This window comes from Eleutherodactylus coqui, chromosome 3, assembly GCF_035609145.1.
Source record: "Eleutherodactylus coqui strain aEleCoq1 chromosome 3, aEleCoq1.hap1, whole genome shotgun sequence".
In the NCBI taxonomy this organism is placed as follows: domain Eukaryota; kingdom Metazoa; phylum Chordata; class Amphibia; order Anura; family Eleutherodactylidae; genus Eleutherodactylus; species Eleutherodactylus coqui.
The window spans coordinates 261,884,578-262,028,756 of record NC_089839.1 but is presented as its reverse complement, the minus strand read 5'-3'; the positions used below and the strand labels follow the sequence as shown (position 1 = coordinate 262,028,756).

General features: G+C 43.6%; 1 protein-coding gene across 3 annotated transcripts; it reads left to right on the top strand.

Annotated features, from left to right (window-relative positions):
* Positions 1 to 24,513: 24,513 nt before the first annotated feature.
* Positions 24,514 to 141,277, top strand: ARHGAP29 (Rho GTPase activating protein 29). Of its 3 annotated transcripts, none has more exons than XM_066597368.1 (24): positions 24,514 to 24,653; positions 40,725 to 41,058; positions 88,369 to 88,512; positions 106,206 to 106,302; positions 107,052 to 107,124; positions 109,486 to 109,549; positions 111,197 to 111,334; positions 111,518 to 111,582; positions 112,704 to 112,814; positions 114,866 to 114,946; positions 116,539 to 116,727; positions 117,083 to 117,220; positions 125,706 to 125,890; positions 126,049 to 126,215; positions 126,306 to 126,428; positions 126,514 to 126,612; positions 128,189 to 128,352; positions 128,565 to 128,753; positions 130,813 to 130,950; positions 131,078 to 131,307; positions 131,971 to 132,244; positions 132,336 to 132,447; positions 133,746 to 133,826; positions 137,775 to 141,277. In XM_066597368.1, the coding sequence occupies exons 2-24, from the start codon at positions 40,797 to 40,799 to the stop codon at positions 138,659 to 138,661; spliced, it is 4,011 nt and encodes a 1,336-aa protein (XP_066453465.1). In that variant the 5' UTR covers positions 24,514 to 24,653; positions 40,725 to 40,796; the 3' UTR covers positions 138,662 to 141,277. The 3 variants fall into 3 exon arrangements, with proteins under 3 accessions (XP_066453465.1, XP_066453466.1, XP_066453467.1); XM_066597369.1 differs by lacking the exon at positions 24,514 to 24,653 and adding an exon at positions 25,011 to 25,028; XM_066597370.1 differs by lacking the exons at positions 24,514 to 24,653; positions 40,725 to 41,058; positions 88,369 to 88,512 and adding an exon at positions 95,253 to 95,369.
* Positions 141,278 to 144,179: the final 2,902 nt, after the last annotated feature.

Here is a 144,179-nt window from a genome sequence, read left to right as displayed (position 1 = left end):
ACAAATTATATCACTGTCAGTGCACACCTCACAAAGCATCCAAGTATTAATTGTTACTTTGGTTATCTAGTCATTTTCAATTCCATATATTGCTACTTGAGGAGGTCCCAAAAAGAGTCACTGAAGTTAAAGTGTACCTTTTTTAAAGCTCGGGTCTTCATTAGCCGCTGTTTTGCAACTGTTTGCACCTAGTTTGAGCTCTATCAATTCAGTTTTCCATGTAGATTTTCCTATGCTTCTGCTGTTTGCAATCCACTGTAGAAGTGCAGTACACAAAGTGGCCTTTAGGGGGCTTGAATGTGTGCCAATCAGCAGGGACAGCTGTGTGGGTGTGTCTTGAGAAGTTAAAACTTCCAGACACATTGAGTTCCCTGCTGAAAGCCAGGGGAAGAGTCTGCAAAGGCAGCTACATGACCTGCAAGCCTGAGGTTGGGTGCAAACAAGACTATTTTGGTCGCTAATCTGACAGGGGATGATGCCCCCTAGTTGTAGTATATAGTGACAAAAATACTGCAGGTTGCCAACCTAGAATTTGTGCTATGTTCTGGTGTATATGCAGTATATTGATGTTGTAAATAAATATATATATATATTATATTTTAATAAAAAGCCGGCAAATGCCAGAGATTTGAAATGATCCGGTTGTTCAGAGACTCTGTGGAAGTGGTGCAAACCATCTATGGTGGAGCAGATGGCGGTCCCCGTGAGCTTACAAGTAAGCCACAAGTTGTCACACCACTTACAGGTGCGAGGACAAGACCTAAGCTGGCCATTCTGACAGTACTGTACAGGCTGGGACTTCCTCTCCTACACTCTCCATACTGCCTTTCATGGCCCTGCTCCAATCAGCTGCAAGGTTGTATTTGAATGACCGCTCTTCTGTTGCATATACTAACTGGCAGCGTCCCCATGTCCCTGTTACTAGAGAATCCAAATGCCTAACAACAGGCAGTGGGTTACAAAGGCATTGGAAGGGAAACTCCTAGTGGCAGGCACTTTAAACATGATTTTCAGGGGTAAAAAAAAAATAAATGTATCCAAGTATGTTAGAAGATGGGTTATACACATATAGGCTGTTTGATGAACTTAAAGGGGTTGTCCCGCGGCAGCAAGTGGGTCTATACACTTCTGTATGGCCATATTAATGCACTTTGTAATGTACAATGTGCATTAATTATGAGCCATACAGAAGTTATCAAAAGTTTTATACTTACCTGCTCCGTTGCTGGTGTCCTCGTCTCCATGGTGCCGACTAATTTTCGGCCTCTGATGGCCAAATTAGCCGCGTTTGCGCAGTCCGGGTCTTCTGCGGTCTTCAAATAAATCAGGTTTATATTCTGCACAAGACATACCCTGTTTCCCTGAAAATAAGACATACCCTGAAAATAAGACATAGCATGGTTTTCCAGAATTTTTGAGGATGCAAAATGATTTTTCAGGCTTTTTGAGGATGCTTGAAATATAAGCCCTACTCCAAAATTAAGCCCTGCTAACAGTTAATTAAAAAAGTCAATTTAAATAGTGTCTAAGTAGCTATACATGTAAAAAAGTTAAACCTTTTTGAACAAAAATTAATATAAGACACTGTCTTATTTTGGGGGAAACGCGGTATATACTGGGCAATAGCCGAGTGATGTTGCATTTCTGCTTGGGTGGTAGCCGACTATACCATGGCAGATTGGGCCCTTAATGTTGACCTATACTGACTTCCACCTTACAATCATGACCTATTGTCCCATTTCTTCCCACACTTTACTACATGATTATAAATTCCCTCGAGTAGGTGCATTGCTTGCTTGTTTCTTCCAGCTTCATCCTTTTCTCACATTTACACTCCTGCGCTAAGTGATTATCACATCACTCGTGTTTGTCTATACTCTGTTCTACGATTGAACAACTACTAAGACCAGAATTTTGGGAATGGCGAGTCTACATCTAGTTCATGTCATACCAACAACAAAGGAAGTCATTAAGCACAAACATGCAGACTCAAGCGACTGCATTGTTAGAATTGCACTTTGTTCAGTTCATGCATATATAAATGAGATTTTATTCCAGACAAGGGGAATATTTAAAGGGGCTGTAAAAGATTAGGGACAGCGCCACTCTTGTTTATGGACTGTGCCAGTATTGCAGCTCAAGCCCATTCAGTTCGGCACTCTTGGAAACAGGGTTATGGCCTTTTTACACGGGCTGACAGTCGGGTAAGCGACTGTACAAGAGCTGACGTCATTAGCGCTCATACAGAGTGTTTACACCGACAGACTTCACCACTGGATCACGGGGGCTTCTTGCTCAGCGCTTAACCTTCTATGCAAAGTGCTATGTGGGGAGCATTTACATGGAAGAGAAGCCAGCGATCCAGCAATTGTGTTTAAGCAGACTGAGAGTCAGCAATAAAAACCTGTGAACGAGTAGTGAGCTATTTTTGTTGCATTTTTGTACTGCACGATTATCAATCATATTTGATTGATTATTTGAATGAATTTTGAGCTGTAATCATCCCCTGTAAATGGCCCATTAGACTGAGTTACTTTGAGCCCACCAGAGGAAATTATTTTGATGACCCACTTTCCATCTTTACAAGGTTAAATATTTAAACATTACATAATATTCAGTGGACAAGTCCACTACTCTCCTTAATCTCTGCAGAGGGAGGATCAGCACATGCATTAGATTTTGGTCATCCTGTGGAGACTTAGGTCTGCTATTTGCGCATGCACCGCTACACAATCTCCTGGTGTATCCACAAGGTATTTAACAAGGAGAAATGCAAAGTACTACATCTGGGCAAGAAAAATGAAAAAAGCACATACAGAATGAGAGGAATTGAGCTAAGCAGCAGCACATGTGAAAAAGACTTGGGTATACTAATAGATCAGAAACTGAACATGAGTCAACATTGTGATGCAGCAGCCAAAACGGTAAACACAATTCTGCGGTGTATTAAGAGAAGCATAGAGTCTAGATCACGTGAGGTAATTATCCCCCTCTACTCAATCTCCTGGTGTATCCACAAGATTTAATTTGGCCAGTGGATGATGTTGCCGCCTCATCAACATTGCACTGCTGTAGGAGGCGGAGTTAGTAAAAGAAGAGATGGTCCTGGAGGCCAATCAGACTGGTTAGTTTTGATTAGCATATGGCCTGGGAACTTTTGAAAAGCTGTTTTTCAAGGTATGCTGCTTTTGTTAGTTATGCATTCGGAAGATTTGGAAACAGTTAAACTTCAGCTCTTGGTGTAGGTGGTTTTACATGCAGAGAAATCCTAACAGGTTCTCTTGAACCCCTTAACTCCGCAGGAAGTACCGTTACAGGGATTGGGAGCCAATCCTGCTCTGTACAATGGAGGTGTGGCTGTCTTTGACGGCTGACACCTGTCCACAACATTTAAATGCCAATGACAGTTCTGACAGCAGCATTTAAATGCCCAAATCGATATTCAATGGTCCTGAATGCCTTTCTCCCCCCAGCGATAGGATCGTGAGGTGCCATTTGGTTGCTATGGCAGCCTGTGGCAAGGCTGCATAGACTGCCTGGCAGGATGTGGTATAATGTGATACTATGGTATGCCATTACACTTTATGAGTGTTCAAATGATCACAAGTTAAAAAATAATGTAAAAATGAATTTTAAAAAGTTGCATTAATTAATAGAAAAAAATCAAAACAAAGAAAAAAAAACGTTTGCTATTACTGTGTCCGTAAAGTCCAATCTATCAAAGTAACCCATAATTTATCCCACACAGTGAATGTCGTCAGAAGAAGAAATACTCAACATCAGAATTTTTTGGTTCTCCTGTTCTTCTGCAAGAAAAAATTAAATAGAAAGCGATCAAAACATTCTATGTGCTCCAAAATAGTACAGAGACTTTCAGGATGTCCAGCAAAAAATGAGACCTCATACAACCATATCGACAGAAAAATAAAGTTATAACTTTTATTTTTTTAAACGTAGTGCAGCAAAAAAACACAATATAGATTTGGTTTTGTCGTAATCATAATGACCCGTAGCATTAAACTATCATGTCATTTTTGCTGCAGTGTTCACTCCACTTAGAAATTTGTAAAGGTTTTGACAATATATGGTACAGTAAATACCAGTAGTACCATTGAAAAATACAACTCATCCAGCAAAAAACAAGCCCTCATACATCTATGTGGATGGAATAATGAAAAAGTTATAATTTTTTTGAAGCTTGGGAGGAAAAAGCAAAACTGAAAAAAAGGCGGCGCATCCTTAGGGCTGACACCCACTGGCGTTTTTATTTCTTGCACTGCGAGAACGAGTGAAAACATTTGGCTCACAGCGCAAGAAAAATGCTGCGATATCACCAGTGTTTTCAATGGGGCCAGCGGCAGCAGCGCTAGCCCCATTAAAAATATATAGGAGTATACTGCGGACGTCTGCCATAGCTGTGATAACTGTGGCAGGAGTTTCCTTCATCCCCGCAGGGACTGCAAGGATGAAGGAATCCTCTGCCACAGTTGTCACAGCTGCCACAGATGTGGCAGAAGTCCAGGATGCTATCCTATTGCTTTCAATGGAGTTGGCGCTGCTGTCGGCCCCATTAAAAGCAGTGGTTTTGTGGCAACCCCTGCAGCATGATTTTTGGGGAAGGACTTGAAATATAAGCCCTCCCCTGAAAATCATCCCCAGATGTGTCTTCTGGCTGGCTCCCTTGCACTGCTGTCCAGCACTTTCAACAGGCGGGGATTTAAAAATCCCCGCCTCCTGAAAGGGCTGTGCTGATTGACTGAGGGCTCAGCCAATCACAGGCAGTGCTTAGCTATTCATCAATGATTTTTTTAACCAGCTAGGGATGATTTTCAGAGAAGGGCTTATATTTCAAGCCCTTCCCCAAAAATCATGCTGCGGGGGTTGCCACAAAACCACTGCTTTCAATGGGGTCAGCAGCAGCGTCGACCCCATTGAAAGCAATGGGATAGCATCTTGGACTTCTGCCACAGCTGTCACAGCTGTGGCAGAAGTCTGCGATGTTCTCCCAATGTTTTCAATGGGGTTAGCGCTGCTGCCGCTGGCCGCATTGAAAGCAATAAGCAATATCTCAGATTTCGTATCTGCGATGCGAAGCTCTGCTGAAACATTGCAAATGAGTATGAAACCATTGAAAATCATTGGTTTCATAATCATCGATGTTGCTTCACATGGAAAAAAATCGCAAGTGGGTGTGAGCCCTTAAGCGGTTAAATAAAGGTAGAGATACAATTGTTCAACCTTCAATAAGGTGAAGTGTGAAAATGTTTTATTAGCTATAGCTTTGTAAAACTCTATTTAGGAAATCTAAGTAGTCCTATATAATAGTGATAAGCAATCTCCACCTTTGTCTGCTCTGCACACAGTATTGTTTACCTCTGTAGAGGCTTTGAAAGTTCTAAATGTGTAATAAAGCAGTTCTACCATATTAGTTAATGTCGTAGACGCAATTGAATATTTGTAATATAATGGAAATGTTCCTGTATGTATTACAAGCAAGCTTTAAATATAAGCCCTACCCTGAAAATAAGCCCTAGCTATACTACATAAAAAAAGAAATATATTACCTAGTAGTACCTAGTTCTCCAGAGTCGGCGAAGTTCCCAGAGTCCTCTGAGCTCCTACATCATCACTTTCTGGTTACAGGTTTCATAAATCCCGCCTCCAGGAAGCAATGGCTGTGATTGTTCTTTGCTGCTCAGCCAATCAATGCAGCATTCGATGAACCAATATTATGGCTTCCATAGGCTCATCCAGTGCTGCATTCATTGGCTGAGAAGCTGTTGAAGAACTAATCAACAGCCATCGCATTGTGGAGGCAGGATTTATGAATTGTCTGTCCGGGGCTCAGCTAATTCATAAATCCCGCCTTCACAACATGATGGCTGTTCATTGGTTCTTCGACCGCTGCTGAGTCAATCAAGCCAGTGCTGGATGAACCAATGCGATGGCTGTGATTGGTTCTTCAACAGCTGCTCAATCAATCAATCAATGCAGTGCTGGATGAACCAATCACAGCCATCACTTCCTGGAGGCGGGATTTATGAATCCCGTAACCAGGAACTGATGTTGTCCGATTGGCCGAGGACTACAGGAAGGGAGGGACCTGCTAGGTAAGTAAAATAAGACATCCCCGAAAATAAGAACTAGTGCATCTTTTGGGGCAAAATTAATATAAGACAGGGTCTTATTTTGGGGGAAACACGGTGTATATATAGTATTGTATATATTACACATATAGCCTAGAGGAGGTGACTGTGTGCAGACTTGTGCTGTATGGAACTGTAAGAGCACAATTTCATACAGAGGCAAACTGAGGTTTTCTCTCATGGATTTATAGGGAATTTTTTAAAAACAACATTGTGACACATTCAATCGGATGCTGTTTTACGGAGGTATTTTTCCCTATTAGCATTGCTTCACAGAGAATCCAGTGCCACATGCAGTCACCAAATAGCTTGTAATAATAATAATAAACTTTATTTGTATAGCGCCAACATATTCCGCAGCGCTGACATAGACCGGGGGAATACAGAAAGACAAAAGTACAAAAATTACAGAACCACGGTTACATAGTAATCAGTTGATGGAAACAATAGGGGTGAGGGTCCTGCTCCAACAAGCTTACATACTTCAAATAGTGGGGTGATACAGAAGGTAAAGGGCTGGAGATGTGCGCCCTATGGCGAGGTGGACAGTGAGGGATTCTATACTCATAAACAATGGTCAGACATTTAGCCGTGTGACGGCAGAATCTGCATGACTGCAGGAGCGGTTTATGATGGCTAGCAGGGATTGCAGTCAGTAGGTCAGGGAGCATGTTATCAGGTGGAGTACAGAGAGGTTTGTTTAGGGAATGCGGTATGCCTCCCTGAAGAGGTACGTTTTTAGAACATGCCTGAAGTTCTGCGAGTCCTGGATTTCCCGGGTATCCTTTGGTAGTGCATTCCAGAGGACCGGTGCTGCTCTGGAGAAGTCTTGGAGGCGGGAATGAGAAGTTCGCATTAAAGGGGCACTCAGTCTAGTTTCGTTAGCATAGCGGAGAGCCCGGGCTGGGTGATGGATTGAGATGAGGGAGGCAATATAGGGTGGCACTGCGCTGTGGAGGGCTTTGTGGATGAAGGTAGCGAGTTTAAATTGAATTCTGTATTTAACGGGCAGCCAGTGCAATGACCGGCACAGGGCAGAGGCGTCCGAGTAGCGGCTGGACAGGAAGATGAGCCTGGCTGCCGCATTCAGGATGGATTGGAGAGGGTAGAGTCTGGTGCAGGGGAGGCCAATCAGCAACGAGTTGCAATAATCAAGCCGGGAGTGGATGAGGGCAACAGTAAGCGTTTTTAGCGTGTCCACAGTGAGAAAAGAGCGGATTCTTGCAATGTTCTTGAGGTGCAGCTTACATGTTCGGGTGAGAGATTGGATATAGGGGGTAAATGATAGATCAGAGTCGAATATGACCCCATGGCAGCGGGCATGTTGTCTAGGAGTTATAGTGGCGCCAAACACTGAGATGGAGATGTCAGGATGAGGTCGGTTAGTGGAGGGTGGAAATACCAGTAAGTTAGTTTTAGAGAGGTTTAGTTTTAGGTAGAGAGAGCACATAGTGTTAGAGACACCGGACAGACAATGATGTTTTGGAGGAAAGGTGCAGAGATGTCACGGGAAGAGGTGTATAGCTGGGTGTCGTCAGCATAGAGGAGGTCAAATCTCCTGATGGTTTGTCCAGTAGGGGCTGTGTAGATAGAGAAAAGGAGGGGGCCAAGGACCGAGCCCTGGGGGACCCATCAGCAAGGGGAAGAGGAGGGGAGGTAGAGCCAGCAAAGGAGACACTGGATGAGCGGTCAGATAGGTAGGAGGAGAACCAGGAGAGAGCAGTGTCCCTTAGGCCGATGGAGCGAAGCATACTGAGGAGGAGTTTGTGGTCAACAGTGTCAAATGCTGCGGAAAGGTCGAGGAGGATCAGTAGGGAGTAATCACCCCTCGATTTGGCTGTCAGTAGGTCATTGGATACCCTAGTAAGGGCAGTTTCTGTCAAGTGTTGAGGTCGGAAGCCAGACTGTAGGGGGGTCTAGGAGAGAGTGCTTTGATAGATAGCTTACAAGGCGGGAGTAAACCAGGCGTTCTAGTAGTTTGGAGATGAAGGGGAGATTAGAGATGGGTCAGTAGTTGGCTGCATCAGTCGCATCCAGAGTCGGCTTCTTTAGCAGTGGGGATATGATGGCGTGTTTGAAAGAAGAGGTTGAATATAGTGGTGAGATGGGAGATGACCACTGGGGAGAAGGATCGGAGGAGGTGTGAGGGGAAAGGGTCACTAGCGCAGGTGGTGGGGCGAGCAAAGAAGAGCAATTTGGAGACTTCTTCCTCTGTCGTTGGTCTGAGTACAGACAGTGAGCAGGAGCTAGATGCAGTGCTGACAAGACTAGGATCAGGGCTAGTCTGGGATTGGGAAGTAATTTCCTGACGGATGTCATCAATTTTCTTTTTGAAGTAAGCAGCCAGCTCTTTGTCACTAAGATCTGTCACAGGGGGCTGCGGTTTAGGGCTGAGAAGGAAGTGAAAAGTATCAAAGAGCCGTTTAGGGTTTTGCGATAGTGAGGAGACTAGAGAGGTGAAGTAGACTTGTTTGGCATGGTGGAGCGCGAGGTTGTAGGTTCTGAGCATGAATTTGTAGTGGAGGAAGTCTGCGGACGTTTGCGATTTCCTCCACAGCCGTTCAGCACTTCTAGAGCACCGCCGGATGAAGCGCGTTTGAGGCATGAGCCAGGGTTGCCGCGTTCTACATCGGATGGCTCGGGTCCTGGGGGGCGCCGCTTCATCCAGGGCATGTTTGAGAGCGGTGTTGTAATGAGCAGCAGCCAGGCTGGGGCAGGAGAGGAGAGAGATAGGGGACAGAGAGGACTGTAGGGACTCAGCAAAATCCTGGGTGTGAATGGCCCCAAAGTTCCTGTAGATACAGTAGGTAGGAGGGTCTGGAGAGATGTTAGGGTGCGTGACAGAGAAAGAGAGGAGGTTATGATCCGAGAGCGGGAGAGGGAAGTTAGTGAAGTTGGAAGCAGAGCAGAGCCGGAGGAAGACCAGATACAGAGTATTGCCATCCTTGTGAGTGGGAGAGGCTGTGAGTTGAGAGAGACCAAGCGAGGAGGTGAGCGAAAGAAGCTGAGAGGCAGATGGGGAGTTGGGGTCATTAGTGGAGATGTTAAATTACCTAAGATGAGGGTTGGAATTTCGCAGGATAGGAAGGGGGGGAGCCAGACAGCAAAGTGGTCCAAAAACAGGCGAGGAGCACCTGGGGGGCGGTAGATAACTGCTACTTGCATGGACAGCAGACGGAAAAGCCATTGCATATGTACTTCAAATGATGAAAAAGTGAGTGAGGGTACAGGGGGCATGACCTGGTAGGTACATTTCGGGGAGAGAAGAGCACCTACTCCTCCGCCACGCCTGTCATCTGGTCTCGGGGTATGGGAGAACTGCAGGACATTGTAAGACAGTGCTTGTACAGACACATCAGTGGCACCAAAATAATGATGCTGTAAGGAAAGCTGTAGTTAAAATGTAATGAAGCCCTTTTGTATAGGAAAACAACCTTTTGGATATGTTAAAGTCTACGTGAAAGCAAAATGTAAACAAGTGTATTGTTAGTAAGGAGCGTTAATTGTAGTGAACTGCTAATAAAATACTAGGAAGGACATTGCTAGAACATGACCGTGCTGATGAACAGGTCCTGCCGCTCCACTATTTAACATTTACTGAGATTTAAGAGATAACATGTATTGGAGCGATCCATCTGTCTGCAGGATTACAAGATAGCTGGAAATTTCAGCAATTATTTTAAAATGTATGTGAACCCCCCAAGGCAGAAATCTCGGCCAGTTCTAACTTGTGATCAGATCCCACAGTGCTCTTCAGGTGGCAGACCTGCGGCGCACTTAAGTTAGAAGTTCAAGTTCACAAGGAAAAACTATGTCAGAGTATCTATTTATTATCAGTGATTCCAATACATGAAACCCTCTGCTGTTTAACCCCTTCAGTCGCAGGCTTATTATTACCATGTCAGGCTTCACAGGGCAGGTATTTTAAATAAGAGTCAACAATGCAATTTAATCTTGCAAGTATTTATTAACCCTTTCCAATCCAATCCTGGGCCTGTCCCGACATCATCATTTCCCTCCACAGCTCTGATGTTGGGACAGGCCCGACATTGCAGTGCAGGAGTGCATCTGCACCGGATCGTCAGACACATCGGGTGCAGATGCACTCCTGTACTGGTCCTCATCGAGGACCCCCCCCCCCCCCCCCCCCGATGAGAAGGCAGAAAGGGTTTTTATCCTCAGCTGTCACATGGCCGCAGAGCCGGGAGGCTGAAAGGAGAATGCGGAAGTATTACTTCCGATGGTGATGTGACCGCCGGCACCCTTCTGAACTGGAGCTGGGGAGAGTGGATGAGAAAAAATAAATGGACTGAAAAGGGTTAAGGAATGCAAGAATCACATTGCAACATTTTTTTGTAATGAAAAAATACATTATTACAATTTTGGAAAATTATTTCCAAATTTTGGAGGAAGGAGATTTTCCGGGTGTGCCACTAATGTCCTCTTACATAAGACGATTGTCAAGCACTTAAGTGCCCAACAGTCATCCCAGCAATTATCGCTTCGTAAATGGAGGCGTAGCGCACCAACGATGGCTTCGGGTCACCTGCCTGCTTCCACAATAAACATAGAGGAAGCATAAGCCGATTGGCCCAGGTACATGCTGACCATGGAGCCTAGTGGCAGAATCCCTTTATTACGGTGTGATCTCTACTGTAGCGGTTCACAATTATATACAGGGGTTCCATCCGTGTACAATTCTTTCAATGGAACGCTCTTCATGTACAACTGTCAAGGTCCCACAAGTGTGAATAGCAACTATAGTCATCCCGCTGGAATATGCAGCACCCCGCTATTATAACTTGTTATCAGAAGGCATTAACAATAGTCTATGGACATGTATTATTTTTGCATTCAGACATATGGCTTCCAGTCACACAACCTCACTTCCCCAAGTAGAATTTGGCTGGAATGAATCCTTATATGTATAATATGAGTCACTGTCCTATTAATGGAACTCATTCCAGATAAATAGTCTTATCAGGCTCTGCCCACAAAACAGCAGCAGATGTGATGGCATTTTAATACAACAAGATTACGTATGCTTCACCTTTAAATTCCAGTTATTTAGTAAAGCAATTGCCATGATGGAAAAAAAGAGCATTTACCAGCTAAGGTCGGCTGAACACAGCCGAATATGCACTACAGAATCCGTAGCAGGCATCTGCCTCCGGATTCCGCAGCAGATACCAACCATGGTATGCAATGGAAAAGCGCTTATTTCTTGCACAGGAGTGGAAATCAATAGCAATTTTCCACTCGCAAACGAAAAATCACAGCATGTTCTATTTTGTGCCGGCTCCGCATGGATGGCTTTCATTGAACGCAATGTAAGCCAACCGACCTGCGGCCCTTCCGCAATGACATTGCGGAAAAGTCGAGGGTACCTGCGCCATCGCCCAGCGATGGCGCAGGAAAAGCAGGGATTTAAAACAAAAAAACTGTACTGTGCATGTTTGACGGTGAGCCGTGCGGACCATCTGCAGCATAGGAAAAGAAAGAAAGAAGCAGGTACGCGCGGACGTCGGCCAGCCACAGGGTTGGATCCTGCTGCGGGATCCCGCATCCAGAATCCGACCCGTTTGTGTGTAGCCAACCTAAGACACTTTACTCTGTACTTGTATTAGAGCAGAGGAAGACACAGGCAGCAGAAAGCCCCTAAATAAGGACAGCAAAAGTGAAAAAAGAGCATTTGACTCATAATTGCCCTTCAGACTGTGAATATAGTTTCCTAATCCAGCACCGCCTGAGCCATGATAGAAGGCTGCGGGTCACATCCAGATAATGTCATAAGTAGAGATGAGCAAACTTTTCAAAAGTTCCGTTAGTTCGTTTTGATGAATTTTTCAAAAAGTTTGATCCAAATTAGTTGGAACAGCAAACAAACAAGTGCTGAACTAAGGAGGAAGAAGCGGCGTCTTCAATGGATGTAGCTCAGAAGCTAGCACTATTGCCTTGCAGTAATGGAGTCCTAAGTTCACAACATCTGGATGGAGTTTACCAATTCCATGCAGATCTTGTCAGAATTGGACCCCAGCACTGCAGGGTAACAGTGCTAACCTCTGAGCTACATCCATTGAAGAACTCCCCACTAAAAGTGGTCTGTACTTGTTTTAGGGGAGTTTTAACATAAACTTCCAGTTCAGCAAAAAAAAAACGCCTGAGAGTCAGGTGCTCGCTGAACCGAATTTTTAGTAAAGTTCAACCCAAATTTGGGTTCTATGGGTTTAGATTGCTCATTTCTAGTCATTACAAAGGTCCCAGGAAGCCTTATGCTATATAATCAGACACATGGAAGATGCAACAATTATAAACTGAAGCTGTTCCAGCAGTCATGTCCAGGCATCTGGTTTTCCACATACTGCTATTTATAATACACCGCAGCAGCTGTCTGTACGCTCCAGCTGCATGCAGTCTGTGTGCAGGTGAGATCTAGCTAGAAGTCACTACTCTGCCTTTGTCCTCCAGATCTTCGCACTGCTCCAAGGACTTGACACAGACAATTTCATAGATATGAGCACGTGGTCTGTAATGGTTGGGTAGAGTTTTTTTCATCCATGTAATGGTGAGTTAAAAATTGTTCCATAATAACCAGCAATACCCGAAAGACGTTTTTGTTCTTCCATTGCAGAAGTTACAATCACTAAGCACTCAAGAACTCTGATATTTTCTATTAACCCTTTCCAATCAACTGTCTGACCTATAAAGACATTATGATTTAAGGCTGTACAGCTCCGATGTTGGATCACACCCGTCTGGGTTCCCTTACTGTATATTGCCAGCCTCTCTGCTGTCAGAGCCTATCCAACGTGTCACCTCATGCAGTACTGGCTTTAGCCAGCAGATAGCACTGTTGTATAACAGCAGAAAAAGAGTAAGCTCCCTAGGAAAGCAGGATACAAATTGGATTGGAAAGGGTTAAAGTATTAGATCACACGTAGACGGCTCAAGGTGGTATGTTCTAAAGTTCCTGTGTCTTCTTTAGTCTGATTGCTGCAGTTTGGATACCTTATTTATGGGACCAGAATTGCATGTAAAGAGACAACGTTCTGACTGCTTGCTTTGTATGAAGGGTTGACCTCAATAGGATGGTCCTCCCTTTCATTTAACTTTTTTTATGTCTATTGAAAAGCTATTCTAGTCAAAACACAAGAGAAAACTTTGCTTCAACATGTTTAACGATCTGAAAAAGTAATAGAAGCCCATATTAATCACCAGCGACTGAGTGGGGATTGTTGTCGGAGAGTCTTCCATGGGATTATGTAATATGATGTATGATAATACCTGGGGCTAAAAAATACTAGAAAGGCAATGTATCTGTGGACTTCAAAGGAAATGAGAAATGACACATCACAGGGTAATTATCTTGCCACCACTGAATAGCAGGGAGAAACACGTCCCATATATATGCTGAGGCTTCTATGTTATGTACATCTTAACGAAAGTGATGTGATAATATGGGACTCCCCACATTATGCCCAGTGCACCGTGTAACCTCTGTTTCATCAGACACAGTTGGGCACCTTCACTGTCTTCACTGCGTATGATGAAGAAATGTGTGACCATAAAGCCAATCCGTGCCCCATTGTTAACTTTCGGTTGATACAACCTTCAATCCTATGAACTTGGAAGGAAAGGTAAGTGAAATGTCCACAAGCCAGGAGCAACCATAAGAGCTTCATGACTTTATTCCGTAATTAGTCTAGCCTTAGGCCGGCTTCACAAGGGCGAGATTCTTGCGTGAGACTTATGCATTGCGAGACAGACAAATCTCGCACGAATAGGAACCCCATTCTTTTGAATCGGGTCATACACATGAGCGATTCTTTTTCCCCGCATTGTACTGCGATGCGGGAAACGAATTTTGCGGCATGCCCTATCTTTGGGTGTGCCCTCACATCGCATCGCCCATCGTGTTCAAAGGGGCCGGCGGCAGCATCGCAATGCAAGTGCGAATCGAAGTGTCCCCATTGATAGTCAAAGTGGCAGATCTCTACTTCTCCGAAGTGATGCAAGGTAGTTTTGATCTAAAACTGCCTTGCGTCCGCAGGGGAAATTGCATGTTGGCAAGTGTGATATCAGACCCTGATTCACAGCCGATATCTCGCTTGCAAACATGCAATTACGCCGCAAGACGCTGCCAAATATGCGATTATGCCACTGGATGCAGCCAAATCCGCAGCTGTGGAATTCCACCAAAATCTGCAAGTCTGATTACAGATTATGATGCGGGATTGCAGGCAGGTTTTAAGCCATCTTCAATTCTGCATCAAAATCTGCAGGTAACCTGTGAGCGAATGGGGTTTGTTAAAACCTCATTCACTTCTATTGTATTGTACATTGTAGCAGAATTTCGGCAAGTATTCTGCACATTCACAACAATTCTGCAGTGTATGAACTCATGTCTATGGCATATGTTCATATGTTCTCCTTAATATAACAAATAATTGTTAGACCCTGCTGCATACTAGGCGGGTGCCCAGTCAAACCCCCCCCATCCCCCCGCCGCCTCTCCCACCCCCCGTGATGCGATCTCGTGGTGCCGTTTGGTTGCCATGGCAGACTGTGCTATGTCTTCATAGAATGCCTGTCAAAATGAGGTATAATGCAGTACTGTGGTATTACATTATACTGTAAGAGCGATCAAATGACAGGGAAGTTCAAATCCCCTTTGCGGACTAAAAAAATGCAAAAGTAGTACAGCAAAAGTAAAACTATATAAATGTGTAAATCTGGTATCGTACCGTCCCACAGAATAAAGTTGTCATTTTTGCTGCAATACGTACGCCGTAAAAACAAGACCCTCCCAAAAATGTCGGAATAGTGCTTTTTTTTTTGTTTATGGGCCTCATGTGGTGCAGAGTGTTAAGTGTATGCAGTCCTAAGCTCTCACTCATGACCTGAAGGTTGTAGGTTCAATCCCCATTTGGTTCAGGTAGCTGGTTGAAGGTTAACTCAGCTTTCCATCCTTTCGAGGTTGGTAAAATGAGTACCCAGCTTGGTGGGGGGTAATAAATAAATTAACTGAAAGCGCTGCAGAATAAGTTATACAAAAAACAAGTCCCAGTAAATTATGTGTTACATTAAATGATACCATTGAATAGTACGACTTGTACCACAAGAAACAAGTCCTCAGACAGCCATGTAAACGAAAAAATAAAAAAGTTAGGATTTTTTTGAAAGCAAGGAGGAAAAAACAAAATTGAAAAAAGGGTCCATATCATAAATGGGTTAATATTACAAATTCAAACACTGTAAAAAGATGGACCTAAGCTCCGCCCCTGGAGGAAGGGAACATATGAAGCATGTATGTGGAAAGTGGGCAATAAGCCCAATCTCTGAAGTGACTCTCACAGGTGCACACAATATGGCACAGGCCTTCTTAAGACCCAGCAAACTTCTGTCTGGAATTTCCTGTTGTGAATCAGGCAGGAAGACTGTAGTATGTATCTAACTGTCACTGGTGGGCTGGTATCACACATTGGTTTTTTGGGTTAAAAAACACATTTTTTATGACAATGTTTCAGGCAGTTTTTTGAACTGAAGTCATAATTGGATTTATAAGGAATTGGGAGTATAAGGGAAGGACTTAAACTTCTTTGTGCTGGATTCACTTCTGGTTTGAGCGATTACAGACAGCAATGCATCAAACCTACCGCTCTCATTTTTAAGGCAGGTTGGTGGAAATTTACAGCTTATTCAAACAAATGCATTTGCGCATTAGCAGTCCCTCCCTTACCAGCTCTCTGCTTCTCTCCTCCGCCTCTGGCTGTTTTCAATGGGAGTGGGCAGGATGGGGGCGGAGCTAAGCTCTCGCCCCCTCCCACTGCAGATGCCGGAGTGGAGGAGAGAGGCAGAGAGTCGGTGAAGGGGGGAACTGCTTAGATGGAAGCGTAAACCGGCCGATACATGCTCATGTAAATAAGCCCTTTGGAGTAGGTGCAAAATACAGAAGACATGCAAAGCTTTCCATTATACTTTCTCTCCACTCCTGGTTTTGGCTCACAAAAACTGAACACAAAAACTGTTGCGTGAATAAGCCCTTAAGGTGATATGATTGGTTGCTCTTGGCAAGCTGCTTCGCGGTTTACTTGCCCCGGTATCCACAGATGAAGCCCTATGTTTGAGTATATATACCAACCTCTGCCTCTAGATGGCAATGTTTTACTCCCCCTAATAACAATTCCAATGGCATATTACTTGCTGCTCTATGAAGCATCATCAAGCACTGTGCTGACTATTACTAGTCATGTTATTACATTATTATTACATTATGTTGAGTCAACTGTAGTCAAGGCTGCCAAATAATGGCTACATTGGGTGGGGTGTTAACTGAAGGGAAAGCACAGCCCACCATCTTATGGAAAGACAGTCTTAGACACTCTTTGCAAAACCCGACATGCAGTTACATCTCAGGCAGATATGCAAATGATTGTGGCGTGATTAGATTAATGGTCTTGTCACCAGAGGCCCTAAAAGTGGTTCCACCCATCGCCTATAAAAAGGCTCTCAGACAGAGGCGTAACTTGAAGCTCCCGGGCCCCTGATGCAAAACTTGTAACAGGGCCCCCAACTATAATGCTTTACTCTTAGTACTGGGTTCCCTATATGGAGAAGAGAGGCCTTATGGGCACCCTAAGGCTCCTGGGCCCGGGTGTAACTGCATCCCCTGCATCCTCTATAGTTACGCCCCTGCTCTCAGAGGCTCCCTGTATGTAGTGACCTCTTCTGCCACAGAGTAGAGCTTGTTGACCACTGGACGCCTCTACAACACAATCCAAGAGATTTTGCCCAGTTAAAAGAGTTTGAAAACGTTGCATTACTGGAATGCGAGAAGCTGGATGGTCATATTGACGAATTTCCCCCCACCTGGGCTGTTCTGACCAGATTGTTAGGAGGTGTGGGGGCACCAGTGGATGTGTGAGGGTATACACACAAGGCAACCGGGCTCAGGACGCCATCATTAGAGAGGACCGTCTGATTGTTCAACAAGCACGAGCAGCTCCAACTGTTTTGTTGTCCACCATCCAGAGACAGGTGGCGCCATCATTACACCCCTGTGTCTGTTGGAATCATTTCCAGGACATTTGATCTCATAGCGCCCATTACTTGTACTGAAATTGACACCCACCGACCATCGCTTCTGTTTGCAGTGGTGTTATGAACGACAAAACTGAACTGCTATGGAGTGGAATCGGATTGTCATGCAATAAATCCAGGCTTAGTTTTACCACTGACAATGGCCGTGTTCGTGTCTGGAGACCTCGGTCCGAGCTCCTCAATCCTGCCTGTGCTGTGAAGCAGCACACTGCCCCCACTGCTGGTGTATGGTTTGGGGCCATTGCATATGACAGTCGGTCAGAATAATACTCGGCCACATGCAGCAAAGATGGAAAACCTCCACATCATTACCACACTTCTGTAGTCTGCCCGGTCGCCACTAGGATATGTATGGGACTATCTGGGATACAACTTCAACAGCTTACGAGTTTGCACAATCTGGAGGATCAGATACAGAAAATGTGGACCCATATGCCGCAGGATACCATACTGAACCTGTATGCCTCCATGCCCACCCGTATCACATCTTGCACCCAAGCTAGAGGCGGTACAACAGGGTACTAGAGACTCCATGCCCGCCTGTATCACATCTTGCAGCCAAGCTAGAGGCAGTACAACAGGGTACTAGAGCCTCCATGCCCACCTGTATCACATCTTGTATACAAGCTAGAGGCAATACAACAGGGTACTAGAGCCTCCATGCCCACCTGTATCACATCTTGTATACAAGCTAAAGGCAGTACAACAGGGTACTAGAGCCTCCATGCCCACCCATATCACATCTTGCATCCAAGCTAGATTCGGTACAACAGGGTACTAGAGACTCCATGCCCACCCGTATCACATCTTGCATCCAAGCTTGAAGCGGTACAACAGGATACTAGAGCCTCCATGTCCGCCTATATCACATCTTGTATCCAAGCTAGAGGTGGTACAACAGGATACTAGAGCCTCCATGTCCGCCTATATCACATCTTGTATCCAAGCTAGAGGTCGTACAACAGGGTACTAGAGCCTCCATGCCCACCCATACCACATCTTGTATCCAAGCTAGAGGTCGTACAACAGGGTCCTAGAGCCTTCCGTTCAAGCGTTCAGTTTTCTGCAGTAAATTATCTTTTTTTCTCTGATACTGCAATCACTTATATTAACGTTACAATTGCAAAGAGAAAGTTTCATTTGACTCTGACAACTTTTTCAAGGTTCTTGAATGTATATAGTGACATAGCTCTGAATTGGGCGATCAGTGCACCTCTCAAGATTGGGGACCAAATTGCACCTGCAACCTCTTAACCCCCTAAAGCAATGACAGTAGCTCTGCAACGTTACAGGTCCAGTCACGTTCCAAAATGATGTAACCCGTCTAATATTAGCCTGCTGTAAATCATCCTTTTTCACTTACAGACATCAGTGGAACGTCATCTTGGTTTCTTTAGCCCTAAGGCCTTCTCGGAAGTTTAATACATAGGACTATGCTACTAGTTTACTATGCACTACTGAGGTCACTTAAATATCTCTTGACATATGACTGTAGGTTTTCAATTGACCGGTTACAAATAAAATAAAACTTAAAGGGGTTGTCCCGCGAAAGCAAGTGGGGTTATGCACTTCTGTATGGCCATATTAATGCACTTTGTAATATACATTGTGCATTAATTATGAGCCATACAGAAGTTATTCACTTATCTGCTCCGTTGCTAGCGTCCCCGTCGCCATGGTGCCGTCTAATTTCAGTGTCTAATCGCCCGATTAGACGCGCTTGCGCAGTCCGGTCTTCTGGCTGGTGAATGGGGCCGCTCGTGCCGGAGAGCTGGTCACCGCGTCGTCATCGTAGCTCCGCCCCGTCACGTGTGCCGATTCCAGCCAATCAGGAGGCTGGAATCGGCAATGGAACGCAAGGAAGGAGAAGAAAATCCATGGTGCACCATGGGAGAAGACCTGCGTTCCACCGTGGGAGAAGACCAGCGGCGCCATCTTCACAAGAAGAAAAGAAGAAGCTGCAGAACGCTGATGCAGGTAAGCGCAATGTGCTTTTTAAAAACTAACCCATGCTTTCTTTTTAACAGGGCAGAATGCGGGGGTAAGTGAAAAAAAAAATTTTCACTTTCGCCACGGGACAACCCCTTTAAGGCCCTTTTAGACACAACAATTATCACTCAAGATTCGCTCAAAGGCCATCTTTTGAGCGATAATCGTTGTGTGCATTTACATGCTCCGAGAACTGCTGTATTCTTGGAGGGCTCAGCTGAGCTGAACGCTCCGGGCGGGGTATGCAGAACACAGCTGGACCGCTGTCTGAACACTTCAAGCGGGGTATACGGAAGACAGCTGGAGAGCTGTCTTCTGCATTCTCTTGCTGTCTTCACAGAGCGCTCGGCTTGTATACAGCTGAGCGCTCCAAGCGAGGTATACAGAAGACAGCTGGAGCACTGTCTTCTGCATTCTCCTGCCTTCTTGACGGAGCGCTCGGCTGGTATACAGCTAAGCGCTCCAAGTGGGGTATACAGAAGACAGCTGGAGCGCTGTCTTCTGCATACTCCTGCTGTGTTCACTGAGTGCACAGCTATATACCAAGTAGTGTATGCAGAACACAGCTGCAGCGCTGTCTTCTGTATACAGCTGCCGTATTCTCCTAGCGGGATACCAGCTGAAACAATAGTATCAGCGGTATCCCACTGAGAACTCAGTGCGCGGCACTGATAAGGCTCATCGTTGTCTTTCAGCTAGCTGAAAGTTAACGATGAACGAATCGTGCACGAAGAGTGCATGATGGCCGCGTGTTTAGACACGATTATCACTCAAAAGAGGGCTTTTGAGCGATAATTGTTGTGTCTAAATGGGGTATTAGTCTGTATCTTTCCCTGATACAGGAAATAAAACCAGTGGACAGTGATATGTGCTGGACTGCACATTCTGCCATCACTTGCATACGGCTGGACCAGCTACAAGAGCTTGGGGTGCTTTTACATTGGTTCTGCCTTCCTGCGCCGTTCGGGGAATGCTGAACCCCACAGCCAAATGGCTCCATCTCTAGATGGAACCAAACAGTGTCGGGTAGACCCTATTGACTATAATGACATCCGCCCCCTTGCCGCCCAGCTGACTTGATTCTGGATGGAAGAAAAAGCGCTGAACATTTGCATGAGGGCCCATGAATCTTTAGCTACATCCTATTGACTCAGGCAACAAGAAGCAACCATAAATCACCGGTGATGAGTGGGAGAAGTTCTAAACCTTATTTATAAAAAGTGCAATGGAAAAGTGATGATCGTTAAAAGGTAATTAAACCGTTAAAGAACTTTTGACATGAAGTTTTGATCAGTGAGGGCTCGGGTGCTGAGACCCTACCGATTGCTAAAACAAAGATGAAGAAGTGCTCATCAGAGCGCTGTGACCAATTGGCTCTTTTCAGCGCTCTTCAGAATGATGTACAGGCTTAATAGAAAATGTATGAGTCCATACACCGCTCGCTGATCACAGCCTGAGGAGCACAGCACTTGGCTGAATGCTTCTGCGCCTTTGTTTTAGCAATTGCTGGCACTTTCTCGATATGGACCCCCACAAATAAAACTTCTGACAAGTTTAAGTAAAATCCAACTCCAATCAAATACACACCATAGAATATATTCAACATCATTACTCAAATACATAAACAGCAGACAATTAAAAGAACAGTGTCCATGACCATCCAAGTGTTCACATACTTGGATAAGGTATCAACGACTTACCTTCACAGCGTATACGGTAACATACGTCTCCAGCAATATGTGAATCAAGTGTAGAGCAGAGCAGGCAGAGAACCATTATGAAAACCACTCTAAGTGAACCCTACATCCCAAAACTTATTTCACATCAGTTTCGCCTGGGGTCCACAGATTCGATATTAGACAGCCAAGATGCAAAGAGGATCCGCAGCAGACCAGGAGATAAGAATAATCCTTTATTTCAATCCCATAAAAATGGAAAGTACAGGCAGCGACGTTTCAACCATTACCTGGTCTTTATCAAGCGGTCGAAACGTCACTGCCTGTACTTTCCATTTTATGGGATTGAAATAAAGGATTATTCTTATCATCTCCTGGTCTGCTGCGGATCCTCTTTGCATCTTGGATGTCTGATATGAAAAGGTTGGTCCACCTTTCTGATCGGCTTGGCAGGAGTCTCCTCCCCATGATTGGGTATTGAAAACGGTGCTGCAGGGATCCTTGTGATTACAGATTCGATATTAGAGAGAACTTTCTGACAGTGAGGGTGATGAATAAGAAGAACAGGTTGCCACAGGAAGTGGTGAGTTCTCCTTCAATGGAAGTCTTCAAACAAAGGCTGGACAGAAATCTGTCTGGGATGATTTAGTGATCCTACACCGAGCAGGGGGTTGGACCAGATGACCCTGGAGGTCCCTTCCAACTCTGCCATTCTAGGATTCTATGGAGCAGACGTGAAACATGCGTTTGAATTTCAATTGAATTGATTGTTGAATTTTATTCTAATGATTGGAGTTGGATATTTGTGGGATATACAAAATAACTTCTGCAGTTATTATAAGCCCAATTCTAGGTTAAAGTTCAAGTTCAAAACCCGCAGGACTTCAAGCTGCAGAAATCGCGCTAAATTTCTGTGCGGTCCCACTGCGAACATTCCGGAAGATTTCTGCAGAATTGCTGCCCCGTGTGACTGCAGCCTTAGAATTGATTCTATCCGCGCATTACATCCTCAACGTGCAGAACAGATCGTAGAGTGGATGACAGCATACCTCAAGAACCACCACCTCCTCTTCCTCGCAGTCACAGGCACACAGCAGTTAGTCTGCACCAGTTGGCCATGAGCATCACCCCTCGACTTCACCCCATGCCAAATCCACCCACACCCTCCAAAGCAATCCACATGGATCAGTCTGAGATGCTGTTTGATCATTCAATGTCATGGATGTCAATCGGGCACTCCAAGCAATCAGAGGGAGAAGACCAAGACATTGAATGCATTGATGCCCAACCATTTCTGCCTCCGAAAAGAAAGATGAGGGTAGGTCAGTGCGCACGGTCAAACTCACAGCTAGGTCTGTTGACAGGACTTGTGCAGCCTGGGCAAACCACACGTGATGACAGAAGAGTGGTCACCTGTAAGATCTGCGGAAGCGTTTAAAACATGGCGAGAATGTGAACAACCTCAACACAATATGTATGAGCAGTCACATGAACTCCCACCACCCGCTGACTTGGGAAAACCACCTGGGCCAGAGGGAAAAGAGTCAGCCCCATCCTGCTCCCTCTTCCGCTGCCGTAGCTGCCTCTTCCTCCATCTCCCTCCCTGGTCATGCAGTAAGCTTTGACAACAGAGAGGCAATTTTGTGTAGGGGCAGTAGCACACCTACTTCAGGCCTCTCCTTCTCAATTGATGATCAGCCTGCAAGCTTCGGAGCCAGCAGCGGGATACGGAGAGCAGAAGCTGAGCTGCCACCATCAGAACCAACGACATTGACCCCATATTCCAGCATGTCCCCAGGTCAGCAGCCAGCCCTCCTGCGTCCTCTAGCTATGGGAAAGTAAAACAAACACCACCCCAACCATCTACAAACACAAAGCCTGAACGCAAGCATTGTACAGCTACTTGCAATGGAAATGCTGCTGTTCAGGCTAGTGGCCACAGATTACTCCTGCAATGTGATGCTCCATGCTAATCCTCAGTATCAGATGCCCAACCACCATGTCAGTGGTAAGATGTCCCAGGGACAATGATGTGTTGTTGTGACAGGAGGAGGGAGAGATACCAATCTCGCAATTGTCTGGCCAATCGGCCATTTCTCAACACCACAGGGATGTTGGTTTGGGGAAAGAAAGGGGGGTGTCTACTCCAACATGTTTCTCTACCCATGGGAGAAGTATAGAGAAGGAAGAAAAAGAGGAGGGGAGGGGGCTACGCAATGTTCCTTCCATCGATCACTAACCCCAGCTATTCTACATGGATGGTGGGACCAGCTAGAGGACTCTCTTAGGCCTGACCTTGAGGAATGTGGGCCATCACGCTTAGGTACTTTGAGACATATGAGTACTTGTATGCTGCAGTGCTTGCAGAAGGACCATCACATAGCCCACATTAGAACATTCCTCCTTGTTCCCCGCTACAAGGCCAAAATGTCAAATCTCATTCCAGCAGTGGAGAGGGACTTGAAAAAAACACTATCAGGACAGACTGTTAAGCAGCTTGAGCAGAGCATTTCTCCATGGCCACTGGGATGCATCCGCAATGGATCGCAGCTCTGCAGCTAATGGTAAATGAGCAAGCAGCAGCACCACCACTGGTGGCAGGGGAAGTCTAACAGAGGTGGGCATAGTTTTTCCAGCCCCTTAGCCCCGAGTTCGGGTCCAGAGACCCTCGATCAGGCTGAGACACACCTTGGATCTCTGTATATGAAACAGACAAAGCTAAAAACAGTGCGACTAGTTGTTCGGAAATCCACTTGTGTTATATGCAACGCCCGTGGACAGGCGGCCTAAACGGACCCTTAGGCTAGAGTTGATAAAACACAGTCAAACCACGCATACCTTTAGCAAGGCAGTTGCATCCGTGCGTTTTTTTGCGGGATCGAAAAGCGTAGCGTACTGCGCTTTTCTGTCCCACAGAAAAAATATGGAAACGTATAAACTTTTTTAACATCGCAGTCAACGGAATTGTAGGATTCTACATTTCATAGTTAACAAACGTTTTTTTTGATCGAATGCCTTAAAGGGAAAAGAAAAGTTTAACTTTTTAAAACTTTATTAATAAAAAAAAGATTTCACAGTGAAAAACGTACATGGATGGATCAAAAACGTACAATATAAAACCGTAAATGCTTAAAAAGAAGGCAAGCATTTTGAAAAGTTCCTTTTTTCACACGCGTGAAACGTACTTGAAAGTGCCTGTGTGTACAGCCCTCAGCCTGAACATGTCCTCAGCACAAGTTCTCCTCGTGCCCCCCTTCTGGCCGCCCCCTGAGGCCGCAGCACTGCATGTTGAGGAATGTTCTCTCCTCGCAGCACATGAGAAGACGCCACCTGCTTCTTAGCTCAGCAGCTACATCCCGGTGGGCGAGGCTACACAGGGGAGTGGGCGGGGCTTTCTACTTTGGAAAGCACTCGTGGAATGTAGGTGTGGTTAGGAGGGCCGAGGGGCGGTGATTGGCAGCACGTGGGTGTGGCTAGTGACAGGGCTGCAGTACGGGAATGGGAGTAGAGGCGGTGACGGGGCGTGTCCGTTGAGCAGTGTGGGCGTGTTTTGGGTCGCAGTGTGCGGTGGAGAGCGGTGGCGGCGCCATTCGGTCAGAGGAGGCGCTGCGCGGCGGGCTGTTGGTTCGTGCTGCTTGTTGGTTGTATGTGTCGTATCGGGACCGTTACGGGACTTGTTCCGCCTGTGGGGGATACGGAGTTACCGGGGGCCCCGGAGGGATGCTGCACTCCTGCTATACAGGTAATGCCGCTGCTGGAGATTACAGGACTTGTTGAGTGAGGGGCTGGAGCAATGATCTGTTACCCCCCAGCTGTTGGGAAACTACAACTCCCAGCATGCTGCTGTCAGGACACTATGGGAGTGGTAGAGCTGGGGGGGCACAGATCACTGAGGTGCTGGCCGCCTGTGTTGACCCCTTATCCTGGCCAGCACTGGAGAATATGCTTAGAAATGATTATAAACTGGAGATTATAATGGATGATGATCATGAGATCCTTTAGAAACGCGATCACATCGGATTGTCAACATCACACTAACCTGACTGGGGGTCAGTGCAGAAGTTTGAGAACTTTTGTGAAGTTTCCACCACTTTTAGGAGATGGAGGTCCCATAGAAGCAAGTATTCAAAGACCTCTAGTCTGTGGCTGGTTACTGATGTCAGACGCAGGCGGGCACCACCATAGGGGGATTTATTTTTTGTGAAGTTTTTTTTTTGTTTGTTGACAGTGGAAGTCAATGGAAATGTCGCACTGACTTATACAGAATGAGACGGTCTCCGCCAGGGCCCGTGTACGCTGACATTTTCACGTATGTGAGAAACGTACATGGGGGAATAAAAGCATATGTTTACTTGTATGCGGGAGAGAAGTTTTGAAACACTACTTTTTTTTTTTTTTTTTTTTTACTATAGTAAGGTTTTGGTCACCAAAAATGTGTACATTAATAAGTATATAGAAATGTAGAGCTGTAAATTTCCTTATGTTTTCCATTGACTAAAATGTTTAGGTATGCTTCTTTTTTTTTGAAGGGGGAGGGGGGGGGGCAGGAAAGTGTAGTAAAGTAGGCTTCACTTTTCAATACCACAAAAAAAAGCGTGGCGGCATATGTTTTGCTAACTTAGTCAAACGAATGCATTGTTTGACCACGTTTAACCCCCTGAAGCCTATAGGTCCATTAAATGCTACGTTATCATCCTTTTTTTTACGTTAAAATGGGTCATGTGCGTTTCATGAATTTAATAGTATGGTCTTTAGTGTTATGCCAGGTGCACCCTACCCGTAAGTGGCAGAAGTCGCCCTCTAACCCTCGTCTAAGCAGTATGAGGCAGTTTGTAAAGTTGATCATTGTTCTGTAGGGTATTCTAAACTTCTTCAACCATATCAACCCTGATTCCCCAGTCTGCATGAACCTCAGGTCTACTGACAGGGAGATAAGCGGTGCCAGAATGTGTCCGGATGATTTGCTCGTACAGCCTGTTTATACAGGCAGATACATCATGGACTCTAAGTAGTTCAGTCATTCACTGTATAAGTGAATGAGAGCGACTGAACGATCGGTATTTAAACTGAACAATTAGTGAACGAGCCAACAATTATTTTCATGGCTGTGAAGGTAAGCGAACAAATTATTGCTCACCGTTTGATCATTGGCCGTCTTTACGCTGAGCGATTATCGTTCCAATTCAAACCATCCAGTGATTTTTAAAAAACGTTTAGTTTTTTTTTGGATGACCGATGATAAACGCACCTTGAGATCAGAAAGAAAAAGTCGGTCCCATGCAGTTTTCCCGAAGGCTTGTGTCTATAGATCTGGGCTGTGACCTGCTTTAAGGCTTTACAACCATTTGATCATCTGCTGTCTGTGCAGACGCCTGTTGCTTCTTTTAGTTTGTTCTTGAAATCTTAGTTATCACTTGAAGGGCGGCTTCACACGGGAGTAATTCACTGCGCTCGGCGTAATATGCATCAAAATAGAACATAATCTTTATTTGTGTAGCGCCAACTTTTTCAAATCTGGTAATATTTCAATCTGTCGGATCATGGCCAATGCTGTTGGTTTACAACCAGTTCATTGGTACATGTGATCACCCATTGACTGGGTTTGCGTATATTCGGCTTCACTTGGGCGCTCCGCATCCGGCCCAGATATTATCTTTGGTTCCAGTTTACTGCCCGGTATATAGTACACAGTGAGAACACATCTAGTGCTGATTTCAGCTAGTGGCTCCTAACTTCTAGATCCAGAGAGCCCTTCACAGCTTTGACACTTCTGTGCTGTTACATTGTTTACATTGTTTGTATACAGTTTGTAGCAAGTTATGTGTCAATCTTTACAGCAAGTGTTTATTGTATATGCAGTGATGGGGGATTCAGTGTCTTGCACTGCAGATATGGAGCTGCTCTCTGGTGGGATTACTGCTTGGGAAGTCCAAGGGGCTTGTGGACATATGGCTGCCAGACAGTGATAGACATGAGTGTAGAAAACGTCATGTTTTCTTATACTGTATATACTTTTATATTATGATATGTACATTTGCAGTGTGGTACTTGAAGGGTGCATTCACACATCGCTGATTTCCTGCAGATTTTGTTGTAGATTTGCAGCTAATTTCGCTCTTTTCAATAGAATTTAAGTTGAAAGGGTGGAATCTGCAGTGAATCAGTGCCTTCATACTGCAACTACACAATATCACTTATTAATAGGCTGCATCTATTTTTACTATATATTGACGGTGACTCCCGCTGGTGTCTGATACAAATGGGCCGGACACTGAGTTTAATGAGAGATGACCCTCTGTCTGCAGACTCCTCTTTACCAGGAATGGTTGGAGCTATGTCATTACTGTAAAGTTTGGTACACACAGCAACATCCTGTGCATGGAGCCTGTATGGCAGCTCCCAGAATCCCTTTGAGAGTCTTAAGGGTCTGTTTAGATCTGCCAATTTGTGGCATGAACGAGCGCATGATGTCAGAGCTCACTTATTTGATTTATACAGGCAGATACATTGTTGACTCGTTCAAGCGAGAAATCGTACAGTAGTCCACGTTCCCTTTATAAGTGACTGAGAATAAGTGAATAAGCGCTATTTAACCCAAACAATTAGTAAACGATGATTTTTATGCATGCATAAAATGAATGAAAAGTAAACTATCATTCATCACTCAATCAGATTGGTAATTTTCGCTTGTTTGAACAATTAGTATTCCGTGTAAAGGGCCTTAAGTTAGCAGCTCTGTATGTTGTCTCTGGGGGGCACCATATTCTTGCCAGTAGCAGTGCTTATAAAGTTGATCGTACTGTAGGGATCTCAAGCGGTTGTTTTCTTAATGGCTTGTTCACGGTTGGCCTGTGAAGGTTGGCGTCTTGGGCAATAACAGTAAAATTAAATATCTCCGATCAATCTCTGCTGAGATCTGTAGCTCGGTCCGCGCTTTCACAAGTGAGATCTATAACTCTCACCTGGCATGATTAAAGGGCCATTTAGACACAAAGATCATCACTCAAAATTCGTTATAACGATCGAAAGTGAGCGATGGTTTTGCTTTTAAAGACGGACGGTTTAATCTAAAGAAAATCATTGGAAAATGGGCGTAGCGGCCGGGCATTTCAGTCGTTAGATGATCGTTATGTAGCGTTTGCATTAAACGATAATTGAGCGATAGTTTGCTTGAAGGCATGTGTATTTAGTGAAGGAAAAAAAAGTAATAACAAGGAATGTAATAATCTCTTGGGCATCCATGTCAAGACTACAGATAGTTTTGTGTATTGAGCTATTAGTGCCCAAAAATTTAGTAATGAAATCTGTGCGAGCCTAAATAAAAATAATGCGAGACCTCAGCACGTGCGTTTAAAAAGGCAAATTAATTTTTCAATGGTCTTGGTTGCAGGGTACGTCACAACGGCACGGCCAATGGTTGAGCACTAGGTGGGCATGTTAAAATCTAAGCTTTGTCCTCCTGACAGCCAATCGCTCTGCCTTTAGCCGGCTGAATATACGCCCCACCAAACGATTAAACACTCCCCTCAAATCACTGAACGGCTGAATGAATATCATTTAAACCAAACGAAAAGCGAACTGCCGAACGATGGATTTTAAGCAAGCTGAAAGACAACGATGAATGATTAGGTAATGAAAAATGCACAATGGGCGCGCGTTTACACACAACGATTATCGCTCAAAAAGACTGCTTTGAGCAAATCTTGAGCGATAATCGTTGCGTCTAAATGGGAAATAACTTTCCAACTATGCAGATCACCTTTTCTACAGATGTTTGCCTTCAGTTCCATTCTATCATGCTTGTTGGTGTTACTCAAAACCTATGGCCAGCAGAAAATGGGCCAACTTAGTGTCTAAAATCATTAATGTATAACCATCCTAAGGGTCCTCTTAAACATCACCGCTAACTACTTCACACTTGTGCAGCTTGTTCATAAAGGCGGATCCATCGTTGGCTCGTTCAAGTGACCGAGAGGGACGGAACGATTGCTGTTTAAAGCGAACGAGCCAGCGATGATTTTTATGCCTGCGTAAAATTAATGACAAGCGAATGAACGTTCATCGTTAGCTGCGTTTACACCGAGTGATTATCATTCACTTTTTCTCGTTTGAACGATAATTGTTCAATCTAATGGCACCTAGTAACATAACCAGTCAGGATTCCGCTGCCCTCTCTGAGACCAGGATGTGCTAAGCTTATCAATTAACATTAGGTAGCTGTCAGACGAAGGCTTGTTTGGCCGATCGCTATGTTGCTCATCCTCGCCGCGCACACACTCACGCTTTGCAGCCTCCATCAGTCCCATAGAGATGCATGAAGCTGGAGCGATTCAGGGGTACTTACGATTTACACTTTTGTGATCAGCAGGGGATTCACTGTTGAAGCCCTATGGTCCTTGTTTTAGAGTGGCTACTACCTGACCACTGCAGCCAATCAGAGGCCGCAGCAGTCACATGCCATTCTCCTGGCATCCCCACTGAGATGCTGGCAGCCATGATGCCATGAGGACTGCATTGTGACCACTGCCATCTCTGATTGGTCTGGTGGTAGCTGTTCCAAAACACAGATCGGGAGAACCATGGGGCTGCAACTGTGGATTGCCAAGGGAGAGCCCCTTTTAAAAGTAATGTCGTGACGGTCCAAGGAGTACAGCTCTGTGAAGTTGGTTGAGGAAACTGCTTGTGTTCTTCCTTTTGCCCCCCCCCCCCCCCCCCCCCCCCCTCCATTTGTGTTGTAGAAGTGTTTTGCAGCCTTCACAATGAATCTTCCTATCTGGGTTTCTGTATTTTACTATTGGGATTACTCAGCTGCTCTCTTCCTCCCAAGTTGCTAATGTTTTGTCAATATTTACTAATTAACCCTCTGTAGATAGCGGTCTCATGTAACAACCTGGGAAACTGAAACATTGTAGCAAAACAAGAATGATTATTTTTTTGGTTATGACTTTTTAGCTTCTTCCCTTTTGGGGAAACTTTCCTACCCCCGTCCTCTGTTTAGGTGGAAACCCCAGAGATCAGAGGGTTGTGTGCTGTAGACTACAGTCTTCTCCTAATCCCTTCTGTCTATAGATTGGTGCTATGTACTGTATGCAGTGAATGGACATTTACATGGTAACAAGGTGATTGTATGCTCTCCTCATCTGTAATGCAGATTATAGAGCCTTGTATAATGATCATTTAGTGGTAGAACCTGCTTTCTGGAGGCTATTAATATGCTTTCTGGGTTGTCTTCTCTCAATCCTCTTTTACATATTGTTGATCAGAAATGTACACCATCCGATTACTGGAAGTTTACATAAAGAACTTTGTGGGAAATTTATCAAAACTAATAAAAGGGGAAGCGGTGGAGCTGGCTAGAACCAAAGAGCTCTTTCCATTATTCAAAGGGTCTTGGCATAGTCCTACACATAAGGGCCCTTTTAGGTGGCTTGCACACGTACGGATTTGCATTGTGGAATCCACGGCGGGCGTCCGCACTGCAGATCCACAGCAAATTCCATTTGTTACATGCTACGGAAAAGCGCTTCTTCCTGCACACAAGGAAAAATTGCAGCATGTCCTACTTTTGCGTGGACAATTTCCATTAAAGTCTATTGAAGGTGTCCGGTCTGCGACCCTTCTGCAACTGACATTATGAAAAGTTTGTCATTTCCACGTTGTTGCCTAGCAACAGCACGGGAAAAATAAACATTCGATTAAAAAAAAAAAATCTGTACTGCGCATGTCTGATGGTTCACAGTCAAGGCTATCCGCAGTACAGATAATGAAGAAAGAAGACAGGTACGTGGGGTCACTGACCAGGGTCAGAGCTGGGTTCCACTGCGGGCTCCCGCAAACGGAATCCGGCTCTGCCGTGTGCAGACGGCCTTACACAAAAGGATTATCGTTAAAAAAAAATTGTTAGATCGTGCCCAACAGCTGTCCCCGGTGAAGCCACCCTTAGGTAGCTGTTGGCCAAATGAGCACTTGCCATTGGCCGTCTTTCCTCACCCATTTGTACACTCAGCCAAGCGTACATGGGTTCAGGGAGAAAGCCGCTGCCAGACACCTCTGGCAACAGTTTATCACCTCAAGGACGAACAGACTGGGCAGTTGGATTTCATCTCCCCTGAGGATCAGCTGGACCCATCTAATGTGCATGGCCACCCTTAGACCGCATTCAAATGGCCGTGTCCGAAATCTCCAACCCACGTGCTGTCCCATATTTACAGACCCTGCACATTATGCTGTTCTTGTCTGTGAAAATGGCTTGGAGTACGAAATGTTGTGACTTCTTTCACATGGATTATTGGTCCGCGTGAAAGAACATTTGTGTGAATAGTCTCGTAGGTTATTATGAAACCGCGGGCTGTCCGTGAAATGCAGACCCCGCATGGCCCAAAATATATGGCTGTCTGAAAGGGCTCTAAGAACCTGTTATGGGCTCCTACTTGTCCCTGAAGTCGTTCTAACCCTCCTATATTATTTCATATAATTGAATTGGCTTAGTTTGTGACTCTGGATGTATATCTGAAGGGCAGCACGCGTGAAGCTCCATTGTATCAGCTGTCTGTGATTCATGTAAAAATTGCAGTTTTACTATAACACTTTAACTATATTCATCATTCCACCTGGGAAGAAAAGGGGGCATATCAATAGCAGATCATTAGATGATCAGTTGGGCCAGCCTTAAATGGGTTTTTATAGGACTTTTACTATTGATGACCTTTCCATATCCATAGAATAGGTCACCAATACTGGATCAGCACACTGCTGTTAATACATATAGTGCTGTCATATTGCAGTGGCCTGGTTTGGTACTGCAGGCATAGATCCCATTCAATTCAATGGAAGCTGTACCTGCAGTTTCAAACCAGGCTGCTGCAATATGGCAGCACGATCTGCTTCTAACAGTGGGCCTGGGGGTCCTGAGTGGCAGACCCCTTCCGATCAGCTGTTAATAGCCTGCCCTCAGAATAGGTCATCAATATAAAAGTCCTGGAGAACCCCTTTAAGGAACTTTCACATGCCCCATTTAGTGGACAAGAATGTTTGCCTGATTGTTGGGCCATGTAAGGTGAATAGTGTCTTTTGTATGTAAATGCAAGCTATGTAATTGGGGAGAAGGGGGCCAACCAATGCTGCCCGCATGCAGATGAGCCCCTGTGAAGAAGCCCTGACTGACGAGCTCATTATTGCTCAGCACTCATTTGCATGGCAGCCGATCTGTAGAAGGACCGTCAGGTAGGGCGGTATCTGCTAGGAATAGTTCTTGTGTTTTTCTCGCCCCTTTTTGCGTTATAATTGCTGTACTGAAACTGCAGCCTAATGGCTTCTATACATAGTAAGGAGATAATTGAGATGCAATGATAGAGCCCAGACGGTGTGAAACCTGTCAGCCACTTGGAAGTCCCCTCTGGACATTTGAAGTAAAAGGATCTAATCTCGCCGGGAACCGCCGCTGGCACGTCTGCTCTATAGCAGGTTTACCTGGAGTTCTTGGGTGTATTTGTATCTTGGAAGTATTGGAAGTAGTTGTAGTCAGAGATTTAGAAGGACAAAAAGAATAATAGCCTGCTCTCACATCTGCGTTAGGGTCAGTTGAGGGTTTCTTTTTGAAACCCCATTGAAATCATTGTGAGAAAAGAATTGATCCGTTTCTTTTTTTCTTTCCTCTCCTCCAAAAATGAAGCGGAGACAGAAACCCTGAACTGACCCTAACGCAGGCGTGAAAGCAGCCTAATTCATCAAGAATCAAGGCAAAAATGTTTGTGTGGGCTGCAGTAAAATTGGAACAATATGACATAATAGACTAACCAGGAATGTTTAAACAGTCTTTTCTTCCTTAACTGCTTCATGGTTCTTACATGAACACCAATAATTTTGTGCCTATCATTAAAGGGGTTGTTCGCATTAGGAAATGACAGCCTAAGGGGTTCCCTGTGGTGTAAAATAAAGCAGCTGATACTACCATTCACTTCAGTAGGACTCACCCTGCAGTAACAACCGCAGCCACTGCACAATGTACGGAGCTGTCTGCTTCCTGCAGCAAAACAGCTAGAAGTGGGACAACCCCTTTTAAGAAGTTTGCACATCTTCTGTAGCCTTTTCTGAAAGGGTGAGGTTTCCGGGTTCCTTTTTAAGCTTTTCTTGGTGGTGGAGAGTCTGATGCGTTCCGGCACATCGCTCAGCACATGGACAGGGTGTCTGTGTGCTGTTCGATGTGAGTTGCACTCAAGAATCTCAGGCGCAGCTCACACTCGGCCGTCTGAATTCAAGCTTACTCTCATAAGGTTATTAACGTGTAATTTATTACATTGTACCCCATTTGTTGGCGCAGTTTGCAACAAGTTCTGAGGTTTTTCTCTCATCGGTTTTTTGGAAAGTCCTAGAACAATTTCACTAGAAAAACACAAGTTGTTGTTGTGGATTTTCTTGTTTCTGTTAGAAGTTTTCATGAAAAGTGGTGGTGAGCCGATGTGCTAGCCACAAGAAGTAGTCCCCTCTTAGGACTTAATTACACTATGCAGTTTGGGATGTGCGATGGGAAGTAGTGGAGAAGAATAAGAGACTACTTCTGTTTGGGCTCATTCACACTTGTGCCATGGCTTTCAGTTTCCTACTCTATTAGGGGAACAGGAGAATGGGATCCCCGGGCCAAATGTATCAATCTTATAAGAGAACAAACTGGCACCAAATGGACCCCTCTGACTATGGTTTCCATATGGTTTCCTGGACAAAATAGTGCAGCATGCTACGCTATTTCATCCATAATTTAGGTGGCATTCGGTGATGGCGTTCTGCTACTGATGTGCAAACAGTCGTTATTCGCATCGTATCCAAATCTTAGGGCTCCTTCACACGAGCATATATATATATATCAGCCACCTCGTATGATCTTCATGCAGGTATCTCCTAAGAGTCATATTGATCACAAACGACACTGTTATGGCATCTTGGCATTTTCGGCGATGGCATGACATGTTGTAATACCTGGAAGGTGTCCCTTGAGTCGTGCCTATTGCAGCTATTCATGCGGATGATGACTATAGGTGTAGCTGTTCTGGGCCTTGCAGAACCGGTGTTACACAAGTGCAGATGAGATCACCGTTGCCTCATATCCTCTTGCTAAGTTTCAGTCTCCCTTTGCAGAGCACAAGTCACAAGCTTGTATTGCTGCTTTCTGATTTGATGCGGGACGGCGGTGGGCAATGGGGACTTGTCACCGGGCCGTGTCTCATAAAGCCAGTGCGACCCAAAGTGTTGCATCAATCTGAGTGTTAACGAGGCGCGCTATTTTTGTCGCAGTCTTAACGATAATCATCATTTATTTACTGCTTTAGCTTTGACAAAGCGAAGTTCAATATTCCATTTCTTCAAATCCTACTCATTAACGACAAGGCGCTAAGATCTGTGCTACTGCATATAAAAGATCCTTGTAATTAAAGGGGATGTCCAATTGTTAATTACTGATGGTTAGTATAAGAGGTAGACTTTCCAAGGCCCCTGTTGATTAGCGGTTTTCTGTGCCAGTGTGTTCATGCACGGAGCTGGTCTTTGCAGGAAGTAGACAGCTCCGTTCTCACTGCAGTGGTCAAGCTTGGTATTACAGGCCCTAACCCTAAAGAGGAGCTGTCCGCCTTTCCAACATGTTTGTTTTGTTAGATATTTGCAATCCCACTTAAAACAATTCTGGAGTACCTATTAATAATCTCAGTTGCGCTATTCCTCTGTTACTCCTCCTGACCATTTGGCATTACCACCCCCTTGTCAATTGGGTGCGACCCCAAACACAGTCGGATACTGTTAGCAATGTGAAATCCCCCAGTAACGGTCCTGCCAGTTATTGCGGACTTCTCGACATATTTTCTTCCTGCCCTCTTACCCGTGTAATAGTAACACCTCCATCATTTTATTTTTCTTTCCTATCAACTTTTGCGCACAATAGAAGCTGTAATCATCTTTTCACTTTCCTCCGGCCCTGCCAGGGCTCCTTGTGCTGAATGCAGGATGGTTATCAGCCTCCGCTCTTGCCCGGCTGTGTTTTTCCTGTTGGTGAGTGCCATCGATTGTATTTAAATACCCCGGGGACTACAGGACTTGGCAGCTGATCACATCAAGACTTTTCACTTGCATCTTCCCCTAATAACAAGAGTCTGAGGAAACTTACTCCGTCTTAAAGGGCCGATAGGACCAATATTTTTATTTATTAAGTTGTAAAGTAAAACCAGATAGAGGAACATATTTCATTTTTCAGATCGTTTTTGATTGCAGAATTTTTTTATTCTGTTGTGTATACATGACTACGGGGGCGGCCATCTTCCCAGAGCTACATTTAACAGCATTTAGAGAGAAGCTTTACAGCAGCTTCCTGGGCCTTCACACAATCGACAAGAGGGGACCCATTTACTTGTATGGAGACTGTTCTAGACCTGCTGTGTTACTTGTGTAGAGGTGATTCTGCAGGGAGAGAAGTAGATGGTCACATCTTATACCTCTTGTGAATAATGGATCCTGTGTTATCTACATATAGGTATTAAGGCCCATTTACACGTAACGATGATCTCTCAAAATTTAAGCGATAATCGTTCAGTGAGATAGCAAAAAAATTGCTCACTTGTCGTTTGCAGTTTAACTTCAGTCAGCTTAAAAAACCTTGTTGGCCCTCGCTGGCTTCTCGTTACGTGTAAACGCTCCATGCTCAGCGCTTCCCGTAGGAGGTGAAGCGCTGAGCGAGAAACCTGTGATCCAGTGGCAAATCTTTCAGTTGGAATGTTCCGCCCGAGCGCCGCCGACCTTAGCGGTGACATCAGCACTCATGCAGTTGTTTAAAAGACTGCCGGCTCGTGTAAAAGGGCTTTTACCCTTCAGTGTAATCCTGCCTGTGATGTTAGTGAGATGACTGCTGCTGTTTACTTTGCAGATCAGGAACTGACAGACTAGTAGTAGGCTCTGCGGGCAGTTAGAAAAAAGAAACCCAAATCGTAAACTTTTAACGTTTAACGCAAAAATGTGATTCTAATGACGCACTCCCTAAATAGTTGGTACATTCCAATAGTGGCACTTTCCCCCAGCCTCTTAGCTTTCATCATCCTGTGATGTTGGCGTAATACATAGCTGTTTGTAATTTAAGGTATGTCATACTATATTATCTTATTCCTCTCTAATATAAAGATGCCTACAGGCTTTTTCTTGCGCCGCACTTTGACCCCTTTACGTGACCTCTGGTGGATGATTTTGGTGTCATTAGATTTGTGACATCCTCACCACCAGCGTGAAATCATGACATCTTGAGTTTAGATACATTGACTGTCAGGCCACGTCAAGGTTCCTAGTTAAGTCTAGCGGCGCTATTGTGCTTCAGCCAACAGCTCCGCTAGGGAGAGTCAATCTTTGCTGAGCGACGTTCATATCAATTGCCTACCAGTTTGACTGTTGCCGTGTCCCCAAAACGTGGAAGACAAAGCCGCAGACGGCGAACAGTTCATGCCCAATCCTCAGCTCAACAGTTCGTAAAACATTTACTACCATTTTTCCAAACGGTTTATGTTTGTATAGCAAACATCGGGGCAATGTAGTACATATAAAATCATTTAAAAGGCCATACACATTAGCAATTCTCCCTGGCCCACCTAAACAAACACTCGCTCAGCTATGTGTCCTTAATAGGGAGATGGGAATAAGCCAGACTCCCCTTAATAACTGCTCAGAAAGTCCCCCCTCCTGATTTGCTTTTACGGGCGCTGTCAGCCAGCAGCGTAGCCGTTTGCATAGGTCACAGCTACACTGCTCTAAAGATCATGTAAACGGGCTAATTCCAGCTATTTGAAAGTAGCCCGTTCACACGATGCGAGGTGCGGGCACCCACGGGAGTCTATGGAAAGCTCGCAGCAAAGATAGGTCAGGTCCTGTCCTATCTTTGCGCGCACCTTGAAGCTGACGTGAGTTAGCACTCACATGTCCTATCTTACATGCGCGGGTTCTGCGAATCTAACAATCGTCCATGTGAATGCTTCTATAGAAACCCATTGGTTCTTATAGAAGAGCATTCTGTGCGCACCTCTTATGCGGGCAGACAGCACTTGTGTGAATGAGGCCTTAACTAGTGCCACTGAATTCTCTGCCGCGCACCCAGTGTTTTCTGCCACAACTTATGGCAGGGACTACTTCCTATTCCTGGCTGATCAGTACCCATAATAACTTGCGCCAGCTTCTCTGCCCGCACTAGATCAGAACAGCACTTATGAACCAGAACGTGTGGTCATGTGACTGACTTCAGGAAACTCTGATCAATGGGCAGCTGGTTGAGAAAGTGTATTGCAAAATTGCTTGAGTCTACAGAATATGTTTGTTATAAAATGTAAAGTCCCAAAATACTACTTATATTGCAAAAGCGCCATTGACTGAATAGGGCTGCACAATCCTGGCAACGGATTTCATTTAAAGGGGTGGTGCCAAGTTATAAAGTGATCCCCTAGCCGTAGAATAAGGCATAACTTATCAGTGGGGTTCCAACCTTTGGGATAAGTTTAGAAGTCAGCACAACCCCTTTAACGTCCTAGGAAACCATTAATAGCTGCTGGAGCCGGGTCATCCTCGGTGGTCAAATAGACATTATACCTAAGCTGGACGTCCTTGTAATGATTTACACCCTGAGTGCTGGCAATGGTCAAACATGAAGCAAGCAACCTGTTGAAGTGTGTCCAATGTTCCTGTCCAGAAGTACACAACTTTGCACCTGTTGACACAGTTATCTCATCTGTTCTACCATGATGTTGGGTTGTAGGGTCCACAGTTTAAAGGGGTAATCTGAAACCAAAGTCAAATAATAAAATAGTATAGTTTTATAGTAAACCCATCCGTTGGCTTCCCTCTGTTTATCTGCTCTCCTCTTCATTCTGCAGCTTCTGCTGGGCTTTGATGTTTGCATCAGTACTTCCTGTTCACAGTCTTCCTGTACTTCTCTACTACATCTCCCAGAATCCCCCTGGGCTGCATCTCTGCCTGTTCACTCTGTATCACGGATACATATGCACAGTGTCAGCTGTAATTCACCCATACAGTGCAATACACACCTCTTACCTTGAAAAGCCCTTTTCTTGTAAAAACCATTGCTGTGGAATAAGATTCATACTCTACATATTCACCACCCAGAAATGTAACCTTTAGTGCTCATTACGCCCTGTTTATATATATTGTCCATGAATAAAACATGAGCACCTATGTATGAACAGATAACTGCCCAATGCATGACCGCCATCAGAGCAGTAAGGGGGAGAAGGCTGCGGCTTGGCTGTGTTAGTGAGCATGCAGTATCCTCTTCTGAGCGTAGAACTGCGCCTGCTTGTAACTCTGGGGGATTTTTTGTTCCTGACTGTCCGCCCAGCTCATAAATATTCATATGCCTGGCACAGGATGGTCAGGACAGGAAGCTAGGGGCCTCTGGCCATGGTCCTTGCATCACAGGAAGTCTCAAAATAGAAAAGAAGGCCGTGTTGAACACTTCACTGATGCACGCTATGGTTAAATGTTAGCAGTTTGTAAAGTCCTGGAATACCCCTTTAAATTTCCTATCTCGGGTACAGCGTGCCTACACTTACACACTAGTGCTAATTTCGTAGGGAGTCATCTAATCTATCAGTATGGTTTCTATAGTGGAGAGAAAACTGCAGTACCCAAAGGAAATCCAGGCAAAAAAGAAAGACCATGACCAAGTTAATATTACCTGATGATCTCTCCTGTGGTCCAAGTGTAACTATTCAGAAGAATACGCCACTCAGAAAGCCTTTAAAATTAATTATAGTTGATATCAATTTTGTCAATGTTTTTTTTTGTTCTGTTCTCAACTTTTTTGGCATTTGTTTTAATGTTTAAGTCTGCCATGTGTAAGGCTAGGGCTATACAGCAACTTAATGAAGGTTCTCCCATTGCGTATGATATGCGGTAATACATGGTCTATCAAATGCATTGATTTCCGCCGTTTCGCACACACTTGCGGGTAGGAATTGCGGATTAAGCGACTGGAAGAAAAATCACAGCATGCTCTATTATATCGTGGATTCCACATGTGTGAGCTCCACTGATCTCTTTGGATGCATTCGATCTGTGCATACGTAATTACATTGCGTATGGATGCGGATTTGTACGCAAGTTGCTAGGAGACCAGCTAAAAATGGTATAAATAAATAATTTGAGGGCAGACAATGCAGGACAGTTTGGGAAGCAACACCCCATCCAGCCTGCTGTCTGCAATCTCTGCTTATTCTTCTGGGCTCAAGAATAAGCTTTTTTTTTTTTTTTTAAAGTGCTTTATATTACTTCCCAAAAAAGTAGTATAAACCAGCCAAACCTGGAGAGCAGCACCCCTTTCTGAAGGCATGATTCTCAAAACAGCTCTCACCAGGACAGCACAAGAGAATGTGGCCTGAGTGATAGCAGGGTGTTTCGAGGAGGTTTGGCAACTTTCTGTTATCCTTCCCTGTTCCCAGCTACGCAACGTGGGTTGAAAGCAACTTTTTTGAATAGAAGCTAGTCTGGCAATCCTTCTGCTCCACAAGAGGTTTCTCTCCTCTATGAGCTTTCTTTAGGGCAATGTTGCCTCAGTTAAACTACCCACCTGCCGCTGCCCTCGGAGTTGGCATTGATCAGCTATTACCACTGGAATAAGCCGCTATTGTATTGACAATGTGGAAGTGTTTGGCCACCATTCAATAAATAGGAAAAACTGATAAGTGTGATCCGTTCCCATCTCGGTAGTTGGAAGGGGTTAATATTTACACTTCCAATTTAAGCAGTACATTTTCATGTTCTCGTTTGGTTGTTTCGAGTTCTCTCTGGTTTAGTTGGTGGTTGAGGGTCATTTCCTTTAGACTGACTTCCTGTTCTGAACATTACTCTCCTGCTGTGCCTTTAATGGTTTCTTTTTATAAGTCAGCAGGAGTCTCTTACAAAATTACAGTTTCCAAACCTTCTAATTGTCCACGATTACAGGAACGGCTATCATTTTCTTTGCTAAGTTATGCGACCTTTACATTTTTTACCTTCTACTTATAAATATCAGATCCTTTGTAGTTTCTAATTTTAATACATTTGGTTTAAATAGTCGACCGAAGAGGCATTACATGTCATGAAACAAGCTATTTCCGTTTTGGAAATCTACATCTCAGAAGGTTTTGTGAAAGATCTGTGAGCTGGGACTCCAGAGATTACCAAATCAAAGTTTCCAACATCATGAATAATGAACCCCAAACCCTTCCTTGTTAACCATAGTTTTATGGGAGGGTATGGTTTCTACTTGGGGAGAGCAGCTAGAAGGCATGAAGAGACTTATAAAGCCATGCAAGCTCCTCTGGGAAATCTATGCAAATTGGAAATGCAGCAATGCCTCTACAGCGCCACCTATTAGAAGGCAGCATTCCTGCAGCTCAATGTCAGACCTTTTCACAAGATTTGTGAAAGTCTTTCCTCCAGGAGGAAAATATAACCTCACACAGACTGACTGTTTTGGGGTTTTTGCCCCTCACCAGTGTGTAGTAGGCTGCTGGGTGAGAGGCTTATGATGTGGAATGGGAAGGGTCTAGTTTCTCCTTCGGGAGAGCACTCTGGTGTGAGGAGACTTAGAAGGCCATGCAAGCTCCTCTGGGAAACTTATTCAAATGGCTTTTAGTAACTAGGATATTCATTATGGTGCTCCTGATGAATATAGTTGACCTAAAGATATATTGTCTGACCTGATTTGTGGTCATACGGTTTTTCTAAGCATACTGGAAATTTCTTGGAAAATTTTGGTAAATCTTGACTGTATTTTGCTTCAATTTTTTTCCTTTTTTTTTAGGTTTGATTTTGTGGCCCATGGGCAAAGAGTGGCACTGAATGCTTGCTGAGGACCACTCACAAGCACGCTGGGATGTTGCGTCAGAACGGAGGAGGTAACAGGCGTGGTTTGGGATTTGCACGGTTTTCTACCTCAAACTTCTTCACCATCTCGAATTCTGCCACCTGGGGAATGGGGCGAAGCACCAAAAGTAATTCTCTGAGCAGTATCAGCACTAACTCAGATTGCTATGACAGCTCTGTGGTTGATCCGGAATACATCATGCAGCTGGTCAATGACGTCAGGAGGTTTGCTGATGTCCTGCTCTACCTGAAGGAAGCCTTTGTGTCTCTAGGTGAGTGTATCATCCAGTACGTTTCTGGAATTTGTTTACTATAATCAAAAATTGCCTGTTGCTCATGAACAAGGTACAGTTTATAGCAATACGACATTGGGCTAACCACTTTGTCTTCTCTTCCTTGAAACTATAAGCCTAGGACAATATGAGAACTTTGGTCACACGACCATACATCACTGTGTAGCCTTACAGTCTCATATTCTCATTGAAGTCAAAGGGATCGCTGGGTGAACCATGAATTGCCAGTCCATTGGAACGGAAGAATGACTATCACTGGGGGTCTGATAAGTGCTCTCCTTTTTTTGGTGTGATGTGGATGATGTCGGAGACGGCTGATTCCGGCAGACCTCTCCACGGAAGTGGGTTGATTATAATCGGCACAGATGAGCATGCTGAATCTGCCCAAGAAATGGACACATGATCTGTGCATACGCGAGATCTAGAGCTCTCTGTGGATGGTGTCTGAGATGTTATCACAGCAGAGGGACATGTGTATCAGGCAAACCCCGGCAACAGAGACGTCCAGCCCACCCACCGGACTGTTCTGCTTCATTTGCATGCTACGCCTGGACACTTTAAAAAAGATTTCTTCAAGAATGATATTTTTAGTAGACCTGGTAAAATAAATTTTGGAAACTGTATCCCTTCACTATTCCGTCGGTGTGGGCGGTTTAATATGTTTGAACCTACTGACAAGTTCCCTCTAAGTAGGGCTCTTCGTAAACTACTAGGATGCATAGTTGTTATTGAGCAGTCCATCAAGTATTATAAAGCTACATTAATTAAATCAAGGATTAACTTACTGGTGGAACCAATTGTGTGAATTCAGCCAATATGCATGTGAATTGAACCTGTCAATGTAGCATAAAGAGTTTTGGACCTCATCTCGGTGATGTTCTAAACTCTTACCAAATGGTTACCGCCTCGGGGCTCGGGAGCAGCTACAGTGAAGTTTCCAGACTTTGTATGAACTGCTGTTATGGGTATTCGTGTTCAAGTGTTGCCCATTGGATTCCTAAGAGTCTCTTTAGCAAACACGACACTTCTCAGCTATTGACAGAGACTTGGTTGGCTTCCAAGTCTTGTTTGTGAAGCAGAACATTAAGGTAGCAGTGAGCTTCCTAATAGCCGTTAACAAAGTGCTCCAGACTGCACTGGCAGTGGAGGACTGCAGTTATCTTTGATGTCGATGTAAAAAGTGTCTTGGTGTGAAACGATTAGTGCCTCGGACCAATGCACCGTCCCCATTGCTCTTTGTAATGAAAATGGCTAGAGGAGTACAGAATGCCTCCCTCCTTGGGCTCGGACATGGTAAATGAGGGCTCTTTGTACTCTTGGCTGGTTTTGCAGGAGTTTTCTTTTCCTTTTAGCCTTCATCTTTTCTATTTGCTTGTTTACGTACGTGGCAACTTAACGTCTGTAAAACAGGAAGCGCATATTTCTGAATATTTAATTACATCTAATAACCTGAAGCATCCTCTCTTGTTTGCTTGACTCATTATGGAGACAGGTACTTGGCAGGCTTCCCATGTAGACACAGTGTATTAAACTATTTAAATTACCAGTAATGTATTACTACAGCAGTGACGCACACCTAATACTGGTATACGTATATACCCATGATGCCCATGTGTCTTGTGTCCATTTCCAACATGGTCAATTTTGCAACTTAAACAATTTGAAGATTATCTGGTATCATACCATTAGATGTTTGCTGGTGGATCCCACCGTACTGTTTGGCCCAGCCAAATGTGTTGAGGTACCTTTTACCCAGGGTGATTATCGCCAAAATAATAGCTGGAAATAGCAGTTTTCGGCGCTGCTTGTCCCGTGTATACAGGGCCACTGACATGGCGTTGAGTGAGAATTCGCTTACCCCAGTGTAAACATGCGGTCGTTTATCTATGGCTTAATTGGTATATCCAGCTAATGTTTAACCCTCTAAAGGCCCATTTAGACACAACAATTATCGCTCAAAAGCAGTCTTTTGAGCGATCATCGATAATCGTTGTGTGTAACTGCACATCATGCAGTTTTCGTTATCCCGACGCTCATCACTGTCTTTCAACGTGCTGAAGACGATGAGCCTTATCAGGGATTCACAGCGGGATACAGCTCATACCATTGTTTCAGCTGTATCCTGCTCCCTGATAACGGTCTGGGTATGAAGAACAGAGGGGTCTAGCTCTGTTATCCATACCCGGCACAGAGCGCTCGGCTGTATAACAGCTGGGCGCTCAATGCAGAAGCCATCTGGATGCAGAAGACAAGCGGGGACACACTGCTTGTCTTCTGCATCCTCCGCTCCGAGCGCTCGGTCGTATAACAGCAGGGCGCTCTGAGCAGAGGAACAGTTGGATGCAGAAGACAAGCGGTGACACTCCACTTGTCTTCTGCATCCTCCGCTGGCAGCGCAAGGTGATGGCTCATCTTGAGCGATCATTGTGCGCTATAAATGACACAGCGATCATCGCTCAAGTCGCTTGAGCGACATCTTTTGAGCGCTTATCGCTGTGCCTAAATAGGGCATAAGTCATATTAAAATAGGGGAAAAAAAACTCCCAAAAATGTCCTTTTTAATTTTTTTAAAAATTTGTTTTAATAGAGATTACGAATTTGTGTCATGCAAATATATTTGGCGAAGAACTTAATCGCATTAAATCCATTTTTAATGACATAATTTATGTAATTTAATCCAGAAGAACCAGTAAGTTCCCCTTTTTGTGTTCCAGCGGCCATAGCTCTATTATTGTAATCACCGTAGCTGTATGACACCTTGTATTTTGCGGGATGAGTTGTAGTTTTTACAGGAACAAATTTTGAGTCCGTAGAATGTATTGCATAATAATTTTTTTTTTTTAATTTTGCTAAGGGACAGTGGGTTAAATAAATGAAATTTCACCACTGTGTTAGGATTTATTTTGACATCGTTCAACATGTGGTGTGAATATTATGTTAACTGTATTCTATGAGTCATTACTATTATGATAACACAAAACGTCATATAGGTTTTATTGCTTTTGGACAGCATAAACGTTTTTTTTTTTTTTTTTTACAATATATACTTTGTGTCACCAGATTGTAAGATCAGAGCCGTTTTATTTTTTCGTTCAGAGGACTGTACAATGACAAGTTTTTTTTACAGGAATAGGCCCCCTGCACACGGAGGGAAATACCGCGGCGGGATTTCCCGCAGAATTTCCGCCCGTGGAAGCCGCAGATTACACGCAGAAGACAAATCACTGCATGCTCTATTTCTGTGCAGGGCTCTGCGAGCCCCGCACAAAGATGTCACCAGAGCCCCCATTTTTTTTTTCTTTTGATTTATTTTTTAAATATTTAATGTATTACGCAAGGAGAAAAACAAAGCCTATTTTTTACAGAAAAAAATTTTAGATGCCATGGGCAGCAATGGCTGCAATATCTACTTTGCGAATGTCAAAAGGGAATGATTAGATTGATGAGCTCACTTATTTTCTGGGATAAAAAAGACCCCCATATGTGACAATCAGAGAGCAAATATGCTCTCTCATTGATAAGGGAAGAAGGGGTGATAACATGAAGAAAAATCCGTGTTACCCTTCACTAGGACAGGAGAACAGACGTGGGACTCTCAGATCTATTTTCTGCTGCCTGCTAGCCTTCCTTTCTCCTCCCCTCTGCTCTGCACACAGACATGATAGATGTAACTTCAGTATTCCTTTAAGCAGTTGTAACTCCAGTTCTACTGGAGCTAACAATCTTGGCTCTAAAATGACCCCAAAAGCGTGTCCGTAGCATTGGTAGAACTGGAGCTACGGCTGTTTGAACTAGAATGAGTTCTGTTAATCCAAAACCATAATGTCCTTATCCTGCCAAACGGGCAGAGTTCATCCTAATCTGTAGGACGGTTAATACAATTGGGCAGCTTCAGACTGTCCTTTTTGTGAGCTGTCAAGTATGCAAAATAGTACATACAACCCATTTGGACCTTGTGGAGGCTATTTAGGGTGTACAATAAAGAACATCTGTTTTGCCCTGGAGGTAGATTTGGTTTTGTAGCAGAGTGCAGCCCTATTATTGAAGAACCCTAGAAGAAATGTACCCGGTTAGCTTTCAAAGATGATGCCCTATATTAATTTTTCTTCAGCGACTGGCCTTGTTTTTACCTGTCCTACTGTAAATTCTTTATAGCGCTGTTAGGATGGGGCTGGACTAGTTAAACATGTAGAGCGAACAGTAGATGTGAGATATTGCACGGGTGTTATAGGAATGATCACCAGCTGACCCTCCCCGGAGGTTATCTGCACGTTTGTTCTCGTGTGTAGCTTTATCAAGGTGCACGTATCAAGAGGGCAGGACTAGTCCAACCTGTTGCTATACCCTTGAACTGCCCAGTAACCTAGAAACAAATTAAGAGAACTGACACTGTTCATTCCGAGGACATTCGACTTCTGGCTCGGTCACTTTCACACCTACTGCATGCATGGAAGGCAAATTGTATGTCTTAAATAACTTGGGGTACTTTTACATGTGCTAGTTGCCTGAGTAAAGGTCCATTTACACGCAAAGATGATCGCTCAAAATTCGTTAGAAACTGACAGTTTTGAGCAATCATTTTGCATTACCTACTAATGGGCTAATCAGCCGATTAGGAGCTAACTAGCTTTATTTGCATGTATTTAGAGAACAGCTGGTGGTCTGTTCTCTAAATACATCGCTTTTGTTCTGCTGCCGGCAGCAGGCTGCATACGATGCTATCAGCGCTGCCCGCAGAGAAGACAGCGTGCGGTCCCTCTTATTGGGGATGACTGCTTTTATGCTGAGCTGAAGTCAGCGATGGACGAAGAGGGCATGATGGGCACACATTTACATGCAATGGCTATTGCTCAAAAGCCGTCATTTGGCTGTAAATCAGCCTTAACCACCCAAGACAGATTATGGGCAACTGGGACCCAACAGGGCAAGTGAGCAAAGATTGGTCACTTATCAGAGTCACTTAATTTTTAGCTCCTGTGAAGACCAAGCAACTCTCGGCCCGTGTAAACAGGTAGTCCCTCTGTGAATGGAGGTGGACGACCAGAAGAGGTCTCTGGCGCGCTCTGCCTCTATTCAGTGAGTGACTATCGCTGCTGTGTGAAAGCAAAGGAGTGACAGTCATTGGGAATGCTGTCAGGATCTTAAGCACAAGAAAGTTGTCCCATGTAAAAGTATCCTTGGATGTTACCCTAACTGGGTGCCCTGATCTGCTAGTGATTGGAGGACCCACCACAAAAGTCAAATAGATGCTTGGGTGAGAATTCCTATTGAAATGCCCTTTTGTAGGTGCAGATTATTGGAACGAACATTCGTCCTAACGTTGGGTCAACCAATCCTTGTCCCATGGGAAGGTGCGGCTAACATACAAACGCTAGTTTAACGGATAATCTCATCTTTTAAGCAGCATCAAAAGTCACCTCTTGTCAACAGCATATCGCTCTGTGTGAACAGCAATGTGCTGCCGACAACAATGGAACTGTATGCGCCTGAATGATTATACTAAAGGCCCTTTTACACGCAACAATTACTGTTTAGATTATTTCTGGATCGTGCGAATCTGAACAATAATTGTTCAGTGTGAATTCATTTGCTTATCGATTGTCATTCAGTTTAGGCAGGCAGAAAAAGCAAATGACAATCAGCCCATGTAAACAGGCAGTCGTTCATTTATGAATGACTGCCTGTTCACTTTTGTCTGTCCGCCTCCATTCACAGTAATCACCAGCCCGCTCCACCTCCATTCATTGAGCAATCATCGCTCTTGTGTGAAAGCATAGGAGCGGTAATTGTTAGGGTCGTTTCACATTTCGCTCAACAGTCGTCCCAATGATTGTTTGGTTACATAGTTTTGCTGACTGCTCCATGTAAGCTGAGCTGGATGAGCACCAATCGAATTGCAAAAATGTTGATCAGGGCTTGTTCTTGGCAGGAAATCTGACAGTGTCAAAAGACCTTTATGGCCGCAATTATTGTTTTTCTATACTTGTTTTTTTTTCATCCACTTTTAATATAAAGTACAACTGGTAGTTCAAGTCCGCCAACTTGGTTGAGCCTGATACAAAACCATTATCGGCAGCGCGGGTTTAGTCTGTTGTGTTTGTTGCAGCATGGAGGGTGTTGATAGAATGCCCGCTGAATTCTTTCCAGCTAAATCTTTCATTTTTTTGTGGATTGAGAGGCTTTAGTGTCCAAACAGAGGGATTTGGAAGGAATTTATAGTAAATAAAAGTTATGAAGTGAACCAAACTAAAATATGGCACATCAAAGAGCCGAAGTTTAGCGAGATTGGATGAACATAAGTTTGCAGTCATGTTTAGGTTTATGGAGAGCAAACATCGGAATCCATCGTCTGGGGAATATCCGCATTACTATAGACTGCAGTAATAAGTCTTCTCAGCCCCGCTGTAAATCCTAGTCATAGAATCTTGTCTTACTGTTACAATATGAAGGATAACAAATGCTTGTATTCGAGAAACTTCAGATTATCTGTCTATATTAGATACAATAAAACTGCATATAGTGCCAGTGCTTCATACAAATGGCCAGATGAGTACAACGCCAGTAAGTGATAAGGTGCCTAATGGCCTTGTCCTTGTGGTCCCATGAGAAAGAATACTACACTCGTTGATGGCCTATCCTTGTGTGTTAGGCATTGCAGCCTCAAAATGCGTAGAGGCACCATACTAATCCAAGAACATCCAGTTGAGAAGTGTAGTCTATCACAGAAGCCTCCATTCGGCCTGATTCACAGAATACCATGGGCCAGATTTAATAACGGTCTACTAGTTAGACCGTGGATAAATCTACAAGAGGCTGCCTAATAATGCACCATTATCAGTGGCTTAGTTTCTGAAACTTTTGGCGTTACTCACAGGCAGGAGATAACTTGCTGAATGGTGGAGGTCCTGTGTTTTTACTGCAGAGTTACTGCACCCCTGCAGTGGGGCGGAGACTGAATGGAGCATCGGTCATGCAAGCACACTGCTCCTACTCCATTCACTTTGAATGGGCCTGCAGGAGATACCCAAACTCTTGACACTCGGCTATTTCTGTCAGCACCATTGAAATGAATGGAGGGCTGCTGTACATGCTCGGTCAGCACTCCATTCATTTTGACACCAGTTGGATGAGGGGAGGGATCCCTGCAGTGACGGGCAGAGGGGCACTCATGACTGCCCTTCTTTAAATCAGTGGGTTATTAGTAGTTAGACCATCTCCCACCGGTAAGGAAGTTGTCCCTTATCTTGTGGATGGGGACAATTTTTTTTCTGGTACAACCCCTTTAAGCCATGCCCCATTCTAATTAAGCTATAACCCTTTTCTATGAAGCCATGTAACTTGTTGAGTTGAGGCACTGTGGATTCCTTTTTTTTTTTTTTTTTTTGATGCGTTGCCTTCATAAATGTGTCTAAAATATGATGCAATATTATGAAATGCACCAAAATTTGCAACGAGGCAATGTGTTAGTAGTTATGGAAAAAGTAAGATGATGATGATGATGATGATAAACTTTGCTACTTATTTCAGATTTTTATGATTGATTTTGTAGCTTTGATACATTGATGACAAATTGAGGATTTTTTATTTATTTTTTTTGGAATTTTATTTTTGGGTGTAGTTTACAAAATTACTCATTAAGGGCTAATGTGCGCTCGCCTTACTACTCTAATTTGCACACTTAATATCTGATTCTAAGTAGTCTGTTGCACAATTTGCAGTTGCAACAAGGAAACGTGATCTGGTGTCCGTTTATAAATAGCATGAACTTCCACTTGGGTGGATCCAGTCATAACTCTTTCGTTTGCCTTGTCAACTGCAGGTAATCAACTGTTTTGACACTGTTGTGGCCTTTAGTATACAATATGTTAACTGCAGGTCAAAGTGGAGATCCACCGTAAAGTAAATGGAAGTACCTAATCTATGTTAATTATTATACTTCATATTGAAACTGGAGATGAATACTTGGATCCCAGCTGGTGTATCTCACATACTTGTAGACCCAGCCAAATATGTGACCGTCTGTTGGGGAATCCTATTTATAGGGTATTGGCTGCCATGAATTGTCACTTATGGGTCAGTGGCATTAATTTAGTGGCATTTTCAAAACTCTGCCCCTTACTCATTAGAACAGGTGTTTGCTATGCCGTATGAACTGTGCTGGAGTAAGATGGGCCAAATTATTTAAGAGGTACTCACTTCTTTAAAAATGTACACTTTTTTTTTTATAGCAGTCCGTGTGTCAGAAAAGTTTATTCCAGTTATGAGCTGCCATAGATCTGCATAATAAATTCGTAAAGGTTGGCTATGTGATTTAAAAAAAAAAAAAAAAAAGACAGAATACTCGCTTGTCTTTGGCCCCCGCTAATCTGGTGCCGGCGGTGTGCTAGAGGTCAAGTAACCATTGCAGCCAATCAGAGGCTGCAGTGTTACTATCATGGTGCCAAGAATGTGAGCACTGATGCCAGGAGTTCAGAAGGTGACACTGCGGCCTCTGATTGGCGGCAGCAGTCACCTGATTTCCAGTGGCCATCAATGGATTGGGGTAGTGGGTGCCACTTGGCTTTGCCTCAGGTATATATTGCATATGTCAGTGTGATCATTCTGTGATCTACTACGACACAACAGTCGTTGGATTTCTAGTCGTATACAACTTTTACATCTTGGACCGCAATGCGACTCGACTTTTTGTAATTTTTTTTATTCTAACTTCCAAATTGCAGCTGTAAAAACAGTTACACGGCAGCAAGTGGATCAGATTTTTTTTGGTTGCGCCTTTTCTCAGACTGGATGTTGCCGTGTAGCCTTAGCCTAAGGTTCAGTATCACGTAGTTTGCACAGTGCGCTTCAAAGTTTTATAAACCAACCAGAAAATAGGGCTGAAGACCCCAAAACCTCCAACGTCAGTGCAGCTGGCTTTTCTTGTAGAGCAACTGCAGGAGCCCGGTCCTTTCTTCTTAAGTTCCTAAAGTCTTGCTCTCCCTTCCCAGAAACCTGCTTCTTCAGATCCTCCTTTGAAATGGAATTTTCTTTTATCACATGGCTTATTACGCAAAGGATAATTTTGAGATGGGCCTAAAAGATGAAAGCCCACCAAAGGAATTTGTGAGTTAGTAGAGTGGCCTGTCGTTCTCAGCTGTATCCCCTCCCCCCACTCACATACCCCGCATTCCTCCCGAACAAACCTCCACTTGTTGCTATACTGTCTAAGATCAACAGTCATTAGGTGTACGTGTGTGACCGCCTCGCTATCGGGGCTGCTATCTAATGAAATTCTGCGTCTTAACAAAATCCAGTTAGAAAAACGCCCCAGATTGCAATACTTTGTCTATTAGTTAATTCCATGTAGTTTCAATCAGATAGATAGATAGTTTCAATGAGATCTATCTAACTAACAGAGGCTCGAGGTCTTATTTTTGGGGATATGTCTTGTTTTACTCGCCTAGCTGGCTCGATCCACGTCCCTTCTGCTGCGCTCTAGGGTTTCGCCACACTTCTTGCAGTCCTCAGCCGCGACAGAAGATTAATAAATCCTGCCTCCAGGAACCAAAGGCTCTGATTGGCTGAGCAGCGCTTGAGAACCAATCAATACAGAGCTCGCTGAACCAACACGATGGCTGTGATTGGTTCTTCCACCGCTGCTCAAAGTTTTTGTTTTTTTTTTTAAACCCTTATACCATATTTAAGATAATAAACAAAAAAAAAATGCATTTGGTATCACGGTGGCAATAAAAGCCCAATCTATCAAAGCGACGCATTGAACGTCAGGGGAAAAAAATGCATAACGTCAGATTTGCGCTATTTTTCGTCTTCAAGAAACCATTTCATAAAAAGTGATCAAAAAGTCAAATGGTACCGATAGAAACTACAGAACATGAGCGATGGGGCAGCAGTCCGTGGGGTGGTGATTCTGCACCTGACAGTCATCCTGTAAGTATTGCCATTACCTATTGTGTCACCTCTACGAATTGTGTTCATGTAAGTGTACTTACTGTGAACAATGGCTGGAATGGCTGCTTTCAGGGCTCAGCGTTTTGCTGGTTTCATATGGCCTTCTTGTGTGCCTTGTTTATGGGGGTCCAAAAAACACTTTGGTCAGATGTTGCACTAAAATGTATAGTGAGATGCGCTGCACGTAAAGCATCTTGTATGGCTTTTTTTTTTTTTTTTTTTTTTTTATGGCTTGTGGCATTTCTCCACAATGCGGTGTTCACTGCGTATAGCATTTTTTTTTCCATAGACATTTGGTGTATTGCTTGAAAAATACATGTTGTTGTAAATCCTAACAAATTCTAAAGCCTTGTAAAAACTTGGTGAAAATTTTTGAAAGAAAAGTTAGAGATTTTTTAAAAAATTGTCAGCGGCTAACTGATTAAAAAACAAAACAAAACTGCTAGTCTTTAAAATGTCCATGTGCTCCAGCCAGCCTGTTCTTTTTAGTTCCTGCAGTGGTCACATGCCATTCATTCACAAGACTGCTGCAACCGATCACCCGTTTCAGCAGGCATGTGTGCATGAGTAGTGCGTGATCGCGGGCGTCGGGGAACAGTGCGGGATCGTGGCCAGACATTTAAAAGACGTGTACTGGTTTTTTTTTTGTTTTTTTTTTTGTTTTTAAATACCTAGAAGTTTGTGAAGGAGAACTTGTGGTATCAATACACCTTTCAACAATTGCTCGACAAACGACTGCATCTCCCTAGTATACATAAACTATTGGCTCTACCAAGTATTCGTATGTTCAAGGAGGTACGGCACAGCAAGACAGCCCTGACCATCTGTCTATCTCCCGAGGAAGAAAAAGTTTGGGCATTGAAATTCTGTGTCCCTGACCCTCCTTTCCTCCAACATGATCTGTCAGGGGAATGTTGAGCCGTCCCCATACACCTTAGTGAGTTGTGTGGCTATTGTTGGCTGCTCCGGCCAACTTAACACTAATGAGTATAGAGGTCTTCACAGTGTGACCTCTCAGGACTATCCATGGCAAATTGTGTTTTCCCATCAGTGAGGAAAGTGGAGTAAGTTGGTAAGCATGTTAATAACAGCAAATTAGAGAATAGTTGGATGAATGATCTTCTGCTTGGCAACTACAATGGTGATTTGCCTATTTAAAGGGGTTGTTTCATGAAGATGACCCCTATGCAATTGAAGCCAGTCGTTGGTAAACTGATTTAGTAGCTGACTCGGATTATGATCTTATATATGGACTGTTTCAATGATCGGCCGACCATGTAATTCATGCACAGGCTGGGTCCACCAGAGTTGCTTTGAAGGATACACTTGATGAACAGTAATAAGCTCTGGTTTACAAAGTGGAATTCAAGTGGGGGCCGCCCCTCTAGGGCATCCCAGTAGAGCATATGGAAATGGAGTGCCTTTGTGAGACAACCTATTTAAAGCAACCAACCCTCTGGTTTCTGGACAATATGGGACAGAGTTATCTGCAGTTGTTCTTCTCGGCCATCCCAGGAATTTGCTGTTTCCACGTCCCATTTTCAGATATCCAAGATGGCCAACACAATCTTCAGACTATCTAATCCCCCCACAGTGCAATGGCAGATAACTGATGGTTCTTGAGGGACTAAACGGTAATTGTGCATTGTAAGCATGGCCAACGACATTCATCGTTCAGTTTATGCAGGCAGCAAAACCTGCTGATGAATGACTGCCTGTTTACTCTGAATAGGGGCGGCAACTGGAAGAGATCTCCAGCCGCTCCACCTTCATTTAGTGAGCGATTATCGTCCCTATGTGAAAGCACAGGAGTGATAATTGTTGGGACGACTGTCAAGAGCTTGTACGCTCAACAGTCATCCCATGTGAAAGGGCCCTTAGACTACCAGTACACCAGCACACCCTGCACTGCCCTCTGATTGGCCAGAGCTGCTCATGTGTTATATTTATCTTTATCAGATTAGTTGGGGGCCAACTCTCGGACACTTTAAAGATCAGCCCCCTCCATCCACATGGGAATTTGGTTGACTAAACACAACATTCGTAATGTAGCTATGAGCCAGTCCCCAAGCCTAAAAAAATGGGGAGGGGTCGAGAAAGACGTGGTGACCAACTCCAGTATACACCACCAAAATACTGCATGGATTTGATCATGTGACCAGCACTGACCAATCAGAGAGCAGTGCAGGGTGTGCATTTAGGTAGTTGCCAAATTGTTGCCATCATCTTAGATGGCCGAAAACTGGACCTGGAATTGATGGATCAGGAAGGTGACAGAGAAGACCTGCAGGTAACATACCTCCTGTCCTGGGACATAGTTTTTTGTTCCACGGGCACAGAGCAGATCCTCACAAATGTCACAACCATGGTGGCCCCATGATGGAAAAGCACAATCAGATATTCACTTGAAAGCAAAGCAAACACAATTAATATTTTCCTATCGTGAATTTTTTTTTTTTATCATAAAGCATTCCAACATAACCTGGCAACAGTTAACTTCAAAGCGAATGTTTACGGCGCTCATTTAGAAGCGGATTAATGGATTAGAATAGACTTGTTTCAAAGCAGAAAAAAAAATCTACTTTCAAGCTGACTTTTGTTCTTTTGTGTGAAGGTACTAAAGTTATAATAGATTGTTATCTCAAAATATTGTAGAGACTGGAAATCGCCATTCATGGAGGGATTAGGATTAGTCACCTGCCTTACTACCTCGTTACTAAAATAGTCCGCCGAAAATAACTTCTATTGGAACTTGTACTCTGTAGTCCATTGACCGACTAGAGGCTGCCATAAACAGCATTGAGTAGTCTACTGATAGACTTGCAGATTATTTTGAGATTCCCCACCATATGATAGCTGAACAGCCGTGTTGGAATTCATACAATTCCTTAAATAATTTTCCAGGTTCTAGCAGGAAACAGACCGCTTCATCCATTGTGCAGTGGCCGGTGTTGGTACTGCGCATTGAGTTCTATTGAAATGAATGGGACTCCCCCTGCAGTACCAACCTGGGCCACTGCGCAATGTATGGAGCTGTCCTGCAGTGAAACAGCTAGAATCAGGGCAACCCCTTTAAGGAATTGTGTAAATTACCCACAAGTCTTTAAAGCAGCTCTACAGGTGCGTGAAGATCCCCTAAGGCCCATGTGTCAGCCTTCTATATCATTTTGTGTAGCCCATGATGCAGAAGGACCAGCTCTCTATTTCCTCTGCCAGCACTTGGCAGAGGGGGCGGCACTGGCACATGAAGTAGGCGCGCAATCTTGGATTTGGAGCTCCAGCACGCAACACCACACTGCTGTGTTCAGCAACTCACATATGGTGGCCCAGCTCTAACAGCCTTACTCAGGCACCCTAGCCATCCTCCAAGTTAGGGAGAAGGGGCAGGCTGACCCCCAGCAATCATTGAAGGCACCCAGCACCCACTTGTAAACACACAGCATTACCTTGCTCCACCGTTCACGGTGTTCTGAGTGAGGGAGCAGGGGTCGGAGCAAGTTAATGCTGTGTGTGAGAGTGCAAGGCAGAATTCTGGAAACGGCACTGCTGGATGGAACCCATCTTGGCTGTTCACGGAAACTGCTCAAATGGAGATGTAAGATCTCAGTTTTTGCAGGTTTGTTAAATTCTAGAGTTTTGTGCTGGAAAGAATATTGTGGCAAAGTGCGCTATTCATTTCGATACAAAACGCCAGAAACAAAGAGAAACCTGATGAAACCGAGACCTTATTGGTCTCTTTCAGCAGTTTTCAGTGGTGGCCAAAATAGATCCCGTCTAGCTGCGCCATTTTTAGGATTTTAAACTGACACCCTGACGGGATTCCTGGATGGAGCCAATAGTGAGATGTGAATGGAGCCGCTATTAGCAGTTTACTGCGTAACACAGAGTTCTTACAGCTCTACAGTCCTGAACCAAGAAGACTGTCGCCAGTCCGGCTCCATGCACATACGATGGCCTGTAGGCCCTCCTTAAGGCTGGGTTCACACGGGACGGTTTTGCTGCATTCTGTGCGGCAAATCCTCCCGTGGCTCCTAATCCCAGGATTAGCCAGCCATGTGGATGAGATTTCGCAAAAATCTCGGCCACACGGGGCGGCCAATCCATTGCGGCGGAACCGGCGATGCGGCCTGGAATTGACAGCCGCAGCATGTTCGTTTTTTTTTTTGTTTTTTTTCCCCGTTGCGGCCTCACTCCTCTCTATGGGAAGAGAAGACCGCAAAAGAATGCCAGCAGCTTAACCGCTCCAAAACCCGCAGCGAAATGCTGCTGGTTTTGAAGCTGCAGCTCTTTCGCAGCTTTTCGGTGCGACCAAGCTGTGAGATTTCTGCAGGATTTCCTTCCCGTAGGAACCCAGCCTCAGGCTCTGATCACACTTGTCTGCTCCTCTGTTGGTGCTGTTTGTTGGAATGTGATCGTTCAAACAAGTGAAAGCGAACCATAATCATTCAGTCTTAAACATGAATAAACAACTGTACGACGAAAGAATTGTTGGCTTTTCGCTCGTTGAGTTTATGCGGGCGTAAAAACCATTGTTGGCGCGTTCACTTATCGGTCAGTCATAATAATCTAGCACGGCGCAGCGTTGTATCCAGCAGACGATTGATGCCCCAGATTTAGATACCAGTTTTCTTTTTCCTTAATATTTTAAAACTGAAACCCAAAAGTTCTGACTTCTGCGCTTTTGTTTTCATTTAAAAAAACGGAATGGCTGCTTTCCATTTTTGTTTTGCTTTAATAACATTGAGGTCAGTGGGTGACAGAAGCCAGTGGAATGCCATCCGTTTTGTGTTCTGTTTTTCCTTTCCATTTTTCTGTTTCTCTTTCAGAGCTTGCGCCACGGCTTGGAGAGGAATTATAAAAAACGGATCCAGTTAAATTATATTAAAGATGGAAAACAACGAATGTAAAGCTCTCTTGCTGTGTGTTTTTTTTTTTAAGGGACCAGTCTACAGGATCCATAAAAGTAAAAAAAAAAAAAAAATAAAAAAAGCAGCAAAGTACACTTTCCGTTAGTTTGCTTTCTATTTTGTATACATGCGTTTTTTTTTTTTTCTTTAAAAACAGGATCCATTCCCATAACGCGGAGGGGAACTTGCCCTAACCAGTCTGGCTACAGCTCTCTAGACTGACCCAACGTAGAACACCTAAACGCTTAGCCGAGAGTAAGGAGTGATAGCGGTCAGCTGGATGATCGGGTGTTAAGATTAGATATGTCCTATCCTTCCTGCCTTCGACATCATCTGTCAGGAGAAAGTCTGATGGCCCCACACATGCAAAAGTCAACTGCTTCCACTGAAATCGGGGGTTTGGACAACTTTTGACTGTGTATGAGGGACCTTTACCTCTCCATTATAGTACTATAGAGTGTGCCCTTAAGGGCACAGCCCACTCTAGAATCAATGCATGAAAGAATACTTGCACCTTCAAGTATGCAATAGAAGAAGGTAAAATATTGTAGTATCTGTGAAAAAAACAATGTTCCCATGTGTAGAATTGGAGACTACAGTGGTACTGTCTGGTGCCATGGAATTCGATGGGCATTATATTACAGATACCACATTCTGAATTTTCCAGCTTTCATGGGCCCTCAAATCCCAATATAACTACTTCTAATGCCCCTCCTACACAGGTCGAGAATCTCATGATTCTTGTTCGTCTGACCGTACATGCTGGTGACCCCATCAGCTTGTCTGCAATCTGGCAGCGTGTTTAGACTGCACAATTCCCCTTGAGAATCATGCAGTTCTTGCGCACTAATCGTTCACAATGTAACTTTTTTAGTGAAGCCAGAAACCTACTGCACACTAATGGGGGGCAAACACCCCAAAACAGCTGTCTGTGCATGGTTCTCTGGCTTCCTATTCCCAATCACTGTTAAGACTTGTTTGAAAGTCACATTGATTTAAAGGAATGCTGCCATCCAATAGGTGGCTCTGCAGAGGTATTTTTCCATCTTCCTTATTTGCATAAATTACCAAGAGGAGCTAGCATGGCCTTATAAGGGCCATTTACATGCAGCGATTATTGCTCAAAATTCGTTTAAATGATGTCTTTTTAGAGTAATAATCGTTGCATTAGCTTTTTGGCCGAACGATGATTTTTAGTTTAGCATAAAAACCATCGTTCCGCCTGCCAGCTGATGATAGGGACCGCACGCTGTGATTCTCTGCGGGAGCGCTGATAACGTTGTTTTCAGCTGCTGTCCCATGGGAGAACAATGGATCTGCATGCAGATAACCGACCACCCGCTGTTATCTGCATACATCGAAGTGAGGATCATTTAAATGCAAATGAAGCTACTTTAGTGTCCATTAGCAGCTATGCTAAATGATTGCTCAAAACTGTCACTCAAACTGTCTTGAGTGAATTTTGAGAGCTCATCTTCACGTGTCTCCTCACTCACCACCTAGGTGTCCCCACACACTTTTTGGGTGCTCTCCTTAAGGAGACACGACACTCCTCCTGACCCGCATTTCTATGAAACACTGGAAGATGAGTGGTTTATACCGCACGAGCCACTGCTGATTTTTACTCCAGCTGAACTACGAACTAGAAGCGCACGATTCTCATTCGTCCTTCAGACATTGGCTGTGTCTAAACTGAACAATTGTCGCTCAGTTTTGCTCGTTTTAACAATTTTTGAACTCTAATCATTCCATCTCAATGCAGCGTTAGACTTAGAACTACTTCCTAGCCTTCCCTGGAATGTCATACCAGTAGTTGTAGTTCAAGAATTGAAGAGTCAGTCTACTTGAGCCTTAGTAAAGCGATGAAGCTGAAGTTCTCACCGTCCGAATTAATAGGCATAAATAAGACCTCCGCATCCGCTCCTTTTGACTCCAGTAACGCTGAATGGCTTTGCTGACGTGTTAATCTATGTGGCGGTTGTCCAAGAATTTCTATTTATTCTAATCATATTGCACAGTGAAGAAGTTGAAGTGCACTTGGATTTGTGGTGCAATACTCTGAGTTGTTCCAATTGAGCAATAAACACATGTGTTCATAGGGCAAGTCTGTCTCCATAGAGTATAGTGTACCATTAAACCACATGCCGTGTCTGTGATTTCAAAGGTGCAATTATGAGGAAATTAGGGGTTACAACTACTTGGGTAGGGAAAGAGACCCATAAACCTGTCAATACTAAAGTCCGCTAGGCAGCCCTAATGTTACTAGATAAAGAGTGCTCCATTACCGTTTATGGCTCCATTGATGTGTTTGGAAGAGGCTTGGACAGCCGACTCGTAAGCACTTAAAAGTCAGCAAATGCAACTGTATTCCCTAAAATCCTTAAGGCGCTATCCACACCAGGTCTTTTGGTGGTGGTGGGGGGTGATCTGACATTTTTGTGCTTTTTTTTTTTTTCTTAATTATAATCTTGTGTCTCGTCTATATATCCTGCCTAAACACATTTTTTTGGGAGACCACATGGAAGCATCTCTGTACTTTAGCATTGTCTTCTAACCACAATCCCCCGCCTTGTACCGTGGTGTCTGGATGGTGTCTCTCCCATGAGCGCTCTATACTTTTTGCCCTGTCTGTTTATAGCTGTATTCCCACCAGAAATTGTTCGGTGCTACTTGTTCAAACATGAAGTTTTTTTCTTCCTGTCTTCCAGATTGTTGCGAATGTTTCCACAGCCTGGAATTTGGAATTTATGATCTGGAATGTAATTCGCAGTTGACATGTTTTTGTTTTTCTTTTTAATTATTTTTTTTAATGAAATTTGTGACTCATGAACCGCAGCTTTGTGCTTGTGAAAGTATGATCCCTAAAATGAAGCACTCCTCCAGTCAACCCTTCTGCCACTGCTGTCCGTTCAGTAAATCGCCACCAATCCGGAAATGATTTGCAGCAGACAAAGGATGGTTTTTAGATCCACATAAGGATCCAATCAGGGATATTGTAACAATTTATCTATTGCTGATCGCTCGCTGCACATGTTTACACCTGACAATTATCATACAAATCACTCAATCTTCCGATTCCTACAATAATTGTACTAAATACTAATAACTAGAGATGAGCGAACGTACTCGTTTAGGGTGATTTCGAGCACCGCTTTTTTTCGAGTAACAGACTACTTGGGCGAAAAGATTCGGGGGACGCCGAGGATAAGCGGGGGGTTGCAGAGGGGAGTGGGGAGAGCTCCCCCCTGTTCCCCACTGCTACCCCCCGCTCCACCACGCCACCCTCCGGCGCCCCATGAATCTTTTCGCCTGAGTAGTCGGTTACTCGAAAAAAAGCGGTGCTCGATTGCGAAGTCGCCCTAAACGAGTACGTTTGCTCATCTCTACTAATAACGAATGTCCAAAACCTTTAAATGGAAGGAGAGACCAAAAGATTTGCATACATGTCATGTAAATTGGCCACCAATTAAATGGAATATGCGACATACTAAAAATCCCCCTACCATGGAGTAATCCTTACACAACCAGGAATATATCATCAATACAATTACAGATCAGCCTTTAGATTTGATCCTTCTTTATTAGTCTTAATGGGCTCAGTGACCTCCGAGCACGAAGAAGTAGATTTCATCCTATATTTATAGCGGTTCAGTTCACATTTGACACCTTCCCCCAGTAAAAGTATACAGTATATAACTTTTCATGCTCTTCTCTTGCACTCCTTTTAATGGCACGGTCATTCAATAGTGCCACCTATTGGAGGTACTTCTCCTGAAAATCAATATCCAACTCGTAGAAAAGCCTCAAAGTATGAGTATTTCTACAAGTTTATGCCACGCAAGATTTCAACTGTATACGCTGCTCTTCAACGGTAGGTTCTGGTATGCTGTCCTTTTAAAAGTCTATTTATGTAATGTGCCTCTAAACCACATGATCACCTCTTTAGTTGGCAGCTCCAGAACCAACTCTTCGAAAACTGGATCTAGGCTCGCCAACCCTAAAAATATGATCTATCTCGTTGGTAGGGCTGCTTTAATATATTAGTGGGCCCAATGCAAAGGTGTCTTTACTGCCATCTTCACTGAATTTTTCAGTGCATAAAAAAAACATAAACTTTATACTCTCCTAATCGCGCACACTGTAGTGCCCCCGACACCAATGCTCAATCTCTGTGGATTGTTGTTTGCATTTTCTGCTCTTCCTTCAGTCCAACTAACTTCACTATAAGCCAACTCTTCACCACAATGTCCAGTCCCCATTCTTTATCAGACCCAGACCACCATGAAGACTTCTTCCAGCACACTCTACTCATTCTACCACCATTCTTAATTCTCCTCTAAGTGCCCTCCTTCACAGTATTAGGTCTAATGACCTTGCACAGTAATCATCATTCCATTCCCACTACTATGCCCACCACAAACTAATGCCCCCTTCTAGTTCCACAGTAATCTAAATCCCTCTGTAGCCTCCTCCCTATTTCCTTTTATTTCCTTATTGCCCTGTTTTAAAGCCCCAACCAGCATTGTCACTACTTGTTTAATGGCCTGGTCTTGTGTATATCATAAGGTACCTGATGATCTTGTGGTGCCATCCATGCTCCTCCTCCCTTGTACCCTTCTGTATGGTTCCAGTGTGGGGGAGAAGGGTACAGGGAAGAGGACTGTGGATGTGTGTTGCATTGTATACAAGACTTGGTCATTAAGTAAGGAGTATAGTGTCAGGAACAAGAGTGTGTTCTGTGCCTTATCCCCTTCTTGCCTCCATGTTTCAACCATACTCTTGTCCAGAGGACACAAACACAGTTGAAAATGGTGCAGCCGGCCACTGCCTGGGATCCCGCTGCAACTGCATTGTTTGCCCTGTGGTTAAAGCAGCCCTACTTGAACAAGCTTGAGTGGAGTATATACATGGTCATATAGTTTATTCTTCCAACTTTCAAGATGAATAATAAAAAAATTCTTCTACTAAACCTCAGATGTTTTTCAATTTAATCAGTGTCTCCAGCAGAGAGATGAGCAATGCCCTAGGGAGCCAGGGGGCATGACAATGGAAACTTGGTAGAGTTTCCCTCGCCTGTTTAGTGATCCTATTCTGCGTGTTATCTGATTTTTTTTTTTTAAAGCCCACAAAATGCAGCCTTGATCTATCCTACAAAGTTCCGCTCTAAATTGTAGTCTTAGGGCCATTCAGACCAACAGACTGTGCTAGAAGTTTTTGTTTACCATTTCTTTGGACTGCGGGTCGAAAGGTAAATTGCTCATAAATGCAATGAATAGTGATTGTCACTTAAAAGCTTTCATTGTGTCGCGTACCTCTAGCCTGATACATGGTTTCGCCGTCATTATTGTCTCAAACAACTGTTCAAGGCCTAGACACATCTGGTAGAAGGAATGAGAATGAAGTAAAAGAAGGTCCTATTACAGGAATGCCATCGCAGTAGAGGTCGATCAAAGCTCATTTAAAGGGCCTTCACACAGGATGATGCAAACTGTATGGTGCATGAGTTATCATTCGTACAATTTATTCTCCATGCACTTCCATTATTGTTGGCATCTCATCCTCTGTTGACATTGGGAGATGAGTTGTCGACAATGATTATTTTTGTCGCAGCATAAAAGACGCAAATGACTAATGGTTACCCTATTTACACAAGGCAGTAATCGCTCGTTTCACACTCCTCTCTAGTTCTGGTCCTTACTGCTCCAGTCTGGGGGAATGTGATCATTGAGACTTACAAGGTGGAGTTGTGAAGCTAGCTCATCTGTTTCCTTAAGTCCCATAGAAGTCAATGGGAGTTACCAAAACAGCGTAGCACAGTAAGCTGAGCTGTGTCGGTAACGGAGGAGCTGCATATACAGAGTTGCTAGTTCGGGGACTCCCCATGACTGCTATGGGAGCTACGGAAACAATGAAATAGTCAGGTCAGCTGTTTCTGCAAGTCCTGACCACCCCTAGCTAGTGCAGTCAGTCAGGCTGGGAGGCGGTGGGGGCCACAACCTGGAAATAGGTGCGGGTCCAGGACCTGCACCTATCAGACTTTTATAGCATTTCCTGTGGATATGCCACAAGTGTCTGGGCATAATCCTTTAAAGAGGGTCATTTACAAGGCTGATGCTTGACCAGTCTGTCAACTGACTATAAGACCATTAGCATTACAGACATTTACAATCCTGTACAGATAAGTCACCAGATGAAGCAGGAAAGAATAGAAATTTATAATGGCTGGTAGTAACATAGCATGCAGGTTATGGTTGGCAAGAACGGTGCAAAACTTACTAGAGTGCACACCTCCTCATACATTTGTCACAACCATATATTGAATGTATGTGTGTGTATATATAGATATATATATCTATATATATCTCTATCACACGCACAAACTCACAAGCATTATAGTGGTAATACCTTTTATTGGCTACCCAGAAATATTTATATGTACAAACTATCGAGGCTACTTAGTGCCTCTTCATCAGGCTGGTGAAGGGGCATTAAGTAGCCTCGAAAGCTTGCATATATAATTCTAGTTAACCATGTCACTTTTACTGGATGCTTTTCAAAGCTGTAGGTATCTAAAAAAAAAAAAAAAAAAAAAAAAAAAAGTCTAAGGCCTCATGCCCACGGCCCTGACTGACTCAGCCAGCAGAATATCGCAGCGTAGTCCGTCAGGGCGCCCCCCCCCCCCCCAAAGACCCCATATTCTCCTCTCCGGATTCGCAGTACGCATCCCGTCGGGCGGGCCGGGGCACATGCGCAGTACCTCAAGTGACGCACCAGCAGTGCAGGATGACTCAGTGGACAGGGACCTTATAGCTGCAGCATAACGCCGCGGATTTCCGCTGCATAAAACGCGGCAGAAATCTGGCTGTGGGCATTAGCCCTAAAACTCCTAATAAATTTGAATAAGTTGGAAGCTATATAGTCAAAAGCCTTAGCAATGATTCGGTTACAATATACAAAAAGAGAGATTTACAAAAGGGTAAGGAGCTACAAATACACACAAAACAGTGCGAAAATCAAAAGAATAAAATAGAAAATACCAGTTTGTGAAGTGGTTTCAAATAGCCCTGGGGTGAGGAGCAGGTGGAAGGGTAGGCAGTCTTACATTTAGATGCAACTCCTGGATCTGACAATGGGGTTTTAGTTCCTTCTGGGTCCCACCTCTGTCGTTCTCCTTATGACATCACTACAATAAAAGGCTTCCTTGCTGGCCCCACAAGGACTATATGGGATCAAGGCCCCTCTGGTACAGGTGTGAAAGGCAGTTGAATTAATATTAATGCGCTCGGCTTGTTAGGAAAATACTCTTAAACATCTTCCAAAATCCAGAGAGGTGGCAGATTGACACTCAGAGGGTGACTATGTACCAGTACCATGACATATTTGTCATGTAAATAACATCGGAATCTGACATCTATGGCAGCGCACCTATTGGCTCACTGTAGACAACTGGCTGTACCGATTATGGTTCACCATAAAGCTGCTCATACCAAGTCAGTGGCATCACCTGTATGAGCGACTCAACCAGCAATATGCCGTACTACAAACTGGCCAACAAAGCTTAATAAAAAGTGTTAGCAAACCGTGCCCTTGTGCCAAATGATGGACCAAATTCAGTCATGCCATACACTTCTGTTTTCCGTAAACCGTGGCTGAAATTTTCCAAGCTGATGGATTATATTTTTGGCTGATGGTTGACCAATTTTTTTTTTCCTCCTCCAACCCTTGGTCGTTGAACGAAATTCATCATTTCGGCCTCTGTGTCTTGGGCGGGTTTAAAGGAGGTTATCTGATTTAAAGAATTACCTCCTCAATTGGGATGTAGCCGAAAAAGAAACCTGACTCTGCTGTTCTCTGCCCCAGAGGTCCAGCACTGAGTCTCCGGTGGTGCTCTGAATGTCTGTTTAGCCCTTCACAGTTATAGACTAAAATAATAATTTTTATTAGATCCTTTTTAAAAAACAGATATGGGCTATAAAGACTCACAAAACATAAATACAAAGGGATGTAAAGAACCCCTTTCACACAACAGTTCTTATGGTCAAGAGGCACTGATCATCAAGATCATGGAAATATCCAGTGGTCTTGACAGGATCGTGCTTATGATCAATACGTATGGTTTCAAAAATAGATAAACTCAAGCATTTTATACTCGGATCCCTTTAAGATAGTCTGAGGGGTATATCTATCGATACTTCTGTTGATCATACTTATCTGACCATATACAATATCTGTCAAGAGAGCCCTGACTAAGTCAGCAATTAAACTTGCATTGACAGTTGAATATATACCCCTCAGACTATCTTAAAGGGATCCGAGTATAAAGTGCTTGAGTTTATCTATTTTTGAAACCATACGTATTGATCATAAGCACGATCCTGTCAAGACCACTGGATATTTCCATGATCTTGATGATCAGTGCCTCTTGACCATAAGAACTGTTGTGTGAAAGGGGTTCTTTACATCCCTTTGTATTTATGTTTTGTGAGTCTTTATAGCCCATATCTGTTTTTTAAAAAGGATCTAATAAAAATTATTATTTTAGTCTATAACTGTGAAGGGCCAAATTTAAACACTATAGACCTACCTGCTTCTGTGAATTAATCTGAATGTCTGTTTACAAGTGGGAAGAATTTGACAGCTACAGGCAAACAGCCGCAGAGGTCACATGACATATTAGTGGCATCACCACCCAGATGGCAACCTTGATGCCGGGATACGGCATGTGACCACAGAGGGCACAAGTAGTATGAAACGTCAGTGAAGCCCCCTTGTAAATTGAGACACTTGGAGCTTCAGTGCGCCACCACTGAGGCAGAGAATACATTTCACATCTGCAGGGTGTAATATAATATGTATATATAATTATTTCCCCCAGTCGTCTCCACGACGGCACCAATTGAGATCGCCTCCTCCTGGTAGGACAGGAACATACTGAGAGGTTAAAAGCTCCCCCCCTTCCCCACTTTCCTCAGTGTCTTCCTGTCCTGCCAGGAGGCAGGATCGCTGAGAGGAGCTGGTGGAGAAGCCAGCGAAAGTCTACATACAGGCGGATCGGAAGGCAGCGGCTCACCCTGTCATCCCTTCGCAGCCAGACGACTCCCGGGACGCCACATGGGGTGGTAACCCCCGGGCCAGGTTCCTCCCGCGGCGGCCCATGGGGGGTTCAAAGCGGGAGCCTCAGTCCCCCTCGTCCTCCGGCAGAAATTACAGCGCGGCGCTCCAGGAAGCCCTTTGACGGCAGGGGGCGGGGCGCCGCGTCACGTGTCCAGCGCGATGACGTCATCGCGTCTGCATCAGGAGCGGAGGGGGCGGGGCTTAGCGCAGGAGCGCGAAAATTCAAATAGGAACCTGAGAGAAGCCAGAACACCAGCACTACAGGTCGCAGGGTGTCTGCAGCACCGGTATAGAAATGAGTGCTCCAGCCCCAGAGACAGCTGAAACCTCAGCCTCAGCGGCCGTAAGTAGCCAGTGCGGCAAAAAATACAATGCAAATATCCAGTATGTTGTATATGGAGAAATTGCATGTTTACCCGCAAAAATGCTTTGTTTGTCAGGGGGATAAGAAAGACATCCCCCCCAGAACAAAACCGCGAAAATGCGTGGAATGCGGGACGAGACTGCCAGCCACGTACCAGAGGCCTCTATGCAAGGCATGCGTGGCTAGGCTAGTCAGAGAGGAATCGGGGGGATTCCTGGATGACGTTAGGAAGCTGGTGAAGGAGGAGGTTCGATCAGCTCTAACGTCACAGCCGGCACCGCCAGCAAAACGCCAGAAAAAGGCGTATGTTCCCGAGGAGCCTTCTGATTCCGAGAATTCCATCGGATCAGAGCAAGAGGAACAGGCGGCCGAGGAGTCCTCAGAGGAGGAGGACTACAGGAAATATTTATTCCATCAAGACGATTTGATGGAATTAATTAAATCAGTCAGGGCTACATTAAAAATGGAACAGCCCAGAGAGCCGCGGACTCTACAGGACGAAATATTCGGTGGACTTGGGGAGAGGCGTAAACATACCTTCCCGGTCCACAAAAACATCACTAAAATAATTCAGAAAGAGTGGAGTAAACCAGACGCAGGCTCCTTCTCCGCTCGAGGCGTAAAAAGGAGATACCCCTTGGAAGAGGAAGCTTGCACAAGCTGGGATGAAATACCTAAAGTAGACGTCCCGGTGGCCAAAGTAGCCAAGAGGACGACTCTTCCCTTTGAGGACACCGCACAGCTAAAAGACCCCATGGATCGCAAGGCAGAGGGACTCCTAAAGAAATCATGGGAGGCAGCGGCAAACATCCTTAGGCCAGGGATCGCAGCCACTTGCGTGGCGCGGACCCTGGGGGTATGGTTAGAGCAGCTGGAACTACACCTGACCAACAAAACGCCGAGGGATCAGATCCTTAACTCCATCCCCATCTTGCGCATGGCAACTAACTTCCTAGCGGACGCCGCGGCCGAAACCGTCAAACTTTCAGCAAAGGCCACAGCCCGCTCTAACTCAGCCAGAAGGGTGTTATGGCTGAGATCATGGTCAGGCGACCTGGCCTCAAAAAATAAATTATGTGCCCTTCCATTCTACGGCCAATTCCTATTCGGACCGGACCTAGACAAAATTCTAGAAAAAGCGGCCGACAGGAAAAAAGGGTTCCCTGAAGAAAAGCCTCAGAGAGGGAAGACCTTTCCCCGGGCTCCAAGGCAGCAGCCCGAGGCCTACCGAGGCAAGGGCAAGAAAGGCCGCTGGAGTTACCCCAAGGGGGGCAGGGGAAGGAATATCCTCTTCAACCCCCACCAGGGGGAGCCGAAGTAGAGACCCTGACGCCATCCCCGTAGGGGCAAGGCTGGGGAGCTTTGTGGATCAATGGGCCGCAATCTGCGGGGGCCCATGGATCCCAAAGATCCTACAGTACGGATACCGGATAGAGCTAGTGTCCGTCCGCAGAAGGAAATTTATTACCACGGAAGCCTCAAAAAAACAATTACATCTACTAAGGCAAAGCGTGCGCGACTTGCAACTATTAAACGCAATATCTCCCGTACCGCGAAACGAGGAAACCCAGGGCTATTATTCCAGGCTCTTTCTAGTAAATAAACCCGGCGGGAAACACCGGACGATAATAAATCTGAAAGACCTGAACACCTGCGTCCGATACAGGAGATTCAAAATGGAAACCATCTCCTCGACAATAAAGTTGATCCCCAGAGGAGCCTACATGGCGTCTATCGACCTAAAGGACGCTTATTTTCACATTCCGATCCACAAAGAGTCTCAGAAATACCTGCGGTTCGCCGTGGACATGGGCAGAAGAATAGAGCACCACCAATTCAGATGCCTACCCTTCGGGATATCCTCAGCCCCCAGAATCTTTACCAAGATTATGGCGGAGGTAGCCGCCCACCTGAGAGAAAAATCGATCCTAGTAGTACCCTACCTGGACGATGTTCTATTAATAGCAGAGTCCAAAAAACTCCTAACAAAACACCTGGAGACAGTGCTAGAACTTCTCCAATCGTTGGGATGGATCATAAACTGGGAAAAATCCAGCCTAGACCCCGACAAGCAGAAGACGTTTCTGGGAATAACTCTCGACTCAGAATCGCAATGCTCCTACCTACCCGAGGAGAGAATACAAAAAATCCGCAGAATAGTCAAAACTTTCCTACGAAGACGATTCTGCACAATCCGGGAGGCAATGTCTCTCCTGGGGAGCTTGACATCATGCATCCCAGGAGTAGCATGGGCCCAGGCCCACACCAGAGCCCTGCAGGCCGTAGTCCTATCCTCATGGGACAAAAGGCAGTCCTCGTTAGGAGCAAGGATGTACATCCCAAACAGGGCGAAAACATCCCTGCGTTGGTGGACATCCCCAGAGAACCTGCGGAGAGGGGTTCACTGGCTACAAAACCCAGCCATCCACATCACAACAGACGCAAGCGCCTGTGGATGGGGAGCGCATGTGGGGAACCAGTTCTTTCAGGGTCCCTGGCCTCAGAGGATAAAAGAACAGTCCTCAAATTTCAGAGAACTACAGGCAGTTTGGCAGGTTCTACAGCAGTTGGGCAACTCGCTACAGAACCAACACATAAAGATACTGTCAGACAATGTCACCGCGGTCGCTCATATACGACACCAAGGGGGCACAAGATCTCCCCCACTGCAAAGCATCACACAGAAAATCTTTCACTGGGCGGAGGGCCGGATCCTCTCGATCACGGCAACCCACTTGAAGGGGACACTAAACGGAAAAACAGACTTCCTCAGCAGGAAGCAAATAGACCCAGGAGAGTGGTCCCTCTCCCCAGAGGCATTCAGAATCCTAACCAACCGGTGGGGGACCCCACAGTTGGACCTCTTCGCAACCAGGGAGAACACAAAAGTAGGCAACTTTTTCTCCCTCCGGCCAGGAGATCGTCCGATAGCGGTAGACGCCCTAGGCCAGGACTGGGGACAAGGGCTGGCTTACGCCTTTCCTCCCATACTACTAATCCCCAGGGTCTTACAGCACTTCAGAACCCAGGGATGCACGCTAATCCTGGTGACCCCCTTCTGGCCGAAAATAAGCTGGTTCGGTCTTGTGACAACACTGAGCGTCCAGGACCCAGTCACCTTCCCTACCTGGACAGATCTTCTATCGCAGGGGCCACTGAACCACCCCGGCCTAGACAAACTCCATTTAACGGCATGGCTCTTGAGGAATCCTCACTAAGGAAAAAAGGATTCTCAGAGAAAGTAGTAGAAACCCTAATGTCCAGTAGGAAAAAGACGACCCACCTGATCTACCAGAAGGTCTGGAGAAGGTTTTCCTCATGGAGACAGGGAAGGGATCGCGGGGATTCTATCCCCGACACTCCGCTAATCTTAGAATTCCTGCAGGAGGGCTTAGAGATGGGCCTCTCCCCGAGCACCCTAAAAGCCCAAGTTTCAGCCCTTAGCGCCATTTGCGACACAAAATTCGCGGACGACAGATGGGTCCACAGGTTCCTAACAGCGGCAGCTAGACTACGCCCTAGGCCCATAAACCTGTTTCCAGACTGGAACCTTAATTGGGTTCTAGGGGCCATGACAGCGGTACCATTCGAACCGATCGAGGCGCTACCTATAAGAATGCTTACAATCAAGACCATCTTCCTAGTAGCCATCACCTCCGCAAGACGGGTTAGCGAACTACAGGCCTTGTCCATCCGCCACCCGTTCATGAAAATCGCAGACACCAAACTAATATTTAAAACAGACCCGGCCTTTATGCCGAAAGTAGTGTCAGATTTTCATAGGTCCCAGGATATAATAATCCCCTCATTTTTCAGTAACCCAAAAAACGAGGAGGAAAGAACCTAAGCTGTCTGGACGTTAGGAGAGCAGTCCTAGCCTACATAGATACAACGAGCCACTGGAGCCGGGACGACAACTTGTTCGTCCAGTTCAGTGGCCCAAATAAGGGTAACAAAGCAGCAAAAAGGTCCATAGCCAGGTGGATCCGCCTGGCCATCATAGAATCCTATAAGGCCCTCGGGAAGGAGATCCCGTTAGCTCTTAAAGCCCATTCCACAAGGGCAGTAGCGTCCTCATGGGCCGAACACAGTTCAGCCTCGGTCGAGCAAATTTGCAAGGCCGCAGTCTGGAAAAAACCCCACACGTTCACTAAACACTATAGGGTAAAAGTGCAGCAGGACGAGGACATGGCCTTCGGCCGCAAAGTCCTCTCGGCAGCAATCCCACCCTAATAAACTTTAGTTGGTACGTCTCAATTGGTGCCGTCGTGGAGACGACTGGGGGAAAAAATGGATTATACCCACCTGATAATCAGGTTTCCAGTAGTCTCCACGACGGCACCTGTACCTTCCCCCCCCTAAGAAAATTAATATAATAAATTCAGAAATAAAAAAACCCCGGTTAGGGGAAGAAATTTAAGTTTAGCTCCTGCCCCGGCAATTCGTTAGAATCCACTGAGGAAAGTGGGGAAGGGGGGGAGCTTTTAACCTCTCAGTATGTTCCTGTCCTACCAGGAGGAGGCGATCTCAATTGGTGCCGTCGTGGAGACTACTGGAAACCTGATTATCAGGTGGGTATAATCCATTTTTTTAAACCCAGATAACCCCTTTTAGGACTCTGTTTAGTCAGCGAAGCCCAAAACTCCCAGAGGACCCCCATAGGCACATATTGTCAACCTTCTGCTGAAACTCCTTCATTAGCAGTCGTTCACTAGTTGCTGTGTTGTAGGGGTCTAATGCTTCAGGGGGTTTCCTTTTCCTCATACTGTATATCGTATTGTCTTCAACAGCAGAAAATAAGATTATAAATTGTGATAATGTATTCCGGAGATTAAAATGCATGAGTGAGCACATCTAGGTTGGATGGGATCGGAATCTGCAGGCTAATAAATACAAAAGATGGAGGAATGCGGCATACAGCATATTGAAATGGAATGATGAAAAGCCGCATTGTGGTGGTCTCCTTCGTCGTGGTGGGGGAGGGAGCTAATCTATGAATTTCAATGTAGGGCTGATGCTGGAGCAGCAATTAAATGGATGATATCAAGTGACTAATCTGTTAGTTTAGTCAAATATTTGCTGCTTTTACCTTTTAATTAAAGAGAATAAAGGGACAGGATAAATGTTCCATTTTATTGTCCGTGTCTGGACAGTGGGGTATTTGAATAAGGGATGAACCTGCACATGGGGGACGCGATTAACTCGAAAAAAGAACAAACTTCCAGACAAAGTGTGTAAATAATAATGGGATGTGGAAATTTCAGAAACACACATTTAAAGGTAAAGTTTTAGTTTTTTTGTGTTTTGTTTTTTTTTTAGTGCTTTTTTTCCTTCAAGTTTATTGGGAGAATTTGATTTTTAACTCATTCAGGATTTGGTGTTTTTGGTGAAAACAATATAGTGACCTCTGTGTCACATTTTTACAACTCTTCTTGGACTCTGGCCTCTTCATCAGGAGGAGAGTGTGAATAATCTTTTGTATGATCAGAATATTATGATTGTCAAATTTGTCTGTTTAAAATACAAGAGAAGGGTGTGTGTTTTTGTGCGTTTTTTTTTTTTTTTTTTAAACCCCTGCGTGTGATGCATACTACCTGACTTACAATGGGTTCTGTTGAGTTTGGTCATGGTATGCGATGCCTTGGTGGGAGGATAGCTGCATGCCGCACTGTTCTTATTAATCCTTGCCAATCCACTGTCTGACGTCTTCCTACATTCTGATTGAAGCTTGTACAGCTCAATGTCAGACGTCAGACGGGGTATTCTTACCATCTACTGCCAGTTACTCTGCTGTTGGAGCCTCTCTGGTGCACACACACTGGCTTTAGCCAGCAGATGGCACCGTTGTATAACAGCAAAAAGAGAAAGCCTTTTAGGAAACGCTGAATCCAAAATTGGATTGGAAAGAGTTAAATCTACTGGTATTCTTTATGGAACTTTTGATAATGCGAACATGGCATTAAGGCCCTTTTTACTTGTCGGCCCATGTAAAACTGCACTCAATAACATAGCAAACGCTCCTTCACTGATTGATAACTTTTTTTTTTTAGGCTACATATCTCCCTGTGTGAATGGGCAATTGGCTGCTGGCAGCAATGATTCTTTGTGAGGCGAATGACTGCATGAACAATCGTTCATTCCCGAGTAGAGTTTGCTAGGCCAGTTAAATAAGCATCAATCCCGTTGATTGGCACTCTTTTAAACGCCACAATCGGCTCATGTAAAAGGGCTCTTAGGGGCTTTTTTACACGTTCGAATGATCGGTCAAGAATCTTCATTTGCCGATGGTTGGGTAGTCTGAATAGGCCACTGATGATCTGAAGAACAAGCCAGTGGTGTTTCGGATGATCACATCATTCGTGTGGTACAAGTAAATTATACAGTAGTTGTTAAAATGACAATGATGAAAAGGACAATTCTGCACTACAGTCACACTGCATGGAAGTCGTCGAAAATTCGAAAAGTCAAAGTGTCATTTAAGTTGCCTCGAACATATTCATGCCGGGCATTGCTTGCCACATGTGTGCTAAATTACAGCTTTGTGAAGAAGCTGTCTAGTTAATGCCAAAGATCAGTTCTTGTCCTTTTGAGGGGTCAGAAAAAAAAAATCCTATTTTGTCTATGGTTTTAACCATATGGCTCCTTGATATGAAAGCATGCACAAGCTTTTACTGCTGGCCTGTGTAACTTTGTTTTTCTTTAATTCTTTATTATAGCCGTTATATTGTTTGAGATGTGTAAATTACCAGCTTATATACTCAGCACTGCCCAGGTGTCTAATGCCCTCACATTATTTCGAGGTCTCTGCAGCCCTTGATGTCCTGGCTCTTTCTCGTTCTTTTTGAATTTGTGCCTCATGCTGTTCTGAGATCTCTGCAGCCCTTGATGTCCTGGCTTTTTCCCGATCATTCTTAAGTCGTTGGTCACATTTGTAAGGCCTCATGTCCACTAGAAAAATAGAATTAGCAAATCCGCGCATTTTTCTGCTTATGCGTAATACTTGTATTTTACCATTGAGACGTTCTAATGTGGTCCTGTTAATTATGAAATTTTTTTGAAATTTTTGCGTAAATTCCAAAAACGACTACGCTTTTTCAATAATTTTCCCGAATTAATGACTTCATCATGAATTTCAGTTAGCTTATACTCTTTCAGAGTATAATAAGTGAGTTCTTTTTATCACGTCAAGCTTACACAGAGGCCTGACAAGTCTACCAGCTTGCTGAGGTCAGATGTGAGAGTTGTCTCTCGCAATCTGCAGTACTTGCGGTGCTGCTGTTATGTACTTGTGCAAGTAACACCAGCAGTAAGCGATGTGGTTTTGGAAGCGCATACCAAGAAGACAAGGTTTAGGGGTTTTATCTTTCCTTTTTAAATGATCACCAAGCTTAACGCTTTATCAGATTAACGATCTCAATATAGTGCTGATATTTTTAGGTAATGCACTTTTTAGCACTTTTCATGCAAGAAAAGGTTAGTTATTTAGTGTTTTCTCCCATCAGTGACCGTGTGCTCACTCCTATGGAATACTATAGGCCTTGTGCTGCTGTTCTGTTTAAAGCCAACCTGCAAAGTCCGTGATGGGATGATTCATTGAAAAAGAAGATGGTGGTTGATCGTGAATACCACGAGTGGCCATGATTTTCAAAAGCTTATCAGAAAACATCTTGGACTGTCTGGATCCTGACTGTTACAAAGGGAAGCCCTGGGCCGGATATTGCTTAAGTGGTGTCTTGCAATCTTGACTCTTTCCTGCTTCTGCTATTCATGACCCCATCAGTGTGTATTCTGATGAAGTGCTGGGATAAAGATCTTCAATAATGAGGCTTCAGTGGAATTGTACGGTCCTAAATCAACCAAACCCATAGTATGAGGATCTGTATTAGGTTCAGTAAATATGGACCATAATACGCCACCATAATACAACTATGGTCCACATAATAAAATTCATACATAATATGCAAGGCCGAAAAAGGACACATGTCAATCTATTTGAGCCTAGTTGACCCTAAGCCACTTTTGCATTGTCTTGGCTGTGTGCTTAGGGTTATTGTCTTGTTGGAAGGTGACCCTTCTGCCCAGTCTGAGGTCTCTTGCGCTCTGGATCAGGCGTTCGTTAAGATCTTTGTACTTTGTTCCATTCAGCTTTCCATCAACCCTGTCCATTTCCCCTGTTTCAGCTGCTGAAAAATACCCCACAGCATGATGCTGCCACCGCCATGCTTCTGTAGGGATGGTATTGGGCATGTGAGTGGTGCATGGGTTCCTGCAGACAGAATGCTTAGAATTGAGGCCAAAAAGTTCAATCTTTTCATCAGTCCAGAGTAACTTGTTTCTCAGTCTGAGGGTCATTTAGTTGTTTTTTGGCAAACTGCAGATGACCTTTATATGTGTCTTACTGAGAAGATTGGCTTCTTACAAAAAGTTCAGTGTTGCAGTGATGGTTGACCTTCTGGAAGTTTCTCCCATCTGCACACAGGATCTTTGGAGTTCAGCTAGAGTGATCATTGGGTTCTTCGCTAACTCTAATACCAAGGCCCTTCTTCCCTGATGACTTAGTTTGGTGGGTTGGCAGCTCTACGAAGAGTCCTGGAGGTTACAAACTTCTTCTATTTATGGAGGCCGCTGCACTCTTAGGAACTTTCAGTGCAGCCTTCTCCAGATCTGTGCCTCCACACAATCCTGTCTCTGAGCTCTACAGACACTTGTAAGCTCTTAGAACATATACGGACGGACGTCTTTCTTTTAAAATGATATCCAATCAACTGAATTTACCACAGGTGACTCTAATCAATGTGTAGAAACATCTCAAAGATGATCAAGAGAAATAGGAGCCCCCCTCCCACCGAGCCAAATTCCAAGCGCCCATACCACTTCTGTCAATGCAAAATGTTGGAATGTAAGAATTCATTATGGGGTATTGAATGCAGAATGATATTGAAAAACTGGACCTGTTTAGGTTTTCATTTGTGCAGGGCCGCAACATAACATGTGAGAGGAGTGAAGGGGTCTGGAGACTTTCTAAATGCAATGTATATGACATTTGTATCTCCTTGTTGCTTATGAAAATTTCTTTGTGGAAGGGGCACAACTGGATGTGGCAAATGGGGCGCACATTTTGTACCTTATTTCTAGAACAAACCTCTTTACTTGCACCTATTTCTTGGCACATGATCCACTAATCACACTTGTACGCTTCGAAAGCAAACTTTGTTACACCTGCACAGATATTCTGTGCCACTTGTTCATTTCTTCAAAAGCATAGTTTTTTATGCTTGTGTCCAATAGACATTGTGAAATTGTGTGCGACACTTCCGAGGCACGAAGTTTTGATCAATTTGACCAAGTTTTTTTTTGTTTTGTTTGTTTTTGTGTTCTGATTACTCTGATGTCTATATAATAAACCATTTGCCTGCAGATAGATGACTTATAAAGTTTTTCAGGTCCGATTTTAAGGGATCTTCATGCCCTACACCAATCGGACTTGTTTGCAGGTGTGATCCTATTGGTGTGGGGCTCCATTTACACGGAGCGATAAATCTGGCAAACAATAACAGAGTTCACTCGTGCAGCGGGTTTATACTGGCAGATAAATCATTTGCAAGTACGTTTGCATATCAAGCAGTCGTTTATCTTCTCTGTACCAGCAAATATGAACGACTATGCGATCGCTGATGACATGCAACAATGTGCAACAATTATTATACCTGTATAAAAAAAATTTAAGACCGTTAAGAAAAAAAAAAAAAATTTTTATTTTTTTTTTAAGGCCCATTAACATAGGACGAGTTGTTCAAATGCCCATTCTCCTGCGGGAGTTTGAACGATACTCCACCCATGTAAATGCATGCAGAGATTTAGCGGGCGGTGGGAGAGCGTTCCATGGCTGTTCCGCCTACATGCCGTTCGTGCTTCAAGAAATGCCAATGATACTCGCTCCTGTGCAACAATTATGCCCCACTGTGGGGCATAATTTGCCCGACTGTTCGTCCCATGTAAATGGGGCGTAAGGCTAGGTTTGCACCAGTGTTTGATTTTCTATCTTTCTTTCTTTTTCTTTGAAACAGGTTTATAGAATGTATGTTGCAGTAGTCCTCTAGTCGCTCCCTAGCATGGGGAAGCAGCTGCTCTCCCTGCAGACCGCCTCTCCCACCTTAAATTTAGCTTTTATTCATCCTCACTGATTGGCTGGCTGGGACTTCTAAGCAGCATCACCAAACTTCGTGGTGCATCTCCTTTTCTTTATATAGGGCACCATTTGGGCACCAGATTCTGGAGGCAGTGGGGCTTATCCCTCCATACACTCCCCTACATAGGGCTAGTCTCTAGGGAGTGGCACACTTGCTGCATGACTGCCACATTACTCTGGAGATGGAGCCTCCTTCCAGTGTCTGGAGTTCCTTCCAATTCCTTCTTGCTCTAGCCATTTCATTGGCTGTTGAGGCCTCTCTCTACACGACTAATAGCACCAGTCTGAGTGCCGGGTCTTCTGTTGGCAGGGTTAGGGCTTAGTGTGGCCAAAGCCACCACTGTCAAAATGCCTCAGCCACTCTATAAGTGTGAAGGGAATGTGGAGCACTCCCTTAACGATCCTTGCCACCACCATGGGAGCAGGTCAAGTTTCTATCTGGCCAATTGGTGTATTCTTGGACAAGACTGTGCCAGATCTTCATCAATCTTTGAGCTTGGAACCTAGCTGAAGGTGGACAGTTCAAAGAGCAATACTAGGTGTTATTACATGGGCGTAAAGTACTGTCAAGTTATTAACCCTTTCCAATCCACTGTCTGACGTCTAAAGACATTCTGATTGAAGGCTGTACAGCTCCGATGTCAGAAGACGTCCGGCAGGGTATTCTTGCAGTAAATTACTGGCCGCTCTGTTGTCAGAGGCCTCTCCAGCATGTCCCATACCACAGTATTGGCTCTAGCCAGCAGATGGCACCATTGCATAGTGGCAGAAAGAGAAAGCCCCCTAGGAAACTCTAAATCCAAAATTGGATTGCAAAGGGTTAAACATATTAAGTTGTATGTAAGTATTAGTGTTGACAATGCTCACTGTTACGTATTCAGTGATGGAGGTAAGAAGATTGATTTCTCAACTGGCGCCTTCAAATTTGGCAGGCGGCTCTTCATTGCAGCAGTATAGAAAAGTAATGGAGCCGCATGCAATCACAACAATCGCCATTGGCTTAATGTAAGGAACTTTTTTTTGTTTTTGTTTTCCATAAAGAGCGTAACCTTTAGCAAGTCATGATCTGCATGGTTGGTTACCGGTTCTCTTGTCGCTCATAGGAGGCTATGAATAATTCCGGCACTAGTCGCACTTCCCCCTTAGTTTCTGTAGATCAGTGCGCCCCCTGTGGTGGCCACCAGATCACTAAACAACTAGACTGGGCTTTAGGTTATAGAAAGTTTAGCTTTTATCACAGTGAAACAAACATTATTCTTTGTGCATTGTGTCTTTGTTATCTGCACTGTGGCCGGCTTCTCTATAGATGGCCGAGAATACAAGAGACATCCTGTACCAGCCAGATCAAATGTGCTGAGATCAGGACTACCGCCGACTGCATGGCATCTTTTCTGTTTAGCACCACAGAACTTTTGTTTGTTGTTAGTGCTTTTATTTTTTGTGTTTCCGCAGCGAACGGATTTCTTCGGTTTTTGCTTGTGTAGGTAAGTGAGGCCGGATTGGATGGTATCTAGAATGTGGCCAAACCCGTTGCGCATTCTCTCTCCCTTCTGGCACCAGACACCTCACTTACCTGATCCAACTCTTGGCTCTTGCAGATCCCAAATTCCTTCTGTTGCATTTGTTTGATTAATGTGGGCTTTGTGTTTGCACGGATCGCTTTAACCATTTAACACCTCTGGAATCGCTTTCCAGCGAGCAGCGAGGTCTTGTTTCTCTGGATCTTTCCCCCCCCCCCCCCCCCCCATAATGATCTGCAAATGTAATCGGTTCTCTTGCAAAGTCTTTACTGTTCCGTTCAGCTGTCTTGTCTTACTTGTAAGTATCAAATCCTGCGTGATGATCACTAATCCAAGCCTTCTAGATTGGAGTGGCCTTAAATGTTTTCATCCAACTTTCCATAGACCCTGAATGACATATGACTCTGCAGATTTAGGGCTCATCCACATGGGTGTGTGCAATAGTGGGCTGTGAAATAACACTTTCACTGCGTTTAGTGGTGTGGCTTTAGTGCGTTATATACATTATTTTTCATATATTTCATGTATTTTTCACATGTGCAAAAAATTTTTTTATTTTTATAGGCCAGCTTCACATGTGCATAAGCATATTTGCATGCGCACAAGCTCCACGGTTTTGCAGAATGAATGTCGCTTTTTGTGCGTACGCTGACGTATTTTACTACTTTTGGCTGGCGCAATTTGTGCAAAAAATACTCGCAGCCGTTGAAATTGCTGATTAGTCTAATTACGCGGTTGAAAATGGCTTCTTTTTCCTGCTCATTTGCGCAGTGTTTTGTGCATCGCTTAGCTTATTGCACGTGCATTTGCACATCCGAATTGACTTCTATGGGGACTACTGATGCGCAGGAAAATAAAGCATGCTTCTTTTTTTGGCGTGCTCCAGATGCGAGGAAAAATATGCGCATGTGAACGAACCCATTGAAATCAATGGGTTCTGTTCCCTGCATATTCGACGTGCAAATGCGCCCGTGTAAAGCCGGCCTAATGTTCGATTTTGTTCTGTGAATACAAATTACGACACGCTACGATTCTTTTTACGTTCAACATCAGCATAAAAATCACACATCTGTATGCGCCAATCGAATTCAGTAGGTCCGTGTGCTTTCTGTATTCAGTCTGGACTGAGTGCGGACAGAACATCTGCCCGTGTGATTGGCATTTACAAGCACCATCGCCGCAGCTTTACCCTACTAAGGGTCGGTTTGTTATAGTCCTGGCATTGAATAGCATTCTATAGGCCACACAACACCATGCATGAAAGTGTGGAAGGACAGACTTAATGGAAACCTCTAACTTGGCGACAAGGTGAGTAGGGTGTGAAATAGGACATGCTCATCGGGAGGTAATTCTCAGTAAGGGTCATTTTACATGGGACATTTATGGGTTCTTAAGCGCCCCATAGTCGTCCCAGTGAATAAAGGCAGAGCACGCCGGACATTGCTTCCAGCTGCCCGCCTCCATACACAGTAAACAGGCAGTCATATACGAGCGACTGCCTGTTCACATCGGCTGATTTTTATGCCTGCCTAAACAGTTTGTTAGGTCGTCGTTCAGTCGCTGCCGGCGTTTACACCGAACGATTATCATTCTGAGTCGCACAATTCGGAGAAAATTTGAATAATTGTTTCATGTAAAAGGGCCCATAGACTGAGAAATTGTATGTGTAATAGTAGATAATAAACCGTTTGAGGCTGCTTGTACCCATGAAGTCGAGCTAGTATTAGAAGAGGAGAGCATCATACATTACGGTGTTGTAACAACTATATTGCTACAACGTATCTACTATATATAAATGCCAGAATTAGTGGCTTCTTGTATTGGAAACTGGTAAGACTGAACTCCTATAGGCTGCCTGTCCACGGGCGGTTTTGGATTGCGTTCCCCGTGGCGATAATCTGGCTGCGGGGAAGGCAATGCACCTTTTTCATAGCGTTGCTATGGAAAGCTCAGCCCCTCTGTCCACGAGCAGAGAATCATAGCAATTCTCTGCTCGTGGGCGGCAAATCGCAGCATGCTGTGAATTGATGCAGTTCTCCACAGTCAGCCTATCTGTCAGATAGGCTGACCGCAGAGATCCGTCTGTCGGCTCCTGCTTCCGCAACGCCTGTGGACAGGCAGCCTTATTGAATGCATGTCACGATGGCTATGTTTCTGCACATAGAGGGTAGCCCTGAACAGAAGGGTTTTCCTGCCAAATGGATCCATTTTTCACACAGTCCGACTTGCCCTAGAAATACCCAGAAGTCCAGAACAGAAACAAATTGACCTGAATTCCATGTTTTTTGGAACTTCCGACACTTTTCTATAACCTGTAGACTTTAGGGGCCAGTTTGAGGTTTTAAAACTCAGCATTGGGAATGGATGTTTGTTTTTTTTTAAATTTTTATTTCAATTACTGCAATGGATAGCAAAACTGAATTCAAATGGAAGCCATTATTTCATTATTTATTTTTCTTTACTGATCTGCTAAAAGGATCCATAAATAGCGGGTTTTTTGGTCCTTTTATATCCATTTTTGATCATTCTGTTTTGTTATCTTTCTAACCCTCTGCACATGCTCCTTTAAAAACTGATCCGTTAAACGAACATTTAATGGAACCAGACGATTACCCTTCTGACCAGTTCAGTCACCCATTCACTATAGTATAAAAATAAAAATTGTTCTTTTCCCTTTTGATTTCAATTTTTATGCAGAAACAGTAACGCAGTAGTCTACACAACTAACAAAATAGAGGCAGATTGAGCTGAACTGAAAAACATCAGTGAGGACTTAAACTGAACCGTTCTCCATGTCACTGCTTGTCAGACGGAACAGCTAGGGCCCCATGTCCACAGACAGATCAGATTCCGCATACAGGAGCCTGCTGCGGAATCCGACCCAGACCATGGCCGAGGACACTGCAGGTCTTCTACTTACCCGTCCGGGTCTTTTCTTCACTGCGGATCTGTGCGGAAACACATGCGCAGTGGAGTTTTTTGTTTTTTTTTAAACTCCTGCTTTCCAGCGGAATACACGGCCCGTGCGCAATACAATTGCAGATTGGGTGTGGATCTGACAGCTTCCATTGACTTCATTGGAAGCCATCTGTGCAGGATCCGCAGTGAAATGGAGCATGCTGCAACTTTTTTTTTCCGGACCACATCCGCATGCTTTATTTCACTTTCGGACATCTATGTATCCCTATGGGCTGCTTGTTTTTTGAATTCCGCAAATCAGATCCGCCCGTGGACATTGGGCCTAAATAAGAGCCTGCAAAACAAGCATGAACATTTTCTAAATGCATGAAAAGGAAAACTCAGTGCAAAGAAAAAACAGGTAAGTGCATCATTTTATTTTCTGCAGGAACTTTGTAAGATATGCATGTATTGGCTTTGCATGTAGAAAGCTTTTGCTTCATTTGTGCATCAGAAAGGAATTTTCTGTGGCCCATTGAAAACTCTCAGACAGATTGATCCCGGATATATGGATGTCACTAAAACATATTATCAGGTTACTTGGAGTCTCTCAGAGGAGGAAAGTTTACAGGACCTTCCTCCCCATCCTACATGTCGCTACATAAAAACTCCTGTTCCTGGGGATGGATGGATTCTTCATTTATGAATTGCTACAGAAATACAGTGGGGCTTAGAAGAGAGGGCCTGGAACATGGCAAGTAAAAGGGATAATTCCTAGAAAGTACATCAGGCCTGCGTTTCGTCTTGTTGCTTTGGGTTGTTCTGCTGTGATTGGGGTGAATGTGTATGAACATAGTAGATTCTTGTCAGTGACTTCCTGTACTTTTGCAGTTTTTCAGCTGCGTTTCCTTTATACCTGCAGAGAGACACAAACCTCACACTTCATTGTGGCTTTTTTGTGTGCGCCTTCCCCAGGAGGTGTTGGATAAGTAACATCTCTCGCTGGCAGGCGGTCTAGATTTGTCTGATGTAGATTCAACCTTGCCAAAATGATGCCTGGCAAAGTGTGCCAGCCTTTTCTTTAAAAGTTTTGGCCTATTGTCCTTCTGCACATTTCATAAAACAAATGCCTTTTTATGTCTGCGTGTGCGCGCTGACACCGTTCTGGGTCACTTGTGCATTTGACTAGCCCCCATTGTTAGGTGCTCAGAACCTGGCCTGTCAATTTGGGAAACTGAAGTATATTTAAGTGGATTTTTTTTCCCAAAGCATAATGGAGCTTGTTCATCAGTCTGTGCATGAAGGAAGAATAGAGTAATGTGCATTGTATTCATGAATGCATTTTGGCAATTTTCACCCAAAGCACGCATATGCATCGGTCAATCATAACATTAAAACCGCCAGCTCATGAAGCGAGTAACAGTAATTGCATTGTGACAATGGCACTTGTCGGGGGTGGCATATATTGGGCACCAAGTCGCCATCATATATTGAAGTTAATGTTTTGGAAGCAGGAAAAATGGACAAGCGTAAAGATGTCAATGACTTTCAGAAGGACCTAATTGTGATGTCTAGACGTTGGGTCACAGCATCTCCAACGGCTGATTTGTGGTGGGTTCCTGGTATGCAGTGGTTAGTACCTGTCAAGTGATTCAAGGAAGGCCAACCGGGACAGGGGCAAGGGCACCCAATGATCGTTGATGCATGACTGGCTGGTCTGATCCCACAGAGGAGCTACTGAAAGACTTAAAGGGATTTTTCGGGGGGACATTACTATGGATGACCTATTGAATTCAATGGGAGCTGTGCCTGCAATTGCCAATCCAGGCCGACTGCGATTTGGGTGGAGCTGTGTCCACTTCTAGCTCTATCTCCAATGACAGCTGGCCCGATGTCCGCTTATTGTCAGGGGTCTTAAGGGACTGTTCCCCATGGATAAACGTTTGATGACCTATCCTGAAGATAAGTAATCCTATGGTGAGGTTCATCAAAACCCCTTTACTGCTGGGCACCTTTTAGAGGTCTCTTGGAATTCATGCATTAACAATTAAAGGGGTTTTCTGGGCACAAAATGTAAATTTTTTTTAAAATGCTGAAATCTAAGAGGTACGACTAATTAGTCGCGACCTCTACTTTTTCTGCTACTCTGGACAGTCTTCTTCATGCCATGTAGTTGCTGCTGTTTACATGCATCCCTTTTGCATTAAATACAATAGACTTATTACCTACAACCCCCAGCATGCATAGAGCTTATCTCCCTACCAGCGCTGTAGCTCCGCCCACATCTTACAGGTCCTACAACTTACCAGCACCAACCTCACTCGGCACCAAAGAAAGCCTGCTGAAGCAGACAGACAGGAACTTCCACTCTGAATTGCTCATGAGCAATACCTCCAAGCCAGATCCTCCCATCATGCACTGCTCACAGGATGTTGGATCTATAGACAGGAGAATTAGCAGCAAATGTGGACAAGATGTCAAAGGAAGTGGAGATATTTTTCGGATAGAGGGTCACATGGCGTAAATAAAAAATTAAGAAAGTAGCTAGACCAGGTACAGGAACCTATTAGTGAATGGTGATATACATTAGATTTTCAGTAACCCTTTAAGAGCAGTTTTGGCAGCACGTGGGGGGGGGGGGGGGGGGGGGCTATTCAATATTGGATCTTAATGTTATGGCTGGGTAGTGCATTTACTGTGTTTTGCCTCCATGTTGTAACAGCTACCCCGTATTATGGCTACACCTGCACTGTAAAATCACAGCATTACCTTGACTTCCAGGTAACTTCATGGTTTCTCTATAGAGAAAAGTCGCATAACAATTGCGCAATTCACAAATTGCACAAGCTGGATACTCATGTAACTGTCCTCGGTAGGATGGAAGGCTGAGTCAACCTTTAGCCGGCTACCTAAACCAGGCGGGGATTGAACTTGCAACCTTCAGGTCGTGGGTGAGAGCTTAGGACTGCATACTGCTGCCTTAGCTAGAGTTGCCATTATCACAAGTTATCACTGTCATTTCCATCACTCATTCGCTTGGCTTTTTCCCAGGAAGCATTGCATGGCTTACATAAGACTCCCTACACCCCTGCTGTGTTCTCTCCAAGGAGATGAATTACCCCCAGCCACTCATTGGAGAACATTCAAGCTGTCTTTTTAATTGTGAAGCTCTTGACTTGCTGCCCGCTTCCTCAGATGTGACACATTGATGAAGTGGTGTGTGATATTTATATAACATGTTGCCACAGGATCTAATGTATTATATGCAGATGCTATTTACGTCCCGTTGACTTTAGCTTATTAGACTTGCTGGGTGGTTTTTGCTTTTTTCTTCTCCTTGCTGTGTGATGAGCAATAATACAACTTTTAGTTATTTTGTGTCGGTATGAACGTCTGTACATTATAGTGTATTACGAGGCAGCATTATTTATTAATTTTGTTAATCCTTTTTTCTTTATTAGTCCTCCATAGTTGAGTTTTGCACTACTAGTCTGTGTAGCTACTAATCTGCGTTTCCAACTTGCGGGCTGTAAAGCTTGTTTATTATAATACTGCAATAGACGCTGGAAACCTTGTCAACATGAAAGGGGTTTTCTGAGATGTTTTTTCTTTTCTTCAAGAGGCCACAGAAAAGAAAAGGAGAAAAAATTACCAAATAAAACTCGTATTCACTTCCCAAATGCGCCATGTGCTTGTATGGCTCCAGTCTCTGCCATACTGGGCCCAGAAGCTCCTCCATTGGTCACAGGTGCTGTCCATCCTTCCTGTCCTTTATGTGACTTCTGCAGCCAATCACTGGCCTCAGCAGTCATGTGCTGTTCATCCACACATGACCACCTAGGCCAGTGATTGGTTGCAAGACCTGCTGTCATAAAATGTGTTGCTGTATGTGGAAGGCCAAGTTAGGGCCCTTTTACACAAAATGTTATCATGCAGTTTAGGGCTGGGTCTATTAAAACTCAACAGTGATCATTCAATGTGGACGTGCCAATGACTGAGCAACTAACAGTAATTCATTCAGTTTATGCAGGCATCAAAATCAAATGATGATCGGCCCGTGTGAACAGGCAGTCATTCATCTATGAATGACTGCCTGTTAACTATGAATGGAGGTGGAAAACCAGAAGCAATCTCCAGCCAGTCTGCTTCCATTCATGGAACGATTAGCGCTTCTGTGTGAGAAACGCAGGACCGATAATCATTGGGATGACTGTCAGGCACTTAAGCACCCGACAATCATCCTGTGTAAAAAGACCCTTACACTATCCTGCCAAAAGCAATTGGACACCTAAGTAAGAATCAAAAGTAGTATTTTATTTCATAGTGGTATATATGTACATGAATGCTTAGTGGGGCTCCTTTTGGTTCTAATGGTATTGGATACTTTCCATTGGCATACTTTCTACTAATGTCTGATACACGTGAGCTGGTGTTTCCCTCCATTCATCCTGCAAATGTCTGATTAGTTCTCTCAAAGATGATGCATTGGTCCATCATGAATGGTGCAAGGAGTGTTGTCATTGGACATTTGAGCAATGGAAGAATAGTCTAGGTGTTAACTTTGTCAAAGGGGTGTGCTCTTAGTCTGGTACTGTCAGAACGGATTGGACACACTCGCAATATTCAGGTGTTGATTTATCAGCCCAACTCGGGTGACATAAAAATTTGCATATGACATGGGAAGACTACTTGTGACGATATCTCAAGATGGGAGTTGGGGGGAAAAAAAGGAACCAGTGGAGCCGTCATTTAGTTGCACGTGCATATTTAAATTACAATAATAAGTCAAAAGGAAAGACCCTTTTAGACACAACGATTTTCACTCAAAAATCGCTCAAAGCCGTCTTTTGAGCGATTAATCGTTATGTCGAACTGCACTGATATTGTGCAGTGTTCGTTAAGCATGCTGAAAGATCAGCGATCAGTTATCAGGAATTCACAGCCGGATACAGCTGATACTATTGTTTCAGCTGTATCCTGCTCTCTGAACACAGGCTGGGTATGAAGAATACAGCGGTCCAGCTGTGTTCTTCATCCCCCGCCCGGAGTGCTCTGCTGTATAACAGCCGGGTGCTCCGAGCGGGAAACGTCTGGATGCAGAAGACAAGCGGCCCTGCCTGTCTTCTGCATCTCCCGCTCGGAGCGCAAGGTGATCGCTCAACGTTTGAGTGATCAGCTTGCGCTGTAAAAAAGCACAACGATTATCGCTCAGAAATCACTCAAAAGATTTTTTGCGCGAGAACTGTTGTCTAAAGCAGCCTTAAGAAGACAGACTTCCTTTAAGAATAATAACGTTAAACAATGTGAGAACACTATACACATATACAGTGCATCATCTGTAAGCAGTTCAATATCTGCAGCTGCAGTGTGTGGCTTCCCGTAAGTGTTCTCTTAGGCCAACTTCACATTTTGCGCTAGTGATTCCGTTTTCCTGTTCTGTTATGGGAGCTGAAAAACGGAAGCTCTTGGATGAACGATCCTTCTCAGAAGGGAACCATACTGTCGGCAAACATTGTCTATAATGAGGTCTCTTCTGATATTTTTACTGGGCAGACAAGTCCTGCATGCACTACCGTCTCACGCCTGATCTGCGCCATAGTTGGTTATGATTCTAGAAGAGCGCTGATGCACGCTCCTCAACCATATTGCCATGTTTAACTAAAAGTTTTCTTCCTTCTTGCTACAGTTTAGGCCGGATTCACATCTATACTGGAACCTCCTGTCATAAGACAGATCCGATCGGCCAGGGGATTCCCTTTTCCCGCTTCCCGAACGGAGCAGTATAACGGAACCCCCACCCCTGCAGATGTGACAGCAGCCTTACATAATGTAGTAAGGTGCATCCAAACACTTGATTTGATGTGTAGATATTCTAAGCAGTTGTTTTCTCATCCCAGTTTATCCTTAGGCGATGACCATACAGGATGGATTTACTGGGGAATGTTTTGAAAATCTCGTCTACTTTCTCCTACTGTAAATGCTGTGGATCCGTGGCAAAGCCGCTCCGTATGGACATGGCTTCAGCGGCCCATACTGCTTTTAGCTGAGCTTGCAACTGATAGGTCCATTGTGCAGCGTGCCGTAGGATAGATGGTGCGGCTGGAGTCGTTGAGCAGTATAGGCAATAGTTTTGGTGCTGTCTGTCGTGTCTACTAAGGGGAGGCTGAGATGGAATTACGCACAAAGCCGTGGAAGGCTGAGATTCACCGCACGTCTTTTACGTGGGGGCAGTTGAGGGCTGTACATCGTTCATGTCCAACTATATGTCCCCCACCATCATCCTGCACACAGTCCCTTTAAATAGATGCATTAACCATTTCCAATCCAATTTGTATCCTGGTTTTCCTAGGGGCTTACTCTTTTTCTGCCATTATACATCGGCGCTATCTGCTGGCTAAAGCCAGTACTGCATGAGCTGACACGTTGGATAGGCTCTGACAGCAGAGAGGCTGGCAATATATAGTAAGAGAACCCCAACGGATGTCTTCCGACATCGGAGCTGTACAGCCTTAAGTCATAATGTCTTTAGACATCAGACAGTGGATTGGAAAGGGTTAAAAGTCCTCCTAATGATACAATGGTATATTATTACATATCTGTTCCTGATTTGCCAAATAGCGTATTGAAGGTTGAGTCCTTATCAGCGCTTATAACTCCCTTTTGCTACTCTCTTGGGTTGTGAGATCTTCAGGTCTAACTCTCTGCAGTTTTCCAGTGTCCTAGCTTGGTTTGGTGGCCCCTAGGTTCCATGTCAAATGTCCCCAGCCTCACCACGGGGGACGTGTCCTGTAATCCATCAGTTTCTGGAGAAGTAATTGCTCATGAAGGGATCTCTACTAGATACAGTTCACTAGAACGTTTGGTGGATATATCGCTGCAGTATTGTCTGTTTCTTAGTACGTAGAGCTCTAACCCTCCATCTCCGGTTCACAATGATGTCTGTACGGTTTGTGGTATTTGTTACATGCCCACAGCAGAAAAAGATTGAAGTTTGCAGCTTTTGTGGCTTCCTCTGTACTTTGAGCTTCTATGGTATAAAAAGTTTTTGTTTAACTTCTACCTGAACGAACTTGTCATAACGAGGTCTTATTGGGTTAAAGCGACCCTCTAGTTTCAGTACAAAATTCTGTCCCAAGACCGAAGGTATTACCTGTGTTGCCTACTTTTGTTGTTCTCTCCCGGCCCTCAAATCACCCGGGTCCTGTTTTTGGACATCCATGATTGCCAAGGCCATCTTCAGATTACCTAATCCCCAGTGTGTTGGAAGTGTAAAACTACTACTACACTATACCTGCTCTTTGATTGGCCAGAGCTTTTCATGTGATCAGTATTTGACCTATGAGAGATCAGTGTACAGTAAGCATTAGGTAGTTAAAAAATTGCTATCATGGACAGCCAAAACAGGGTCTAAAAATGTTGAATCAGAGGGGCGGTAGAGAAGAACACACAAGGTAATATACCCCCATCCCCCTTCCTGTCCCAGGACAGAATCTAGTCCCAAAGCCAGAGGGTCGCTTTAAAGTGGTTGTGCCAAGTTCTAAAGGTATCCCCTATCCAGACTGCTGTTTGGTTCGTGCAGGGACCTTCTAGACCCCGTTCTTGAGATCAATAGAGATTCCAGCAATCAGAACCCCACTAATTTCTAAAGTTATCTCCCATCTTGTAGAGCGGTGGATAACTTAACACAACCCCTTTAAGTGGAATTAGAGGGTACACTAGTGCCATCTTAGGCTCTTTTTTTTTTTGGTTTTAAGTTTTTCCAACCTACTCGCCCAATGCAGCCAATGGCATTTCCCAGTACACATGCCAACCATACACTCCAAATACGGTGCAACCGTCACTTCAATGGCACCCCTTCCTCAGTGATATTTGATTATTTCACTTATGGGGTTGTCTAAGTTATAACTGCTTAGCACGTGGATTACCAATGGTAATGCCAACACGAAGGTGCTGATTTTAACTGTTTTATAGCAGGTGTAATATGCTTGCCTTTTGAGAAGAAATGATGGGTTATGAATGCCTAGCGACTATTCACTTACAGTTCTTCACTCCATTGGAGTGTCATAACTCTTGTTTGGTTATCAACAAAAGAGTGGGGAATTGAGGGCATTTGCCTCGGGTTCAACAGCGGCAGCTTGAAGAGGGGCACAATTAGAGCTCCAATCATCTAAAATAATGAAAAAATTGCAAATAGTGTTGGTTAAAAAAACACAAACTACCCTTTTACTGTATGTATATGCAGACTTGTATATCTCCATGGTTACAGACTACAAACAGACCCTGCATGTAGTCAGCTCTTGTTTCTGTCCTCTTGGGTTAATTAAACATTTCTACCTTTTTCTATTTCAGAGAATCAAGATAGCTTACACCATATTGTCCACGAGCGCCTGGGGGAGCTGCTGCGGGTGCTGAAGGGGGTGATCAGCAAACACCAGACTCTTAATTCTGTGGATATTCTTGGCGCAGCTGGGACGGTGATCGCCAAGGTGAAAGGTGAGCAACAGGAGACTGTCTCTAGATGGTCCGCGTTGTACTCTACATAATGAAGACTTCCTATTATATGGGTTACAGTACAAGTCGGACAAAGCAAATGGAGTGCACTGAGACGGATTTGTAGGACCATAATGGGGCTTATTTGCTCAAATTGCAATAGAAAACTGTCAGACAGGCTTTGCACCACATTTGCTGTATGTTTTAAATACTTTTGAGCGCTTGTTTTTCTTTTTGCGGTGTCCGACAAAAGAGCGTTCCTAAGGATGTGGTCTAAACTGCACCAAAAATATCGCCGAGTTGCGGAAAAATTTGGCGTTATTTTTGGTGTAAACTGAAAGGTGGTCTAAACTTGACAATCTTAATTTGACAGATGTGTCCTTCAGCAGAGCTACTGTGATAGTTCTGGCACATCATAAAACTGTTTAGTCTGTTTGCCCTCTAACTATTAGTAGTAGCAAATAAGCCCCAATGTTCTTTTTCCGTTCTGCCTTCTATTATTGTATATAAGTATTTTTGTGTTTTTTTTTTTAATGGGGAGCATAGGGAGTTTCACCTCTCATAGTGGACTGTGGTATCTTAAAGGGCTCACAAGAGATTAGTAAAGGGTTCTGAAACAGCGCCACTCTGATTTATTGTCCGGTATTGCAGTTCAGTTGAATGGGCCGAGTTGCAGTAATGGACACAGGCTGTGGACAAGAGTGGTGCTGTTTCTGGAAAGTTGACATGGAGTGCGGCTTTCAGCCTTTATAGCGGGATTTCCCGTTTCAGTCATGTGACCTCCCTCCAGATTGTGGGTTTTTTTGGCTTTTTTTTTTTTCTACCAATGAGCCAAACAGCCAAACTGGAGGCAAAACAATCGCAGATGCCCTGCTGAAATGATTGAGTGTCGCACATCATGTGACCATCAGGAACGGGGGGTCTCAGGACCCAAAGTGAACTTTCAACTCATTAGCAGTGTATTACATGTTGCCCACATGAACATCGATCTACGTGGCATTTATATTATTTATTAAGACAAAAATTCTTTGTTGCCCCTAGCAACCAGTCGGAGCTCGGCTTTCTTTTTGTATTCTCCTAGGGGCAACAAAGACTGTTTTTCGGTTAGGGGCAAATTTACAAAGCTGTATAACTTTTTTTTACTGACCGGTCAACATTTTCTAACTGCAGTACGATTGATTGCTTTTACAGTCTGACAATTTTTCAGGTGGACAGTTTTATAAATGAGGCACAGCGTTTGTGGTCCGTTTCAATTCACTATCATTGGAATGAATCCAGGCAAACACAATGACTTGCTGAACGTTACGGAACTGGCTCCAACTCTCACTACTAACGAATCTAACCATTGCTTAAAGGGGTTGTCAATTTCTAAGCTACGGATGGCCTGTATTCGGGATAGGTCATCAATAGTAGATCAGTGGGGGTCCGTCAAATGGGACCTCCACCGATCAATTGTTCACAGGGCTAATGCACTGAGCTAACTTCTGCAGGAAGCAAACAGCTTCGTTCTCACTATAGTGGCCAGGTTTGGTATTACAGGCTAAGTTCTTCACTTCAATGAGAGCTTGGCCTGCAATACTGAGCTTGACCACTGCAGTGGGAAAGGAGCTGTCTGCTTCCTGCAGAAATCAGCTCAGTGTATGAGCAGATTGTGAACAGCTGATTGGCAGAGGCTCCTGATGATGGACCTACACTGATTTTACTATTGATAGGCCATCAATAGTTTACAACTGGAAACCCCTTATAAAAGTGCTGATTTTGTCTGTCCATTTAAAAATATATGGCCCGTAGCTCATTTTTGCATGGAATGTTTTTACTTTTTCCTCCTTTCACTTCCTGGGTGTGATTCAGTTCCGATAACTAGGTCCTAATAGCAGAAAATCCCTCTAGGCAATGATTTTATCTGCAGCTGGTTCTGGCAAGTAGCAATAATATCATGTCCTATTATCTTATGGAGAGAGGACATATTTGACATAGTTGTGACATGGCCGGCACAGTGCGGGGTGTCATCAGTCTATGGTGTGTGCGGACATGGAAGGCACATTGCTGACATTCCATCAATCGTGTAACTATTATCCTGGAGTACAGGCGGGTGTTTTTCTGCTCCGTGACTTGGCTCTTGTAGTACAACTTGTTTGATATAATGCGGTGTTGAAACCTTGATAAAGGGCTGTCGTTGCCAGCAGATTCCATATAGTAACGAGTATACAGTTAGTGTCAAGTGGTTTTGGACTAGATCAGTAGATCTACTGCTTATTGTCTCTTCAAAGTGAAGCAGGGCTTTAAGCCCTTTAAAGTTTACCCTGCAGTAGATAAAATGAAGTAAAATTAACTTTCAAGTAGATGCGTTGCACAGGCCATAAAGAGATACTGTAACTAATCTCGTTAGATTGACCCTTCAACATTTTTCCAAGGTTAGGCCAAGGTCTTGTGATTGTCGAAGAGTGAAGCATCTTTTAGGTTGGCTTGACCTGCAAAACAAACATAAGCTATTTGTAATACTCTGTGTCTGCTTTAGCCCTTAAAGGGGTATTCTGAGCTTTTACTATTGATGTCCTATCCTTAGGATAGGTCATTGATCAGCAGAGATCAGCACCAATCAGCTGATCCTCTGGCCCATTGTCAGTGCAGCAGGGCCAGATGTCTACATCGGTAATAGATGGTTTCACTCTCATTGAAATCAATGGGAGTGATGCCTTCTTTTACACTTCTGGCTCCTGCTCATTGCGGTCAGATCAGGAAGTAGAATAGGATTCTTTGCTCTCATTGATTTCTATGAGAGTGAAGCCAGCTGTTACATTTTCCAGCCCTGACAACCGCTGATGACTTTTGGCCCCGCAGGACTCGTAGGATTAGCTTAAGCCAGTGTTTCCCAACTCCAGTCCTCAAGGCAGCCCAATAGGTCATGTTTTCAGGATCTCCTATAGTAAGAACACCTGTGGAAATGTCTGAGGTGCTGACTATAATTACATCACCTGTGCCATACTGAGGAAATTCAGTAAACATGACCCGTTGGGGTGCCTTGAGGACTGGAGTTGGGGAACACTGGCTTGAGCAGTAGATCCCCACCAATCAACTATTGATGACCTACCCTGAGGATAGGTCATCAATTAGTAAAAGCCCAGAATACCCCAATAAAGAGAAGCAATGTGCAGTAACTTTCCGATTTGTTGACCTGGAGAGATTGCTTTAAATGTAGTTCCCTAATACCTATAATAAGCGCTTCACGTTTTTATGTAGAGAAGTTCTTGCAGCTAAAGTACAGCTTTGCACAGTCTATAATCTGCTCTTGGTGCCCCACGTCTCTTTTAATCCTAGTAATGGCCTTGACTACAAGAAGCTTGTATATATGGCAGCACCACCAGTGTCCAGGATAAATCAGTCCATACACTTCCGAATGCAAATAGAAAATGAAGGTACTGTGGATGTCAGCACTCCATTAGGTAAACTTTATTTATCCAGTAGACCAATGGTATAGTTTATGGATTGCTGACTTCCATATTACCTTCATTTTCTAGAAGACGTTCGTAGTCAGTATTTTGTCGAATTGTATGGTGGTCCTGGATTAGTACAAAGTGAGAAAGATGGGACTTTTTTAAGAGGATGTGCTTAATCTGGACAGCCCCTTTCCATAACAAGATTTTGGGCACATGGATGGCATATGAGCCAGAGCATGAAGCCACTGCAGAGAGTGACTCCTGCTCTAAAGGGCTCGATGTGACCGTGTATTGCATGGTGGCATTTGATACTACAAGTGAAATAACCAAGCTTCTCCAAACCAGAATACTAGGTAACTGGGCTTAGAGATCCGTGATCAATTGATGGCTTCAATCTACAGGTGCTCATACAGAATAAATGAAAATCAGGGGTTCAGGAGTGGTCAACCATTGAAACTGTATGGAGTCTCCCCGATTCTTTCCTGACAATTGTTGGGTGAAGCAATGGCATGTTTTGTTTCTACATGGCCAATCCTTTGTTCTCATAGGAGATAAACCATTGCCAGAGATGTGTGGCAATGGCTTATTGACCTCCCCCATTGAGAATACATCCACACTTGGCTAAGCATAAATGTGTATGAAGAGGGGGATCGGAAGGAATAGTTGATGGCGATATAAGCATTTGGCCGATGGCTTTCTTACAAATTTGTATAGTAATGTAGATCCCCAGGACTACTTGTCTAATGGTTACTTCTGGATTGTAGGTTATGATGGGGGGTTGTTGTGTGTGTTAATGTCTCTCCTTGTGGAGAGCACGTTGGCAGAGCGCACCATGTTGATGGTCATCCACCTCACCAACCACAATCCTGCTGTACACCGATATGGGGCAAAAACCCATAAACTGCTGCTTGTACATGGGTGTTCTGGCTTGGCTTACATCTCTAGTCATGTTGCAAAACCTGCTAAAAGGTAAAATATTGACCAATGTTGACGTCTAGGGTAGATGCTTTCCAATAGGTGCTGCTGTGAAGGTTTATTCCATCATTATTTTCCTGGCTTTTTTTTCCCTTTTTGTTTAAAATTATAGCAGAGGAAGGAGTACAATGTAGAAGACTTTAAGAAAGTAGGAGAAATCTGGGGCATTTCAGAAAATTGAAGAAAGTTTGGCTGCAGTGGACGTGTTTTTACACTTTTGCGTGTATTGGCATAGATCTCTGAACTGTTCTTGTGCTTTATACACTGTATTGTACGCTGTGCTTTGTTTTCTACAAGGTATAGTTGCCTTCTACAAGCGTCAGTACGTATTCAGGCAAACAAACAGCGATTGAACACTTGCACCTCCAGTCCATCCTGAGCCCTGAAGCATGGCCTCCTTTGTTGCCACAAAAACTATGTCTACACAGAAGAAATCCACTACTATTAGTAGGAAATGACAGATACACAGAGTGTAACAGACCTTTTCATATTGTGCACTGGGGCCCTCGTCATTGTTGTGTGCGACCATTGTGTGCAGCCAGGATGTCCTGGGGAAAAGTGCGTGCGTGGTTTAAAGCGCCGGGCAGAGCGGTTGTATATGCAGGCAGATAGAACAGCTTTAGGCAACCTTGTATATATTAACACTTGTTTGTTTTTTTTATATATATTTTACATTTGCTAAGTCTCATCAAAAGGTAATTGTAGCTGATACTTATTGGGGGTATTCCATATTTGTAAACCATCTGTTACCAAAATAGTTTATCTAAAAACTCAATGAGCTTTATGTAATGTTAACGCAATGTAGAAGAATAAAGTGGTAAATGTATCCACTGCCCCAATTAACAGTATATTTTGCTTAGTTCCCATTAATACTTGCTAATGTACCCTCCAACCTGCAAGTACTTTTAACATAGGAGGTCAGTTCACCATCACTGGAATCCTAGAGATTTTCCAAAATGTCACAATCAAAGCCTTTGCTGCTACTAGGACACGGAGGAATGGTCTTATCAGTAGGGCTAAACTAGCAATGCCTACATGCAGCAGGACTGAGGAGCAGCTCCATATTACTGGGGTACTTAAAGTATTTTCAAGGGGGAATTTGGCTTTATTCCAAAAACAGCTAATACTTGGGCAATCCCAAAAAATGTATTTCTGGGTTCCTTTGCCACTAGAGCATCTCCAGCCTTTATCTGAAGTCATATGATAAATGGCAGCAACACGTATAGAAGTGAGATGCCAACGGTAGAGAAGCTTCCTTGTCAACTTGTCACTGAGATGGACATTGTGAAAGCGAGCTCGCTAATGTAAATGTTTTATTCCAGTCTTCTATGCCCATAGAGATACCTGGATCTCTTACCCAATGAAGTAAGCAACGTTCCTCTTCCCCAAATACCTGCACAAAATAACCGTATAAAGTGGTGAGAGGCCTTCGGAAACTTTTTAAAATTAGAAAATGCAAATTGGGCAATAGTTTTGTGAAGAGAACACAAGTTAGGACTCATAAAATGGCGCATTCTGAGGAACTTATAAAAATGCAGAAATGTCATTAAAGGACATTCGATGATTACCTTCCTGTATATCTAAGATTGAAATTATCCCTGCAGTGATCCAGATACTAATTGAGATTACTGGAATAATAAAGGGTCTCGCCTGTAAAGGTAATTCAGGCAGTCTGAAGGAGATAATACGTTTGGACATTATCATGCATTTCCATGCTGTGATCCCAGCTTATATAGTAATATAAGGAGAATTAGTGACAGAAACCCCCAGAGTTATCGTCCATAATAACACATCGGCGGGTATAAGGTTTGGACACGATGCTTTCGTATTCACCCAATGCTTTGTGACGGTATTGGCTTTCCAATGTCTGCCTTGATCACTTATGGAAGTAGTAATAATAAGGAACTCGTGGTAAACCCAATCTGCCTTTATGGATGGGAAGATATAAAGTGTGGGCTGCCATAGGGGAGTGTCGCCCTATTAAAGGTCTTTTAAAGGAAGGCAGATGTCTTGTAGTTGGGCCGGACTGCATGCAGATTTTTTTTTTCCTCTGGATGCTTCCATTTAGCTCTCATTCCAACTGCAAATGTTTTCCCAGCACTCAACAGTTCAAAGGCCTAACACAACAGTGACGACACGGCCTTCCTGACACAGGAAAAGTATTCACTGCAGATACATTCTTGGTTTCAGAGGATTACAGTGTAACAATCACTATTCTCTCCTGCTTTCTTCAGGGAGGCTGCTGACGTGATCCCTCTGCTTTTACTCTTCAGTTTTGACCGTTTCCTTTCCTTGACTTCGCCGTCTTTTTATTGCATATTTCGCGTTACCATTGGAGTATAAATACGTCACTTTTTATGTTGGACTAAAGTTTTTTTGTTTGCGGTTTTTTGGCCAAGCTGGAAATCCATTGAGGTGTGTCTGACAACTGGGAAGAATGGTTCCTGGGTAAGACGTTTTTCGTTAACTTTCTTGCAGTTGATTTTCAGTAACTTTCCATCTTTTTCTTCTCGTTATGAGGTCTCTGTCCGGCTCATTAATTTTATGTATTTAGGTTTGGTATTACACGTCTTTCAGAAGCTGGTTAAATAAAAACTAGGGGAAAGTGTGTCAGCGTATGGATCCTTTAACCTGCAATGTTTTTCAGGCTTAGATCATGCTTTCTAGATTGCAGGCAAAATGCAATTCACATTCTTCACTTGTGACTACATCCTTTTTACAAAAGGCTCCGTGGGAACACGGGAGGACATTCCTGTTTTTTTTATTTAATCTGAATGGACGGCTCTATTGCAATGCCGTGTATAAACTAGAAAATAATGGCTTCGTGGGCCATGTCTGGAATTAAATGGCTGGCATAGACTTTTGTCCTCGTGCAATCGAGTGTTAAATTTTTGTATGTTGTGTTTTTGAAGATGGGAAATTATACACCAAACACAGCCTGCCCAGTCGCACCCCTCAGGCACATGGCACGTTTTAAGGTTTGTACTAGGAAAATACGTGTTTGTGGGGGTGGAAGTGGGGTGAAAGTATCTCGGGGTCAATTAGGCACTTAGATTGCACTTTGTTACTACTTCATTCTTTTACCGAAGACTTTTTTTTTTTTTTTTTTGCTTGGAAGGGGTATTCTCATCTGGAGCCCAACCCCATTTCGCCTCACGTCATTGCTGTAGACTTCAAGAGGCGGCCGTGTTGTAACAAATGGGAGTTACATAAGTGGCGTAGCACAGCGGGATATGCTGATTCCATAACTTGAGAAATGCAGAAATGGCGTCGATCACTGTGCTATACAGTTTCCGTAACTTTTGTTCACTTCTACTTCAGTTGCGGAAACTGCATAGCATAGGGTTTTCAACTGTTTTTGTTAGAATCCAGCCAACTTTTTGGGAGCCTAGATATAGCAAGAGAAATATGCAGGTCCTAGAGCTGCGAACTGCACCTTTCACACATTGATAGGATGCACTGTAGGTAGGTCATAAATGTCTGAAATGGGAATGCACTGTAAAATGTCAGTGTTTATCGTATTTCTGTTGCACAATGCATGAATATATCAAGTGCTTCTGCTTGTTGGGTAGAATAAACAGGTTTCTTCCGCAGCATGTATGCAAAATTGGATCACCGTCTCGTCAACCGTTTTCATTCTACATGTGTTTACACCCTTTTGATACACCATGTGTAAAAAGTAGTTTTAGCTTAGATATTTTAATCTTGCTTAGTACAAATAAATAGAAAATAACAGAATGCTGTATTGGGTTCCTTTCATACTTCTAGTGATTTCACGAGAAAATTCAATCAGTGGTGCAAAACCTCACAGGGAATCCGGGTTGACCGTGGTGCCCAATGTTTAGTGGTTGTGTGCTTTGAAAAAAGCCAGATGTTGCTTTTATGGAATAAATAAAGGATTCTTCATTTTGAACTAAGAGGACTACCTTTATGCCGCCACTACCTACTAATCTTAGTTTGAGCATACATGGTGACCAAGGGTTCAGGTCATCACTAAGTGGCTTTGCATTTGATCCCATTTCCCACTGTATGTGGTTCCATGGTATCACTGAGTTCCATGGTACCTGCTGTCTTTTTGGCCCTGCCAGCAGCGGCGCCCGTGTGCGTACCTGCTGTCATTTTCTTCTTTCTGTACTACGGATGGTCTGCACAGCTCGCCGCTGGACATGCGCAGTACGGACTGGCCGCGGGCGAACGTCTTCCATCGAGTTCAATGGAAGATGTCTTTGCAGAATCTGCAGGAAAATGGAGCATATCTTTCATCCACAAGCGGAAAGCGCAATTGACTTCCGCTCATTTGCACGAAGAATCGTTTGTGCATTGCATGATACGGGAGTGGTATTTGCTGCGGAATCCAGAGGCGATCGCCCACTCCGGATTCCGCAATTCAAATCTGCTCGTGTGCATTCGGCCTTAACATAAAAAGTAGTCCAGGACTAAAAGCCCATTTACACGTAACAATTAAAATCGCTCAAAATTCATTCAAACGACTGACAGTTAGAAATAATTTTACATTTGAACACTTGCATCGTGCCCATTTTCATTTGACCAATTTTAAGGTGAACTTAAAATCCATCGTTCTGACACTGAGAGATAGTGTCTCTCAATAGACCCCATTGTAATCTGCCGGCAGCTGAGAGGAGAAGAATGCAGCTGTTTGCACAGACTGGCGTGTGATTAATCACACACTGGGCTCTGTAAAGAGCTCCTGGAGGCCCTTTTACATGCAATTGAAGATGAAGTGTTAATGGTCATTAACGCTTTATGCAAATAGATCGCAACATCTTTTAATCTTTTAGTCGTTTTTGAAGATTATCTTTGCATGTAAATGAGCCTTATTACTAGAGCAGCTCCATCTGTTTTTTGTATTGAAGAGCCTTTGTGTCTGCTCCACCTCAATAAATGTTCTAAGGTGGTAATGCTAACAAACGTTTTTCACTCACTTAAGGCTAATGCCCACGGACGGATTTCTGCCGCGTTTTATACAGCGGAAATCCGCAGAGTTGTCTCACAGCTATTAGGTTCCATTGAACCTAATAGGTTAATGTTCATGCTGCGGAATTCCATCGCGGAATTTCGCAGCGTAAAAGAAAACGCACCATGCTCTGTTTGCCGCCGTAACACGCGCAGCCGGCTTCCATTGTAGTCAGTGGAAGCCGGCTGTCACACTATTCTTCCGCTGTAACACAGAGGAAGTATTGCGTGAATACGCGTCCCTGCCCACCGCTAGCCTCGTCATCCAGCACTGCCGGCGAATCACGTGCTTTACTACGCATGTGTGTAAGCCTGCCAGGCGGGATGTGTACACTGGATCCGGAGTGGTGAGTATTAGGGTTTTGGGGGGCGGCGTGACGGACTTCACTGCGATATTTCGCGGGCGGAGTCTGTTACGGCTGTGGGCATGAGGTCTTAGCTTCAGACATTGGAGAAGATGCAGCAACTTTAGAAGCAGCTGCTCACCGCAGCGGGGATCCTTCCACATACTCAGTGGAGCAGAGAAGGAAGACTGAGCAGGTGTGACCACCTTGGAGCGGTTACTGAGGTGGACACGGAATAGAGACAGCAGGCAGCACTATTATAGCATTAGGCCTGGAGTATCTGTGGATCGTAGAAATGATATCTGCACCTTGATGATCCAGTTCTATGCTGACCATCAGTCCTAGCCTACTAAACCTGTGAGTTCTGAAGCAATCCACAACATATACACCAACTATTTTCGGTTGTGTAGTTCATGTCATCCTTGCAGTAGAAGTCAGATTGGAAATTTTTGGTTTCTTTTTGGACTTCCCTAGCAAACCGGGTTCCTCTTTCTTTTATGCGTCTTCACAAATCTTTCTAAACGGAAGTGTCCTGAAAGAACTGGCTATTGTGTGATACTTGAGCAGAACTCGTCTGCAGCGACTCCATTTCCTGCTGGAAACCACATTATTGGAGAAGTATGCGCTGGGCTGAAGGCTTCGTGGGAATGAATGAAAAGCTGTTTTAGCACTGTACTGTTTTCTTTACAGTTATATGCAGAAGTGAAAAAGAATGGGGCTTAAGGATTACTGACTTTTCTTTCAATTTTTTTTTTCTCTGCAGCTATTTCTATGCAGCTACTAAAATAGTTTGAATAATTCTTAGGCCTGTAACCCATTCAATGCTGGAATGTCCAACTGCTCTTCGTTGGCTATACAGCTTTGTTTATATTTTACCTCTTACGATTAGTCATACTGTTACCACCACACCATAAATGATTGCCATGCTACAGATTTTGTCAAAATTTGCAATACTGGTCTTAAAACCCCCAGATTAGTGTTCAGACATTCGAAACCACCAAAAATGATGGGGCTAGAAGACTCTGTAATGTGTATGAAGACAGCTCATCTTTCCTCCAACACATGACGGAGGGAGAAAGAGAAATGGGAAATTGGATATGGGAAACTGATCAGATTTGCAGACGGCACAAAGCTAGGAGGGATAGCTAACACTAGGGAAGAGAGTAGTCAAAAAGATCTAGAAAAGCTTGCACAGTGGGCAGCGACTAACAGAATGGCATTCAACAAGGAGAAATGCAAAGTCCTACATCTGGGCAAGAAAAATGAAGAAAGCACATACAGAATGGGAGGAATTGGGCTAAGCAGCAGCACATGTGAAAAAGACTTGGGTATACTAATAGATCATAGACTGAACATGAGTCAACAATGTGATGCAGCAGCCAAAAAGGCAAACACAATTTTGGGATGTATTAAGAGAAGCATAGAGTCTGGATCACGCGTGGTAATTATCCCCCTCTACTCTTCCTTACTCAGACCTCATCTAGGATACTGTGCCCAGTTCTGGGCACCCCACCTTAAAAAAGACATAGACAAACTAGAACAAGTTCAGAGAAGAGTTACCAAGATGGTGAGCGGTCTGCAAATCGTGTCCTATGAAGAACGGTTAAAGGATCTGGGAATGTTTAGCTTGCAAAAAAAAAAAAGGCTGAGAGGAGACTTAATAGCGGTCTACAAACATCTGAAGGGCTGTCACAGTGCAGAGGGATCAGCCCTATTCTCATTTGTACAAGGAAAGACTAAAAGCAATGGGATGAAACTGAAAGGGAAGAGACACAAATTAGATATTAGAAAAAACTTTCTGACAGTGAGGGTGATCAATGAGTGAAACAGGTTACCACAGGAGGTGGTGAGTTCTACTTCAATGGAAGTGTTCAAACAAAGGCTGGACAGACGTGTCTGGGATGATTTAGTGAATCCTGCACTCTTCCAGCCATCCAACTACATTCTCTGCAAACCGGTGGTTGCTCAAAGGCTAAATGATTCTTGTTAACACTGAGTGGTGAGTCACTTAGTAGTTGTCCACTTAAGCTAAATAAAAGGGAATGACTAGCGACTACTAAGCCGCCACTTGCTCACTGCCCTGTCAGGGGCCATGTGTACACGGGCTGACAGTCGCTCATTAGAGCAGTTATTCGGGTGACTGTCCGCCCATGTAAAGGTACCTTTATGTTCCTAACACATGACCATGAAGCCAAGCCAGACATTCACGCATATAGAGCATGTATATGCATCTTAAAGGGTTTTTTACCTGAATAACGGGTTATCCCTTCTCAGGGATGGGGTGTAACTTGCTGATCGGTGGGACCCCTGCCAATCTCCAATGGGACTCCCGTGTCCTGCTATCCCACCATGGCAGGGTTGCTTCTTCTCCCACAGTGACGTTCCTCTGAATGGGGTGCTGGCTGAGCATGCTCTATCCGTTTGGTGGAAAGCAGCGGTGGTGCAGGTCGGTCAAGAAAGGTACTGCAGTTTAGTTTGACATAGATGGACATTTGGAATAATAAGTGGAAATGTTATGGAGATGTTGTTCTGTCTCCAGAATACCCCTTTAATGTGCCTTCATCTTTAGACTATTGAAATAAATTGCAGTTGTGCATGTAGCTATTCGATTTACATTTTATTTTCCGTGTAAGGCCCAATGTCCACAGGCGGATTTGATTTGCGGAATCTGCATGGGTCACCCGCATAGAAGATCCGCAATTCAAAGTACCCAGTGGGAATCATTGGCATCCGCAACTGAATTTAAGCATGTGGATTTGATTTGCAGACCGTTTGGTGTGGAAAACAAATCGCTGCTGCTCCATTTCAGCGCCGATTCCGTCGTGCGGACAGACTCAATAGAAGTCAATGGGTGCGGACGATAAATGTGTGCATAATGCGGTCACTTGTGTGTATGTATGTATGTGTATATATATACATACATACATACACCACTCAGCCCTGCTGTGCGCACACATGCAAATCACGTACACAGAGCTATTCTCTTGAGTAGGACCGGTCATATGATTATAAATGGTCCTTTACTGCTGTGTTCTGTGTGTTTGATGGACCTTCTCATTGGGAGGTCAGTACACTCCACCCTGTACCTACAGTCCCTGCTATCTGAATGATGCTTCCTCTCCTACCCAGCACTAATTACACTGATCCGTGTTGGGATAAAAGAAGTGTGCAGCTGCATAGTTCTCTCTCAGGGACTCGGCAGACATTGCGAGACAAGGGGAGAATTTGGTGCCCGAGCAGGAGCACCAGTCAAACAGGTGAGTGTGAAAGCTGAACTGTGGGGAAACGACTACATTTCAAAGCTGATCTGGCTTCTTCCTCAGGTAAATCTCCACTAAGATTGTGGAGATTCGCGTAAGGAAGAAGCTAGTCCAGCTTTAAATATGTAACTTCAGTAAAGCTTTCTTACTTGCCTAATTAGAGTGGTAGTCTAAGTTTTCCCCTAGTCTCTTTATTATTTGTCTGACAATCAGCACGAGGAGCAGGCAGCGGCCATAACTCTGAGACAGCACTTGGACTCGTAGAGCCTAATACAGGTGGACAGCGCTATCGTGGATACTTTTTTGTAGTCAAGTGGGTATGTACTTGAACCCCTTGTTTCTGTTTTATCTTACATAAGAACGCTCAATGATTGTTAAGGAAGTGATCAGGGGCATCTGGAACTGCCAGATCCCCCTGACTTCAGAACATAGAGCGCAGACACTTTTTAGCAAGATGTTTTTCTTGCTAAAGAAAGTGCATCTCTTAAGGCCCATTTACACGCAAAGACAATCTTTCAAATAATTGAAAGATTGGAAGTCCTTGCAATCGTTTTGCATGAAGTGTCAATGGACACTAATATCCATTAACACTATATCAGCTTCATTTGCGTGTAAAAAGGCCTCCGGGAGCGGTTTGCAGAGCACAGCATGTGGTCCTGGTTCTGCACACAGCTCCATTGTTCTTGCATGGGCTGTCGGCTGAATACAACGTAATCTCTGACTCCCGTGCAGAACACAGTGTGCGGTCCCTGTCATTTCTTTCCTGCTTAGCAAAGGTTTTTACCTCACCTTAAAATCATCGTTCAGCCGAAGAGTGAGCGCTGGCAGCGTTTACACGCAATGATTATTGCTCATATGCCATCATTTGAACGAATTTTGAGCGATACTCGTTGCGTGTGAATGCTTCTTTACAGTCCAAAATATGACACCTGATCAGCTGTAGAATGCCTTTATCTAAAATGTGTGCACATGTGAGGGAGAATTTCATGGGAAGCAAACTAATCTACAGTAAATGTTTTTGGAATAGGGCAGGATATCCAGAGGGAAGCTGCTCTTAGAGTATGGAAACTCTGTGTAGACTTGGCAGTGGTTGAAGTGAAGTCTACACTAATACTTTTTCAGTCATTAATGAATTAAGATGTTGTTTTAACATTTACCCATCTATTGGGCATTGAGATGATTTCCACACGTATTCCTCTTTTATGAGAGCGTTTCTTGAATCCATTAAAGGGGTTGTCTGGTTGTAAACTATTGATGGCCTATCCTCAGGATAAATCATCAATAGTAAATTGGTAGGGGGTCTGCCCCCGCCCCCCCCCCCCCCCACTGATCAGCTGTTTACCAGGCCAGAGTGTTTTTGCACTTAGCTGATTTCTACAGGAAGTAGACTGTTTTGTTACCACTGCAGTGGCCAAGCTTGTAATTGCAGGCAAATTCCCATTAATTTCAATGAGAACTTGGCCAGCAGTACCAAGCCTGGTCACTACAGTAAGAATGGAGCTGTCTACTTCCTGCAGAATTTAGTTCGATACACAAATGCATCGGCCCACTTAACGGCTCATCGGCAGGGGGCCTGGGCGCTAAACCAGTCTACTATTAATGACGTGTCTTTTAGGGTAGGCAATCGGTAGTTTACAACCCCTTTAAATCTTGCTCTAGAAGACCAGTTTTACAACTTGTATAGAGTCGATCTTTAACAAACTTCAAAGGTCACAGAATGTAGGTATGTTCCATCAACAGAAAAATGCTGAGCTCAAAGAACATCCCATTCTTTCATTACCGCGCCTGCCATCCTTTAAGAGTATATTTAGGTGCATCAGTCTTGTTTGTTCTTCAGAGTCTTGAGTCACCGCCCTGGTAAATGCAACACATGAAAACAATGCGGCCTCCCTTTCCTGTGCTCCCATCTGTTTTAGTAAAACCATTGTATTCATGTCACAAGGTTTTGTGTAATGTTGGAAGATTCAACCATTGTCTCCATAAGAATGTAACACCTTCTTTTCACTCCCCTGCTAGTTCCTTAACTTTTTTTTTTCCCGTCTTGGCCTAACTTTGTATTTCTTTGCTGTTCTGAAGTCTTATAGCAATATTACAGAGTCGGCATTTAGATGACCTTGTTGCTGCAGCACATTCTTACTTTCCAGTTTGACTTGGACGTTATTGTAGAGAAGTTGCAATTAAGGTGGCCATACACAATAGACAAATGTTGCCTGCATCGGCTTCCGAATTGTATTTTATATGTATGGGATTTGGTGAATGTTACCAAAAGGATTGGCATATTCGATTTCAGTATGACGATCCTTTGTTCTTGAGGAAGATCAGCCATCGCCAGAGGTGGTCTGGCAGTGGCTTACTCCCTTGTTCACAAAAACATGCACTCATGGCCAAGCAAAATGTACATCTTTATGCTGGAGTCGGTAAGAATATCAGTCTCGAGGAGGTTGTGTCATGAGACTTTCCCTTAGAGAATGCAGCCCTCAAGGGTGAACTGCTGATTTGTTCTGCTCCTGATGCCCATGGCAAATGGCTGATTTTCCAGGAAGAATCCACGGCCAATGGGGCATTTCCCCTGCAGGGGAGGTGTTAAAGGATGGCTAATAGAAGGACTGCTTAGTCCGCCAGAACTCTGTTCCGATTAATTTCAATGGGAGCTTGGATGGAATACAAAACCTGGCCACTACAGTAAGAATGGAGCTGTCTGCTTCCTGCAGAATTCAATTCAGTGCACAAGTGCATGGGCCTGGCAAATAGCATATCAGCAATGGGCTAAGGCAACAAAAGCTGCCAATCTACTATTAATGTCTTATCCTGGAGATGGGCCATCAATAGTTTACAACTGGATGACCCCTTTAATAGGAATTGATACAAATCTTGAGAGCATCCTTTGTTTTTTTGCTTTTTAATTAAAAAGCAAAAAAACAAACTTGCCTATAAAATATTTTCAATACTCTAATTGGTGCTTTTAGTTAGTTTTTGTTTTGTCTTCTTCCAAATCCCCCTTTTGTTTCCGAGCAGGATACCTAGTAATTAGACAAGCTCTTTCACCCCTCTTGCTTGTAGGTCTTCACGAGTTGAAGACGTCTACTGCTTTTCTGTAGATTTCTTGGAAGACACTTTTGATGACCTGTGGTCACGGACACAATGGCAAAGTCCGCTGCCACTTTAAATGGGAATCTAGAAAATATGGTGGGAAGGGTAACAACCCATTGTAACGTGGCATGAGTCACTTTTTCAGGATTAAAAGCCACACTGAAAGAGTGTCCTTCAAGCGATACAAAGGCTTTATTTTTCTTCTCCAACTTGATTAACAGGCCATTAACTCACGTTGCCAAGGGAATGTATCATATTGCTGCGCACTACTGACAGAGAAGCAATTACATTTAATTTTACTCTTAAGGGTACATTTGATGTATGGGTATATTGTGTGCACGGACCTTGCGCCAACACTTCAGAAACTTCTGAAGGGAGCTGGAATGATTTAGAGGGCTTTTTTAAGTACAATTACCTTCTGGTAATCACAGGTTGAAGTATTGCTGCTCCTGGAGTCTATTTCTAGGGTTGCATTATGGTGGCTGTTGAAGGTTCCTTGCTTGATGCTCCGCTAACTGGTGAGAGGTGTATCGTAAGCAGTGTTTTCCTTGCGTGCCGTTCCATGGTGAAATGTCCAGCATTCTAGATACTCTGCTTGAGGACCTCTGAAAACTTGTATATCGGTAGTAAGAAATTCTAAGATGTTTTAGTATATAATTCATACCATTCTCTATTTTATTCCTATTCTGGCTATTGTCTTTATTTGCAACTGACCTTGTTGGCTTGTGGTCTCCTGCTGGCTCATTTACTACTAGTTGTGTATATATGCTTAGGTAATGAAAGCTAAGCTAATAGAGTACATATAGAGCTCTACATGGGCCGATAGTTGCTGAAGGAATCTCTCAAAAAAGTGATGACGGGTGACTGACATCCCGTGTAAATACAGGACCCAACTGGGCGAAAGAGCGACTGTCACTCACTTGTCAGTCACTTGGTTTCTAGCTCACCTGCAAACCAGGCAACTCTCAGCCTGTATGAAGAGGCAGTCGATCTATGAATGATTGCTTGTGTACTGTGTAGGGAGGGGGCGGCTGGAAGAGATCTCCCGAACGCTTCGCCTCCAATCATCGGAGTGGTGGTATTAAGCACACAACAGTTGCCCCAAGTAAAAGTACTCTAATAGCACCAGAAGATCCTCCGATGGGCCAAATCTCTAATATAATAATAGGTTTTGTTCTTGCTACCGCATTTTGAGCTGACTTATGGTGGCAATATACATCAGACACCCTACCCTCATTTCGGCTTGACTGGCCAATCCTCTTATTTGTATGGCAGACACCTGACTCTTCCTTGATGTTAAATATTGGACAATTGAAATTAAACTGCCCAGTCCTTTTTTTTTGTTTTTTTGGTAATAAGCCACCACCAAGGGAGCCTGGCAGCAACTTTTTTCCCCCTCACTATAAACAAACCATGTGCAAGGCCAAGCTGAAATGTTTACATCTATGGGCCGGTTTGGGAAAGATTAGCCGTTTAGCCAACATCTATCTAATTTCTGATCCGTAAAGCTAGCCACCCATGTTACACGCAAGATAAAAATCTCTGTAAAATAAGTTAATTTACTTGCTTTTTTGTTACTAATCTCTGTGATTTACTATCTTTTTGTTTCCCTAAAGCTGTAAACTTCAAAAACATTAATGAAGACAACAGGAGGGAGCAATTTGGAGAAATCTTCACATCCATTGACACTTTAGCCTTCACCTTCGGTAACGTGTAAGTCCAAAAATCATCATCGAGAAATACTTGACAATTTTGACAATTTTGTGTGTGGCGTTTTGAATCAATGTGCTGGGAGTGAAATCTATTGCCGCTACATTTAAAGTACCTTTCTTAGGCCAAATGCAGATTGTCAGGTCGGATTCTGACTGCAAGATTCTCGCAGTGGGATGCGACCAGTGACCCCCCCCCCCCCCCCCCCCGGCTTATCTGTCTAGCGTCTACGGATGTGCCGGCTGGCACGCAGCTGCACATGCGCCATGCAGAGCAGGCACGTCAGCGATGGCGAGGCTTGCACTGAAATAGAACATGCCACGATTTCCACCCAGCGAGCAGATATCAGTTGATTTCCGCTCGTAGGCATGGGAATGCATTTTTTCAATGCAAGTCCTATGGGCTGTATTTGCTGTGGGATCCGGAGCTTCGGCTCCTGCACTGTACATACGCCCGTGTGCATTAGGCCTTCTTTCAAAATTGAGTTCTGTGTTTAAAAATAAAAAAAATAATTAAAAAAAACAACAAAAAACTGTTTTGAATGCTATAAGCTTAATATTGAGTAATGCGCATAGAACTTTTTACCCCTATATGAATATAAAAATGTTGTAAAGGGAGTGCATTCACTGTCTACTTTTCTTGAATTGATTCCTGTGAAAATGATCCTTCTAGTTTTAGACCTTTTTACCTCCCTTTAGAGTTGCATCATCTGCTTTAATATAGATTTTTTTACCCTCCCTCCCCACCTGTAGTGTTTCCGATTTCCTTATGGGAGATGTAGACAATGGTTCATCATTGGGGCTTCATGTATCTCGGAGAAGTCGGGTAAGTTTATTCCTCAAATGGTTTTCTAATTTTGATTCGGGAGATTAAATCTTTTGCACGTGATGTTTTAATATCTGAACACCTTGTTATGCTTCTTGTATGCTTTCTTCGGTTGTCGCCAGTGCAGATTTCTGGCTTCTGGAAGTCGTCTTCCAAATGGTCTTCAAACTTCTTCCCGTTCGGTGAAATAGGAAAATATTTCATTATAGTAATGATGACAAAGACTATATGGCAGAAATCTGTGGAGGGTTTTTGTTGTTGTTGTGTATTTTTTGGGGTTTTCTTTGCGTTGATTTGTACACACCAAGGTAGAGAATACATTCAGTTTTTGCCAGGTTGAGTCTCACCATCATGCACGTCACCGTCCACACACTTTGTAGTTTGGAAATTGACTGGTATATCTAGACATTGCTGTGGATGATCCAATGATCAACAACAACAACAAGGTCAGAGCTCGGAACACGAAGTAGTATGGGCAGGGGAGGAGCCAAGAATTTACCTGTATTACAACGGCCATACACAATAGAAGTCACTTACTGGTTGAGCAACCATTAATGTCATGTAAGCTGTCCATACATGTTTAATGACACGAGGGTCGGAATTAAGAGAATTAACCACCGCCAACTTCTTTCCTGACTTAGGAGTCTGTCATCAGTCGTCTGAAACAGTCATTCATTGTTCCTTGGGGTGAAACTTACCAAGTGATTTGGTAGAACGCCTCTATTTTGATCAACCTTAAACTAATATGTCACCTCAAGCAGCAACACTGATGAGAAAAGCTAATAAACTGTTTTGACATTATTTTTTTTTCATGTACACAAAAGGATGTTTTACTGATTGTCATTAAATTCAAGTTTTTCCTGTCTTGGAGTTTCATTATGTTTGTAATAAGTTCATTTGCTTCTATTTGTAAATGGTCCGAACACATTTGGCAGCTTTATGAAACTGTCTATAAGAAAAACGTCCTTGTCCAATCACAGCGCTGCTTTCATTTCTAAAGAAAACTATTAGACTGTTTATTTTAGAGGATTTCATAAATCTGCCCCCTTGTCTGCGTTCGTTATGAAATGATCCATTTCCTGCATTAAATAAAGAAGATTCTCTCTTCACATACAGTATTATGTACTTTTGTAATAGTCTATTTTTGGTGTTTGCAGATTTGGTTAGTTGAAGGGTTTTGCCCAAATGTAAATACATTGGTGGCAGCAGAGGGTGGGCAATGAAATACTCAACTATCTGCTGATGCCGTGCTCCTCCAGTCCTTCAGTTAGGTGTATTTACTTGGCCTATAGCAGTCACGTGGTTCTTTACCCACATGACCACTACAGCCAATAGGAGACCCCAACATGTGATATAATCGGTGACGTTCTGTAAACAGGCCGAGGCTCCTTAGTTAGAATCCTATGTGACCTGTTTACAGAACATCACCTGGCCGGAAGACCCAGTTACATCGTGGCTAACATGCCATGGTGCTGGGGCGCCGAAACTGTGCTCCGGTGCCACAATAAGTATATTGATCAAATATAGGTTAGAGGGTGGGGTGGTAAAAAACAAAACAAAACTGCAGTAATGTAAAAAACAAAACAAACCCTTTTAACATTAGGATTAGTGTATTAATGTTTGTTGTACTAGTTACTGCACTACAGAGCCCATCTTGTTCCATCAACTTACTACTATACAATAGTTGTTATGGGCGGCTGCCCTGCTTTAGTAATATAAAGTGGACAAAGAAACATACTATGTTGGACCTAAAACCTCCTCCCTCCCCCCACCCTGTTGTGCGGCCCCTTTTGGGTGCTAGTTAACACTACAAGACCCCTGACCACTTGAGACAGGAGAGCTTGGTGCTCGTTTGCCCCAATTCCATTGCAAACCCTTATTTGTAGGACCTGTAGAGAGGAACCATTTTTCATTGCCCTTAACCCTTTCCAATCCACTGTCTGACGTCTGAAGACATTCTGATAGAAGGCTCTACAGCTCCGATTTTGGAAGACGTCCGGCAGGGTATTCTTACTGTATTTTGCTGGCCGCTCTGTTGTCTGGGGCCTCTCTGGCATGTCACATACTGCAGTACTGCAGCACTATTCTATAATGGCAGAAGGAGAAGGCCCCCTAGTAACCCTGAATCCAAAATTGGATTGCAAAGGGTTGAAAACAAGGAATGCAGACTAGCTTTTGGGGAAGGGGGGGGGGGGGGGGCTTTTCTCTTAAGTGACCCCCATAGCAGCCATGTGACTGTTTCTATACTATATACAGTCTTATGCAACACGCTGCATAGCAGTTTACACTTGTGCTTTTACAGAATAGCTGGACTAGTTTTAGAGCTCACCTATGAATTACTATTTTTTTTAATTTTTATAGTCTTTTGAAAATGTTTCCATGGAGGATTGTCCCGGCTCAATTCACGAGAAAGATGATCTTCAAGGTAAAAGCCTTATTTTGTGTAGGTGTTAAAGTACTGTATGCAACATCACATTTTAGATTGTGGTTGTATTGGGATTGTGGCAGTATTTCTGTCCCCCAGACACTGAGGCAGACTGTCTGTTCACCTGAGAAAATTCAGATTCAGGAGTCCTTCACTTGCTAATAAACTGCAGTAATCTGTTAATTGATCTAAACTTAAAATCCTTGTTGTCTCCACCTTTGCTTGAAAGGCTGGCCATGCACACATACTCCTGACCCATCATGCACACAAGTCTGCCGAGCATGCGTGTGTTCTTAAAAAGGGGAAAGGGGAAGTCAGCTGCTGCCAGAAACCTCTGATGGCGGCTTCTCTGTTTGAGAACAAAGGCATTGTGGCAATTAAAATCCAGATTCCTTATGCTTTATCTTCCTGATCTTATATTGAGCGGTTCTCTCCCCATTACGACGACATGCACACTTATCCGAACATGCATGTTTTTGGTGGCCGCATACCAAAACCAAAAGTCAGCATTTACATTAAATTACAGGTGACGATGCATGTAAGCCATGGCTGCAACAAATACAGTAACAAACACCCGCATCAGCACTCATACACTCTTAATATTGGAATAAAATTGCACAGCGGTTTATACGAACCACATAAAAAGGCTAAGTTTTTGGCACTTTTTTTGATCAAAACATGTGGGCCCATCTGCCACATCCAGGCAAACCTTACTGGACTCGTACCTAGCTCTAAGAGACCTACCCCCTCCTAAACACTACCTGGATGGCTGGTCCCACCACAGTGGGTGGGTGTATGTATGTATAATGGATCAGCAATGGGTGTATGTATGTACATGGATCCAGCACCATTGCCCCGCCGTCTTCCCAGCAAATGTTGTAAAGATGACATCAGAAAGTCACCTGACTGCCTCAGCGTCTCTGCTCTTTCATCTGGCATCAGCGCTCATCTTCTGGGCGCCATAATGCCAGGACCGCAGAATAGTGGCCCTACAGTCTCTAATTGTCTGCAGCAGTCAGGTGATTTTTGGCCCTGGATCCCTTTTTGTTATATTAAGACACATGGAGTATTAGCAGGAAAGTTGTCCAGTAACCAGACGACCCCTTTAAATACCAAGTACAGTTTTATCTCATTTTATAGGAGATATATAACGCATTGTAAAGATATTCCCAAATCCGTTATTACGACACATTCCTGGTTCTACTCTTGTCCTGATGTATCAAATCTATTATAGCGACATTCAGTGGATCACGTATAGTTCCTAAGGGCTTCTGATCGTTTCTATTTTTTGTTGCTTTTTCACATTGAAAAAGTGATATTAGCTGATTAATATGACTTTGATTCCGGCACCATTTGCAAGCAGCGCCTATTTGAAATCAAGAGGATTTGTGTTTTGAAAGGCACTCGTGGGATGTGTGGGTATGCAAGTATAACAATGGTCATACGGCAGGTGACGGGCTCATAGTACTTGTGACTCTGACCCTTTCTTTCTAAAATCCTTGTCAATCCTATTTACTGTCAAGCAGCATTAAAGAACTATCCAAGATCAGAGCCACTTGAGCATTCACAGTTGGCCGGTACTCCCTGCCAGCCGGTGTGGAGCTTCTGATAGAAATAATTCATTTTAACATCGTATGTGGCTTTCAGGGCAACTTCGGGCGGAAGAAGTGGATAATTTGCTCCTCCGAAATGACAGCGGCGTTGAATCAGCCTTATCTTACGCTAAAGCATGGTCAAAATACACCAAGGATATACTGGCCTGGGTAGAGAAGAGGCTTAATGTGGGTGAGTGCCTTCTCTTGTTGCCTAATGAGCTTTGGAATTAAATCTGTTGGCAGGCTTGTGCTTTAGACTGTCAGTAATGTGATTTCTAAATTACCAGCTGTTTCACTGACTCTTCTTTATTACTTTTGTTTCACTCTCTTATCAGAATCCGTATCACAGCATGTTTTCTGTTTTCCATTGCAGAAGCCGAAGCTGCTAGAAATCTCGCAAAGATGGCCGAAACGGCAAAATCTATTGTGGGCCCACAGGTTGGTCTCTATCAAAAGTATCAATGATTCAGCATTTGTATCATAGCTTGAACAGTTGGTTAACTTTCATCTTAAAACAAACTCGTTCTAAGATCATTGATCCTTGCTAATTTGCAAAATTGCTTAAAAAAAACAAAAAAAATATACAATATGCCTATCTGAATGTGGTCTAACAGGCATAAAATGCATCAGCCCGAACAGGGGCGTAGCTAAAGGCTCATGGGTCCAGGTGCAAAAGTTTGTCTTGGGGACCCCCAACGTCTCAACGCAGAGGCGTAACTTGAAGCTCCTGGGCCTCAATGCAAAACCTGTAACAGGGCCCCCAACTATAATGCTTTATTCATAGTACTGGGCACCCTATATGGAGAAGAGAGGCCTTATGGGCCCCCTAAGGCTCCTGGGCCTGGGTGTAACCACATCCCCTATGTTACGCCAGTGGCCAGAACCCCTGTAGTTCTACTGAACTGAACTTAAAGCAGCATAGATCCATAAGTAATAGATTCCTATGCTGCTGTAAGTTCCTTTCAAGTAGAACCACAGAAGTTCCAATGTTACATCTGGAATACAGACAGTTAAACACAGGTATAATTTTGAATGAGGTCTTGCTCGGATTTTACACTTACTAATATTACCGTGAGTTTTTTTTAAGTGACCTCTTCCTGGGTGAATGTATCTTCAATGCATTTTGCAGGCATTAAGACGCTGCTGTGTTACCATTAAATAAACCAGAAATAAATAATGATTAGGATTAGAGATGAGCGAGTAGTGCCTTAGCCGAGTATCTCCCCGCTCGTCTCTAAAAATTCGGGGGCCGGTGCGGGTGACAGGTGAGTTGCGGCGGGGGGAGAGAGAGATCTCCCCTCCGTTCCTCCATGCTCTCCCCGCCGGCCCCCGAATCTTTAGAGACGAGCGGGGAGATACTCAGCTAAGGCACTACTTGCTCGAGTAATGTGCCTTAGCGAGTATACTCGCTCATCTCTAATTAGGATCTGTTACTTTAAAGTTCTGTTTTTTTTCTACTAGTTGCCTTGCAGCAGGTCCTTGAATAACCGTGAATCTGTCCAGCCTTGGCACTGACATGAATAAATATATTCACCGCACCTTGTTTGTTTTCATTGCAGGAGTTTATGCCATTCCAGCCAATTTTCACAACAGCTTTTCAGAATGACGTTGAGTGCAGCCAGTTATGGCTCCAAACCATCACTGCGCTTCAGAGCAACAAGTTCATTCAGGTGAGAAGGCATGCCGTCATTGTGTACATATGTGAACCTTGGTAACAAGCTGGTATGTATGGTTAGGGTTACCAGGAAGTGCCTGATATCATTGCAGCTGTAAAGCTTTGATTTTGTGTGTTTGGTAGGATACTTTCAGCTCCAGCTAAAGTTAAAGGTTATGAACACTTTTGCACTTTTTTTTTTTTTTTTATGAATATGTTTTTGGAAATGAAGACTTTTTGTAATTGGATTTCATTACAAACTTCTGATTGATTGCTATGCTTGTATTGTTTTCTAAGGCAGTGGAGGACTTAAATCTTAGCAAACCCTGCCAGAGTAAACTCCCAGGTCCTCCACTAGCCTTCTTCTTTGTTAAAGGGGTTTTCCATGGATATGTCATCAATAGTTGATCCAACCGATGATGCTGTCAGCACCGCAAATAGAGGTCAGAGCGCCAGCCTCCGCACCGACCTTTTTGTAGTGGCTGGCACTTGTATCTGCAGGCATAACTCACGATTTCAATAAGAACTGCAGTTACAAGCGTCAGCCACAACACCAAGGTCGGTGCGGAGACTTCTGCTGTGACCTCTGTGCATATGTGGCGCTGACAGCATGCACCTGCTTAGCTGATCGGTCGGGGTCCCGAGCGAAGGACCCCCAGCCGATCAACTATTAATGACCTATTCTGATAGGTCATCAATAGTATTTTCCAAGGAAAACCCCTTTTAAGTTTAATTCAGTGTCTTTCTGTTGAGCTATTAGTTTGTCAGTGCTAGGGAATGTGGCGGAGATTAGGAAGCTGGAGGGCAGAAAAGGCTACTACTGTTTCCCAAAAATAAGACCTACCCTGAAAATAAGTCCTACCCTGTGTTGTGGTTTTTTTTTAAGTGGTGAAAGGGAAGGATTTTTTTTTTTGGGGGGGGGGGGGTCTTGAAATATAAGTCCTACTGTGAAAATAAGCCCTAGCTGCATTACATAAAAAAAAAAAGGAATACATTACCTAGCAGGCTCGGTCAAGGTCCCTCCCACTGCACTCTGGAGCTCCACAGCGCGGTGGCTGTGATTTGGTTCTTCGACCGCTGCTTAGCTAATCGATGCAGCATTTGAGAAACCAATAACAGCTATCACATTGGTTCATCGAGCGCTGCATTGATTGGCTGAGCAGCGCTCGATGAACCAATCAGAGCCATCGCATCATGGATGCGGGGTTTATGAATCCCATAACCAGGAAAAGATCTTCTGTGGATGGCCGAGGACTGCAAGAAGTGAGTGGGAGCCCCAGAGAGCAGTGGGAGGGACCTGGACCGAGCATGCTAGGTAAGTATAAGACGACCTAGCTCCTCTTTTGCGGTAAAAATTAATATAAGACTATCTTATTTGGGGGGAACTTTGTATTACAAAGGCCTAGAATTCACTCTGGGTGAATTTTCTGCTCTTATCAGCAGTGAAGGGGATGAGTATAGGAGCTACTCAGAGGGAGGATGAGATAGGTGTAGTGTAATACAAAGTGGTCATGGTTGGGCTACACAGCCTCTAAAAGAAGAGAAGGAGTTGAACTTGTGTACGTTCATTTGTGAGAGAGCCCAGCTGAACAGGGGTTTTAATGCCACAAGCCAGAAACTTGAATGCAAAAGACCCTAAAAACCAAGTATGAGGCAAACTAAATGCATGAGAAAAAAAACTCAATGCAAAAACAGTGTATTTTTTTTCCTGCAGGTACTTAAGATGTGTGTATTTTGGTTTTTTTTAATACACAAATGTTTCCATAGTACTGAATTCTGTGATCTGGAATCTTGCATGTACCAATTAATAATTGTACCTGTATTTTCCCTTTTAAGGTGTAACCTTTTAGGTGTCTTATTGATAATTGTTCCATAGTACCAGACTATAAAACATCGAACTCGCAAAGGGGTGGATACCCCACGAGACCCCCTTTTTGTAGAATAGCTGTGCACTGATGTGAAAGCTCAGTTTAGCTGACCATAGATACGTTGCAAGTATTGTCCTTCACATATTATTTTATACACGCTTCACATGCCAGCAACATAACAGTCTTACTTTGACTCTAGCCTCTTCAAGCCCGAAGATCGGAGCTTGACAGACAAAGGAAGGAAATGAAAGAACTTTGGCAGCGAGAACAGAAGAAAATGGTCAGTACACAGGAGTTCTAATTACATTTTGCTTCTGCTCCTCCTCTCTTGGACTTTCTAGCTCTCTGCCACTGCTGCAACAATTGAGTATTATGTAATTGTGGCTTCACTACAGTTAATGCAAAACCTGTAACCACACAAGAATAAGGGATTTTGTATGAAAATATACTGCAATACACAATCAGCCATTGTCCAAGAACAGGTTAATGCAGCTATGTATTTATCATTCTGAATGCTATTAATCTTTGGCTGGCCATACATTTTAGGTATTTGTATTGATTCTTCCTGACCACCCACCATATACATGCAGGTTCAGCTGCGTTTACATGTGTTCTTAATGGGGAGAGGGGAGTAAGCCGTTGCCAGTTCCGTTTCAGACTGACTATTGACAGACTTCTCGCTCAGTGTAAATAGGAGTCCTTCACTCTTTGAACTACCACCTGTTTGCAGTGAATGGAGGTGGACGGCTGGGAGAGATCTCCAGCCCACCCCACCTCCAGTCTCTTGACAGACTATTGCTGCTTTTTGAAAGCAAGGAGCCATAGACACTGGAATGGCTGTAGGATGGGCTGACAGTTGTACCATGTAAGCAGGGGCGTAACTAAAGGCTCAGGGGCCCTGATGCAAAAGGTGACCTGAGCCCCCCCCCCCCCTCTATCTGTATTTGTACCCGTACCCATACCTAAACCATGCTGCACAGAGGCATAACTTGAAGCCTCTGGGCCCCAATGCAAAACCTGTAACAGGGCCCCCAACTATAATGCTTTATTCATAGTACTGGGCTCCCTATATGGAGAAGAGAGGCCTTATGGGCCCTCTAAGGCTCCAGGGCCCGGGTTCAACTGCATCCCCTGCACCCTCTATAGTTACGCCCCTGCATGTAAGGGTACCTTAAGATGGTCTGATAATGCAGGCTTGCTAAGTCTGTTTTGAAGTATCCAAGGGGTCACCTTGTACACTAACCTGTAACCCTTAGGTCTCTTTTACATCGAGCGCTTGAGTGCCCGACAGTGGTCCCAAAGATCATCGGTCCTGCGCTTTCACGCAGGAGTGAATCAGTCACCGAATGGAGGTGAAACGTGCCGATGGTCTCTTCCGGCTTCTTTTCAGAGTGAGCGGGCAGTCGTTGATTGATTTGAACCACTTCCTGTTTTACACAGGGCACATTCTCATCATGTATTTATGCCTATATGAGATGAGCGATAAACAATTTACTGTTCGTCATTCAGTAGTTGGCCATGTTTGCGCTGAATGGTTATCGTTCAGATTCGCTTGTGATCCAATGATTACCCTAATGATGATCGTTCCATGTAAAAGAGCCCTCACTCTCTGGGAACACTGAATGTTCTGTCTTTGAGAGTGGAACTGACTACTACTTATTTCTAAGGCATTTTGGGGTACTACTTTCTGATCCAGTTTAGAGGGAATTGGTTATTGCACACTTTTCCTAATCTATAGGAGTCTGCTCTGTTGGCAGGTTCTCTTGTATTGCAGTAGGGTAATGTTAAACAGCTGTGGTGCAGCACGTGTATTTCACCCACTTGGTATTTCTGTTTTTATATATTGTGGTTTTGTAATATTGTTTTATGCAGCAAGAGTTGGAAACCGCTCTTCGGAAAGCAAAATTATTAAATATCCAAAGACAAGATGAGCACGAGAAGGCAAAATCAAGCACAATCCGTGCTGAGGAGGAGCAGCTTGGCGTAACCGGAGGACTCATTAAAGAGGGAAGCAAACAATTGGAGAAGAGGAGACGCTTGGAGGAGGAGGCTTTGCAAAAGGTATGTGCTTATAGGATCGGTGGCTACAAAAATATTTACTCTACCCATAGGAACGAATGAGAGTGAACTATAATCGTTTGGTGCAAATACGAGCCGACGTGGAACGAGAATAGTTCAACATTCATTTAATGCAAGCAAAGAAACCATCATTGGCTCGTCAACTTGTCAGTCACCTATACAGCGAATGGGAAGACTGAAGGATTTCTCTCTTTGAATGGGCCAAGGATGTATCGTCTATATGTCTATTGGCTCGTCTAAAAGTACACAAAGTAATGGCACTGACTTCCTATAGGATAATCCTTATACAGTCCGCTCATCTTATTTTTGGTGAATATATTTTTTTAATATATTCTAGGCTGAAGAGGCGAAAGAACATTACAAGTCTTGTGTGGCAGAGGTGGAGGAGAAGAGAATGGATATGGAAAATGTGAAGAGCGAGGTTTTAACGCAAATACGGGAGCTTATTTACCAGTGTGATCTCACCCTGAAGGCGGTAAGCGTCTTGTAGACAACCTATGTGCCATGTCGCCCGAATCTATGCAAGTCTTTCAAGAGTTGGCAATATGTGAGTTTAAGAAGGTTGGGTGTCTGCATGCCGGTGATAATATAGTAAATCTCGTCACACATTGTTAACTGATAGGAAAGCACTGTGGAGAACTCTCTGCAACTTATTAGATTGAAATGAATGTTCTCAGATTATCTCTAGCCGTGTCTGTGAAGGCAAACCCTGATGTTCCTGTGGTTATCATTATAGCTTATTAATGGGGGTCTGTCAACAGAAAAATCATCTTAAAATGCATCCCCATAGTGTAATGAAGCATGACACAAGCACGCCATACATGACCTTACGCAAAAAAGCTGCGCGGTGTACCAGAAATTCTTATGGTTTTTGCGCACCCAGTATGCAAATCCACCGTTTTGAATCAGAGAGGCAGTGCCATTATCCCTCTGCGTCAGCGCATCATAGCAAAAACCAAGCGCCCTTTCCAGTTTGCAGCCACCTTCTGTGTTTTGCCGTCGGCTCTAGTAGCCCTCAACTCTCGCAAAGTAGCGTGCACCCCTCTGGCTGGGTTTTCCTCGCACAATGAGGAGAGGTGTATACACCTTGACTTAAACTGTGCACTGCGCATGTGCTGGAAGACATGACCAGAGGGGTATGAGGCACATATGAGATTTCAGCTCTACCAGCGCTGGCATACATAAATTAATTGGCTTCTGCCTCATTGGGATTTTTTTGCCTTCCTCTGGATCAACAAGGGGAGGGGGGAGAGAAACAGGCTGAACTGGGTGGACTTTGTCTTCTTTCAGCCTAACATACTATGTTACAGGGAGAGTGGGTGGCAAGCAGGAGGATAGGTTGGGTTTCTGCTGTGACGCACTCACTTCAAGAGATGATGGTGCCACATTTTTGACTTGCAATGGTGTATTTGCAAGTAAGAATTTTTTTGTGTGTACAACCTTGTGTCATGCTGCATTACATTATGGCGGCAGATTTAAAACTATTTGCAGAATCTGGTGAAAGGTTTCCATAAAAAACTCCTTAGGCAGAGCCCTTGGTTAAGCCCAAGTTCAAGACAACCTCCTCTCTGATCCGCGGAACAGGCTGTCCGATGTAGGATGGTAGCAAGGACTAGCTAGGATGTACAAGCCACCTCACAGCCTGATCCTTGGCAAGATGCACATTACTGCAGTAATGGGCTCAGCGGGAGAATCGCACAGGAGTGTACACCGAAGACCCCGGGCTGCAATAACAGCCACAGCACTCAGTCCACATGCACGCAATAATGGTGTGTAGGACCAAGATGGCAGCCGCAAACCCCGATACCCAGCAGCAGGTTGCAAATTAGTCCACAATGCGCCAAAGGGTCTTCCCAGCACAGCTCAGGACTTTCTGATCTAGAAGAGGTGCATCCAGTCCTTGCAGGCCACACAAAATGACAAGGCGGGCCAGATTTGGCCGGCGGGCCTTCGGTTTGGTGCATGTGTACTATATCCAACTTTTTGTAATATGGGATCCACAGAGTTAATTCTAGGTTGCCCTTCACTGCTACCACAAGAAAAGATTACAAAGTCTCCCATTGTAATCAGAGGTTGTCTGCTGTCCATTGATTACAGGGGTTTATCCTTGTAGCTCTATTTGCCAAACATTTCATTATCTGAAGGCAGGCAACTCCTTTAACATATCCCTGTAACTTCGTCTCCAGTGGAGTTTACCTTATATGCTCCTTTAGGTCGGTTACATACAAACTGGTTATGGACCTTGCTGGAGCTGCACATTCAGAGCCAGGCTTGGGATCTATTCCTGCGCTCTGAGGTCTGGAAAGCCCGTCGTAGAGAACCGTTTTGAAAAAGCCTACTTAATTTTGCAGATCGGATTCCAACCTTTACAATAAATATACGTTTTCTGCACGGAGCCATATTATGCTTGTGGGTAACCGGCCTTCTACAAACACTCATATACTGCAGCCGTTCCATTGAATTCCAGCTTTTATGAACTGTCTAATATGTCACTCATTAAAGCGACCCTGCAGTCCCAGGGACAAGAGGTGGGGAGTAATGCTACTTGACGGACTCTGCCGTACTTTCCAGCCACCTCATAAAGTTACCCTCCTTTCCCTTCTGTCCCATGACCGGAGGGGAAAGGCGTATATTACTGCAGTTGCCCATCTTGGAGAGCAGCGGACAATGTAATCTTCGGGCTATTAAACATTCATAGTGCATTGCTAGTGTTAGACTACCAATGCACTATAACTGCTGTCTGATTTGCCAGGGTTGCTCATGTGATCAATGCTGGCCAATCAGAGAGCAGTGTGCATTAGGTAGTTTAAAAAAAATTGTGGCGGACATCTTGAATAAACAAAAACAGGACCCAGAACGGGCAAATTAAACTTTTCATTAGGTAATATGCCCACCCTCTCCTTTTCTAACTTTGGGACTAATTGTCTGCCGGGACCAGAGGGTCTCGTATTAGGATTTGCCATGGGCTTTAATATGTATAACCTATGCTTGGCAAAGGCCATCAACTCTTGGAACCTCCACAAATCAGCTGATTGGAAGGGTTACAGTCCTCCCAAGGATAGGCCATCAATATAAAAAATTTCCTCCAGTCCTGGACAAACAAAGATGGTCGCACCGCTTCTCTGACTGCCTGATGTACACTGTGCATTAGTGTACATCTAGAATTTAAAACCCTACTTGCTGCTCTGACTGGCCAGTGCCGTTCACATGGCCAGCACTGGCCAATTGTAGCAGCTGGCAGTGACTTTGGCGCTGTGCATTAGTATGCATCATTAGTCTATCAGGTAGTCTCAAAACCACCATGGTTGTCTTTGTCCAGGATTGGAAGGTCACTTGAAAGTCCAGGTCTCTTTAAGACCATCTGTATAGGTTAGTCTTAATGACCTGGCATGCAGGAACGCCGTGTGGACTTTTAGAAATGGTATGAAGCCAACATGAACTCTGAAAACAAGATTTAAGTGATTTTGAGACCCGGGTGCTGAGTTGCTTTTCAATGACCAGGGCAATTCAATTAACTTGTGCCGCTTTGTAGTGTAGCCAGCGGGGAAGGAGTTAGAGCGGGTGCAGTAAGCTTCTCCTGGGGCATGTATCTGAAGAGGCTTCATGCCAGAACCTTCTCATTCCCCATTAATAATACCAAGATGAACTCGGGCTTATAGTTAACTGCATTAAGTTTCTTTGAAAACAGACGAGCATTCTGATCTTGCCTCTTTAATCTCCTTCGGTGGGGAGATGAAAACATGTTTTGGTATAAAGATGATTCTCCATCATCCTGGGTCGGAATAAAAAGTAGCTCTTTCCTTTTGAAACCCGTCCAGCAGTAGAAAACCCCTTCACTTCTGGTATCTTAGTACATTGTCCAAGGCTCTCCTTCCATAGTGAAGGGCTTGTACAACAAATATACCCTGTGTGCGCCGGGGCTGTGACTGTTGAACCAGTGTTCTCTCTTGTAATAAGTTAATTATTTCGCTGAATGAGTCTTTTATTACCGGATTGACAATCTTTTAATCCTTGAGTGCCTTTCCCTTAAAATGGAAGTGCTTCAAAGTTTTTAGTACTTTTGGGCGGACGACAGGTTGCATCTAAATAATGAGACCCCTGCGATATGTACAAATACAGTGAGATATGTTTTACTGGAGGGTTTTAGAGCATTTTTAGTAATGGATATGAATGATCTGTGTGGCGTATCCTCATTCTATACAGAGGGGGCGTTTGAAGAATGATCTAAGAGTTTGGACTTGCGGGTTAAAACTGCCACTTATTATATAGATACATGCGGCTGATACAGGGATGCATTATTTTAATGAAATAATTAAGGGTAATTGTATTATAATCCTGGTTTGGTTTTATTACATGAGAGAAGTAGTAACATTATTTTGGTAATAAAGGAAGCATCGTGGCTTGTCAAGGATTTGAGAGATATGCCACTGGTTCAATTAGGGCATATCCACATAAGCAATTTTTCATTTGCAGTTTCTGCATTGAGTTTTTTTTTTTTTGTTTTTTTTTAATTTGTCATGTGATCACTATATTAAAGGGATTCTGTCATCAGGTTCATGCTGCCCAGACAAGGGGGTGCCTATTGCCCCCATGTATGTTTTATTCAGATTTTTAGGAAAAACCTACTTTGGAGTTTGACTCTGGAATAGAGCGTTGAGCCACAGAGGCGGGCCGGCCTCTACTTGTCTGGACTGACAGCTCTCCCTATATACAACTGAGGAGAGAGCTGTCAGTCTTCATGCAGCTGACGGGGAGAGGTCAGCACGGGCCACCTCTGTGACTTGGAGCTCTGTTCCGAGTCAAACTTCAAAGTATGTTATTGTTGAAACACTGTAGCGTTTCATAATAAAATATACACAAGGGCAATAGGCATCCCTCTCCCAGGTTCATGCTGCCTGTGGTTAGGGCAGAATTAACCTGATGACGGAATAGTTTTAAAGGGGTGGTTGAAGCAACTGGCTCGGGATGGTGGCAAACTATAAAGACACTCTCCTCACCCAATCCCTTGCCGGTGCCCAATTCCCTGCTTCTCTCCACCTCCTCCTGAAGCGATGATGTCCCGATACCGATACATGTGACCATGGCAGTTTGTCACCTGCCGAAGTGAGCCTGGTCACGTGTCTCTGGTGTCGATGATGTCATCTCTGCTGCAGAAAGTAGCAGCGAGAAAACTGGACCAGCAGTGCATTGGGTGTAGTTGGGGGACTTATTTTTGTTTTGCCACCATTCTGTGCTTGGCTACCATTCGGAAACTTTTTTTTTTTCTTTCCCTGCCTGGATAATTCTTCTGATCCAAAGTCAACAATCCCATAATGGGTTCTCCAGTATCTTCAGTACAAAAAGGGAAATTCTCTGAAAATGTTTTAACAAAAGCAGATTTTGCCACGGATTTGTGATCTGCTGTAAGTGAACTCAACCTCGCTCGTCAGTTGTTACCTGTGCGTCGCTACCTTGAGCTGCCCTCAGAACTGTACTTATCCTGTAAGCTCTAGAAAAGTGGCAGGTCTCAGAAAATTACTAAATTAACATATGCAACTTATATATAGGAGTTATTAATTAAAGTGAATGTCATCAACTATAAGCACCATGATCTAAGTTTATAGTATTTATAGTTTGTGACGTGAAGTCTGGGGAGCCTTTTTTCATACTCACCCGGATCCTTGTACCTGCAGGGTCCCTGGCGAAGTCAGTGCATGAATAACAGCTTGACTCTTTTCAGAAGACTGGGTGCTCACACCTCCCATATGGAAGTGCGTGCGCAGCCTTCTGAAAAGAGCCATGCTGGTGTGCATGCGCCCGGGGGCACTGCAGACATTGGGTACTATGAGAAAAAAATTAAAATGGTCTCCCCAGACTCCACGTCACCCAAACTTTAGGGTGGTCCAAAGGTATGGGGGACAGCTGCATAAAAGGAAAAGAGTGGTTGGGAATGCCATCCTGTGTGGCATGTTGCCATGTGAAAGGGAGCAAATCTGAGCTGGATGGTGGCCATTTTGAAAGCCACCATCTTAGAACGATGTTGATATTTTCAAATGGGAAGGGGTGCATATGACATATGTATCTAATATAGAATTTGATGAGGAATCGGAATCCATGCTTAAATATAAAGTACCTTTATTCTTGCCAAAGTTATTAATATTTTCTGTTACATGGAACACAAGGACGATCCACTACAGGATATGCTCAATGTGTTCCCCCCCATCTTACCCCTTGGTTTGAATCATGAAGTCTTTTCTCGTCTCCAATTCGCGATGCAATGAAAGCAACACCTCAGTAGAAATGCTTGCACGGGCGTCCAGGATCTGCTGTTGCATGTGCTCAACACTTTGGACTTTCAGTACGTAAATTCTGGATTTGACCTATCCCCACAGGAAGATGTCCAAGGGGGTGGGATCCGACGAGTGCCGGGGCCACTGCACCGCGGAAACTGCTGTTCTAAAATCTTGCGGACATCACATCCATAATGTGACTGAATCGCCTTGTTACGTAACAATTGCACATTCTTGGCAGCAGTTAGGTTACCATCAATGAAGAATGGGCCCACTATCTTCATACCCACACACTGTGACTTCCTATGCGCCAACCTTCTTAGAAGGATCTGTGCAGTGCGGGTTTGTGTCAGACCAGTAGCGAAAGTTTTGTGGTGTTCACCTTTCCATGCGCACAGAAGTTTGCTTCATCCCTGAATAGTACAGTCTCTGTGAAACGTGGGTCCCGTTGCAATTGCTTACACCTATTCCATTAATTTAACTCTGCAATCAAGATCATGCAGCGACTGGATCTTGCATGGGTGCCATTTGTGCGTAGCCCGTATCCACCCGACGGTGAGTCGACTCGCCGAACTCCCCTCTGACAGACGCTGGGTGCTACAATGTGGACTTTTGCAGGAGGACACCAGGATGGCCATTTCGTCTGTGGTAGTTTTGTTATGACCACTTTTTGGCAGGTCAAACACAGAACATGTTTGGGGAAGTTTGGTAAGCAATTTGCTAACTATGCCATGGCTGATGGAATGGCACACTGCAATGACTTGGGTACTGCGCTCCCTGGAGATCAGCACAATCTCTGTCCTCTCCTCTCGTGGTAATCACTTGGCCATATCTGCGTCTGTAACAAAGAGAAATGTAATGGCTTTGCTGGAATAAAGATGCATCACAGTTCAGCAGAGAGATGTGGATTCCTCATCCAATTGTCTATCAAATACATACGACATACACACCTTCACATTTGATCAACTTGGCAGCTTTCAAAATGGCCACTGTATTGGACACACCACCCTTCACAGATTTGCCTTCTCCTTTGCAACATGCCAACACACAGGATGGCGTTCCCAACCACCAATTTCCATTTATTCAATTGTCTCCACGCATTTGGATCACCCTGTATAAGCAACATAACTTAGTTCATGGTGGTTACAGTTGATGATACATTCCCTCGAATGCCAACCACAATTATGGCATTCCCACCGCTGTCTTTGCGAGGTTGCTCATTGTGATATTTTTGTTTTCTGATCCATCCCGCATAATCCCTAACCCCTTAAATGATGGCCAATACGCCTTATTGGAGTTCAAACCTGCACCTACATCTTTTTAAGGTGGTGGCTTAGCTGACTACTTATAGTCAGACTTGTGCTCTAACCAGCAGCAGCGGAGAAGCCTCACATCCTGGCATTTTAACCACTTACATGCCACACTCAATAGCAACTGTATCATGAAAGTAGATGTTAGGGGGAAGGGACCCATATTGCCACCCATTGGCACCCCACAGTGCGATCGCAAGGTGCCAATGGGTTTCCATTGCAGCCGGAAGCCTGACAAAGGCCTCAATGTCTATGTAACTCAGCTGCTATCATATGCTTAGTAGAATGCACTACATAATAAATGTAGTGCACTTTCCTAGTGCTTGAAAGATTGCATCTTTAAGTAAAAAACATGGCGTCAAAAAAAGTTCGATAAAGCTTAATTGGAAACAAAATTTGAAAAAAATCTTTTTTTTTTAAATGGACAAAATGGCTCCCACAAATTTAGAGAAGTAATACATAATAGATTACTGTGTTTGTAATGACCCAGACAATTAAAATATTTTTTATCTCTCACGATGAACACTGTAAAGAGAAAAAAAAAATAAAAATTAAAAAGTATTGTCAAAACTGTCATTTTTCTGGCTCTCAAAAAACGCAATAAAAAGCAATCCAAAAGTCATGTGTACCTCTTCAAACTACTGCTCTGCCTGCAAAAGAACAAGACCTCAAGTAGCTGCTTTTGCCAGAAAAATAAAAATCTTAGGGCCCCTGTTCACGGCAGTGATTTCGCCGGTGGTAAATTGCCGGCAAATCATGCCCTCTGAAGCTTTCCATAGCATTGCTATAGAAAGCGCCGCCCCCTGTCCACGAGCAGAGAATCATTGTGATTCTCTGCCGCGGCCGGCAATTGGCAGCATGATGCGAATTGCCCCGATTCTCCACGGTCAGCCTATCTGTCTGCGGCTCCTGCTCCCGGGCGGCGGATACCGCAACGCCCGTGGATAAGTGGACCTTATGGGTCTTAGAATGTGTGATACAGACTGAATTGCTTTTCTTTCAAAACCTGTTTTTATTGTGCTAAAGTAGTGTAAAGATGACAAAAAAAATTTCTCTAAACTTGTTATCGCAGTAATCGCTCTGATCCAGATAAGTAATAAGTAATGATCATGAAAACAAACCCCCAAAACAATGGAAAATTTGGGGGGGAGTTTTCCACCCTCCAAAAAGAGGGGAAAAAAAAACAAGTCCTCATACAGCTATGTCAGATAATAACCGCTTTAACCTTAAGGCAAAAATAAACTCGTCACTAAGGGGTTAAGCTTTCTGTACAGCGCAGATGTAGCCGCTGCATACGTGTTACGGCTCGAGGGATTGGTTTCATTGATGATTATTTATGCAGTGAAAGCCTTTCTAATGTATTCTCTCATGTCGTAAACAGGCAACAGTGAACTTATTCCAGTTGCAGCACGCCCAAGTGGTATCGCTACCCGTCAACTGCCAGACCCTCTGCGAGAACGCCAAGCGTTACGAGCCCGGCCAGCAGTATTCGGAGTTTGTCAAGAACTTGCCCAAAGATGACATTGAAGTTGGGTCTTGTGAAGCTGCACATGCACAGATTGGACGGTAAGTACATGATGCGGCTGCAGTACGGTATGTATTGTTAGACTGGCGCTTTTCGCCATTGTTGCGGAGAGCGAATTGTCTTTTGGTTGGTGTGTTGTGTTTTTGCTTTTGGGGGGGGATAAAATTCTTATCCAATGCTTTCATGTTGTTGCTTTTAGGCTTATGTCAAAGGGAGAAGAGAACAATACCCATGCATCAGATGGAAACTTATCCCAAGGTTCAGCTGAATACCCCGGTCAGTCTGCTGAAGACATTGGCAGTCCGCTCTACAACCGTTCTCAGAAGATTGGGCAGAAGAGATCTAGCAGCAGCACTGATATTCAGGGTAGGGGTCTCGGCAATGCTTCAGTCTATCTGCCCGCCACTCAGATTTGCACAGGGTGACCATTTTAATATTTTTTATTTTTTTTTCTAGCGATAAGAGGTCCATTTCGGTCGTGGTCCACCGGTAACCAGAGCGGAGGCATGTGCAGTGATTCTGAGAGTGCGGGGGGCAGTAGTGAGTCTCGTTCTATGGACTCTCCATCAGCTAGTCCAGGTAAATTTCAGTATTAGTAGTATTTTTTACCTACCATATCTGTATAAAAATAGGCCCTTAATTTTAAGGTGTTGGTGTATTTCAGGAGACTTTAAAAGGCGTCTTCCTAGGACTCCATCCACAGGGACTATGTCATCCGCCGATGATCTGGATGAGAGAGAGCCTCCTTCTCCTTCAGATAATGGTAATTATGCCTGCTATTGGTTTGTGATGAGAACATTGTTCTTCCTCTGTACAAGTCACTGGTCAGACCACACATGGAATATATTGTGGACAGTTTTGGGCAGCGGTACTCAAGAAGAACGTATCAGAGCTTGAGTGGGTTCAAAGGCGGGCAACTAAAGTAATAAATGGAATGGGCGGACTACAATATCCAGAGAGGTTATCAAAATTGGGATTATTTAGAGAAAAGACTGCTGAGGGGCGACTAATAACTATGTATTAATATATCGGGGGTGGGGGGAAATCCAGAGATCTCTCCCATCATCTATTTATACCGAGGACTGTGACTGTAACAAGGGGCCCTCCTCTGCATCTAGAAGAAGGAAAGTTTCATCACCAACATAGAAGGGGTTCTTTACTGTAAGAGCAGTGAGACTGTGGAACTCTCTGCCTGAGGATGTGGTGATAGCAAATTTGATAAAGTATAAGAGGAGCTTGGATGTGTTTCTTCAGCGATACAATATTATATGTTATAGTCACTGATTACTTCAGATGGGTTGTTCCATGAATTATTCTGATTACCAGATTGGAGTCGGGAAGGATTTTTTTCCCCCTTAAATTGGGAAAATTGGCTTCTACCTCATTGGGGTTTCTTTTTTGCCTTTCTCTGGATCAACATTGGGGGCTAATAGACTGATCTGGATGGACTTATGTCTTTTTCGACCTTACATACTAAGTTACTATAAATGAGTATAATGTAAGTGCCGACTTGGGGAACCATGTGATCCTTTTTTTGTCATCAGTTTTCTGTTCCTATATAAAAAAAAAGGAAGACTGATGTATATTAGGCTAATGTGGTAAGGCGATTGCCCTTTATACAAGGTGCATTGTAATTGGGGTGGAGTAAATCTGTAGTTCTTGAGGATTATAAAAAGTATTCTTGACCTGCAAAGCCTTCTGGTACATTGCAATATCATTTATACATAGTTAGGAGATGTTTTCAGTAACCTTTTAAAGGGAATGTATCGTCAGAAAATGACCCATTGTTGAAATCGGCTTTTTATGTGATTTTTTTTTTCTTCTTTTAATTCTGTTTTCCATGTCTATATGTATATTAAAAAAAACTCTAATATCTTGCAGTTTTTTTCTCTGACCAGTAAGTTTAATAACAGTCTGACACTTCCTGTACTATACAGCAGCCTCATGGACCATAGAAACAATAGACTGGAGATGTCTCATTGGGCATGCTCTGTGAAATGTGCGGAGGTCATTGTGCAAGGAGGGGGGAGGAGGTGAGCTGTGACCTTCACCTATTGTGAGTGGTTATCTATTAATAGGTGTGATGGTAATGAGATGACTGCTGAAACGTTTTGTTACCATTAGGGGGCTTAGTGTCTAGAATGAAAATTGCATGATATTAAGGATTTTTTTATTTTTTAAATATAGATGGTGACATGAGAAATTAAAAACAATGGATTAACTTAAAAACTTGATTTAATCAATAGGTCATTTTCTGATTACACATTACCTTTATGTTGTTGGGAGTTAAAAGAAAAGTTTTTGCTGTGTACTTATTACAATGTTCTCTTCCATTGTAGGCTTGAATGACCTTGTCTCTGAGATTGCTAATTCCCCTGGACCGTTCCGGAATACCATCCTGTCCAAAGCATCCCAGACACACAAGCTGCGAAAACTAAGGGCTCCTTCCAAGTGCCGAGAGTGTGACAGTCTAGTGGTGTTTCATGGGGCGGAGTGTGAGGAGGTAAGCCAGGCCAGTAATTCAGGATTTAGCGCCAGACAAGAATACAAGGCTATGGGACATTGCTTCTCTTGTGCTTGCTTTGAGTTTACTGCATTTCCCGTCCCACCCAGGACCTATTTTCACCATAGCTCTAAGTCAATGATTACACAATTGTTATTATTAGCCTTTGCATAAAGGGACAACAGCCCATTTAAAGTGTTTCTTTATTGCAGTGTTCTCTTGCTTGCCATAAGAAGTGCCTGGAAACATTAGCCATTCAGTGTGGACACAAAAAGCTTCATGGAAGACTTCATCTCTTTGGAGTAGAATTTACTCAGGCCGCTAAGAACACTCCTGATGGCATTCCTTTCATTATCAAGAAGTGTACCTCTGAGATAGAGGGCAGAGCACTGTCCATAAAGGTAAGGGGTTTTCCTAAATTTAACTCAAATCGGGAATCCACACATACAAATAAGATATCCGTATGTTTCCCCTTCTTGGGAAGTATTGGTACTTTTTTGATTAAAACGGCTTATTTTTACATGCATTCATCTGATCTCCAGTGTATATTATATTGTATATAGAGAAGGGTAGGGTAATGAGTACTGGGGGTTTCTGTACAGTTCTGTGTAGAATATACTGTTGCAAAAAAGAATAAGTGAACCCAATACTATCTAACTTAATGAATAATGCACAAACAGTTGTACTGTTCATAGCTCTTATTCCGTTAACTTCCAGAGTGCAATGGGAACAAATAAGTGAACCCACAAATTTAATAACTTTTTGATCCCCTTTAGCAGCAATCGCCTCCACCAAACATTTCCAGTCACTGGAAATGCGATTTTCACAAAGTTGAGGCCAAAATTTTGGGCCATTCTTCCAACCGTAGAAGTTGGGTGCTACTCTACGTAGCGCATCATAACTGACTGACTGTAATGGCTTCTGTGATGGGTACTCGCAGATCATGTATGGTGGGTGGTGAGGGGGGCATGTAGATGCTAACACTCCCCCCAGAGAAAAAGGTCACAAGGCGTAAGGTCCGGGGAACATGGAGGCCAAGGAAGAAGTTCACTACAGTCACCACCTGCATGGGCAACCTATCTGTTTGGTAGTCTCCTTCTGAGCTCACTTCTAAATTCATTGGGATAATGGGAGTGTGCTCCGTCCTGTTGGAAAAAAAAATTTCTTCCCCAGAATCTGAAATTATGTTCCCATCAACCCAAAAACACCATTCCCACAGTGAAGCTCAGTGATGGCGGCATCATCATGTCTGGATGCTTTGCATCTGCAGGGACTGGATATTGGTCAGGATTGAAGAAAAGATGGCTGGCAGTAAATGCAGGGAGATTCTTGAGGAAACCCTGTTTGTCTGCCAGAGATGTGAGAGCAGGATGGAGGGTCGCCTTCCAGCAGGAGATGATACTAAACGTACTTCTAAAGTTACACTGGAGGGGTCTAAGGGGAAACCTTTGTAAGTCCAAACCTCACTCCAATTGGGAATCTGTAGCAGGACTTGAAGACCGCTGAACACCAACACAACCCATTAGTGTATTTTGAAGGAGTTTGGAGCACTTTTGCCTGGAAGAATGGGCAGAGATCCCAGTGTTTATGTGCTAAGCTAATAGAGACTAAGTACTTGCATCTGTAAGTTCAACACAAGGTAGATCCAGAAAGTATTGCATTTTCAGAGGGTGAATTAAAGTTCATTAAATTCTGTTGTTTTGTCTTAATTATTATTTTTGTCACAGTAAAAAATATTTAGCGCCTTCGAACTGATCGTCATGTTGTGTAAATTAGAGGGTACAAACGGCCACAAAAATCCATTTTCAGTTTCAGGTTGCAATGCAACAAAACAGGAAAAACACCAAGGGAGTGAATACTTTTGCAAGACGCTTTATACCTCCAGCATATCGCTGTGCCAGGAACAGAGCCTATGTAGCACCAAAGGCGTATTCATGGAGCACATGTGGACCTTAGTCGCAGGAACCGAGCATCTTCAGTGTACTAGATCTGAATGCCTAGTTCATCATTGGTCCCTGGGCAGGCCCTTAGCTATATAAATGACTGTAGAAAAACCTGATATTTTTTTATTAGAAAACCTATGGACTGGTTTACTTTAATAGTCATGTATGGGGGGGAAACGGGGGGGTTAAGATCTATCCGACCTTGCTGTAAGTGCCTAGGAGGGTGGCATCCACCAGGTCAGTGGTGTAAAGACAAGTGCTTGATTACCTTTTTTATTGCCTCCTTTGGATACTACTACGTTCTGCCTTATTGCTTTATACATACACACTTTGTTTGCTCGGTGCCTTCGTCTATTTTATCTTGTTGCAACAAAAATGTTTGCCAATGGGTTTTTTTTTTTCTTTTTGGAAATTCTTGACGGTAAAAAGAATAGAACTATTGGAAGTTGCCATCTCTTTATTTCTTTTTATTTGCAAGTATTTCAGTTTGTTTCATGGCGTGTAATATGACTTTCAGGGTATTTATCGTGTCAACGGAGCGAAGTCCAGAGTTGAAAAACTGTGCCAGGCGTTTGAAAATGGCAAAGACTTGGTGGAACTGTCAGATCTGTACGCACACGATATCAGTAATGTCCTCAAGCTCTACCTGCGACAGGTACGTTATGAAGTATGGAATGAAGAGACCTTTTAAGTAACATTTGATTTGAAGTCTTTCCGTAATATTTGGGTTTTGATTCTTATATTAGGAAATAGTGACTTATTTTCATTGCATTGTTTTTCAGCTGCCAGAACCTCTGATTATGTTTCGACTTTACAACGAGTTGATTGGCTTGGCCAAAGAAAGTCAACGTGCCATTGATGAAGTTGACTCGAAAGCAAATAGCCCTCCATTAAAAAGACAACCATCTGGAGTGGAGCTCAACAGAGTCGTCATTAAGATCAGAGATCTGCTGAAACAACTGCCGCCGCCTAACTACAACACGTTACAGTTTTTAGTAGGACATCTTCATAGGTAACTACTGAACCAAGCGATGCATCACAGTTTTAATTAAAAGGGATCGGTCATTATACTCGATTAGGAGGATACAAGTTCACTGTATATTTTATGAGGGCACCCACCTTACCCTGTTTGACAGTGTAGCAGTGATTTAAGGCATATGGATATCAGAAAGTGAGTTCCCCACCTGGAACCCCTCTCTGCAGGCCACAATGGAGAGCTTGTCTCTACGAGCAGCTCCCAGAATGACTGTCATGTATTAGATACATTTCCCCTACATATAGAAATGCCTGGGCAGCTGTGGCTTTTCCTTGCAAAATCAGCTGTTTGATGGAGGTGCCAGGAGTAGGACCACATTTTGCACTGAGTGGTCTCTGATGAGACAACACCTTTAATTTAAAATGATCCATCCCTCCCTACAGAGTCTTAAACAGCTGAATACCGCTTCATGTAAAACCTTGAAGCTGCATTCAGTTCATATATTGTCCTGCCCAAACTGTGTCCGGAAGTGCCATACTGTGTCAGTCTAATCAGTCCATATATTGTCCCTGCAAAACTGTGCTGAAGTGTGATGTATGGAAACCTAAGGACCTGCCTCTACCAGGAATCCCTTTCTTAGGGCTTTTTGATTTTTGATTATATCTATGATGCAAATCTATATATTTTTTTTCTATTCAGAGTCACAGAAGAAGTGGAAGAAAATAAAATGACTGCTAGTAATCTGGGAATCATATTTGGGCCCACCCTGCTTAGACCACGGCAAACCGACGCTACCATATCCCTTTCTTCCCTTGTGGATTATCCATATCAGGCCCGTATAGTGGAGCTCCTGATATCGTACTACGATAAGATTTTTGATGTTTCCCGTCAGATGATTAACCCTGTGGATAAGACAGAGGATAGAGAGCCACAGCACATAAGAAAGTCACAGTCACTGCCAACGGGGAATGATGTAAGATTCGCACACTTGTACATATTTATACCAAGCAGAGGAGCCAAACTGAAGCAAGATTAATTGTGGGCAATTTTTTTTGGCTTTCTAGAATAATATGCTGTCAAAACGTTCCAGCTCCCTGGATGAAGCCGCATTAGATTTTAAAGGTGTGGAGGAGAGGGAAGTCCGAAGTCAAAGTATGGATATTGTCGAGGAGAACGGTGAGCAGTTTGTGTTGGATTTTTTAAAGCAGACGGGATGCCTTTTTCTATACTTGAACTTTTACAAGTCTCGGGGGGATATATAAATATTTATGTTATATTTAATTTATTTTATATTATATTTATTTAATTTATTTTATATTATATTTTATTTATTTAATTTATTTTATATTATATTTATTTATTTTATATTTTTTTATATTATATATTTTTTTAGTATTCCTGTATCTTATGGCCTTGAAAAGTTTTTTGTTTTTTTTTGCATAACTCCATTATGTTGCCAGGTCTGGAAATAAGAAGTGTACCAAAAAATATGAATTATACATATTATGACATTATTGCATACCACATGATATCTCTTTTCCTTTGCGTTCACTTTCAGGGTAAGGTATGTTGGGATACTAGTTCTCATTGAAGAGATCCAGGTTCTTTGGAAACTTATTTTTTAGGCATTGCTGCGTGGGAAAAAACTATGCAAATTTAGCCTCTTTCTAGAAGGAAGTAAACTTTCTAATGCCAGCCAGGATTTCTGGTTTGGCTGGTATGAGAAAATTGACTAAAGGTACTTTGACATGATTATCATTCATAAAATCACTGCGTGAAGCATAAAGCTCAGTTCCCACGGCGTTGGCCAGGCTTGGTATTGCATGCTTAGTACCCATTAAATGAATGTAAAGTTTGCCTACACTACCAAGTCTGGCCACTGCAGAGAGAACGGAGCTGTCTGTTTCCTGCAGAAATCGGCTCAGTGCATGAGTGCACTGGCTCGGCGGACAGGTGATCAGCAGGAGTCCCAGACAGCAAACCACTGTCGATCTGCTACTAGTAGTTTACAAGTGAATAACTCCTTTAAAAAAGAAAGAAACACACAATATTTGCCTCACTTGATCCCTGGACCCCTCATGATCTGTACTTTCGACTGCAGCAGTAGATATGGTCTGACAACAGGATATGTGACCAATGTTGCTAATCACTGAAGTGAGCTGCATTGGCCGCATGTCCCTGGAAAACCCCTTTTATGGACTTTTCTAGTGGATGTAATTGTAGAATATTGGATGAATGTCAGTATTTTAACATATCTGGTATAGTGACAGTGGTGCGTTTCTTTGACACCGGGTGTCACTGCTTACTCAGTCGGTTTTGGCTTCACCAAGATACATGATTGCTTGAAATTGTTAAATAGTCCCTTCATTTTATTTGCACATAGACTTCCTTTGGCATGTGATTTACTATAGAGTACATCTGGCTTATTCTTGTGTTGTGCACTTCTAGTGGTGATATTGTGTATTATCTTACAGAAAACAATCTAGGTGAATCTGAAGAAAGAAGAGATTCCTCAGTCGGTCACGTCTTTGCATCGCATGGCTCAGACGAACAAGGTGAGTTACCGGCCGCATGCACTTACAGTAGTGGATAGTAGAAGTGCAGGTCAGTTGGCAAGTTGGAGTTTTGATCTAACCACTACCCGCCACTCTTGGCCATGAGTGACCTTGGGTGACCTTGTGATATAACTAGCCCACTGTAGCTCTGTCTGTGCAGCAGATAAGGCTTTTTGGTCATCATGTTTATGTCCTACGTTCACCGTGTGCTCAAGGAAAGTCCCCGAGGTAGTCGTCAAACATATCCATGTTGACATGCCTAAAGGGGGCCCTTTTTTGCATCCATCAGGCTAATATACATCCGTGTACGTCTTCTCTTCTATATAGAAAAACAGTTGTGCTATTCTGTTGAAAAAAAAGCCCCCCCACAAAAACAGCATGGTATGCGTTCATTTTTCTTAACACTTTGGAGTTGCAGACAGTTTTTTTGCTTTTTCATTTTTGTTTCCTCCTTCTTTGCCTTAAAAAAACAAACAAAAAAAAACAGCTTTATTTTTCCGCTGACATAGCCACATTTGTTTTTGTTGGATGAGTTGTATTTTTCCATGCCACTTTTTAATATACCATATAATGTAAAAGTTCTAAATGGGGTGAAATGCAAAAAGAAAAAATGAAGTTGTGCCTTTTTTGGAAGGGGCTTGATTTTACTGCATACACAGTACGGCAGAAATGACATTTAAGTTAATTCTGTGGGTCAGTACAATGAGCGTGATACCAAATTTTATATAGTTTTTTTTTTTGGACTACTTTTAAAAATTTCTTTAAAAAAAACTTTTCTATCTGTGGTTGTCTAAAGCTTGTTTCTTGAATAATGACTTTTGTGGTACATACAAATTCTAATTGCTTTTTATCACATTTTGGGGGGGGGGGGGGGGAGACTGGATAACCAAAAAAAAGGTTAAAAAAAAGAAAAAAAAAACAAAACCTTTTCTGACATTGTATATTTTTTTCGGACAGCCTTCATCATGCGGTATAAATCCTTTTCATCATTTTTTTGGTCCCTTTATGGAACTTAAACTAGCTATTGTTGATCACTTATACAATATACTGCAATACTCCAGTATTGCAGTATACCACATTTTTGCAGGCAATTCTGCCACAGACTCGTGGACACACAGCGGGAGAATGGGAATAAAGAAAAGTATAAAAAGTACTTCTAAATTAGCACCCCCTTTTCCTATGAGCACATTACTTCAATTTATAAGAGCTAATGGTCTCTCTCGAGTTCCTTGGGCCCTCAGGGCATACTGAAAATACTGCTATAAAGCTTTTAATAGATTGCTTCCTCCTACAAATAAGTAATTGTGTAAAACTGTTGGGGAAAGTGTAATTGATGATGTGCAGGCTGCATGGTATTTCATAACCTCCTGTGACTTGATTTAGCAATGTTATAACAAAGTCAATAAACATTCTTATTAATGTGGGGCGCTATTAAACTTCGTACCAGTGGCTACTGGAAATCACTTTATTTCCATGCTGGAATCTCCCTTCAAGTGACCTGATGGTAAACAATAGCAAACTTTCATGAAAACCACCTCACTCAATCTGAACAATTGTTCTTGTAGGGTACCTGGTGATGTATCCACAAACTGAATATCTAGGGCCGCTCTCCTTCTCTGAGTTTTTGCACTGCAGAAAGACTACTGGATTTCTAGCCTAGTTGACCACTATCAATGTTAATCACTGTCCATATGACCATATGTATCCAACATACTGGATGTTAAAGGGGTTGTCTCGCGAAATCAAGTGGGGTTATACACTTCTGTATGGCCATATTAATGCACTTTGTAATATACATCGTGCATTAAATATGAGCCATACAGAAGTTATTCACTTACCTGCTCCGTTGCTAGCGTCCCCGTCGCCATGGTTCCGTCTAATTTCGGTGTCTTCTTGCTTTTTTAGACGCGCTTGCGCTGTGCGGTCTTCTCCCTTCGGCTCCGCTCGGCAGCATCGGCGTTTTGGCTCCGCCCCCTTGTACGCGTCATCACGTAGCTCCGCCCAGTCACGTGCCGATTCCAGCCAATCAGGAGGCTGGAACCGACACACGTCATGGGGCGGAGCTACGCGAAGACGCGTACAAGGGGGCGGAGCCAAAACGCCGATGCTGCCGAGCGGAGCCGAAGGGAGAAGACCGCACAGCGCAAGCGCGTCTAAAAAAGCAAGAAGACACCGAAATTAGACGGAACCATGGCGACGGGGACGCTAGCAACGGAGCAGGTAAGTGAATAACTTCTGTATGGCTCATATTTAATGCACGATGTATATTACAAAGTGCATTAATATGGCCATACAGAAGTGTATAGACCCACTTGCTTTCGCGAGACAACCCCTTTAAAGGAGTCTCCTCTATTAGAGCAAAGAAATAGGATAAATGGAGGCCCACCCTGTGACCTTGTATTAAAGACACCTAATCTTTCACATGGGCACTGTGTAATTCTGCATGGCAGATTTGTGGTGCCACCTGGTTAAATAATTACCAGTTTTTTAATAGGCTAATCACTCCTTGATACTGTAACATTAGGGGTAGTCTTGATAGGGCAACTATATACAACAACCTATTTCTCTGGATTTTTTAAGTAGATTAACGTTGGTCATGTGCTGCCATGCTTGGTCAACATCTGTAGCACACTCCCAGACATTACAGGCAAGGGGAAAGAAACACCAAGTTAGCCAAAATATGCACTATCCTACCAAAGGTAATTAGATACTTAAGCAAGAATAAAAAATAGTATTTCCATATGTTAATACCTAGTGGGACCTCCTTTTGAATTTAATGATATTGGATACTCTGTGGCATACTTAATACTAACTTCTGATACACTTCAGCTGGTATTTCCCTCCATTCATCCCGCAAAGGTCTGGCAAGCTCTCTCAAAGAAGATGTAATGATGCAACAGGCGTCATCATTGGATAGTTGAATAATGAACATTCTATGGAGTGATGAATCGCGCTACTCCATCTTCTAATCAGATGGATGTACGTGGGTGTGTTGGGTGCCTGGGCAATGCTTTTTGTCTCTGTGTGTTGTGCCAACAGGCATTGTCTGTCCGTTGGTTGTAGTGGCAAAAAACATTAACATGAAGGTGTACCTTGATTCTAGACAATAATGTATTGATGACAATGTGGCAATACTCTGGGAATGTTCAGCAATACTTCCAACAAGACAATGTACCTTGTCACAGATCCCACACAGTTTTATGTTTGTGTGAGGATATAGATGTTCCACAATTGGACTGGCTGCACAGAGTCCCGACCTGAACCCCACTGAACATCTTTAAGATGTACTAGAACATCGGGAAATATGAACAGCGTCCATCATCTTTGAGAGACCTTTGCAGGATGAATGGAGGGAAATACCAGCTGAAGTGTATCAGATGTTTTATAGAAAGCATACCACAAAGGGCATCCGATGTCATTCGGGCCAAAAGAGGCCCCACTGAGTATTAACATATGTAAATGTTACTTTTGATTCTTGCTCAGGTGTCCAATTACTTTTGATAGCCTCCTGTAACGCTAAAACTTTGTGACAATATTGGTGGGCTACTGCAGTACTTGCAATGTTAATCCCACCCCACCCCTTATCCGAAAGCAGCAAACGTTCTTAAGCTGATATAATAAAACCATTTGCATAGGATTTTTTCCCACATTGTGGTGGGGGGAGGGGGGGGACTTGGGTTACGTGGTAAGTGCTAGACTCCTCATCTGCGGTTTGCAGCAAGGAGTTGACCTGCACTTCAGTTAAAACTGAAGTTTTTGGTGACTTATTTTCTCCTTAAAGCTTGCGGCACATATTCTATTATTTCCACTTCTAAGTATGTGGCTTAATTAACTTACAGGTTTGTCATGTTTTTAAATTAAGCATTTTTAACGTAAAGCCATAAAAGTGATCCATGTATAAAGTGCATGGGCTAAAAACATCATGTAATACTTAATGTCCTCTCCTAGATTGTTCCATGGATACCGTTTCGGAGAGCGACGTTGCTGTTGGAAGGAGCAGCTCAGAAGATCTTTCAAAGACAAACATCTCTGTACCTGTAAAATCTTATCGGCAAATACCCAAAGTTCAGCTGAGGGCTCCTCGGACAAAGCCAGTGGTTCGCCCTGTAAGTTTACCCGTGGATCGTCTTCTTCCTCCATCTGTACTGAACGAGAATTCTAGGAATGTGGGCGTCACCTCTTCCGATAAACTTGGCAAAAGTCCTATCATTGAAGAGGTCTCCGAGAACAAGCCTTTACCTACAATCAACTCTTGCCACAGACTTTCATGTTACGACTCCCAGAGTTATCGTAAGCCGTGGGATAGGCAGTATAAACAGTACGACATAACACCAAGGACTGCAATGATTATGACCAATGTGCCACAGGAGATACGAGCACACGACGGTGGACCTACCAATTTGCCTTCAGGCACTACTTGTGTAAGTGCTACACTGCCAAAAATACCATCTACAACTCAGCTCAAGCCCATTGCCACAGACACTAATACTGCAGAAACTAATCTGCTCTCCGCTTATAGGGCGCCAAGAACTTTGCAGCCACCACCAGGGACTTTTTACAAGCCACCACCTTATAAATCCAAGCCAAGTGAAGAGACATCTCAAAGTGACGCTTCATCAGCAAATCTCCTGAAAGCCCAATGTCAGATTAACAACAACAACGTGAATCTTATTGTAGACTCTGATATAGCTACCGACCTTCAGGGACAGGGCAAAAACTCCCAAAAAGTCGTTCCCGAGGATAGTAGTCCCCAAACAGATGTGAAGCCAACATTTCCACGACTTAGGCCAAAACGCGTACAAGAACTGGAACATAGAGAGGCACACTTTGTGTAATGTTAAGACTGCAGTCGACTCCTCCTTCTGGTACGGAGGGGAATGACGCGCCATTTTCAGAATTATTTTTATAAGAACTTTTTAACTGGAAAAAAAAAACACTGAAGTGCTTTTCTATATAAAACAGTCTATTTGTATGTATAACGAAAATATAGAAGTGGTTTCTAAGGTGCACTTAGTGAAATATATTAAAGTCAATGCTTATTTATACCAAGAAACAGTATTCGTATATGGATCAAACTGTTTTCATGTAAATTTGTTTAGTAGCTGAAAAAAATACTGCATTTCTCATGACAGCAGCAACTTTTGCTGAAGGAAAGCCTGTAATCTGTGCAATTTAAAATTTACGTGTGTGTGTGTGTATAGTCTACAAAGTCCAGAGGAGGCATCGGTTTATTGTATCTGTATATTGTTCCTCCTGTTCTCATGCATTCATGGTTATTGTGTTGTCACTTTACTGTTATCTTTACAGAGAAGATGCACTTAAAATGTATTTTTTTACACAAGTGGTATCCAATGGGGAAGAAAAACGTCTGCCAACATGGGGTTACGGAGATGTTGCCAACCAGACTCAGCAATTTGTGAAGAATTCTGGAAATAGTCCCTCGGTGATGGGCCAAATTCTGAAGATTTTGTACCCCCTGTAAACAGTTGTTGCATTTAACATCACTTCCTCTTCATGTTCCCTTTTATTTATTTCACTTCATCATTTACTTAGTTTGATCATCTCCACTATGAAGCATCTATTCCACAAGTTGCTATACGCGTTCATTAATAGTCCTAGGCACAGTTGTGAAAATATTTATAGAATTGGCACTGTTGGGCAATCTATCCTATTTTCCAATGCATTTTTGTTGATGATCAATCTGTATATGATGGAGTAGGTGGAGCTGTAGTTTTTCTTTGGTAAAAGAATTAGTACAACTTGTAATTCATTCATTTAAATCCCTGCTATTTCTATGTTCGAGTCCAGTAGGCGGTCTTATCGATGATTGACAGCCATCCATGTATAAAGGTGATCATATACCTTCAATAGCTGTCAACTGATAACAGCTATTTCTTCCAAATACCCCAAGCACATGAAGGCTCTGTTAGAATAGGATCTCTTCGTCAGTATTTAGCATTGGAGAGTGGAGAAAGTCTCAGTCCAACGCCTTTGGTGGCTTATCTCCAGGAAGAACTGAAGGAACCTGTGTTGAGGTTCAATGTGCCTGACCCGCCTTTCACTCCCGATAACTTCTTTGGGGGTCAAGTGGGGAGGTTCCCATACACTTACAACAGTCGGCCAGTCGTTCTGAAATCGGCAGGCTTAGACAACTATTCCCTAACATGAATAGGGGCTTTTAGTGTGCATACAGAAAAAATTGTCAATTACTGAGTAGTATCTTCCACTGGACAACCAAGCCCAAAGTAGAGGGTGTCCAGTGGAAGATACTAGAGTCAGCAAGGATTTAAACTATCATCTGCTCAGCTTCTTTCCTTCAGATCAGACCCAATGTTCATTGTGGTAAGTTGCTTTTAAAGTGATTTCTCCACAGCTTTCATGTCACTCAGACATAAGTAACAAAGCGATGAGGGTCCAGGATTTGGGACCTCCACCAGTCTTTAAAAAGAAGAGGACTTTTGGCCCCCAGTTTCACTGGAGATATGATCATTTCTCTCCTTTTGAAATCAATTGGAATTCCAAAATAATATGAATTGGCCTTACTACTACACATCACTTCCATTCATTTCCATGGAAAGGCTACCTATACCCTAGGAAAGGATTCATTCATTTTTTTTTTATTTTTTTTTTAAATAGCTGGGCATCTCCACTGCCAGACCCCCCCTGATTTGAGACTTCTGATAGGTCTGATTTGCATATAGACATGGAGAAAATAAAGAACCTGTAAGTGTTCTTGGTTTTATTGCAGGATCTCCTGACATTCAAGATATGTGCTAAGAATATGACAAATAATAGCACATAGTTTTTTCTTCATTGTAGCCCTTGTTGCTCACATGAAATACATAAAATCTAAAGCTCATCCAATCAATTCAATGGAAGCCTTCTCGTGAAGAACGGATCAGTCCAAAAAATGGCTGCCTTTACTACAAGTTGGTGGCATTTATCAGTTGCCTCCTACAGTCTGTAATGTTTTTTGTAGATCATCAGTTTTTCGTGTTCATTGTTTTTTGCACCCGTCTGTTGCCATTCCCATTGGAAATCCTATATATTTATATAGCGGGGGAATTCACTAGTTCTGAATGATCAGAATAAAATCTGTTCATGAAAGCGCATTAACCTTCTAGAACCAAATGACTACCAAATATGTCCAATGTTCGTGCATCCAGTGTTTTTATTTTGTATTAAATATATATTTTTTGTTATATACAATTAAACTGTTACATTCAAATATATTAACTTCTTAACATGTTCTCCAGAGTTCATGGTTTATATAATCTTGGTTTCTTTTTTAACTTATTAAAATGTAGATTATACACTCGTGGCCAATTTTAATGCTTGTGCTGTAAGATTTTCTCATATCAGCCATACTTTTAATCTAAAATGAAAAGCGTTTTGTGCACAAATGTATATTACAAAGGTTTTTTTCATATTAAATATAAAGTATTTTATTACATTAGTATTCAGAGATTTTTTTGAAAAAAAAAACCAAAAGCTGCTATATTTAAATGAATGAAGAAGATTGTGTTATTTTCATCATTTCTTGTCTTTGCAATTAGCTGGTTAATGGGTATCACTTCTGGGCATAATTCGGTACCCAAGGATGTCCTTGGGTCATCCATGTATTGTATGGCCATGCTGGGCCTTCCAAAGTTAGACCAGTTTCACACAAGCACCACAAATCACCAGCCTGACCTCTGGTTTGACTACCCAAACTAATGACATAACAGATCCCTACGAAGCTGTTAGTTTGAGTAATTAGATGCACATGTTCTAGAGCAGTGTTCCCCAACTCTAGTCCTCAGGGACCGCCAACAGGTCATGTTTTCAGGATTTCCTCAGTGTTGCACAGGTGATGTAATTACTGTCGGTGCCTCAGACATTGCCACAGGTGTTCTTACTATAGAATATCCTGAAAACATGACCTGTTGGTGGTCCCTGAGGACTGGAGTTGGGGACCCCTGTTCTAGAGCAGTGGTTTCCAAACTCCAGTCCTCAAGACACCTCCCCCCCCCCCCCCCCTCACCTTCCTCACCACCAATAGGTAAAGATTTGGCAATGTCTGAGGCACTGGCAATAGTTACATCACCTGTGCATTATGTGGAACTCCTGAAAACCACACATTTTTTGGAGGGTTGTGAAGACTGGAATTTGGGAAAAACCTGCTCTAGAGATACTCTCTTAGTGGCACTCCCCTCCTTTCTGATAGAGGAGCATCCTGAATAGGACCCTCCTTCCCTCTTGAAGAATTGTCAAAAGATCCACATACACATTGAGGAAAGCTGTCCAAACCATCAACTGTTGTACATGTATTGGGGCCTCCCAACAGAAAATGTTGGGGGGAGGGGAGGGAAAGGATCGGGTACAGTCAATTTAAACGCCTGATTCTTGTATTCGTCCTGGAGATAAGCCGTCACCAGAGGTTTGTGTTATTGGCTTACCCCATTCTATAAATTAAAAAAAGAAAAATTGAACTCTTGACCGAAGCTAGCGTTCATGTGTAGAGGCTAGTCAAAAGAGCTGTTGGCCAAAATGGGTGTTCGACTGGCAGCTATTGATGGTGTATGGGCACTTTTATTTCAATGAGGTTTACAAAAATGTATGCGAATGTTGCAGAAAAAGTCTCAGATACCAGGAACAGATATTTCAGTCGCAGACATTTTTGAAACAAGTCTGCTATGTGTAACGTTGTTTTATGGCTTTGCTCATACTGGTATTATGATTTTCATCCAAAAGCCGGGACAGATCAGTTTCTGAATGGATTCTAACAGATCCATTTGCTTGTAGTAAAAAAACAACCAAATGCTCAGCCCACGTATAAATTCAGATTTCACGGGTGGGCAAAGAAACTCTTTTGGGTACGTTACTATCACAGAGAGAGTCTAAAGGCCCATTTAGACGCAAAGATGATCGCTCAAAAATGGCTCAAACAGTTTGAATGACAGCCTTGAGCAATCATTTTGCATAAACTTCAGTTTTCCCCTGAAAGTAAGCCCTACCCGTTTTTTGGGGGAGGCTTGAAATATAAGCGCTCCCCTGAAAATAAGCGCTAGCCGAAGCACATGACAAAAAAACCCATCAATACTCATCTGGCCTGCGGCATCTGAGTCCCTCGAGATGGTCCCTGGCGCTGCAGCCAATCAGAGCAGGCACTCGATCACAGCCATTCAGTGAATGACATCACTAAATGGCTGTGATTGGCTCAACGAGTGCCGCCTCTGATTGGCTGGCACTCGATCCAATGACTGCACTCGCTTTGCTGGAGGCAGGGTATACAAAGCCCGTCTCCAGAAAGAACAGGATATCTCAGCGCAGAGGACACTGCAGACCGCAGCGCCACCGCTGGAGACCAGCAGCGCGAAGCACCAGGATGTCGCAGACTGGATGAGTATAAGCCCCCCTCGAAAATAAGACACTGTGCCTCCTTTGGGGCAAAAATTAATTTAATACTGTGTCTTATTTTTGGGGAACTATGGTACTAAGTAGTTACTTAGTTGCTTATTAGCTTGTAAATGAAGCCTTTCTCTGAATGCAGATAACAGCTGGAGGTTTGTTCCACACTCACCCATAATCAATCTAGTGGGGGGGTTGTGCACCTAATATAGGCACACATGTATAGCCCAACACATAGGCATCAATCAGCATCTGGCTCATTATTTAGCAGAGATCTTCCAAGTCAGTTATTCCTGCACCTTCTTTATCATTCAGTACTAACTGTGTATAAATTCAATGCAGCATTCAGTATCGCAATGTGAGCCATGTTCAAATAATGCTGTCTTCAGTGTGATGAAACAAACTAAAAGTAATCCAGCACTGATAATGAAATCCACTTAAGTAGGAACATGGCTGAGATCATGGTTCAAAAGGTCTTCAACCTACGCATTTCAAACAAGCATGAGTAAGAGCCGTGCAGTTGGAAACACATAGAAGACCTTTGGGTTCCATTAGCTTCTAATTTGGGTGTGGCAGAGTTTCATTGATCTAGTTTTGCTGAGAAAAAAGCCCACTACACTATTCTTGTATCAAAATTAATGGATCACTTGATGGCACTTGAATGAGTAGAGTGACTGTGCCTTGTATTCCATTCACTTGAATAGGTTGAGCTGAATGAACGTGATGTTCCTGGCCAGAAAGGAGGCTGTAGCGCTTACCTGAGCACTGGAGCCTCTCCAAACAGATTCGCAGGGATTCGGGTAGTCGGATGCCCACTGATCTGATACCGATTACCAATCCCAAGATCAATATTTCAGTCCCGAATGACCTCATTTAAATAAGAGGCTTGCAGCCGGTATACACGCAGCGTCCATCTATCACAGGGTTTAAACTTAAAAAAAAAATGTATTTATTTATAACAAG

Bases quoted from the DNA above. Each gene is read 5' to 3' on its own strand.
- ARHGAP29 (XM_066597368.1), top strand. From the start codon at position 40,797: ATGTTGCGTCAGAACGGAGGAGGTAACAGGCGTGGTTTGGGATTTGCA. The intron at 106,303-107,051 runs GTAAGTCCAAAA...CCCCACCTGTAG, and splicing joins GCCTTCACCTTCGGTAACGT to TGTTTCCGATTTCCTTATGG. The intron at 131,308-131,970 runs GTAACTACTGAA...TTTTCTATTCAG, and splicing joins TTAGTAGGACATCTTCATAG to AGTCACAGAAGAAGTGGAAG.